Raw genomic sequence first — 137,170 nt, 5'->3', positions numbered from 1 at the left:
ACTGGAGGAAATGGGCACGTCAGGCAGCATCTATGGAGAGAAATAAACTCTCCATGTCCCGATTAAGAGTCTCAACCAGAAATGTGGACTCTTTTTGCCTTTCCTTGGCTGCTGCCCGACCTGCTGAGTTCTGGCATTTCGTGTGTGTCGCTTTTGGGTGTCAGTTGTGGTGGTGCAGCTGTCGACAGATGCAGCTGTGATTTTCAGAAACCCCTTACCCTGATGCAGGAGAAGAAATAAGATGGGCAATGGCAGAAACCAGGTGACGTATCATTTTCTAGGCTCAACGGATTTGCATCCCAGCCCACGGGTTGTATGCAACAAGGGTGCTTCTCTCCTTTACAGAGTTACCCTAATGCTTTTTGCAGATTCAGTTTGCAGATTCTCTTCTCAGCTCCTCAAATAAACTTAACACTTGCGAACATCCAAGTCTCATAGCCTGCTCTGTCAACTGCTGTGCTCTGGACCGATGGGTCGCACAGAGAGCAGTAAACACCATTTGGGCTCATCACCACCTTCCACCCAGTCCATCTTCACAGTGCGTTGCTTCCAGAAGGCTAACAGTACGGTCAAGGATATCTGCCACCCTGGCCATTCCCTGTTCTCTCTTCTACTTCCTGGGAGAGGATACAGGAGATTGAAAGCCCAGACGACCAGATCCAAAAATGGCTTCTTCCCCATTGTTGTCAGACCCCTGAACCAATCACCTCTCTCACATCCCCTTCCCTTGGTGCTGACACACTCTCAGACTCTTAACTCTGCCTCTCTCTGTTGTCACTTTAGCATTTCAGTTTGCAATACTGCAAGTTTCAGGCCAGTCTCTGCACCGTTCTGTTATTCTGTGTTCATCATTGTATTTATTGTCATATCTATTATCACAATGCGCACACTTTATTCTGTGAGTTTACCCTTTCATTAGAGCTTATAGTGCAATGACACATGGAAAGATGCGAGCCAGCATCGACCACTCACCTTTGCCCCCACTCAAATGGGCCATCCTGACTCAAAGTAGGGCAAACAGTACAAACATCTTAGTTTCTACCCCAGGATTAGTCATCACTATTCCACGACCCATAAGAGGAAGTAATTAGGCAGTCAGAAATATCCAAATATCCATTAAACATAGCTGCGAATGCAAGCTTCTCCCGATATAACCATCGATGACAGCGCAATAGATTCTTAGGTCAGCTTTTCTACTTAGGGCAGAGTGTTTACGTTCACTGGGGTAGATTTCTGCGGCAGGAGGTGAGTAGATGAGGTCATGCAGAGGAGCAATACTGCTGGCACATGTACCGATGAGAAATCTGAGCTGGTACTCGTCAACCTGATACTGAACCAGTTTGGGTTCCTCTGTGCATCAGATTTCCAACTCTCACTCAACGTCAGCAAAACCAAAGAGCTGAATATTGACCAGAGGAGGAGGAAGCTGGAGCCAGTTCTCATAAGGAGATTGTAGGTGGGGAGTATCAGTAACTTTAAGTGCCTTGGCGTTACTAAGTCAAAGGATCTGTCCTGGGACCAGCACGTAAATGCCATCAATGCCAAAGAAAACATGACCATGGTTCCACATTCTTAGAAGTTTGCATAGAATTGGCATGTCATCCAAATCTCTGACAAACTTCTATAGATGCATAGCTTCAATTATACCAGTGCCCAAGAAGAGCAGTGTTCACTGCCTTAGCAACTATCGTCCAGTAGCACTCACACCTATGGAGATGAAATGCTTTGAGAGGTTGGTCAACTCCTGTCTCATTAAGGACCTGGGCCCTCTGTAATTTGCCTATCGCCACAATAGGTCAACAACAGGCACAATCTCAATGGCTCTCTATGCAGCCTTGGATCATCTGTTTATTGATTATAGCTCAGCGTTTAACATCATCATTCCTATAGTTCTGATCAAAAAAACTACAAAACCTGGGCCTCTGTACCTCTGCAAATGGATCTCTGATTTCTTAACCGGAAGACTACAATCTGAGCAAATTGGAAATAATATCTCCACCGCGTTGACAATCAACACTGATGCACCATAGGGATGTGTGCTTAGACCACTGATCTACCCTCTCTATACCCATAACTGTGTAAATAGCCATAGACCTAATGCCATCTATAAATTTGTTGAATATGCAACCATTGTTCGCAGAATCTTAGATGGTTATGAGAAGGCTTATAGGAGCAAGATATACCAAGTAGCTGAGTGATATCACAGCAACAACCTGGCACTCAGCATCAGTGAGACCAAACAGCTGATTGTGGACTTCAGGAAGGGTAGAACGACAGAACACATACCAATCCTCGTAGAGGAATCAGAAGTGGAGAGAGTGAGCAATTTCAAGTTCCTGGGTGTCGATATCTCTGAGGCCTTAACCTGATGCAGCTATAAAGAAGACAGGACAGCAGCTATATTTCATTAGGAGTTTGAGGAGGTTTAGTTTGTTACCTAAAACACTCAAAAACTTCTATAGATGTACCGTAGAGAGCATTCTGACAGGCTGCATCATTGTTTGGGATGGGGGGCACTGCACAGGATTGAAGTAAGCTGCAGAAAGTTGTAAAATTAGTCAGCTCCATCATGGGTACCAGCCTCCATAGTCTTCAAGATATCTTCAAGGAGCAGTGCCTCAGGAAGGCAGCAGCCCTCATTAAGTATCCCCACTACCCAGGGCATACCCTTTTCTCACTGTTACCATCAGAAAGGAAGTACAGAAGCCTGAAGGCACACACTCAGTGATTCAGGAACAGCTTCTTCCCCTCTGCCATCCAATTCCTAAATGGACATTGAACCCGTGACACTACCTATTTATTTATTTATCTATTTATCTATTTATTTATCTATTTATCTATCTATCTATCTATCTATCTATCTATCTATTTATTTATTTATTTATTTATTTATCCCTGGTTTTGCCCTACTTATTTTAACTTATCTATTTAATATACATAAATATAATAACTTTAATCCAGTTTTTTCTATATTTATCATGTATTGCATTGTACTGTTGCTGCAAAGCTAACAAATTTCGTAACATATGCCGGTGATAGTAAACCGGATTCTGATTCTGATTCTGGTGAGTCTCCTGACTCGTTCCATCATGGCCTGATATGAAAGGTCTACAGAAAATGGTGGCCATAAGAAAGCAACATCCATCATTAAAGATACCCATCATCTATTCCATGCTCTGTTTACATTTCTACAATCGGGCGGGAGACAGAGGATCCTTGTGTTTCCCATCACCAGATTCAGGAACTGTTATTACCATTCAACCATCAGGCTCCTAAACCAGCATGGGTAACTCCACTCACCTCAAAACTGAATTGATTCCTCAACCTATGGCCTCACTTTCAAGAACTCTACAACTCATGTTATCATTATTATTTATTTACTTTTTTATATATTATTTGCACAAATTGTGTCTTTGCACATTGGTTGTTTGTCTGTCTTTGTAATTTATAGTTTTGTGTATCCATGTGCTTATCTCGTGATAATGTGCAAAATCTGAGGGAAGTCAGGCCTGCAGTGTTGTGGCTTTTCTTCACTAAGATAGGACTGGAGTGAGAGATTGGGAATTTTTTTATGTCACTATTCATTCAGGAATGGATGTGTGACTGTGGCTGTGCCCATATTGACAGTCAACTTATCCAACCCCTCTTGCAAAGCAGGGACCATTTGGCTTTGATTCCACTCTCATCTGGTGTTACAAAAGGTGCATTAACTCTGCTTCTCTCTCTACAGATGCTGCAATGACCTTCAATGTATTTCCAGCATCTTCTGTTTTTATTTCACAGCCCTTCTCCCCTCCCGTTTGACGGTCGTTAGAGATTAGTGTAAAGATCATTTATGTTTCACAATTGATGTTATTGTTAATGGTAAATCAGTGTCTAATTGCACATTAACTATCTTAAAACAACAGTGAATGGATTTCAACAATTATTAATTGGTTCTGAAAGTACCTTAATACATCTTAGGGAGGTCAGAGGCACTAATAAATGCAAGGTCTTTCTTTAACTGTCAAATCCCATACTGGAGAGAAACCTCATATAGAAGCTGGTAAATGTTACACTGAAGCAGTAAAGCTAGGCTGAGTACACACAGTTCTATTCCCACCGTGAAGCTGTCCCAGAATATGGAGCAAATCTGGGACAACTGCAGTCTCCTGATCCACAAGGAGAAGGAAACTCACCACAGCCAGTCAGAGCTCGCCATGGCCAGGAGACAGCTGCTGTTGATTACAGGGAGCTGGAATTAACTTTGTATGGTGGTGAGGAACTGACAGGAGTGGATTGCCCACCATTTGATGTCTCACTTGATTGACTGACTTCAATCAATTGGCAAACTGGACAGAGTGGGTTGTAGCAGGATGGGGTTATCCTATGGCTGCTGTCTGAAATGATAAAATTCCATTTCCCAACAGAAACAGCCATCAGCTGCTCGAGGTGGGATTATTTTGAATGGAGAGCACAATTGCAAGCCATTCATCTTAATGGGTCTAGGTGCTGTTCATGCTCCACATCACCCTCTTTTCCTTGTCTAACTCTATTGGCAAATCCCATTGCTCATTCCTCCCTCCCTCATGCCTCCTCATAAATACATGCTAGTCACCTCAACCACTCCCTGTGGACAGTGTTCCACGATTCTCACCTCTCTAAAGGAAGAAGTTTCTCCTGAATTATTCATTACTCTCTATTGTAGAAACTTATTTGTGTTCTCCCATCGTGAACTCAATTTTTTCTCTGTCTACTTTGTCAAACACTTTCTCATCTCAAATTCTTACTTTGTTTATCACAGAATTGTAAATCACCCCAAACACTGTGAAGCTGAACATCAGAAGGGGCACAGCTTGACAGAGAATTTTGATTTCAAATGGATTATTTAAATGTTCAGGATTTTTTTTTGGTAATCAGAGGGATTCCACTATAAGAAGGATTTACCTCTGATGGGACAGATCAAATGGCTGAAATGATTCTAAATGCATTATAACTAAAACATTAACAATTAATCAGTAGCTATCAAAAACTAATGCGAGTCTTTATGGACAAGGCAGTAATTCTAATATGTTTAAATTATTATTATCAGCATACAGGCTATCAAACAAAATTAAATATCTCATTGGTGTCAGTGAAGAAATATGAAGACAAAGGCCTTAAAGAAAAACTTACCCATATCTCTACTGAATTTAGGACTCACTCAGATAATGAAAGCTATGGTGACAATAGTCTGCAGCATACTCACAGACTGAGACAGGAATAAAGACAGGCATGCCAAGTGAAATAAAGTGATGGGAGTGCAGAGAGTCAGAGGCAAACAGAGAGAAGAAAATAGACAGGTAAGGGATAAAGGGAGAGAGAAAGGCAGAGAAAGAAAGGCAACAAATAAGGTAGAGTGAGAGTAAGAGTGAAAGAGTAATAGAGAAAGAAAGGAGAGCAGAGACAGACATAGATACAGGAGAGATAGAGAGATGGTTACAGAGAGACAGGCAGATGAAGAGTGAGGAAAGGGGAGAGGGAAAGAGAAAGGAAGAAAGAGAGAGCAAAACAGAGAGATGGAATGAGACAGCAAAACAGGATCAGAGAGCTATTGGGCAAATTGAACACATGCAAAGTATATGCTTGTCAGGGAGAAGGTGTGGGTTAGCCTGGTTTTGCAACTTAAAAAACAATAACATTGGAACAAATAAGATTCTGTGGAAAACTGAAGGACCCAAAACAGCGAGCTTGCCTTGTCCTTCAACGTACCAGAGCTTATCAAACCTTTGTTGGGGTTCCACTGTTCCATCTTTTAATAGCTCCCTGCTTGACCTGCCTCATAGACTGGAGGACCAGAAAGAGGATGACAGATGCAAGAAGCATAAAGAAGCTAGGCAGCCAATGCCTTGTCCATCTAATCTACACAGAGAAGCACACTCCTACCTGCACCTCAAAGAAGCAATGTCTATGTAGGCTGTGCTTCTGTAAGACAGTCATCACAGTGATTGTGACCTTATTTACTCTTAAATACAGACTCACACAAGTTCCTTGTTACTCCAAACTTCTTGACCTCTGGAGCATTCCAGGCCTCAGATGCTGCCATATACTTTACCACCTTCAAAGTTTGATTCTCACCACAACGAAGATCATCAACATACTCTCCTCCAGAAGAAGAGACTTATCTAATTCTCCTGTCCACAGGAGAAAATAGACTGGTACAGGCACTTCATCAAAATGCAAGCACTCACTGACTGCACTCATGTGATTATCAGAAGTCTGTCTATTTACAGACCTAAGATGATACATTAACAGCCACATTCAGACCGTTGTGCTCCCACAAAGCTCCTGCAAAAGGAAAAAAAAAACATTGGAGTGTGTACCAATGTGTTCAAGCAGATGTACCCTTCTGAACCCTTCTGTGATCCTCTTCCAGCAATGACTTTCAAAGACAGACATTGCCCAGACAGAAAGACATTGAAGCACTGGTGGTCTTTCTGGTGCCACAGGAGCAGCACTAAAATCATCTTCACATTTCTAAAGACCTCTTTACTCAGTAGCTAGTAAAACACAATGCTGGAAAAGCTCCCCAAGTTGAGCAGCATCCGTGGAGGCAAAATGAGCAAGTGGGTGTTTCAGGTTGAAACCTTGCAATAGGAGTGAAAGCAGAGAGGAAAGATTCTCAGTATATAGCAGTATGAAGTGGGGGGGGGGAGTGTTGAAAGAGGCCAATAGGTGGAATCAGATGGGGTGGGATGATGGGCAGGTGGAACCAGGGTGTGGGACAAAGGCTGATAATGTGATTAATGGAATCAGATGGGGAAAGGATGGTTGGCAGATGGAAGGAGGTGTGAAGGACTAGGGAAGAAGCTAGTGAGTGATTTATGAAATCAAATGGGAAGGAGATCATGGGCAGATGGAACCTGTTGGGGGAGGGGTGGGACAGATGCTGGTAGGAAATTGGTGGAACCAAATGGGAAGGGGAGATGGGAGATGGAAGCAAGTATAGGAGAGAATGGAAAAGATGAACAAATAGAGATGAAAACTAGGTTGACAGAAGTGGTGATGGGGGGGAGGGAGAGCACTAGGGGTATAGGTTAGCCAAAATTGCAAAATTCAATGTTCATACCATTGGATTGTAAGCTCGTGAGCTGCTCCTTTCACCTATGGGACTGCACACATCACGGTGTATGTCTACATTAGGGTTGGATTTCTGAGAAAACACCATAATAATGAAAAGACTTTGATCCTCTATGATTCCACTGTTAATAATATTAAGCATCGTGCAGTAAGGAGGCCTGATATAATAGTCTCTGCTGAGAGCATTGATTGCTCCCTGATGCCAGAATGCATGAAATAAGCTAGACAACATCCTCTGTCCTCACAACACTGTATCCTCGATCACTTTCACAGAGCTTGGCCCTCTCCTAGGAAAGATCCCATGAAGCTTTGTCAAAGAATTTGTCAATACCACACGAATTTGGGGTATTATACCGTGACAATATATGAAGACAACATACATGTTGCATCTACGCTAATCCTTTTACTAAACTAATGGTCCACGTAGCTTTGGAAGCCCAACCACACCAGCTGATACCTGGCTGCTGGAAGAAATGCATCTCTCTACCTACCAACTGTTGTTTACGAGGGCCAGTCATTGAATTATCACCATCACTGAAGCCCTGACTGGGTGATAACAAAAGAACTGAACCCTTTACGCTGTGCTGGAATATTAAGATTTTCCTTCCTAGACAGTTCTTCAGGATCGAGGATTGTTCTCCAGTTCTGTGGGTACTTAGATAGTTGATCAGATCTTCCACTTGCCGTGCAGGATGTGGATGAATATTTGGGTGGGCAGACAGTATGTGAGGTGGTGGGCTCCTTTATGCACATTCTTGAGGTTCCGTAAGATTGTTATAGTCAGGGGTGGAAGCGGGGACAAGTTCCCACTACCTATTAAAAGCTCCCAAAGGCGTGTGCCTCAAATAGCCTCTTGACAATCAAGACCAGCTCCCGGCCTTCACCTGTGGCTTAACTACTGAGCCCAGCAGAACCATTTCCACTGACAGGAGAAGAGTCAAAGGTGGGTTACTGGCACCTTAAAACCAGTCACTTCAGGCAGATGGGGCTTATCAGCTGTGGTTGGCAACTCATCTAGGAGAAGAAAAACTCTGATCTGCTGCCTTGTGGCTATACCCAACAAAGGTGGGTTACTGGCACCTTAAAACCAGTCACTTCAGGCAGATGGGGCTTATCAGCTGTGGTTGGCAACTCATCTAGGAGAAGAAAAACTCTGATCTGCTGCCTTGTGGCTATACCCACTCATGGGGAAGGCTTCAGGAGTAAACCCCGAGGAAAAATCCGGAGCTGGAGTTCCTAAGGCAGTCCCAAGTTGAGTCCAATGCTGACTGGTAATTCCTGTGACCCTGCTGGTACCAAACTGTTTCAGTCTCTGCCGTTCATCAGATGCATGGAGGCGGGGAGCCTGCTATATGGGCAACAGCTTGATCTCCATATCACACGGCCCAGGCTTGCGTATCTAGACATCTAGGATGCCACCTCCATGGTCAACCCTGATTAATGAAGACCTCACTTACTGAGGTTCTAAATGCCCCTTCTCCACTTTCAGCAGCACTAGACCAGGCATTCATGGGAGTCAGTGATAACATTGCATTTTTCTCAGGAAGGATTTGAGTAGCATTATCTTCAATGAATTAGCACAACCTTTAGTCAATTGAGGAATAGGATATTTCAAGATTAAGACGTCAGACCTGACTCAAGCTCTACCAGGCAGAGTTATCTCTACCCTCTTAAGTTTTTCTCAGACCTGAACTACCTACAGCACTGGAGAGAGAACACTGAAAATTCCTCCAAATTCACTGGAAGTGATCCAAAGTCAACATCCTTTCCCTGTCCAACATCTTCAAGGTTAAGATCATCATTATACTTGTGTAGGACATCTCATTGGCAGGTCTGACACCAGAGTGCAGAAGCAGACACTTTCAGGTTAAGAGACAACCAAGGAGACAGAGGAAGGGCAATCCTAACAATCTTAGTACAACTGATATTATGACACCATGCCCATTCTCTTTACCTCTCTGTTATGAGCTGAGACCTTCTTATGAGGCCAATCTACTTGGTCATTGGGGTGACCAGGATGGCGCTGGCAACATACAGCGATGCTTTGCTGGCAACTTACAAAACTACTAGATACTCTCCTAGGTATAATATACTTCAGAACTATGATCACTGCAATCTGCAGCCTGTAATACCCCTTAAAGAAAAGTACCTTTGAGCCATTTCATGATCTTCTGAAGGATTCGGTGAGCTTGACTCTTGAGAATGTAGGTAGGGCTATCGCTGGGGTGGCCATCACAGGCCAGAGAGTGGAAAACAAACCCATACTCATCTTCATTACTCCGCGCAGATCAAAGCTTGAGGCCCTGAGAGAGGAAAATGAAGCAGTGTTCAGCGATGTCTGCCTGCATTTGACCCGTCTCTCTCACTCTTCTCACTACTAACACTGGGCTGGAGATGCAGCAGTCTTGTGTCCCATGCCATCGGGCTCTGGACTGGCTTCACTCATCTCAGCTCTGAACTGACCCTGCAGCTCATGCTTTATGTATTATTTTTGTACTTTTTGCATGATTTGTCCTCTTTGCATGTTTGTCAGTCATTGCATTTCTTTGTTTTGTGGGTGCCTGCAAGAAGATATGGTTGTATATGGTGTACATACCTTGATAATATATTTGAACTTTATATTTTTGAATTTTGAACTAACAATCTGATAAGGCATGACTTCTAGTGAAGGCACATCACTGTTCTCTCCTTGTCTTGATGGTTCATCTATCAATGTACGTTAGTGGTTGACCTGGTCACCCTTCCTCAACTGCTGACCCTGTGATATTGCATTAACCATTGATATATGAAACACACTAGGGCATTGAGTAAAGAGTAAGGATATCATATTGCAGCAACATAAAATGTTGGCTAAGCCACAATTGGAGTACTGTGTGCAGTTCTGGTCACCCCGTTACAAGAAGGATGCAGAAGACATTTACCAGGAAGTTGCCCGGATTGAATAGTGTGTGCCATAATAGTGGATCACAAAGATTTTGCTTCCTGAATACTTTTGAGTGTACCTTATGGATTTTGGGCTGCTAATCATGGAAATCACCATTAAATTTTCCCTACCATGCACTATTGTTTTGTAATTGCCTATATTTGTTATTTCATTTCATAATTTGTCAGAATAACCGATGCCAAAACTAACGAAGGCACTTTTGTTGGTTCATAAATCAAACAGGTTATCAACGACAAGCAATTCGAAGAACTTCTAGTGGGACTGAAAAAAATTGCATGGAAGTATTAGAATGTTGTTGAAAATTTTCTTGGCAACTACAGAGCACCAAACTATATGCAGCTAGTTGACAACATGCTCTAAGCATACAAAACCATGAAGTGCAACGTGTCACTAAAGATTCATTTTCTGCATGCCCATTTAGACTTCTTCCCTTGCAAATCTTGGTGCTGTCTGTGATGAGCACGGTGAAAGTTTTCACCAGGACATTGCAGTCATGGAGAATCGGTATCAGGGCAATTGGAATCCATCAATGCTGGCTGATTATTGTTGGACACTTAAGTGAGAAGCCTCAGACACTGAGTACAAATGAAAATCATCAACAAAACATTTTTAGCTTATTTGAACTATTACAAAATGTCAGCACCATTATACAATTAAACACATTAAATTCAAAGAAAGTTAATTTCTTGTTTCTCCAAATTCCTATGTGAAACAAATAGTCTGAAATTATATTTGTGTTCATCTTTAAGTGGTCTATCACAAACAAACGAAATTTCTAAGGAAGCAACGCTTTTGAAAAAATTTGTTGTCCAGTGTAGTGAGAGATGGGACAATCTTGGGCTGCTTTCTCTGAAGGCAAAGGAGAGACTTGACAGAAATACAGTATATAAAACTGTGAAAGGCATAGATAGGGTGGACAGTCAGAATCTTTCTCACAGGTTAGAAATGTCAAGTACAAGAGGACATGCATTTTTCAGTGAGGATGGGGGAGCTCAAAGGAGATGTATGGGTCAAGATTTTACACAGGGACTGGTGGGTACTTGGAACAAGCTGCCAGGGACAGTGGAGTTTAAGAGGTTGTTTCAATGCATAAATATTCAGAGAACAGAGGGATATGGATCATAGCAACACAGGCCAGGCTGGAGGAACTCAGCAGGCCAAGCAGCATCTATGGAAAAAAAGAACAGTTGACATTTCAGGCTGAGACCCTTCGACAGTACTGAAACATTGACTGTACTTTTTCCTATAGATGCTGCCTGGCCTGCTGAGATCCTCCAGCATTTTGTCTGAGTTGCTTGGATTTCCAGCATCTGCAGATTTTCTCTTGTCTGAGATATGGATCATGGAAAGTGCCGGGAGCAACATCAGGACCTGGTTATGGCCTTTGTCGACCTCTCCAAAGCATTCGACACTGTGCAAAGAGAACTCTTATGGGATGTCCTCCTCAGGTTTCGCTGTCCCAATAAATTTGTTAACATCCTCCACCAGTTCCATGATGGGATGACTGCTCGGGTGACCACAGGAAGACAAGAGTCCGAGCCCTTCCTTGTACACACAGGGGTGAGGCAGGGGTGTGTGTTAGCGCCAGTGCTGTTTATCATCTTCCTCCTATGTGTTACCAAGCTTCTCCATAACTACCGTAAATTCCAGACTATAAGCCGCTACTTTTTTCCCACGCTTTGAACACTGCGGCAACACTGCGGCCTATACTACGGTGCGGCTAATGCATGTTTTTTTTTCATGCCGCCAAAAACATTTTGCCTCGTAACAGTAGACCAATAAAATTGATGAGTAGTTCACAGAGGTCCAATGAAATTGTACGATAAATCAAGCGCACTTTCACAATTAAATTATTGTAAATCAGTCATTTGTACTCACCCTCATCAACATGGAAAACACTCGAAGAAAAGCATATGATGCAGCTTTTAAGTTAAAGGCGATCAATCTGGCAGTTGAAGAAGGAAATCGAGCTGCTGCACATAATCTTGGCATAAATGAATCGATGGTGAGACGGTGGAGACGCCAGCGTGAAGAACTGAGTCAATGCAAAAAGACGACAAAAGCTTTCAGAGGTAATCATAGCAGATGGCCCGAACTTGAAAACTTTCTTGAAGACTGGGTTAACACACAGAGAGCAGGCGGCCGCGGTGTTTCCACCGTGCAGATCAGACTGAAGGCTAAAGCAATCGCCACCAAAATGAAAATTGAAGATTTTAGAGGTGGGCCATCGTGGTGTTTTAGATTTATGAGACGAAAAGGCCTGTCCGTCAGGGTACGCACGACTCTGTGTCAGCAGCTCCCTCCCGACCACGAGGAACAACTTGCTAACTTCCGCACATTCACTCAAACAAAGATAGCAGAGAATTCCATCGGGCCGGATGATATCATAAATATGGATGAAGTACCTTTGACATTTGACCTGCCTCTCACTCGGACTGTTAATAAAAAAGGTGACTCGTCCATCACACTGAAAACAAGTGGCCATGAGAGAACGCATTTTACTTGTGTTCTGAGCTGCACAGCATCCGGACTAAAGCTTCCACCGATGGTGATTTTTTTAAGCGGCTGACAATGAAAGTTCAGTGAAAGCTGCCATCAAGAGTACAAACTCAATTCCAGCTGTGATTCCTGGGGGCACCACGAAGTATTTGCAGCCACTGGACATCAGCATGAACCGGGCATTTAAAGTGGTGCTGCGCGTTGAGTGGGAGGCTTGGATGACGAGCGGCGAGAAATCCTTTACCACAACAGGACGCATGCGAAGAGCATCTTTAACTCAAGTCTGCCAGTGGATCCTAAATGCGTGGAGCCGTGTCACAACTTCCACCATCACCACTGGGTTTCGAAAGGCTGGACTGCTGCGTGATGAAGAGGACCGTGTGCGCTCAAGTGAGAGCGACAACGAAGAGACTGAAGTGAGTGACGAGATCCTGAGGTTGTTCAATTCAGACACTGAAGGACTTTGATGGTTTTAGTGTGCAGGAGGAAGATGAAGAAGGCGATCAATAACTTTTCCTGGTAGGCTGCAGTGTATATATATTTTTTTACCAGTCGTTAGGAGATATTGGAATGTTGTTCGTGCACTGTTCAGTAAAAAAGTATACGCAACGTAATTTGTGTGTTACTGATACGTATGTATATTTAAAAGTAGCTGTGTTACAGGCACTGTTTGAAAAAAAGCATTTGCAATATGTATTTGTTTATGTTACCATACGGATTTAATTAAAAGTTTAAAAATCCTCATGTGTAATATCTTTCTGTGTAAATATCTCATATTACAACGTGGGACACCTGCGGCTTAAAATCCGGTGCGGCCTGTACAAGTACAAAATTGATTATCTTTCTAAAATTAGAGCGTGCGGCTTTTAATCAGGTGCGCTCTGTAGTCCGGAATCTACGGTAGATTGAGGACAGCAGCGGTGTGGCAGTGGATGTCAGATTAGATGACAAACTCTTTAACATCAGGAGGCTTTGTAAAGGGTAAACTTGTAAAAGCCAACTGCAGAAGTATTGAGGCCATAATCACCCAGCGTCAGCTGCAGTGTCTGGGGCACGTGATAAGGATGCCCCCATGTCGGCTACCCCGCAGAGTGTTATACGGCCAGCTACATCATGGTCGACGCTCAGCTGGCGGGCCGAAGAAGTGCTATGAGGATCAGATGAGGAATGCTTTAAGGAAGTGCAAGATCAGACCTGAGGACCTGGAGGATGTTGCTGCTGACCGTATCACTTGGCGACAGCTGTGTAGAGACGGGGTTCGTATTCTGGAGATGGAAAGAACAACCAGAAGACAGCAGAAGTGAGCAGGAGAAATGCAGCCATGGTTGCCATCTGTATCACCACTACCACATATACATGTCCCACCTGCAATAGAGCTTGTGGGTCCAGGATAGGACTGTATAGTCATCAAAGATCTCACCGTTAAATGGATGTCGTCATCGGATTCCAATGGACAACCGAAGAAGACGCAGGCAAAAGGAATTTAATTTAAATTGGCATAGTGTTTGGCGCAGACATTGTGTGCCAAAGGGCCTGTTTCTATGCTGTACAGTTCTGTGTTCTATGTTCTATGCAGATTCAATGGATTTATATATTTGCAGTGAAGTTACCTTTCCGGTGGGAAAATGAAAATTTCTTCACCTATGTTTCTGCTGTTGAAACAAATTAACTATATAGGACAGAACAGGCAAGCCCTTCAGACACAGTACTCTTTCCAATAGTTTGCAACTCAGTTTCTCCCAACTCTTAGCATTTTCAAGGTACTGAAATTGAAAAGAGGATGTGATTAGTAATTGGCTTATTATTGTCACGTATACCAAGGAACAGTGGAAAACTTTGCCCCCCCCATACAGATCATTTGATCATATCAGTACATCGAGGAGAAAGCAATAACAGAACATTACAGTTACAGTGCACTACAGAAGTGCGGGGGCCTTGACAAGATAGATTGCTATCTTATCATACTGGGAGACAATCCAGAAGTCTTATAACAGTTGGGGTAGAAGCTGTCCTTGAGCCTGGTGGTACGTGCTTTCAGGCTTTTGTATCTTCTGCCCGATGGGAGAGGGGAGGCTGTTTCGATAGGATCTTGGGTGAGTGTGGTTTTTGATTATGTTGGCTACTTTACAATGCAGTGAGAAGTATAAAAGAGTCCATGGAAGGGAGGCTGGTTTTCGTGACCTGTTGAGCTGTGTCAACAACTCTCTGCAGTTTCTTGGGGTTTTGGGCAGAACGGTCGCCATACCAACCTGTGATGCATCCAGATAGGATGCTTTTGGTGGTGCAATGTTAAAAATCTCTGGGGGTCAATGGGGACATGCTCAATTCCTTTAGCCTTCTGAGGAAGCAGAGGTGCTGATGTGCTTCCTTGGCCATGACATCTACTTGGTTGGACCAGGACAGGCTTTTGGTTATGTTTACATATAGGAACTTGAAGCTCTCAACCTCAACACCATTGATGTAAAAAAGAGAATGTGCGCACCCCACCTTCCTGAAGCCAATGACCAGTTTTTTTTGTTTTGCTGACATTGAGGGAAAGGTTGTTGTCATCACGCCATGTCCCTAAGCTCTTTATCTCCTTCCTGTACTCTGATTCATCATTATTTGAGATTTTGCCCACTAGTGTAGATATTTTTTTGAAAGATCAAGGTATTAAGGGCTCTAGGGAACTAGAACAGAAGAGGAGATAAGGTCTGGGGTAGATTATTCAGGATTGCTTTGAGGGGTGGGGGCAGAGTTGCTCTTAATTTCCTGTGTTCTAGACACAACTTATATGTATGGAGCCCGGCTCATGAATGTATTGTGAATATCATAACCTTGTGGATCATCAGAAACTGCTGATAGGTTAATTGGTTACTGTAAATTAGTATTTAGAGAAAGTTAATGGCAAAAGGAACCAAAGGGGAGTTTGTGGCCACGTATGAGAGAGAATCAGTTGTCGGGTTACAAAGTTATAAGGAGAGGGCGAGCAGAACTTGGGAGATTGCTCCCCAGGGAGCTGGCATGAAATCCTTCTGTGCCATTAGAGAAGACAAGATTCAAGTTCAAGAACAAGTTTATTGTCATATCATACATGCAGAGTGTATAAATGCCATGAAAATTAGCCCTTTACAACAGTAGTATGGTACATGACAAAACGAGGACAAACATGAATTAACATGAACTTAACATAAATTATACATATCTTACATGTGTGCACAATAACCATAACAATACAAATACAAGAATGAGAGAGAGAAAAGCGAAATATAGTCCGGGATAGCGTTACAGGTTTTTCAAGAACCTGATGGCAGTGATGTCATCAGATACAGATACAGATGTCCTCTCAATATCTTTATTAACAATATAGAGGCAAAGGGCAATACTTGCACACAAACAAGCTGCCAGAGGAAGTGGTAGAGGTGGGTATATAACATTTTTTAAAAGAATTTAGACAGGTTCGTGGAAAGGAAATGTTCAGAGAGATACAGGGAAATGGGACTTTCTCAAGTGAACACCTTGGTCAGCACAGATGGGTTGTAAGATGCCCACAGTGAGCTTGTACTCTTGAACAGACAGCTCATGTTTGTGAAGTTGTGCCTGTAAACTGAGGAACCAGTTGGGGATAATGGGAGGGGGTGGTGTCCGAGAGCCAGAGGCCCACTGGAGAGATCCTGACATCCTGAGTGAGGACACAAGTTTCCGTTCCCACACTCACAACTGGACCCTCGTGGTCCCAGTGAGACAAGGGTGGACAGACACTTGGTGTTGCCCAGCTTCCACCACAGTGTGCACAGCCTCCAGACCCTGCTAAGGGCAGTAAGTAGATTCTGGAACAGAACCATCTGCTTGGACAGGATGGTAAAGTTAAGTTACTTTGGTTCGTAATCAAAGACAATTGTTACATTCCTGAATCAGTACAGGTATTTCTGCTATAACACAATAGTTATGTTCCTAAAGGGTGGCAGGGTGGATATATGTCTCTACCAAAGGAGGTGTAAGACACTCCTTCGTTCGCTAGCCTGCAGATTACCCTTGGGTAAGATGTACCCCCACCCCCCTACCCGATAAGGGTCACATAAAGCCATGGGAGCAGGTGTGGATGGTCGTATGAGCAGTCGGTCTGGTTATGCAACCAGGCAATCTCTGAAGAGTATTGATAATGTCTGTGGTCACCCATCTTGTAAAGACACTGCCTGGAAGGCGGCAATGGCAAACCACTTCTATAGAAAATCTGCCAAATTTGCCAAAAACAATCATGGTCATGAAAGACCATAATTGCCCACGTCATAGAACATGGGACTTAACGCAGAAGATAACATAATAAAATCAGAATCAGAATCAGGTTTATTATCACCGGCATGTGACGTGAAATTTGTTAAACTTAGCAGCAGCAGTTCAATGCAATACATAATCTAGCAGAGAGAAAATAATAATAATAATAAATAAACAAGTATATCAATTATGAATATTGAATAGATTTAAAAAACGTGCAAAAACTGAAATTCTGTATATTAAAAAAAAGGTGAGGTAGTGTGTGGATAAGGCATCTGAAGTTCACTGGTTCAAGCCTCAGCTGAGGCAGCGTGTTGTGTCCTTGAGCAAGGCACTTACAATGACACCGGTGCCAAGCTGCTTGGGTCCTAGTGCTTGCAGCTTGGGCAACCCTGCCCAGGCCTGCACCCTGGAAACCTTCCAAGGCGCAAATCCATGGTCTCACGAGACTAACGGATGCCTATATATATGTGTCCAAAGATTTAATGTCCATATAGCAATCAGATGGCAGAATCGCTGAGTGTGAGCCTTCAGGCTTCTGTACCATCCTACCTGATGGTAACAGTGGGAAAAGGGCATGCTCTGGGTAGTGGAGGTCCTTCATAATGGACACTACTTTTCTGAGACACCGCTCCCTGAAGGTATCCTGGGTACTTTGTAGGCTAGTAACCAAGATGGAGCCGACTAAATTTACAACTTTCTGCAGCTTCTTTCGGTCCAGACAGTGATGCAGCCTCTCCATGGTACAGATTGTAGTTGCTTTCAAAACAGATCTAAGCAGGTTTTTCCAAACGTGATATAGCCAATATGGCTGCTAATAGTGTTCCTTAATCCATCAATCACATTATAATTAATTTCCATTATGAAAACGAGTGTAATAAAACATATAACATAGAACATAGAACATTACAGCACAGTTCAGCCCTTCAAGCCCATGATGTTATGCCAGACCTTTATCTACTCTAAGATCAGGTCATAGCAGAACAACCTGTGCAGAATAAGGAACACAACACTTGTATTTGAATAATTACAGATCACTAACTAGTGAGTCTAACAAACTGGAAGGTGTGGTCAGTCTTTACCGGGAGAGATGGTCCCAGAATCCATGTAAAACATCTGCCCAGATCCACTGAGTCCAGTTTCCAGAAGTGGGTTTATAACTTAATCATCTGAATAGTATGCACTGAGCCAGGAAGAGCTCACCCAGGAGAAGTGAATGGCACTGACTGACTGACTGACTGGGTGGAGGCACCTGCAATGCCTTCTGGATCCATTGCATTGATACCAATGTGCATGTTGAGCCTTAGCAAGGTTCTTTGACGTTACTGAAACTCTCATGGTCGAGACACCGCCAGATTGACAAGAAGAACATGGATTATGTCAGTAACCCTTGGGGGAGGAGCTCTTCAGCATTCTCTGGTGGAATTGATCCCATAAACACATTGCTGCAGAAGAAATTCCCACTGAACTAATTGAGGGATTTAGAAAGATTAAAGCAGTTGATGGTGCAGACAGAGAAAAATAATCTGCAGAACATTAGAAGGAGGAAGTGAAGGAGTCAAAGAGGATGGAGTAAGAAGAGCCTGCTTAGAGTCGTAGAACAAAGAATAAAGACAATGGAAAATTAAATACTGCAGCACAGTACAGACCCTTTAGCCCAGGATATTGTTTACTTGGGCTTTCAGAAGGCCTTTTACAAGGTGCTGCTCATGAAGCTATTTTACAAGAACCCATGGCATTACAGGAAAGATACTAGCATGAAAAGAATATTGGCTAACTGATAGGAGGCAAAGAGGGAGAATAAAGTGGGCCTTTTCTGGTGTTAGGACCACTTCTTTTCACATTATATGTCAATGATTTGGATGATGGAATTAATAGTTTTGTGGCTACATTTGAGGATGATACGAAGACAGGTGGAGGGGCAGTTAGTGTGGAGGAAGCAGGGAGTCTGCCGAAGCACTTAGACAGATTGGGAGAACGGGCAAAGAAGTGGCAGACGGAATATAGTGTAGGGAAGTGTATGGTCATACACTTTGGTAGAAGGATAAAGGTGTAGAATATTTTCTAAGCAGGCAGAAAATTTAAAATTCAGAGGTGCAAAGTGACTTGGAAGACCTTGTGTAGGATTTTCTAAAGGTTAACTGGCAGGTTGAGTAAGGTAAGGAAGGTGAATGCAATGTTAGCATTCATTTCAAGAGAACTATAGTATAAGAACAAGGATGTAATAATGAGGCTTTATAAGGCATAGGTCAGAATGCATTTGGGGTATTGTGAGCAGTTTTGGGTGCCTTGTGTAAGAGAAGATGTGCTAGCATTGGAAGGAGTCCAGAAGAGGTTCACAAGAATTATTCTGGGAATGAAAAGGTGAATGTATGAGGCAGGTTTGATGGCTCTGAGCCTGTACTTGCTGGAGCTTTGGAGGATGAGGGGAAATCTCATTGAAATCTATCGGATATTGAAAGGCCTAGATAGAGTGGATTCGAAGAGGATGTTTCCTGTAGTGGGGGAGTCCAGGACCAGAGGCACAACCTCAGAATATAAAAACATCCATTTGGAACAGAGATGAAGAGGAATTTATTTCGCCAGAGGGTGGTGAATCTGTGGAATTCATTGCCATGGATGGCTGTGGAGGCCAAGGCATTGAGTGTATTCAAAATGGAGGTTGAAAGGTTCTCGATTAGTCAGGGCATCAAAGGTTATGGGGCGAAGGCAGGAGAATGGGGCTGAGAAAGATAATAAGTCAGTCATGACGGAATGGTGGACCTTTTAACCGACTCAAAGATCAATCTAACCCCTCCCTCCTATATAGCCCTCCATTTTCCTATCATCCCTTTGCCTATCCAAGAGTTTCTTAAATGTCCCTAATCTATCTGTCCACCACCCCTGGCAGGGCATTCCACACACCCTTTGAATAAAAAACTTACCGCTGACATCCCCATTATACTTTCCTCCAGTTACTTTAAAACTATGCCCCCTCGCATTAGCTCAGAGACAGACAGCCATACACCACAGAAGCAGGTAGTTCAGTCCACCATGTCCATGGTAGCCATTGAGTCCCATCTACACTAATCCCACTCACTAGTCTATTGCCTTTTCTATCTTGGTGATACAAAAGCTGATCCAAGTACCTCTGAAACTATGGGATAGGGATCATGTGCAGGCAGAAGAGATTTAGCTTAATTTGGCACTGTGTTTGGCACAGACGTCATGGGCCTGTTCTTGTGCTGTGCTGTTCTGTGCTCTATGAAAGTTATGGGGAACAAGGGATATGGGGTTAATACATTAAAGTGGAAATCCAAAACTGAAAGGAATTAGGATTAACTCAATGGAATAAATTTTGATTCAGAAAAAGGTTTTTCATTGTGCTTAACTTTTACTGAAGTCCTGCATCCTCATATATTGGTGATCATGTTCCAAGTCAGCAGCAGAGAGCTCTGTAAAAACAACAGAGGGTATGCAATAACAAAGATGGACGTACAGTACAAAAGTCTAGAGAGAAGGAGGGAAAGCAAGTGAAACACACATGGACTGGCCTGTTTGAAAAGACTGTGCTCTGAGATACCGGGTGCCAGAAGCCAATTGTAAACACCCATCACTTAAAAACGTCTTTTGCATTACTGTTCCTGTAGACACAATGCCTTCCAGATCAGGGAAGTTTGAATGAGGGCTCAGGAGCATTTGAAAATATAATTTGAAAAATAAATGTGTTCACAGCAAATTAATTGTGTTAGCATAATAACAGCTTTTACTGGTGCAAACATTCTTAGAAGACGCCAATCATGTGGGCCATGTTTAGAACTTGGCAACATTATTGCAGAATACATTTGCAGGAGTCTATATAATTCTTCCAAGTGCTTCCCACTCAGAAACAAAGGGGAGCAAAGCAAGAGAGGAACTATTGACAATATACTTATTAGTTAGAGTCTCCTGTGTCTCGTAGCACATAAAGCAATCCAGTTCATTCAATTCTATTATAATATTATTGGCCTGATTATTATATTACTGAATGGGTTTAACCGAACTGAAATATCTTTTCCAGTCTGGCTTGTTAGCTTTTATTATTAATGATTCCTTGTCTTCCCTTACAAAGCATTCTATCATCGTCCATCCACCCCAATAAAACTGACTCTTGACCTCTCTGTGTTGTAAATAACATCCCATTTCCAACTTGCTGCTCAACGTCCCATTCCCATTCCCATTCTGACATGTTGGTATTGTCACAATGAGGACAAACTCAAGTTGGAGGAGCAACACATCATACTTTGTCTGGGTAGCCTGCAACCTGATGGCATGAATATCGATTTATCTAACTTCCAGTAATTTCTCTTAGCTCCCATTTCTCTCTTTCCCATTCTCCATTCTTGCTGCCCTCTTACCCTTTCTTCTCACCTGCCCATTACCACCCTCTGGTGTCTCTCCTCCTTCACTTTCCACCATGCTTAAGTCCCTGCTTTAGGTTTCAATCCCTGTCCCAATATGGGAAGTGCCCTCATCAAAGTCATAAATAGCTACAGGTCTGTGACTGTGGTAAAGTGTCACTCCTCATCCTGCATGACTTCTCTGGCCATTCTGGCTAACCCTTTTCCTGCAATCACCACATGTATAGGATCTTTCCTGTTTGTCTCCCTGTCTCTTGCCAACCTGTTTGTACCCACAGCCTTGTCTGTCCCCTTCCACACACTTGCTGCTGGATTCTGCCACCTTTCCTGCTATGCTGTTTATTTCTTGTCTCTATGCTGTTAATACAGCAATGTCACTTCCCACATCACAGGATCACAAAATGGTTTCAATATGGAATTAGGCCATTTAGCCCATTGAGTATGTACTGGCTCTCTATAAGAGTGATCTAGCCAGTCCCACTCCCCTATCTTCTGCCACAGCCCTGTGAGTCCTGCCCTTCCAGATATTTACCTCTGAACACTACAATTGAATTCCCCCTCACTACTGACCCAGCAGTAAATTCCACACCTCAACCATGTGTGGGAATGGGGAATTCCATCTCTCTCTCTCTCTCTCTCCCTCTCTCTCTCTCTCTCTCTCTCTCTCTCTCTCTCCCTCCCTCTCTCTCTCTCCCTCCCTCTCTCTCTCTCCCTCCCTCTCTCTCTCTCTCTCTCTCTCTCTCTCTCTCTCCCTCTCTCTCTCTCGCTCTTCTACATGCTTCATGATTCTAAGTCGCTCACAATTCCCACTGTTCCAAGGAGAAAACCCCCCAGCTAAGCTCCCTCATTCGTGTAATAGTGAATAGTGTCATAGAGTCACAGAACACTATAGCACAGATACAGGCTGAACTATTATCCTGCCTCGTTTCATTGAACTGCACCCGGACCATAGCCCTCCATACCCCTCCCATCCATGTACCTATCCAAATTCCTCTGAAATTTTGAAATCAAATCCACCTCCACTACTTCCGCTGGCACCTCATTCCACACTCTCACCACACTCTGAGTGAAGCAGTTCCCCTTCATGTTCCACTTCACATTTCACTTTTCACCATTGACCCATGACCTCTAGTTCTAGTCTCAGCCATCCTCAGTGGAACAAGCCTGTTTGCATGTAACCCATCTACAGTATATCCCTTACCTCTATCAAATCTGCCCTCATTCTCTTACGCTCCAGGGAATAATGTCCTAACCTATTCAACCTTTCACTAAGGCTCATGTCTTCAAGTCCTGGCAACATCCTTGTAAATCTCCTCTGTACTCTTTCAATCTTATTGATATCCTTCCTGTAGGTAGATGATCAAAACTACTCCAAATTATATACAACTTCAACATAACATCACAACTCCAGTACTCAATACTTTGATTTATGAAGGCCACTATGCCAAAATCTCCCTTTAGACCCTATCTACCTGTGACAGCAACTTCAAGGAATTATGGACCTGTATTCCCAGATCCCTTTGTTCTACCACACTCTGTAGTGCCCTACCGCTCACCAAGTAAGAATTTCCCTGGTTTGTCCTCCCAAAATGCAACACCTCACACATGTTTGCATTAAATTCCATCTGCCATTTTGTCAGCTGGTCCGGATCCTTTTGCAAGCTTTGATAGACTTCTTCATTGTCCTCTATACCTCCCCGCCCCACCCCCACCCCCAGGTGTCACCTGCATATTTGCTGATCCCCAATTTACCATTTTATCATCCAAATCATTGATATTGAGTAGATGACAAACAACAGTAGACTCAACACCAATGCCTGCCATACACCACTAATCACAGGCCTCCGGTCAGAGAGGCAACCATCAACTACACTCCTTGGCTTCTCTTTTGAAGTCAATATCTAATCTAATTTACCACCTCATCCAGATTACCAGATGACTGAACCTTCTAGACCAAACTTCCTTGCAGGACTTTGTCTAAGACCTTGCTAAAGTCCATGTAGATAACTGATGCACCATCAATAACTCACTCTGAGACGTAAGGCGAGATATCGGCTTTTATTGACTGGAAGAAGGAACCAGGAGTGAGTGTCCATCATACTACATCCTGGAGACTGAGAGGCCGGGCTCAGGCCTCGATCACCTTTATACAGGGGTCTGTGGGAGGAGCCACAGGAGCAGTCAGCAGGAGGCGTGTCCAGACAGGCACACGTAGTTCACCACAATAACATCTACTGCCTTTTCTTCATCAACATTCCTGGTAACTCTCTCAAAAACACTATAAGATTAGTTAGCCATGACCTACCATGCACAAAGCCATGTTAACTATCCCTAATCAGTCCCAAATCATGTCAGTAAATCCCTTCTGCCCTTCTCCACGCCTTTCATGTCTGTTCTGAAGTGTGGCACCCAGAACTAGATGCAGGACTCCAGCTGTGGTGAAACCAAATGTTCTATAAAGGTTGATCAGGTCTCCTTGCACTCTGTGCCTCTCTTTGTAAACCCCTGCATCGACTGTGCTGTATTAAAAATCCTCCTCAGCATCTCCTGCACACTTAACAAACTATTCACATACACCCCAATTCTCTCTGTCCTTGTTCCCTTTCAGAAATGGGCCTTTCAGTTTATTTTGTCTCCTCATTCTTCCAACCAGAATGTAATACTTCACATTTCTCAGCATCAAACTCCATTTGCCACCTCCCTGCCCATCCAGCCAACATGTCCATGTCTCCATCACTGTTCTCCTTTCACCTCACTGGGACTCAAGTTTTGTGTCACTGTGGGATTGTGCTCCACACACACAATTAAAACATTAACATCCATTAAAAAACACTGATCCCAGTACAGATCCTGGGGAATTTCAGTGTTCACTTTCCTTCAGTCTTAACCACAAACTTTCACAACTCTCTGTTTCCTGTCACTGCCCATTTTCTCTCTGCACTGTCCCAACCCGTTTTATTCTATGGCCTTCTGCCTTGATGCCAAGTTTATTATGTAGCTACTTATCAAATACCTTTTGAACTTTAGGACACAAGAGATTGTCTGCCGGAGGATCTCAGAAAGTTATGCAGATCCGTGGAAGGATATAGACAGTCGATGTTTTGGGTTGGGACCATTCATCTGGACTGAAAGGGTAGAGGGGAGATAGATAGCATAAGGGGGTGGGGAAGAACTGAAACAAGAACTGGCAGGTGATAGGTGGATCTAGGTGAGGAGGGTGATAGGAGGATGGAGTCAGGTAAGAGAGGGAAATGATAGAAGTAGTGATAGAGGCTTGGAGGTGATAGGTGGTGGCACCTCACTCTTTATATTTCCCCTCACTTCATTATTTTGGCTATTTCCCACCTACTCTTTCAGTGCAAATGAAGCATCATGACTCACAAGGTTGACTGTTCATTCCCCTCTTCAACTGCTGCCTGACTCTCTGAATTTCTCCAGCAAATTGTTTTGTACAATCTTTTGAAATTCCATAGATACCTCACAGCCAAATTCCAGCATTGAATCTTTCTGTTAGTCCATTAAATAATAATGTTATTTTAAAACAACTTCCCTTTACAATTCCATGCTAGTTTTCCTGAATCAATCCACACTTGTCTGAGTGACTGTAATTTGTGTCTGTGATTACTGTTTCTGATCTTACTTATCCAGACTAGTCTAGGTACCAGGCTTGACCTTGCACCCTTTAACATAACATTTACAGTTTGCCAGTCCTCATGAACTACTGGTGAAATTACAGACATTTGGGAGATTAAGGACAGGACACCTATCATTTCCTTCCTTCCTGCAGCTACCCAGGATGGATCCCATCCAGACAAGATGACCTACCCACGTTGAGTGCAACAGGCCTTTCTGGTCCCTCCTCTTCATTAATTTCAGCCCAGTCAGGATCTTAATTCCATCTTCCTTTGTTGAGACTCAAGCAGCATTTTCCTTAAAGGTGAAGAATGATGTAAAGAACTTACTTAATACCCAGCCATGCCCTCTGCCTCAGTGAGAACATTTCCTTTTTTGTTGTCTCTGATTGGCCTCACTTTTACTTAAACTTGAAATGTGATCCATACCCTTCTTTAACCACAGCACCAATTTCTGTTTCTGCAACATCACCAGTATTGTCCACCTGCTACTGAAACCCTCATCCTTGTTTTTGTTACTTCCATGTTTCAGGATTCAGGTGCGCTGCCAGCCAATCTCCCACACCTCATAAACTTGAGTGTTGTGTGGATTTAAATGTGTATTCCTGAAAATAAACGAACTGTGTTTTAAACTACTTTGCTAGCTGGAAGTATCTTCTCCTTGATAGGGAAAGGAGATAGGGGACCCACTGCTCGAATAGTGGGCTTTTGCAGTTAAACTCACTGTGGAGTATAAACGGAGGAGTGGACTAGTCTTTGAAAATAAGACTAGTATAATAAATATTTACATGTAATATAATTATATGACTATTATAATTATTATATAATTATATATAGACTAGTATAATAAATAAATAAGTAATAGTAAATAAGACTAGTATAATCTCCCTTTAGTGTGAGTACTTGTGTTACTTATATCCAATAGGGCTTAAGGTGCTTAAGGTCTTCATTTGAGTTCAGAACTTCACGGTCAGCAAATATAATACCATCAAAGATGCTATAGATGTTTTAGAGTCATACAGTCAAATAGCATGGAACCACAGCCCACTGAGTCCATGCTGACATAAGAACATAAGAAATAGGTGCAGGAGTCGGCCATCTGGCCCGTCGAGCCTGCTCTGCCATTCAATAAGATCATGGCTGATCTGACCATGGACTCATCTCCAACTACCTGCCCTTTTCCCATAACCCTTAACTCCCCTACTATGCAAACCCTACTAGTGGAAACAATTTTCCTGCCTCTATCATATATCAAATTTTCAATGTTTCTATAAGATCTCTTCTCATCCTTCTGAATTCCTGTGAGTACAGTCCCAGGCGACTCAATATCTCCTCATAGTCTAACCCCCTCATCTCTGGAATCAACCTGCCTAACATCTTCTGCACATCCTCTGTACCGCCTCCTTCCTCAAGCAAGGAGACCAGAACTGCACGCAGTACTCCAGATGCGGCCTCACCAGTACCCTGTACAGTCACAGCATAACCTCTTTGCTCTTAAATTCAATCCCTCTAGCAATGAAGGCCAGCATTTCATTTGCCCTCTTCATAGCCTGCTGCACTTGCAAACTAACCTTTTATGTTTCATGCACAAGCACTCCCAAGTCCCTCTGCACGGCAGCATGCTGCAATCTCTTACCATTTAAATAATAATCTGCTCTTCTATGTTCCTTCCAAAGTGGATGACCTCACATTTACCAACATTGTACTCTATCTGCCAGACCCTTGCCCACTCACTTAACCTATCTATATCTCTCTGCAGACTCGCCGTATCCTCTGCCCAATCTGCTTTTCCACTCAATTTAGTGTAAAGTCAAGTCAGGTCACTTTTTATTGCCATTTTGACCATAACTGCTGGTACAGTACACAGTAAAACGAGATTTTTTCAGGATCTTGGTGCTACATGAAACAGTACAAAAACAACACTGAACAATGTAAAAACAACACAGAAAAAAAATTACACTAGACTACAGACCTACCCAGGACTGCATAAAGAGCACAAAACAGTGCAGGAATTACAATAAATAATAGACAAGACCATAGGCACAGTAGAGTGTCATCAGCAAATTTAGATAAACTACACTTGGTCCCCTTTCCATATCATTAATGTATATTGTGAACAGTTGTGGGCCCAGCACTGACCCCTGTGGCACACCACTCACCACTGATTGCCAACCAGAAAAAGACTTGTGTATCCCAACTCTCTGCTTTCTATTGGTTAACCAATCCTCTATCCATGCTAATACATCACTCCCAACTCTATGCATCCTTATCTTATGGATAAATATTTTATGTGGCACCTTTGGGAAATCCAAGTAAATAAACTTCCATCAGTTCCCCTCTATCCACTACGCTCGTTATATCCTCAAAGAACTCCAGTAGATTTGTCAAAGAGGACCTGCCTTTGCTGAATCCATGCTGCATCTGCCTGATGGACCCATTTCTTTCTAGATGCCTTGCTAATTCTTCTTTAATGATAGCTTCAAGCATTTTCCCAACTACAGATATTAAACTAACTAGCCTATAGTTACCTGCCTTTTGCTTACATCCTTTTTAGAACAGTGACCTTCTGACATTTGCCTTCTTCCTTCTTCCGCCAGGACCTGCCCAGAGTTTAGAGAATTTTGGTAAATTATCACCAAAGTCTCTACTATAACCTCTGCCATTTTTTTCGGTACCCTGGGATGCATTCCATCAGGACCAGGGAACATGTCTATCTTCAGGCCCACAAGTTTGCTCAGCACTGCCTCTTTATTGGATCAAGGTCCTCACCTCCCATCACATCCATATCATCTCTCTTTGGCGTGTTAGGCATGTCCTCCATCATGAAGGCCGATATATTCAAAGCCTTGGCCATTTCCTCTTTACCCAATATCAATCGCCCCTTCTCATCTTCCAAAGGACATATGTTCACTTTAGCCACCCTTTTCCACTTTATATAATTATAAAAACTTTTACTATCTGTTTTTATATTTTGTGCTAGTTTATTTTCATAATCAATCTTCCCTTTCTTTTTTGCTCACTTAGTGGTTCTTTGTTGCTTTTTAAAGTTTTGCAAAGCTTCCAGTTCCCACTACTCTTAGCGAGTTTGTAGGCAGGAGCTTTTAGTTTGATGGCTTCCTTTATTTCTTTAGTTATCCTTGGCTGGTTCTCCCCACCCTTACTGTCCTTGCTTTTGTTGAGCACCATGATAAAAGTGTTTGTAAGTCTTCCAGTGTTCCTCAACCATCCCACCATATAGCCTGACAATCAACCACCCATTTACATTCATCCCATTTTATTCTCCCTACGTTCTTACCAACATCCTCACATAGTCTATCCTTCACCCACATACTGGGGGAAATTCATAGCAGTTAATTAACCCAGTGACCAGCACATTATTAGGATGTGGGAGGAAAACAGAGCACCCTGAGGAAACCCACACTGTCACCAGGAGTATGTGAAAACTCTGCACAGGCAACAATAAAAAAACACAATAAGCTTAAAAACACAATAAATATGAATATAAAAGCAATCCTATAAAACACAATGCACAAGTAACCGTTGAGTGTAGCTGTATACTGTATACATAACATTAGCTTATACACATAGACTGATTGTATGTACATAAAGTGATGTTAAGTGCAGGAGTACCTGAGCGTAAGGTGTGTTCAGGGTTGAACCTGTGTCTCTGGTGCTGTGAGGCTGGCTGTCTCATGTCTCAGTACACAGAATATGGCGGAGAATCTCACCTGGTCCCTCAACACCAGCTCCATAGCAAAGAAAGCCCAGCAGCGTCTCTACTTTCTGCGAAGGCTGAGGAAAGTCCATCTCCCACCCACCACCCTCATCACATTCCACAGGGGTTGTATTGAGAGCATCCTGAGCAGCTGCATCGCTGCCTGGTTCAGAAATTGCACCATCTCGGATCGCAAGACCCTGCAGCGGATAGTGAGGTCAGCTGAGAAGATCATCGGGGTCTCTCTTCCCGCCATCACGGACGTTTACACTACACGCTGCATCTGCAAAGCAAACAGCATTATGAAGGACCCCACACACTCCTCATACAAACTCTTCTCCCTCCTGCCGTCTGGGAAAAGGCACTGAAGCATTCGGGCTCTCACGACCAGACTATGTAACAGTTTCTTCTGCCAAGCTATCAGACTCCTCAATACCCAGAGCCTGGACTGATACCTTACTGCCCTATTGTCCTGTTTATTATTTATTGTAAAGCCTGCACTGTTTTGTGCACTTTATGCAGTCCTGGGTAGGTCTGTAGTCTAGCGTAGTTGTTTTTTATGTAGTTCAGTCTAGTTTTTGTATTGTGTCATGTAACACCATGGTCCTGAAAGACGTTGTCTCATTTTTACTATGCACTGTACATAGCAGTTGTGGTCGAAATGACAATAAAAGTGACTTGACTTGACTTGACTTGAAGATTAAATCAAGCTGTCGTAGTTTCAGCAGATCCTGGATCTCCACAGCTAATGTACGTATATTTCTAAGTCAGCCACAGTTCTACTATCGTTTTGTGCTCTTTCTATAAGCAAAATGTCAGCTCCCAAGGGAACAATTCGTCAATTCCACTTCCCTTACCCTTACTTCCCTGTGCCTCTGCAACTTATTCTGACCCGTAAATATCCACTTGTTAGTGTTTTGCCATTAATGTGTACTAACTATTCTAACATGCGTGTCTTTAGGATGTGGGAAGAAATCGGAAATCCACGTGGTCACAGGGAGAATGTGCAAGCTCCACACAGACAGCACTGGAAGTCAGGATTGAACCTGCGTCATTGAACGTGTGAGGAAGCCGCACTAACTGCTGCTCCACAGTGCCGCCCTTGCGGGTCTTAGAGAAAGCAAGACTTCCCAGCACACCAAGACGCAGCCACTTAGAAAAGATAATAAGTTAGGTCACTGCTTAGTCCATCAGGATCAGATCCAGTTTCAGATCATTGCAAAACATAGAAACACAGAAAACCTACAGCACAATACATGCCCTTCAGCCCACAAAGCTGTACCGAACATGTCCCTACCTTAGAAATTACCTAGGCTTACCATAGCCCTCTATTTTTCTAAGCTCCATGTACCTATCCAGGAGTCTCTCAAAAGACCCTATCGATCTGCCTCCACCACCATTGCCGGCAGTACATTCCACACACTCACCACTCTCTGAGTAAAAATCTTACCCCTGACATCTCCTCTGTACCTACTTCCAAGCACCTTAAAACTGTGCCCTCTCATGTTAGCCATTTCAGCCCTGGGAAAAAGCCTCCAACTAACCACACGATCATTGCCTCTCATCATCTCGTACACCTCGATCAGGTCACCTCTCATCCTCCATCACTCCAAGGAGAAAAGGTCGAGTTCACTCAACCTATTCTCATAAGGCATGCTCCCCAATCCAGGCAACATCCTTGTAAATCTCCTCTGCACTCTTTCTATGGCTTCCACATCCTTCATGCAGTGAGGTGACCAGAACTGAGCACAGTACTCCAAGTGGGGTCTGACCAGGGTCCTATATAGCTGCAACATTACCTCTCGGCTCCTAAACTGAATCCCACGGTTGATGAAGGCCAGTGCACTGTATGCTTTCTTAACCACACAGTCAACCTGTGCAGCAGCTTTGAGTGTCCTATGTTATAACCGCTATAACATGCAGTTAAAAAGAAAATTGCACTGAATATCCAAAGCCAGGGCTGTACCCAAATATTATTTGTTTAATCAAGGCTCCTGCCTATTTGAATGTGGACATTGTTTTTTGCTTTTTATCTCTCTACCAACAACCGATTTATCAGCATAAACTAAAAGCTCCCCCAGCTCTTCATCTTCAGTGTTATCATCAAGGATGTAATGACGCTATTGTTCACAGGGCCATAAAATGATACCACATAGAAAGAGGTCACATGGCCTATAGTGCCAGTTCACATTTTGTGTACCTACAAAATCACCAGTTATAGACAATAGACAATAGGTGCAGAAGTAGACCATTCGGCCCCTCGAGTCTGCACTGCCATTCTGAGATCATGGCTGATCATTCACTATCAATACCCAGTCCCTGCCTTGTCCCCATATCCCTTGATTCCCCTATCCATCAGATATCTATCCAGCTCCTTCTTGAAAGCATCCAGAGAATTGGCCTCCACCGTCTTCCGAGGCAGTGCATTCCACACCTCCACAACTCTCTGGGAGAAGAAGCTCTTCCTCAACTCTGTTTTAAATAACTGACCTCTTATTCTCAATCCATGCCCTCTGGTACTGGACTCTCCCAACATCTGGAACATATTTCCTGCCTCAATCCTATCAAATCCTTTAATTATCTTAAACGTTTCAATCAGATCCCCTCTCAATCTCCTCAATTCCAGCATGTACAAGCCCAATCTCTCCAATCTCTCTGCGTAAGACAGCCCTGCCATCCCAGGAATCAACCTAGTGAATCTACGCTGCACTTCCTCAATTGCCAGAATGTCCTTCCTTAAACCTGGAGACCAAAACTGTACACAATATTCCAGGTGTGGTCTCACCAGGGCCCTGTACAAATGCAAAAGAACATCCTTGCTCTTGTATTCAATTCCCCTTGTAACAAAGGCCAACATTCCATTTGCCCTCTTCACTGCCTGTTGCACTTGCTCATTCACCTTCATTGACTGGTGAACTAGGACTCCTAGGTCTCTTTGCATTTCTCCCTTACCTAACTCGACACCGTTCAGACAATACTCTGCCCTCTTGTTCCAGCTTCCAAAGTGGATAACTTCACATTTATTCACATTGAATGACATCTGCCAAGTATCTGCCCACTCACTCAGCCTATCCAAGTCTCCCTGTATTCTCCTATCTTCCTCTTCGCATGTCACACTGCCACCCAGTTTAGTATCGTCAGCAAACTTGCTGATATAGTTTTCAATGCCCTCATCTAAATCATTGACATAAATCGTAAAGAGCTGTGGTCCCAATACAGAGCCCTGTGGTACCCCACTAGTCACCTCCAGCCAGTCTGAGAAACACCCATTCACTGCTACCCTTTGCTTTCTATCTGCCAACCAGTTTTCTATCCATGTTGAAACCCTGCCCCCAATGCCATTAAGCTGAGGCTTGTGCTCATTTTGCGTATGAGCTCAAACCATTGCTAAAATGGTTCCTTTAAAAAGCCCCAGTCATGGCCTGAATTGAGTGCAATCCCCACCATAAAACGTTGTGGAACTTCAGACCCAGATTTTTGAATTTTCTGAATTTTGTGCCCTGCTTACCTTTGGCTATGCTGAAAGATGTCAAAAATATCTCATTTGGGATGGCACATTTCAAACTGAGAACGGAAAACAGAGAGCAATACATGACAGGAATAGGCCCTTCCGCCCACAATGTTGTACTGAACTTATTAAACTAACAACTAAATGCCTAACTAAACTAATACATTTTGCCGACACAATGACCATGTCCCTCCATTTCCTGCACCCAAATTTCAGTTGTTTAATCAATGCTCCTGCCTGATTGGAACGTACACATTGGCTGTTGATTTGATCTCTGCCAACAACTGATTTATCAGCACATACTGTGCTTGTCTAAAATCCTCTTGAACATTTTTATCATATTTGTCTCCACTACCACCGTCTATAAAATACTTGCCCACACATCTTCTTTAAACTTATCCCCTTTCGCCTTAACTGCATGCCCTCTAGCATTAGACGTTTTTACCCTGGAGGGGAGAAAAGATGCTGGCTGTCTACCCTATCTATGTCACTAATAATCTTGTAAATTTCTGTCAGCTCTCCCCGCAGTTAGACAGAACAGCAACAAAATGAAATTTGGAATAACAGGGAAGATGGATCAAGTCAGAAAAACAAAATGCGATTTCCAAGGCAGCCATTTATAATGTATTATGATTGATGACAGAGCAAAATCATCAGGACTGAGAAATATTGGAGGAGAGATATGCATCTGAGTAGATTAGAGAGGAACATTTAACACAAGTGACAGATTATAAAATGTGAGTTGGTGTAAATAGCCTACATGGATTTCAGTAATGTCTTTGACAATGTCCACATGGCAGACTGGAAAAAAAGGTTGGAGACACCAGAATGAAGTGTGCCAGGGCCAGGGATATCTTAGTACAGGAACAGAACACTCTGGAGGGGTTAAGTGATAATAGCCAGAGGTCTTAGCACATGTTGGTATTAATGTCACATCTGGTAAGACGGATGACGTCCTGCAGAATGAATGAATTTAGGAATTTATGCTAAAGGTTAAAAAGCAAACAGAACTTAGACAAGAGTGAAGTGATTTATTTTGGCAAGTTAAAGCAAGGCAGGACGTAACAGTAAATGACAGAGCCCTGGGGAAAGTTGTATATCAGAGAGGCCTAGGGGGGGTCAAGAATACACTCCACAGAAAGTGGTGAAGGTGTTTTGCCATCTGGGAGTGCATATTTCACACAACCTTCTATGGTCCCAAAAGACATCCTCCACGGATAAGAAAGCTCACCAACAACTCTACTTTCTGAGAAGGGTGAAGGGAGCTGGTTTGTAAACATCAAACCTCACGACCTTCTAAAGAGGTGAGGCTGGAAAAAGGACAGCAAAATCATGAAGGTTACCTCCAACCCTAATCATTAACAGTTTGTTCCACTCCCATCAGAGAAGAGGCTACGTAGCATGCAAACCAGTACCACTAGACTCAAAAGATTAGTTTTCCCGAGCCATCAGGATGATCAACACCTCTCCCATTAACCCAGCCCACCAATCCACACCACTACTACATTCACATCAACCACTCTTTTCCTCAGTCCCTCAGAACCCTTCACACCCTCATACACTGTCACATCACGCTGAAACTCCACACCTCACATCTACACTCACACACTCCTCTCCACAGTCCCTCAGAAACCTTCACCCCCATACACTGTCACTTCACACTAACACTCCACACCTCACACCTACACTCACACACTCCTCTCCACAGTCCCTCAGAACCCTTCACCCCCATACACTGTCACTTCACACTAACACTCCACACCTCACACCTACACTCACACACTCCTCTCCACAGTCCCTCAGAACCCTTCTCCCCCCCCATACACTGTCACTTCACACTGACACTCCACACCTCACACCTACACTCACACACTCCTCTCCACAGTCCCTCAGAACCCTTCACCCCCCCATACACTGTCACTTCATACTGAGTCTATGCCTCACACGTACACTCACACACTCCTCTCCACAGTCCCTCAGAACCCTTCACCCCTCATACACTATCACTTCACACTGACACTCCACACCTCACACCTACACTGACACACTCCTCTCCACTGTCCCTCAGAACCCTTCAGCCCCAATACACTGTCAATTCACACTGACACTCCACACCTCACACCTACACTCACACACTCCTCTCCACAGTCCCTCAGAACCCTTCACCCTGATACACTGTGACTTCACACTGAAACTCCACACCTCACACCTACACCTACACACTCCTCTCCACAGTCCCTCAGAACCCTTCACCCATCATACACTGTCACCTTACACTGACACTCTACACCTCACACCTACTCTCACACACTGCTCTCCAGAGTCTCTCAGAAATCTTCACACCCTCATACACTGTCACTTCACAGTGACACTCCACACCTCACACCTACACTCACACACTCCTCTCCACAGTCCCTCAGAACCCTTCAGCCCCTCATACACTGTAACTTCACACTGACACACCACACCTCATACCTACACTCACACACTCCTCTCCACAGTCCTTCAGAACCTTTCAGCCCCCATACACTGTAACTTCACACTGACACACCACACCTCATACCTACACTCACACACTCCTCTCCACAGTCCCTCAGAACCCTTCACCCTGATACACTGTGACTTCACACTGACTCCACGCCTCACACGTACTCACACACTCCTCTCCACAGTCCCTCAGAACCATTCACCCCCCATACACTGTCACTTCACACTAACAATCCACACATCACACCTACACTGACACACGACGCAACACAGTCCCTCTGAACCCATCACCCCCTCATACACTGTCACTGCAAGCTGACACTCCATACCTCACACCTACACTCACACACTCCTCTCCACAGTCCCTCAGAACCTTTCACCCCCCCCATACACTGTCACTTCACACTGACACTCCACAACTCACACCTACACTCACACACTCCTCTCCACAGACCCTCAGAACCCTTCACCCCCATACACTGTCACTTCACACTGACACTCCACACCTCACACCTACACTCACACACTCCTCCCCACAGTCCCTCAGAACCATTCACCCCCCATACACTGTCACTTCACAATGGCACTCCACACTTCACACCTACACTGACACAATCCTCTCCAGAGTCTCTCAGAAATCTTCAGCCCCCATACACTGTCACTTCACTCTGACACTCCACACCTCACACCTACACACACACACTCCTCTCCACAGTCCCTCAGAACTCATCACCCTCCATACACTGTCACTTCACACTGACACTCCACACCTCACACCTACACTCACACACTCCTCTCCACAGTCCCGCAGAACCCTTCACACCAAATACAGTGACACTTCACACTGACACTCCACACCTCACACCTACTCTGACACACTCCTCCCCACAGTCCCACAGAACCCTTCACCCCCTCATATACTGTCAGTTCACACTGACACACCACACATCACAACTACACTCACACACTCCTCTCTACAGTCCCTCAGAACCCTTCACCCTGATACACTGTGACTTCGCACTGACTCCACACCTCACACCTGCACTGACACACTCCTCTCCACAGTCCCGCAGAACCCTTCACACCAAATACAGTGTCACTTCACACTGACACTCCACACCTCACACCTACTCTGTCACACTCCTCTCCACAGTCCCTCAGAACCCTTCAGCCCCAATACACTGTCAATTCGCACTGACACTCCACACCTCACACCTACACTCACACACTCCTCTCCACAGTCCCACAGAACCCTTCACCCCCCATACACTGTCACTTCACACTGACACTCCACACCTCACACCTAATCACACACACTGCTCTCCAGAGTCTCTCAGAAATTTTCACACCCTCATACACTGTCGCTTCACACTGACACTCCACACCTCACACCTACTCTGACACACTGCTCTCCACAGTCCCTCAGAACCCTTCACCCCCATACACTGTCACATCACACTGACACTCCACACCTCACAACTACACTCACACACTCCGCTCCACAGTCTCTCAGAACCCTTCACCCCCTCATATACTGTCAGTTCACACTGACAATCCACACCTCACACCTACACTCACACACTCCTCTCCGCAGTCCCTCAGAACCCATCACCCTCCATACACTGTCACTTCACACTGACACTCCACACCTCACACCTACACTCACACACTTCTCTAGACAGTCCCTCAGAACCCATCACCCCCTCATACACTGTTACTTCACACTGACACTCCACACCTCACACCTACACTCACACACTCCTCTCCAAAGTCCCTCAGAACCCTTCACCACCATACACTGACACTTCACACTGACAATCTACTCCTCACACCTACGCTCACACACTCCTCTCTACAGTCCCTCACAACCCTTCACCTCTCCATACACTGCCACTTCACACTGACACTCCACACCTCACGCCTACACTCACACACTCCTCTCCACAGTCCCTCAGAAACCTTCACCCGCTCATACACTGTCACTTCACACTGACACTCCACACCTCACACTTACACTGACACACTCCTCTCCACAGTCCCTCAGAACCCTTCACCCTCATACACTGTGACTTCACACTGACAATCCACACCTCACACCTACACTCACACACTCCTCTCCACAGTCCCTCAGAACCCTTCACCCCCATACACTGTGACTTCACACTGACACTCCACACCTCACACCTACACTGACACACTCCTCTCCACAGTCCCTCAGAACCCTTCACCCTCATACACTGTCACTTCACACTGACACTCCACACCTCACACCTACACTCACACACTCCTCCTCACAGTCCCTCAGAACCCTTCACCCCCATACACTGTCACTTCACGCTGACACTCCACACCTCACACCTACACTCACACACTCCTCTCCACAGTCCCTCAGAACCCTTCACCCCCATACACTGTCACTTTACATTTACACTCCAAACCTCACACCTACACTCACACACTCCTCTCCACAGTCCCTCAGAACCGTTCACCCCCCCATACACTGTCACTTCACACTGACACTCCACACCTCACACCTACACTCACACACTCCTCTCCACAGTCCCTCAGAACTCTTCACCCCCTCCATACACTGTCACTTCACTCTGACACTCCACAACTCACACCTACACTCACACACTCCTCTCCACAGTCCCTCAGAACCCTTTACCCCACATACACTGTCACTTCACACTGACACTCCACATTTCTCACCTACACTCACACACTCCTCTCCACAGTCCCTCAGAACCCTTTACCCCACATACACTGTCACTTCACACTGACACTCCACATTTCTCACCTACACTCACACACTCCTCTCCACAGTCCCTCAGAACCCTTCACCGCCTCATACACTGTCACTTCACACTGACACTCCACACCTCACACCTACACACACACACTCCTCTCCACAGTCCCTCAGAACTCATCACCCTCCATACACTGTCACTTCACACTGACACTCCACACCTCACACCTGCACTGACACACTCCTCTCCACAGTCCCGCAGAACCCTTCACACCAAATACAGTGACACTTCACACTGACACTCCACACCTCACACCTACTCTGACACACTCCTCCCCACAGTCCCACAGAACCCTTCACCCCCTCATATACTGTCAGTTCACACTGACACACCACACATCACAACTACACTCACACACTCCTCTCTACAGTCCCTCAGAACCCTTCACCCTGATACACTGTGACTTCGCACTGACTCCACACCTCACACCTGCACTGACACACTCCTCTCCACAGTCCCTCAGAACCCTTCAACCCCCCCATACACTGTCACTTCACTCTGACACTCCACACCTCACACCTACACTCACACACTCCTCTCCACAGTCCCGCAGAACCCTTCACACCAAATACAGTGTCACTTCACACTGACACTCCACACCTCACACCTACTCTGTCACACTCCTCTCCACAGTCCCTCAGAACCCTTCAGCCCCAATACACTGTCAATTCGCACTGACACTCCACACCTCACACCTACACTCACACACTCCTCTCCACAGTCCCACAGAACCCTTCACCCCCCATACACTGTCACTTCACACTGACACTCCACACCTCACACCTAATCACACACACTGCTCTCCAGAGTCTCTCAGAAATTTTCACACCCTCATACACTGTCGCTTCACACTGACACTCCACACCTCACACCTACTCTGACACACTGCTCTCCACAGTCCCTCAGAACCCTTCACCCCCATACACTGTCACATCACACTGACACTCCACACCTCACACCTACACTCACACACTCCTCTCCGCAGTCCCTCAGAACCCATCACCCTCCATACACTGTCACTTCACACTGACACTCCACACCTCACACCTACACTCACACACTTCTCTAGACAGTCCCTCAGAACCCATCACCCCCTCATACACTGTTACTTCACACTGACACTCCACACCTCACACCTACACTCACACACTCCTCTCCAAAGTCCCTCAGAACCCTTCACCACCATACACTGACACTTCACACTGACAATCTACTCCTCACACCTACGCTCACACACTCCTCTCTACAGTCCCTCACAACCCTTCACCTCTCCATACACTGCCACTTCACACTGACACTCCACACCTCACGCCTACACTCACACACTCCTCTCCACAGTCCCTCAGAAACCTTCACCCGCTCATACACTGTCACTTCACACTGACACTCCACACCTCACACTTACACTGACACACTCCTCTCCACAGTCCCTCAGAACCCTTCACCCTCATACACTGTGACTTCACACTGACAATCCACACCTCACACCTACACTCACACACTCCTCTCCACAGTCCCTCAGAACCCTTCACCCCCATACACTGTGACTTCACACTGACACTCCACACCTCACACCTACACTGACACACTCCTCTCCACAGTCCCTCAGAACCCTTCACCCTCATACACTGTCACTTCACACTGACACTCCACACCTCACACCTACACTCACACACTCCTCCTCACAGTCCCTCAGAACCCTTCACCCCCATACACTGTCACTTCACGCTGACACTCCACACCTCACACCTACACTCACACACTCCTCTCCACAGTCCCTCAGAACCCTTCACCCCCATACACTGTCACTTTACATTTACACTCCAAACCTCACACCTACACTCACACACTCCTCTCCACAGTCCCTCAGAACCGTTCACCCCCCCATACACTGTCACTTCACACTGACACTCCACACCTCACACCTACACTCACACACTCCTCTCCACAGTCCCTCAGAACTCTTCACCCCCTCCATACACTGTCACTTCACTCTGACACTCCACAACTCACACCTACACTCACACACTCCTCTCCACAGTCCCTCAGAACCCTTTACCCCACAAACACTGTCACTTCACACTGACACTCCACATTTCTCACCTACACTCACACACTCCTCTCCACAGTCCCTCAGAACCCTTTACCCCACATACACTGTCACTTCACACTGACACTCCACATTTCTCACCTACACTCACACACTCCTCTCCACAGTCCCTCAGAACCCTTCACCGCCTCATACACTGTCACTTCACACTGACACTCCACACCTCACATCTACACTCACACACTCCTCTCCACAGTCCCTCAGAACCCTTCACCCCCATACACTGTCACTTCACACTGACACTCCACACCTCACACCTACACTGACACACTCCTCTCCACAATCCCTCAGAACCCTTCACCCCCATACACTGTCACTTCACACTGACACTCCACACCTCACACCTACGCTCACACACTCCTCTCTACAGTCCCTCAGAACCCTTCACCTCTCCATACACTGCCACTTCACACTGACACTCCACACCTCACACCTACACTCACACACTCTTCTCCACAGTCCCTCAGAACCCTTCACCCCCTCTTACACTGTGACTTCACACTGACACTCCACACTTCACACCTACACTCACACACTCCTCTCCACAGTCCCTCAGAACCCTTTACCCCACATACACTGTCACTTCACACTGACACTCCACATTTCTCACCTACACTCACACACTCCTCTCCACAGTCCCTCAGAACCCTTCACCCCCCCATACACTATCACTTAAGGCTGACACTCTACACCTACACTCAGACTCCTCTCCACAGTCCCTCAGAACCCTTCACCCCCTCATACACTGTGACTTCACACTGACACTCCACACTTCACACCTACACTGACACACTCCTCTCCACAGTCCCTCAGAACCCTTTACCCCACATACACTGTCACTTCACACTGACACTCCACACCTCACACCTACACTCACACACTCCTCTCCAAAGTCCCTCAGAACCCTTCACCACCATACACTGACACTTCACACTGACAATCTACTCCTCACACCTACACTGACACACTCCTCTCCACAGTCCCTCAGAACCCTTCACCCCCATACACAGTCACTTCACACTGACACTCCACAACTCACACCTACACTCACACACTCCTCTCCACAGTCCCTCAGAACCCTTCGCCCCCTCATACCCTTTCACTTCACACTGACACTCCACACCTCACACCTGCACTCACACACTCCTCTCCTCAGTCCCTCAGAACCCTTCACCCCCCCATACACTATCACTTCAGGCTGACACTCTACACCTACACTCAGACTCCTCTCCACAGTCCCTCAGAACCCTTCACCCCCTCATACACTGTCACTTTACACTGATACTCCAGACCTCACACCTACACTCACACACTCCTCTCCACAGTCCCTCAGAACCCTTCGCCCCCTCATACCCTTTCACTTCACACTGACACTCCACACCTCACACCTGCACTCACACACTCCTCTCCTCAGTCCCTCAGAACCCTTCACCCCCATACACTGTCACTTCACACCGACACTCCACACATCACACCTACACTCACACACTCCTCTCCACAGTCCCTCAGAACCCTTCACCCCCCCATACACTGTCACTTCACACCGACACTCCACACATCACACCTACACTAACACACTCCTCTCCACAGTCCCTCAGAACCCTTCACCCCCCCATACACTGTCACTTCACACTGACACTCCACACCTCACACCTGCACTCACACACTCCTCTCCTCAGTCCCTCAGAACCCTTCACCCCCCCATACACTATCACTTCAGGCTGACACTCTACACCTACACTCAGACTCCTCTCCACAGTCCCTCAGAACCCTTCACCCCCTCATACACTGTCACTTTACACTGATACTCCAGACCTCACACCTACACTCACACACTCCTCTCCACAGTCCCTCAGAACCCTTCGCCCCCTCATACCCTTTCACTTCACACTGACACTCCACACCTCACACCTGCACTCACACACTCCTCTCCTCAGTCCCTCAGAACCCTTCACCCCCCCATACACTATCACTTCAGGCTGACACTCTACACCTACACTCAGACTCCTCTCCACAGTCCCTCAGAACCCTTCACCCCTCATACACTGTGACTTCACACTGACACTCCACATCTCACACCTACACTCACACACTCCTCTCCACAGTCCCTCAGAACCCTTCACCCCCTCATACACTGTCACTTCACACTGATACTCCAGACCTCACACCTACACTGACACAGTCACTGTTTTACTGGTTTCCCTACGCCCTGCTGCCACCAAGAAGAGTTCCTCTTGTCAAGAGTCACTTTGTCACTTTAACAGTTCCTGTCAGTCTCCTGCACCTAACATCACTTTATAGTCATACAATCACTCTATGTGTCTTAGCTAATGTTATGTATACAGAATACAGCCACACTCAATGGTTACTTGTGCATTGTGTTTTATAGGATTGCTTTTATATTTATTCGTATTGTGTTTTTAAGCTTATTGTGTAGTTTTAAGCTGCATCGGATCTGACAATCATTTCATTCTCCTTTACAGTCATGTACTGAAGTATGACAATAAACAATCTTGAATCTTGGCACATTTGCCTTCATTGAACAAGGCACTGTGTACAGGAGTTGGGATGTCACTTTCCAGCTGTATCAGACACTGTTGAGCCCATATCTCCAATATTATGTGGAGTTTTTGTCACTAGCCAATAGGAAGGGTGTGATTAAGCTAGGGAGCGTGCAAAAGAGCTTCACAACAACGTTGCCGGGACTGGAGGGCTTGAGTTGCAAGGAGACACTGGATAGGCTGGTTTTACCTGGAGCAAAGGAGACTGAGGGTAACCATAGTGAGATTTAGAAAGTCTTGAGGGGCGCAGGTAAGCTGGATGATAAGGTAGGAGAGCCAAAACCTAGAGAGCATAGGTTTAAAGTGCGAGGGGTAAGATTTAAAGAGGGCCTGAGGATCAACTTTTTCCACAGAGTAGATATATGGAATGAGCTGCCACATGGGGTGGTGAAGACAGGTAAAATTACAATGTTTAAAAAAGATTTGGATGTTTACAATGTTTAAAAAAGTTTCATGGATAGGAAAGGTTTAGGGGGATATGGACCAAATGCTAGCAAAAGACATCTTGGTTAGCAAGGACAAGTTGAGCTGAAGGCCCTTTTTCTATGTTGTATTACTCTATGACTCCAAACTGAAAGAGGAGCAGTATCCTTGCAGGAAGATCTCCTCGTGCTAACTCAGGAGGGTTTAAGCTAATTCAGCTGTGTGGGGGGGGGGGGGCGGGATTCAGTAATTAAATACTTGGTGGGGAGATTGGCCTGAATATAGAAGATAAATCGAACAAATCCTGTGAGTAAAGCAGGAAGAGGCAAGTTGAGGAGAATAGGAGACCCGGTGGGCTAAACTGCATTGACTTCAATGCAAAGGAGATTCACTGGTAAGTCAAATGTTCTGAGAGCATAGATCAGCACTTGGACTTACGATGTTACTACAATTATGAACACATTCTATGACTCTAGGGAGAGGTACATGGATGGGAGGGGTATGGGGGCTATGGTTCAGGTGCAGGTCTGTGGGACTAGGGAGAACAATAGCTTTGCATGGACTAGATGGGCCAAAGGGCCTGTTTCTGTGCTGTAGTGCTCTATGACTCTATGGTTAAAGGAAGGACAGGGTAGAGAAATTTCAAGAGTCATGTAAGGCGACACAGAAGAGGAGAGAGAGTTACACTACAGATGACGAAGAAGGATCATCCAATCAAGTTTAAGAATAAAACAGGAGTGTTCACTTTGCTGGGATTATCACCATGCCAGGGGAATTCCTGTCTCACCAATTTGATCAAATTCTTTGAAAAAAAACAAAGAAGATAGATGAAGGCAGGGCGGTAGATGTTGTATATGTAGACTTTAGACAGGCATTTGAAAAAGTCCCACATGGTAGATTGGTCAAGAAAGTTAAGTCACATGGAATCCAAAGCATGCTGGCTAATTGCATTGCAAATTGGCTTGATGGTCGGAAGCAGACAATGAAAGGATGTTTTTCTGATCACAAATCTGTGACTAGTGGGACCTGTGCTGTTTTCAATATTGATGACTTGGGTGTGAATGTAAAATATATGATCAGTAAGTTTGTAGATGAGATAAGATCTAGTGGTGGTATGGATACTGAGGACAGATGTTTAAGGCTGCAGCAGGATATAGAACTTTGGTGGATGGAACTTATTCCCAAAAAGCCTGAGGTGATGCATTTTTGCAAGCCAAATAGTGGTAAAACATAAGAAACACATGGTAGGGCGCTAAGGAACGTTGGGCAGAGAGTAGCAGGATTTAGTGTCAGTGACAACGAAGGGCCAACTATCTATTTCAATGCAGGATGCTGTGCAAATTGGTGGGGAAACTCCAAGTAGTGGTGTTTCCATGTGTCCTCTGCCCTTGTCCATATAGTTAGTGAGTTTGGGAGTTGTTATGAAAGAAGTTTTGGAGAAGGATTAGATGTCAAAAAAGTGATTACTTTTTCCTGGATGCTATTGAACTTTTTGACAGTTGTTGGAGTTACACTCATCCAGCCAAGGGCAGAGTATTCCACCGTGCTCCTGAATGCCTTGTAGATACTGGAAAGGCTAATAGCATTAGAAAGTTAGTTACTCCCCACAGGATTTCTAGCCTCCAGCTGTGTTTGTGTAGCTTGTCCAATTAGATTTCTAGTGACACCACACCCCAACCCCCAGGATATTGATGATCAGGAATAGTCAATATTAATAACATTGAAGATCAAGGGCTCTTACTGGTTGGGATGTGTGCCTGGCACATATGCAATAAGATTGTTACTTTCCACTTTGCCCATGACTGCATAGGTCTGCTGCATACAATATGGGCTGTTTCCTAAGGAAATGTATGAACATCCTGCTGCTGACCCTATGATGTAAGGAAGATCATTGATCAAATAATTGGAAATGACTGGGCTTGGGACACCACCCTGAGGAACACCTGTGGGGATACCCTGGGGCTGGGATTATTGACTGCCAACATCGACAAACATTTTACTTTGTGCAAGGTCTGACTCCAACCACACAGTGTTTTCCCCTTGGTACCCACTGACTTCAGTCTTAACAAGGAACACTTGTTCAAATGTTGCCTTGCAATAAAGAGCAGTTGCCCTCATCTCACTTCCGAAATTCATCTCTGGGGTCCATGTTTGGATTAAGGCTGTGAGGAGATATGGAACCAAGTAGATCAAGCAAAACCAATACTATGCTTTGATGAGCATGTTATTGGAGATGAGGTCTTTCTTGATAGCATTCTGGTCAACATCTTCTGTTACTTTGCTGATGATGGAATGATTAAGTGGTAATGAGTCTGATCAGATTTGCCCTTTTTCAGGACAGTACATATCAGAATCATATTTATTATCACTGGACTTACAGTGTCTGCAATTTGTTGTTTTGAAGCAGCAGTACAATGTAAAGACATAACATTACTCTAAATTACAAAAATAGTGCAATAAAAGAAATAATGAGGTATGCTCATGGGCTCTTGGACTGTCCAGGAATCTGATGGCAGGGGAGAAGAAACTGTTCCTGAATTATTGGGTGTGGCTTCCCCATGGCAGTAATGAGATGAAGGCCTGTCCCAAATGCTGAGGATCCTTAGTGATGGATGCTCCCTTCTTGAGGTACTGCCTCTTGATGATGGTGGGGAGAGTTGTGCCTGTGATGGAGCTGGCTGAGTCCATAACCCTCTATAGCCTCCTGCAATCTTGTAGATAGGAGGCTCCATACCAGGCTGTAAGGCAACCAGACAGAATCGTCTCCACCATACATCCATAGAAATTAGTGAGAATCTTAAGTAACATACTGAATTTCTTCAAACTCCTAAAAATGCAGAGTTTCTAACATGACTTCTTCATGATTGCATCAATGTGTTGCGTCCAAGGTAAAACCTCTGAGATGTTGACACCTTGGAACTTAAAGCCACTCACCCTTTCCACCAATGCCCCCTCAATGAGGACTAGTGTGTATTCTCCCGATCTCTCCTTCCTGAAGTCCACAATCAATTCCTTGGTCTTGCTGACGTTGAATGCAGGTTGTTGTTGCATTGCCATTCAACAAGCCAATCTACCTCACTTCTGTATGCCTCCTCATTGCCACCTGAGATCTTGCCAACAGCATAGTCTCATCTATGAATTTATAGATGGCATTGAGTAATATTCCCCATTGTCATGTATTCTTTTGCCAGGTAATTGATTCTGTTCTCTTTCAATATGTATATTTCCTTTCCCTGTCAAAGTCTTTTTTCCTCATTCCTGTTCTTATGTTAAATTCGTATTCTCAATTCCTGCTTTAATTCTTGTTTTCATTCTTGTTCAACTCTGACTTTGTTCCTCTTCTTGTTTTTATTCTTGTTCCTATTTTTCTTATCACTCTTGTATCATTCTTCATATTTCTTCCCATTGAAGCTATCTCCTGAACCAGGGTGGATAACTTCATTCACCTCAAAGCTGAACAGAACTTACGGATTCACTTTCAAGGACTCTACAACTCATGTCCTCAATATAATACAATATAATAATAATATTTATGTATTTGCACAGTTTGTTTTATTTTGGACATTAGTTGCATGTCAGTCCTTGGGTGTAGTTTTCAATTGGCTCGATTGTATTTCTTTGTTATACTGTGAATGCCTGCAAATAAATGAATCTCTGAGTAATATATGGTGATATATACATAAGTACTTTAATAATACATTTACTTTGAATTTTGAATTTGAACTCTAAACTTTGTCTTATTAATTGCCCTGTTCTAGTTCTTGTTGCTATTGTTGGTCTTTGCCTTTGTCACCAGGTTCGGATATGGCCCAAGTGCAGAGTAGAGACACTGAAGCGGGTCAACAGTTCACAAAACTTTAAAGCGAACAGTGCTAAAGGGAAAATAAAACAATAAACACTAGGCCAAGCAAGGCCGTTAACTAAAACTCTCAAATGGGAAACAAAGCCTACACTGCAGCTGAAAAGAATAACTAAATATTAAACGAATACCGCTAGTCTTCAGAGTCAGTTGACTCGACAGTCCAATTTCTCAGGCAAGGCCGAATGCAAACAGGCAGTGAAGCTTTGCTGTGCTCTGTTCAAGTCTCGACAAGCACTATGATGACGAGTATGGAGTTAAATACTATCACAATTAGATAATAATTAGCTGACACGTGCATATTCACAAGCACAATTGCCGTATCTATTGTGCTGCTGAATCTGTGGTCATGACAATCTGTTTGATATTGTAATTTTTCTTGTAAAATTATAAATGGCAACTCCACCATGGATGGGCCTGAACCCAGCTGCAAAATGAGGTTTGGGCAAGGAGCTAGCAAACACATCCCGTAAAAACCCAGGGCTACAGAAATGCCAACAGAAGCATGAAAGACCTCATCCCTGGGTCCAGGACAGGGGACCCTGGTGAGCTACTGTCGGCAGTCTATGCTCTAGTAGGGGTAACGGGCTTACGTAACTAAGTATTATAAATGGAGCAGACCATATTACTGGTGTTAATGAGATGTTATTCCCGATTCTGCATCTATAACTGCACTGTCAATGCCAGGTGATGGCAGTGAAAACTGTTGCAAAGCATTTGCCTGCTGTAGGAATTTAGTGCCTGTCATTTCACTTCACTATATATGCATGAAATGAGGGTAACAAAAATTGTCTGGATTCAACACATATAAAACTATCAAGCAGGTTTGTTTGAAAGAAAATCCTTGAACTTTAATTATTAATAATCATGTACTCATGAATAATTTAAAGTCTAAATATGTTCTTGCATTACTGTTACTGAGTGGCTAACTGGACTGAAGAAGCATTAATCATGGTGGATATCTCTTGTTCAAACATGGTTGCATTCAACATCATTGCAAATCTTATTTGCATTGCAGTCCTGAGAGGATCTGAGTAATAAAAGGAAAATGGAGTATTGGCCGGGCCGCCAAGCCTAAACTTCATTCTTTGGTGTTGACAGCACAAGATCTTTACTGTTAACCAAGGTAAGAACACGAGATCATAATTCAACAATCCAACCAAAGTCAGTGCCCTGATCCAAAGTCCCATACCCTGATACCAGAACATCATATAACATCAACCTTCCTATCTACACACTCGTGGGGTTTCCATGACATTTGAGGACAATTGCTGTTACTGGACTTTTAGAGTTGCAGAATGAATAATCGCCACTATTTTTGCTTCTCGTCTTCTGGAAAAGCCAAATGAATTCTTTTAGGGTAAAGATATCAGCAATTGATTTTTAAATTTGCAGTAGCTTTTCACATTTAAAGAAAAGATGGGTGCCAGTTTTATTGCTCATGGAATAACGGAGCTTTCTTTCCATCTTGCATTCTGAGAATTGCAATTTGTGTTGAAGAGTTGACACTTAAAATTGTGACTATAAAAATTAACTTGGTTATTTTTGACTCAAGTTGCTGGAAAGTCATTCTCAGATCTCCAAGAGAATAGATCCTGTACTGTGGAAAATTGGGTCATCCTGGAGTAGAGCAATTATATGCATATTTTTGGGTGACCCACTTACCTGAAGGCAGTTCTTCTTTACTCAAATAACAATCAGGTTTTACTAACCTGGTTTCCCTGAAATTATTATTTCCAAGGACCGACACTCAATGGTATTCTTCATCCAAACTGATCACCTGCAATTACAGACTCATGCCTGCCTGGATTATTTGACCTGTGAAGGTCAGTTTCGGGGCCAGCCCATCTTCCTAGCTTCAGGACCAACCCAGGATGCTACTGAACTCCCCCACTTTTCATAGTTTGTTGAAAACAAAAACATAAAATTGCAAATACTGGAAATATGAAATAAAAACAAAAAAAAATACTGTAACACTCATAGGCCATGGGGCATATGTGAAGAGAGAAGTGAAAAGTCTTCATTCAGAACCATTAACTTTGTTTCTCTTTCCAAAGTGTTGAACCTGCTGAATGTTTCCAATAGACCTCTATCTAGTAGACCTCTATTTTTCGTGATTTTTATTAACGACCTGGATGAGGGGGTAGAAGGGTGGGTTGGCAAGTTTGCAGATGACACAAAGGTTGGTGGTGGTGTGGATAGTGTAGAGGATTGTCGAAGATTGCAGAGAGACATTGATAGGATGCAGAAGTGGGCCGAGAAGTAGCAGATGGAGTTCAACCCGGAGAAGTGTGAGGTGGTACACCTTGGAAGGACAAACTCCAAGGCAGAGTACAAAGTAAATGGCAGCATACTTGGTAGTGTGTAGGAGCAGAGGGATCTGGGGGTACATGTCCACAGATCCCTGAAAGATGCCTCACAGGTAGATAGGGTAGTTAAGAAAGCTTACGGGGTGTTAGCTTTCATAAGTCAAGGGATAGAGTTTAAGAGACGCGATGTAATGATGCAGCTGTATAAATCTCTGGTTAGGCCACACTTGGAGTACTGTGTCCAGTTCTGGTCGCCTCACTATAGGAAGGATGTGGAAGCATTGGAAAGGGTACAGGGGAGATTTACCAGGATGCTGCCTGGTTTAGAGAGTACGCTTTATGATCAGAGATTAAGGGAGCTAGGGCTTTACTCTTTGGAGAGAAGGAGGATGAGAGGAGACATGATAGAGGTATACAAGATATTAGGAGGAGTAGATAGAGTGGACAGCCAGCGTCTCTTCCCCAGGGCACCACTGCTCAGTACAAGAGGACATGGCTTTAAGGTCAGGGGAGGGAAGTTCAAGGGGGATATTAGAGGAAGGTTTTTCACTCAGAAAGTGGTTGGTGCGTGGAGTGCACTACCTGAGTCAGTGGTGGAGGCTCACACTAGTGAAATTTAAGAGACTACTAGACAGGTATATGGAGGAATTTAAGGTGGGGTGTTTAATGTGAGGCAGAGTTTGAAGGTTGGCACAACATTTTGGGCCAAAGGGCCTGTAATGTGCTGTACTATTCTATATTCTATGTTCTATAGCACAGTCTCATGGAAATAGACATGATAAAACCTGGTTATTTATTAGGGTAAATAAGAATTCTTTCTTCAGATAAGTGGGTCACTATTTTCTTCTGTCTAATCCCACAGTTCGCTGCTCACTACTTCATTAGGGTGGTCTCTGAGCTCCATACTCAAAGACAGCAGACTTCATCTCCTTTTCCTCCTGTCTCCAAGGGCAGGCAAAGTAACCACAGGCTGCAGATTTACTCAAAGTACAGGTATTCAGGGACTGCATTTAACCCTCTAGCGACCTCCCTGGCAACCTCTTGTTAGGAGCACCAAGTTGTATGGCTGAAGATCTCTTTGGCCTCCTATATAAAGAACATACTTCCTGTGGTCACTGTTCCATACCACCTTCTCCAGGTTCCCCTCACACCTCAGGACCCTCCTTCTCCTATCATTGCAATATCTATTAATTCATTGGCAATGTTCCCTTCAGCTGTAAAAGTTAAGTTTATAGAAACACATGAGACTGCTGATGCTGGGATCTGGAGCAAGAAACGAGCTGCTGGAGAAACTCAGCCTGTCAGGCAGCATTTGTGAAGGTTTGAGGTCAAGTCCTCACATCAGAGATAGTGTAAAGAGTTGAGCATTAGGGGTGAGGCAGGGACTGTTAGGTGATAGGTGGATCCAAGTGAGGAGGGATTGATGGGCAGATTGAGCCATATGGGAAAGTATGGATATGGCAAAGGGGGCTAGGAGGTGGTAGGTGGCATTAGCTTAGTCTTAAACTTATATTACGGTTACAAAGATCGTATTCGCTGTGCTACATTGTGACAGCTCAAAGAATCTGGACGCCATGCTAAAACTAGTGTGCCATTTCACCAAGAATCCCAACAGTGCTATGCTGTGAGCCTCACACTCAGCACTGTTTCACAAGCAGCGATAAGCTGACCCACCATGCTGCCTTAATGCCACAATAAAAGAAACAGCACGAAGCAATTTTGAGGCCAAGATACCTTTCATTTGATAGGGTAGATTAATTACCTAGAGAAATGAGAACATTGACCCAGATATTAATTGATTTATTCAATATTCAACATGGGTGTGATTCAAAGTTGGGAATTCTGGTACATTGCAGTACATGTCTGTAATGTTCATGGGGCAGTAATTCCACTGATACCCAGCAAGATATACCATTTTTGGAGATTTTGCAGAGCAGGTTATTGAACTGCAGGTTAAGTGAGTCACAGTGTTGGTTGTTGAGGAAATGTTTAGTGGGCCATACCAGATGTGGGTACCTCTGTGAAAATTACAACCAGCACAGAGTTCTAAGAAGGCAAACTATAATCCAATAATCCACATATAATCCTGATGGTTTGGTACCTGGTTCATAAGGTAATGTTTGCTGCACTCCCTTTCTTTTCACGAGTTCCCATGCTCTATTTCAACGTACTTGGTGCACAGAAACATTTCAATAGTTCCATTCAATATCAGAGAATGCATACCTGAAATTCTCACTCTTCGTAGACATCCACGAAAACATAAGGATACCCCAAAGAATGAGTGAAAGAAAAAAGCATTAGAATCCCAAAGCCCCCCCCCCCCACTACTCCCCCCTCCCATGCACAAGCAGCACATAGCTGTGAATTAGGAATGGTGTGGTATTAATGGAAGTAGGATCCAATAGTCTGGAAATATAACAAACCAGCTTACTAAAGTACTCAGTGTCTGATTACTGGAGTTTCACTGCACAATGGAACTCCGCAAGCATCTCATGTAATCGTACATTGTTTTGCTGCTGTCCAGGCCTCACGCAGTATGGGAAGGGCAGAACAAGGGGAATTATGCAATGCTTCACATTGGCCAATCTGGATTTCAAGAATGATTACAAAGGTGATGGTGACTTCTGGCACCCATGCCCCTCAATATCCAGTTCACCTTCTTCATCATTTGGCCTTTCCACCTCAACCTGTGGCTTTCAGAGTGGGGGTGGGATGCATTAGTGTATGTAGTTAAAGGTCTGGTTCAGGTATTCTCAAAAGAGAAGAGCATCAGGCCTACAAAGGCAGGCACCTACCAGTCTCCACCCAGCTAACAGGAGTCACCAGCCATTCATTTTGAAATCATCACCTGCAGCCTATTTAAACCCAGTTCTCACCCACAGTCCTTGTTCACTCATCCAAACCAGCCATCTCCACCAATTACTCCTAGCCTTTAGTTACCATGTTGCTTGTGGTACTTAGTACCTGTCTCTATTGTTTTGTGGCCCCTCAAGGCTTATTATTTTGTAGTTTTTATTAAAGCTATTGCACACTGCTAAATCATCTCCGCTGTTCTGCTTTTGGGTCAAGTTGCCTCTATACTTCTTGCCAGGATGAGTGAATCAGTGATTGACCCAACAGAGTTTGCTTGCTTAAAGGAATTCATCTGTTGACATGTGCACACAATCCAGAAGCAACAGGAAACCATTGATTGTCCATGAAGATGAGGAATCCCTCGACCTCACCAAACTCCCACAGGAATACCATGACCTTGCCATTGCCTTCAGTAAAAGGGAAGCCAGCACCCTACTGCCTCACAGACCACATGGCTGTACAATCAACTTCCTCCCATGCACCGCCCCTCCCCAAGGCCATCTGTTCTCCCTCTCCCTTCCTGAGACACAAGCCATGAATGACAGCATCACCGAAGCACTATACCATGGCTTCCTTCAACTATCCCAGTCCCCAGCCCGTGCAGGATTCTTCTTTGTCAAAAAGAAAGATGGGGTCGCTGACACTGCATTGACTCAACAAAATCACCATTAAGAACCATTACCCTCTCCCCTTAACGGATAGAGCATTCAATGCACCCCCTGGGGCCCAGATAATCCACTGGGGATGAGTGGAATACGGTGTTTATAACACCCAGTGGCCACTATAAATATTTAGTGATGCCTTTCAGATTTTCCAACAGTCCAGCCATTTTTTAAGCCTTTATTAATAAAACCCTCCCAGACATACAGCAGAGATATGTGTTCATCTACCTCGATGGCATCCTCATCTTCTCTAAGGACCCCTAAGACCATGTCTGTCATTCCAACAGCATATTCTCGAAAAGCAACTGTACTGCACATTAAAAAATGCCATGTTCCACACCGCAGTCGTTTTGTACCTGGGTTGTGTCCTTTCACCCCAAGCCTTAGCCATGGATCTAGAGAGTGCGCACCATCGTTGAATGACCCTGACATTGTTCCCTCAAACAACTACAGTGCTCCTTGTGCTTCTGCAACTTCTACCACCACTTCATCCAAAACTACAGTCAAACCACCACTGCTCTCACTACCTCATGGATAACCTGGTCTGCTGCCACGGACCCTGCTTTCGAGGAGATCAAGAGACACTTCACCACCAGTCTCATTCTTCATCGTCTGAACCCCTCTGGACCTTTTGTGTTAGAGGTGGACACATCTGACGTGGGCACTGGGGCCATCCTCTCCCAGAGAGGACCAGATGGGAAGACACACTCTTGTGCCTTCTTCTCGCACAAGTTCAACTCTACATAATGACATCCTGGAATAGGAGATGGGAGCTACTCACCATTAAATGGGCCTTGGAGGGATGGAAAACACCGAGTCCTTCCTGATCTGGACTGACCACCAGAACGTTATATCCATACAACAGACCCACCAACTCAATCCACGTCAGGCCCTCTTCTTTGAGCAATTCAACTTCACCATCTCCTACAGACCCAGCCCCAAGAGCACTGAAACAAACGCCCTGTCATGATAGTTTAACCCAGCTGAAACAGAGATCGATTATCGGCCCATCATTCCATCCTCCCAGAACCCACCCCAATTGTCTGGGACCTTGAAAACCAGATCTGCCAGGCCCTACAGTATGAACCTATTCTGCATGACACCCCTGACAACCTGCATGTACATGCTGGTGGCTGTTCACACCAAGGCACTCCAGTGGGCCCACTACTCACTCATCTCTGGCCATTCAGGCACATGACAGACTCTGGATTTTCTGTGATGCTGGTTCTGGTGGCCCGCTGTGATTGCAGATGTACGTCAGCTCGTCGTTGCCTGCCCTCTGTGCCCAGTCAAATTCCTCCAACCAATGGCCCTCTGGACTCCTGCGGTCCCTCAACGTCCAAGGTTCCACATTGCCTTGGAATTCAATACTGGTTTGTCACTTTCCAATGGGGCCATGGTGATCATGACGGTGGTGAACTGGTTCTCCAAGGTGGCTCAATTCATTGCTCTCACCAAACGTCTGTCAGCCACAGAGACAGCAGACCTGGTTTTCCAACTTAGAGTACACCTCCACCGTTTACCTCAGGACACTGTGTTGGATGGAGGCTCACAATTGTCTCCCACTTCTGGTGAGCCGCATCTCAGTGAGTTTGTTTTCTAGTTATCATCCGCAGACCAATGGACAGTCAGAAAGAGCCAATCAGCAAGCAGAGAAGGTGCTGCAATGCTTCACTGTCTCTAACACTTCCACTTGGAAAAATGTATCTGCTCTAGGCTGAGCTGTCCCACAACTTATACTTTCTCTGCCATGGGCATGTCACCTTTCATGGGAAAGCTTCATGGCTATTATCCCCTGTTAGAAACATAGAAACAAAGAAAACCTACAGTGCAAAGCTGTGCCGAACATGTCCTTACCTGAGAAATTACCTAGGGTTACCCATAGCCCTCTATTTTTCTGAGTTCCATGTACCTGTCCAGGAGTCTCTTAAAAGACCCTATCGTATCCGCCTCCACCACCATTGCCGGCAGCCCATTCCATGCACTCATCACTCTCTACGTATAAAACTTACCCCTGACATCTCCTCACCCCTCTCTGACCATCCAGGCGCACAATGGACTCTGGATTTTCTGTTCAGCACTGTCTCCCTCAATATGCTCAGTCCGGTTCCTCCAACCAGCGGCACTTGAGCCCCTGCAGCCTCTACTGGTCCCTCAACGCACACAAACCCACATCACTAGGGATTTCAACACTGGTTTTCCACCTTCTGATGGGGCCATGGTGATTGTGACGGTGGTGGTCTGGTTCTCCAAGGCAGCTCACTTCATTGCTCTTCTCAAACTTCTGTCAGCTGCTGAGATGGTGGACTCGGTTCTCCAACATGTAGTTCACCTCCATGGCTTCCCTCAGGACATTGTGTCGGACTGGGTCCCACAATTTATCTCCCACTTCTGGCAAGCCCTCTGCTCCCTCCTCTGCACCTCACTGAGTTTGTCCTCTGGTTATCATCCGGAGACCAATGTACAGTCAGAAAGAGCCAATCATCAAGTGGAGAAGTTTCTGTGATGCTTCACTACCTCTAACCCTTCCATATGGGAGAAGTATCTGCTCTGGGCTGAGCTGTTCCCACAATCTACACACAATACCTCCTCTGCCATGGGTCTATCACCCTTTGAAGTGTTCATGGCTACCAACCTCCATCGTTCCCCGTGGAGGAACCAGTGGTGGAGGTCCTGTACACCAGGGTCCTGATTCGCCAATACTGGAATGCTTAGAAGAGAGCATGTTGGGCCATCCGAGCTTCCACGCACACCTACTACCGTCAGGCTAACCACTGTCAGCACGCAGCCAGCCAACTCCAACCTGGAGACCGTGTCTGGCTGTCTACCTGTCCCTGCACACTGCCTCCCACAAGCTCTCGCCCCAATTCATTGGTCCCTTCAAGATTACCCATTACATAAATACAATCACTTACTGTCTCCACTGTCACCGTCCCTCAGGATCACACCTATCTTCCACATGCCCTGCCTCAAGACCATTGTCCATGGACCACTTGACCCACCTGAGCCTGAACCTCTGGAACCAAGGATGGTGGAGGGTGTTCCAGTGTACAGGGTTCCCCCATTGATGGATTCACGGTGTTGTGGATGGGGTGTGCAGTACCTGGTCAACTGGGAAGGGTACAGCCTGCAGGAGAGGGCTTGGGTGCTGTCCAGTTTCATCTTGGATCCATCGTTCATCGAGGAGTTCCACCAGAGCCATCCAGATCGTCGAGTGCCGGCTGTAGGAGAGAGGGTCCTATTAGGCCTGCAAAGCCAGGCACCTCCCAGTCTCCATACAGCAAACAGGAGTCACCTGCCACTCATTTCCAACTCTTCACTTGCAGCCTATTTAAACCCAGCTCTCATCCACAATCCATGTTCACCCTTCAAACCAGCGAGCCTCAGCCAGTTGCTCTGAGCCTTCAGTTACCTTGTTGCCTGTGATGTTTAGTACCTGTTCTCACTTGTTTTGTGACCCCAGTGGTTTGCTATTTTGCCATTATTATTAAAGTTATCGCTCACTACTAAATTGTCTTTGCCTTTGGATCAAGCCGCCTCCACATTTCCTGACAAAGAGAGATAGAACAATGGACATCAAGTAAAGATATAAATACTCCACGGGGAATGCTGAGGAGTATCTTCCCCTGGCTGAGGAAGTAACCTTCACCATAATGTAAGGTATTACGAACCCCGTAACTGGGTCACTTACCAGTAAAGATAGAGAGGTCCGTTGAAGTCTGATGGTACTATTTTTAACAGTCTTTATTAGTAAAAATACACAAAAATAATATCAATGCAAACATACAGATAATAGACGTCATCAATACTAAATCTAAAAGTGCGGGTATAATAATAATCTAAGAAATAAGCTCTATCATTGTCTAGGGGATAATGTATTGTCCGATGGAAATATAAAAGTCACTCAGTTCATTCAGGCTGCAGCCTTTGGTTGGAGAGAGAGACGGAGTTTAGAAACTTGCCAGCTTTTCCTTTTTATGATGTCGATCCTTCGAGAGTTCCGTTGGTGTAGCCGGTACTTTAGCTAAGCTGTTCTTCCATGGTAAGGCCCCAATCCCAGGCAACGGGAAAGGACGCACACGAGCCCTCCACTGGCTGTCGCTATTAAACGCTGTCACGGGATTTCTAGCGTTTCTCCTGGTGCGTCTGAAGGGGTTGTTCCCCAGACCCTCTTTTATCCTTACTCACGGGGTCTCAGATGTCAATCAGGTTGGAATGATGCAATCCCTCAACCAGCCCACTCTGGTCATTCCCTGAGGGTTTCAATGAATAGTACAGTACTAATACACAATTCCGTCTCCAAGAGACAATAGCCGATATCAAGATTCCGCCTTGCTGAGGCCAGGACACATTCCAAACCCTGTGTACTCTGGACATCTCTCTCTCATTTCCTGGGTCCCAGACCTGAGTTAATAGTGATCTTGCGATTCTTGAAAAAGAGGGGGCTACTTTGTACCCTTCGGCCCCTCAGAGTTATGGCACATTCGTAACAAAGGCAAAATCAAATGCAACCAGTAATGTATTTCCAAAAGTAAAACTGGAATCCATTTTGATCAAATGTATTAAAATTATTGATGTTTTCCTCTCATTGCAGAATTAAGGTAGCTTCATTGGAGTCTGTGATCATTGTTCCTCTCCCCAGTGACCTGGAACAAGTGGGCACTTCCTTCACTTCAGAAGCACAGTCATCTTGTACCTTCTGGGGAACATCTAGAGAGTGCTAAATTCCAGCTTTTAGACACTTCCCCTAAACAGATACTCTGTGAAAGTTTTTAAGATATGCTGGTATGTGTTAGATCTACTTTGCCATGACATTGGTTATTCTGAACCAGTGCCCAGTACCATTCACTTGACTAAAGTTGACCAATGTAAAACTACTATTTATTGCAATAAAGGTACACAACAGTCTCAATCCCTCAAAGGCATACAAAGGGAACTAGGTCAGTCACCAAGGCAGATTCACAAATGATGCTAAGCCACAGCAGCCTACTGCCAACGTTCATCTGCCACAAGATGAAGATCATTGTGGTCCCAAAGTCTCTTTAACACCTCAGCAAACAATATATTTTTCCTGATGCTGGTCACTGAAGGAGCCTCAGTGAGAGACTTAATGCTGCAACATTATGATGAGGTAGAATTAAGTAATTCTTGTAAAATAGATTTGTTGCTCTCAGAATTACATTTGTTAATGAATGAGCAAATTTTAGTGAATAGATGTTACTATATCACAAAATGAAAGGATTATAGCCAGACATTTACAGCACAGAAACAGGCCCTTCAGCCCATGGAGTCCCCAGCAATCGTCAACCACTTACTTGCACCAATCCCATTTTCTTCCTCCTGCTTTCCCATCAACTCCCCACACTGGGGACAATTTACAATAACCAATTAACACAATGAACCATACATCTTTACAAAGTGGAATGAAACCCAAGCACGTGGTGGAAACCCACAAAGTCACAAGGAGAACCTGCAAACTCACCAAAGACAGCTCTGGCGATTAGGATTGAAACCAGGTCTCTGGCATTATGAGGCAGCAACTCATCACCTGCACCACTAAATTGCCCTGATTGCAACTAGCAGGAAGGTCATGGCTATTTACTCATGAGGGGTGTGGGTGGTTTCAAAGGGTAATATTACAATCCATGGAAAATTTCTGGAGCAAAAAAAAAACTGCTGGAGGAACTCGATAAGTCAGGCAGCATCTGTGGAGGGAAATGGACGGTCAATGTTTTGGGTCACCTGAACTGGAAGAGTAGCAGGGAGATAGTCAGTAGAAAGAGGTGAAGGGGAGGCAATGGTAGGTGATAGATGGATCCAGGTGAGGAGGGTGATTAGAAGATGGAGGGGACCCAGTGGGAGGGATGTCCGGTGATGGACTGATAGAGTGGGTGGGGGAGGGGACCCAGTGAGAGGGGTGCGTGGGTGATGGACAGATGGAACGGGTGGGGGAGAGGACCCAGTGGGAGGGGTTTGTGGGTGATGGACAGATGGAGTGGGTGGGGGAGGGGACCCAGTGGGAGGAGTGTGTGGGTGATGGACAGATGGAGTGGGTGGGGGAGGGGACCCAGTGGGAGGGGTGTGTGGGTGATGGACAGATGGAGTGGGTGGGGGAGGGGATCTAGTGGGAGGAGTGTGTGGGTGATGGACAGATGGAGTGGGTGGGGGAGGGGAAATGAACCATAAGACATAGGAGTAGAATTAGGACTTATAGCCCTTTAAGTCTGCTCAGCCATTCTCAAAGGCTGATCCTGGATATCAGTCACCCCCATACATGCCATCACCTTATTTGTATTTGTGGACCAGTATGCCAAAGCATGCTGTATTGCCCACCTTGGCCATGCACTTTGTCGAAATGAAAATTGGATGAGGAACCAGCAGAAACATCTCACCCTAAAAATATCCAGTACATGTCCCTATCTTCAGAACTCAAGACTCTTTAATGCCATTTCCCATACATAATTGTAAAGGGGAACAAAATAATTGTTACTCCAGATCTGATGCAGTGCAAAAGAAACAGAGTAATTATAAACAAAAGCAATTAAAATAAACATGTAAGATAGCTTATATAGATTGATTGTGTGCCCATAAAATATCACTAGACACAGTAAAATCTGTAAATAAGGTGACTGACAGGAAATGATAAAGCAGTGGTGGTTCGGAGTGTGGAGGGGTGGGTTAGTGGGTGGAGGGAGTGATCAGCCTGACTGCTTGGGGAAAGTAATTGTTTTTGAATCTGGTGGTCCTGGCGTGGATGTTATATAGTCTTCTCTCTGATAGGAGTGGGACAAACGTCCATGAACAGAAACCAGTAGGAGAGCTGTTTTTTTAATCATCCATCCCTTATCCAACCACTACTGCCACCTCCTAGCATCTTCCACAGTCAAGTCTACTGATGTATGGTAACAAGTTCAGAATAGAGCAACGAGCATTTCTAGTGTGTACCCTATCCTAAAGTTTCCCTTGCTTGCATGGTTTATACCCCACACTATTCTGCATTTCCCCATAATAAAGTCGCGCCCCAGCAGGTAATAGATGCAGATTCAATAGGAACATTCAAAGAAAAACCTGAAGGGGAACAATTTGCAGATCGGGGGAGTGATATTAAGTGGAAGGTGCTACCAAACAGTTGACACAGATGCGATGGGCTGAACGTTCCCGCACTCCAATTTTGATTGCCTATGACTTTAAATAAAGGGGTTTCTGTGACATTTTCTATGAAAGGTTTGCCAATATAAATAGGTCACGGATAAAAACAACATACTTTAGGATACAGTTTTGGACATTAGCATCATATACTAGAAGAAAAAAATGTCTAGCGAGGTCCTTTACAGATTATCCGGCGACTTAAACCCTATTAATAAAACTAAATATTTTTGACACGTACTTTTCTGAAGAAAATGTACTTGAGCCATCATTGCAGATGTATAACATGATCTGCGAAAGTCAATATTTGTTATCACCACGATTGGCATTCTGGTAAACCAATCATTGTGGAAAAAGTGTCAAATCGTCCGCTTATTATCCAATGAGACGAGGCAGAGGTCTTAGGCCCACCATAATTCTTGACCCGTTATACCAGTAAGGGTATCATGAGTGACTGAACTGTTATCCAATCATCTTTCAGAACATGACAAACCCTCCGATCAATCAGCGTGGTGGAAATTGTATTATCAGGTTAGGTTGTCTGTCAGATCCAGTACACAGTGCTGTACCATCTGAGTAATGTGAGAGTTAAAGATTTACATTCGGTGTGGCAGCGCGTCACGGAATGATTGGCTCTTGTTGACCAATAGTACACAAAGGGAGGCAGGCTCTAGTCTGATAAAGTTAGGATGAGATCTCGCACTCCTCCACGGTATTCAAGATGGCGGCCATAACAAGGAGGCTCCTGGTTGTTATCGTATATTCAATGCAGTTTTTATTTATCTTAGCCTTCCTCAACATTGAAGAGCTCAATGAGATGAAATACGGTATTGAGATCCTCTCAGATCCCATCATTAAAGGGCAGGTGAGTTCGTCAGTGTTGTCACAGGGGCTTTCTGTTGCGATTGGGCACCGTTGCCTTTGAGTATAATCAAATCAAACTCGTTCACACAGCGCCAGAGGTGCTCGAAATGTTGTGGTCACTTAACCTTTCAAGTGCTATACTTTCATTCACCGGCTCACTTTATCGAAGCAAAGCTTTGTGTTAGTTCCTGTCACGCAGCTGTCACTGGCAGGCAGTGATGGTGTGCCACTGGAATATATGTATTTTAACAAAAGATGTGGGTGTAGTTATACTGTTTTTCGTGAATGGCTATTAATGTGGTTTTTCGTCTTGTGTGTGTATTTTGTGCGTTTTAATTTGGATTGATGAGGATGAGCTGAGGTGAAATACAAGTTCTGGTAATATAGAATCCAAGGAGTTTCCATGGAATTATGAGGTTGATATTCCATCGTAAAGTCAATTATTTTTCGAAAATTTCTTTTGTTGCAGTATAAATTTCTTTGATTCAGCGAAGATGCCAAACAGACTGTGGCTATTGAGAAGTTCAAAACAAATGTCGTGAAAATGTAGCCTTTGCCAGCAGCAAAGACATGTTACAAGACGAGGGCAAACATATGTGAACAAAAACACTTAAACTGAATTAAAGTATAAATGCGTGTTGCAATAGTACAGTTGCTGCTAAAATCATTTTGATGCGTTCAGGTTACAAAATTGCTACAGAAAGCCAAATATTTATATTTATGACGTAAATTTTTTTGTTCCTTTTGGAGATTTCTAACTTCTGAATAGGATACTCGTTGTGCCGTTTTCCTCTATGGTTTTATTTTGGTGTTTCGGGTTCTGATAATTTGAGTATGTTCCAGGTAGTGTGTACTTTTAATGTTGCCAGTGGAACAACAGAAGTTGTAGCTAAAGACTTAAGGAATTATTTTTTCTTTACTTTGTATAGACTGATGATGATTTTGCCGGAACGTGTGGCAATATCTTGTGACTCCGTTTTACTCGTTTTATGTAGCAAGTGAATTGATAGTATGGCATCTGTTATTTCTACCTTACTTTGATGTAACACCATACGTGAAAATTTGAGACAGCAAGTCCTTAACTATTGCAATTCAGTATAACACTTAGAAAGATAATTTGAAATTGATATATAATACAAAAGACTACATTTAATGTAGCGAGTTATTTGTGACATATGTCAGATAGCACAAGTGGCTGAAAATCTTTGGCATTTGGCCTTATGTTCACAAGTGAAAATTGGCTACATGAGTTAAGTACCAGAGTGTGTCCTGTTATAGAGGAAGTACATGGTTAATGAGACTAACATATAGATTTTAAAGCATATGCAAGATACATGGTGTGCCTTAGTTCGATAGATATATTGTCACTGTGCAGTAGAAGCTACAATAGAGTTTTCCAGCTTGGATGACATTATCCATACAAAAATCTGTAAGTCTATCCTTGTAATTTAATAGTCTTCCTCTCTTGATCCTGGATTTTCAACATTTGGGAAATAAAAGCAAAACCTTATTTTGTTCTCCTTTTACTCATAGTCTTCGCCCTTCCTACTTTTTTTTTGATCTCCTGTTCTAATGTTACAACCTTTCCTCCATCAATTCTACTACAGTATTGCCACATCCTATCAATGATCTTGCCTTGCCATCCAAGTTCCTTGTACTGGTATTTCCCACTGTACCATCTTGCTACCTTCAAATATCATTTTGTCTCTCCCATCTCTGATTTATGCTTTGCATCTTTCTGACACTTTCTCCTTGTCCCTGATCCTAATTTGTCTATTCCTATCCACCCTGTAAAGGGATGCCTTGTGTTATTTCCTTCTATGTAATGAGCTTGATTGCAGGTTGTGAAAAGGAATGCTATAATTTCCTCCCAGGAGAGATGGTTATTTTGTCTCAGTATGTCAAGAAAAAGCTAAGTTTCCTCTGATTGTGCTGCAGGTGTAGTTATAAAGGTTGATGACTTTCGAAGTGTGCAAAGTTCTGTGTTGTTAAGCAGAGATAAAATTGTAGTAATGAGCAAGTAAGCTGGGGGAAGGGGCACAAAAAGTCATTAGTTCTACAGCATAGAAACAGCCCCTTTGACCCGCTGTGTCTATACAGGCCATCATGCCTTCCATCATGATCAATTCTATAGCCCTCTGTCTTGCTCATTCAAATACTTATCTAGCTGCCTCTTAAATGTTGTTTCTGCTTCCACCATCTCTCATGCCCTATTCCCATTACAACCATCGGGGAGGAGGTACAGGAGTTGAAGGCACACACTCAACATTTTAGGAACAGCATCTTCCCCTGCACCACCAGATTTCTGAACAGTCCTTGAACCCATGAGCACTACCTCTCTACTTTGCTCTTTTGCACTGCTTATTTTTTATATTCCTTATTGTAATGTATAGTTTTTTTATGTACTGCACTACTGCCACAAAACAAAAAAATTCACACATACTTTATGTCAGTGATGATAAACCTGATTCTGATTCTGATCTCCCTGGCAGCTCATTCCAGATACCAACTACTCTGTGTGAAATATAAATGCTTTTTAAAGTGAAAATTGTAGCAACCAGAGCATCAACCAGAATACCTCTGCTGTTCTTTGTGTACAGGTGACCCAAAATTATAAAAGTACAGTGCTCCCTCTGCTGGGAATAATGTACATCATTCCTTTTCCTGACCTGTAATCAAGTAACTTTCCATTTGTAGTCAACACCTCTTGACTTTGCCTGATTCACAAAGTGCTGCACTGGAGTACCAGCTCATAAATTATGTTCTCAAAATTTCTGTATTGGCATTTGAATCCACTGTCTTTCATTGAAAGCTAAATGCATTTGAATTGGTTGCACTTAGAAGATAATGTTTCTGTTTTAAGCAAGTGGTAAAAATAATTGGAGGATTGAGAAGGCGGATGAAGCAGTAAGTGTCTTCAGATTTGATCTATTTGTAATCCAGTGAAATACAAATGTAGTTAATGAATACTCTGGAGAATTGGATCAATTCTTTGTTCCATGGATGTTACAAGGGAAGATATTGAAACACGCAAATTGGTTTCTGAAGTAGAATCTAACAGGCAGAAGGAAATATCCTGTACAGCACCACCTTCCACCCACTTTTGATCTTTGGCTTTCATTTGTAGCCCTGCTGCAGTGCCAAATTTTGGAAAGTTTTACAACAATAGCTACACATTAAGTTAAAACTTGGCTGACTAATTATTCAAAGTTTGTGAAGATTTGACCTATCATCTAAAACTTTGACCAACTTCTATAGATGCACAGTGGAGAATATAATGACTGGTTGCATCATGGCCTGATATGGAAACCCCAATGCCCATGAATGGAAAAAGCCTACAAAAAGTAGCAGATACGGCCCAGTCCATCACAGGTAAAGCTCATCATTGAGCATATCTATAAGGATCACTGTTGTAGGAAAGCAGCATCTATCCTGAAGGATCTGCATCGTCCAGGCCATGCTCTCTTCTCTCTGCTGTCATCAGGAAGGAGGTATAGGAGCCTCAGGACTTGCACAACAAGATTTTGTTATTATTCCTTAGCCACCAGGCTCCTGAACCAGAATGGATAAATTCACTTGACCCAACACTGAACTGGTTCCATAACCTATGGACTAATTTTCAAGGACTCTACAGCTCATGTTCTCAATATTATTATTGTTTTGTTTTTTTTTGTATTTGTACAATTTTTTGACTTTTGCACATTGGTTGTTTGTCTGACTTTGTGTGCAGTTTTTCATTGATTCTGCTGTGTTTCTTTGTAATTACTGTGAATGCCACAAGAAAAAGAATCTCAGGATAGAATATGGTGACATATATGTACTTTGATAATAAATTTACTTTGAACTTTGAATAATGCCTTAATTATATTTTGAACATTGAAAATTTTATTGGTGTATGTTGAGCCTTTTGGCTTGATTTGATTTTTGTCCCACTTGAATTTTTTTCTTTGCTAATTGATTGTTCCTTAAAATTTTGCTAACAATGCTTCAAAGTATTAAAGAACCTTTTCTGTGGATGACTTGCCATGGAATTCAGGGTGCCTGCAAATTGCTTGTACCTCACAAAGTATACTGATTTGGAATAATAGCTTGCAAAGTTTTATCTGTGGGACTTGCTATGAATATTAAGTGGCTCACTTTGAGGCGGCTGGCATGCAACCTTATTCAGAGTGTTACAGCTTTGCATCATTTGTACAGAGTAGAACTGGTTACTGCATTTTCTGGATGAGATGGGATTAATTACTTTTGTCCTTTTTAAATGAAAATATCATGAAGTACACATTAGTGATCTTAATTAAAAATCAAAATTAATTTGCAACAACATGAATAAATGTTCACTTTTGTAAACGCTACATAGGTTGAATTCTGGAGTCTGAGAAATTGTTAACTCAGAAACTTAAGGACCCATGACAGTAATGATATTTGTATACTATGAGATGTTCAGTAGATACTTAGTCACTTATTGAAGCTTTAGTTATAACATGCCACATTTATTTATGGAATTTCTTCATTTTCAGTAGAGCGAGTTTATAATGGTACATATTATTGGGAGTGAACTTTAATTTTGTTGCACGGGGTCTGATTTAATTAAAATGTGGATACTATTTTGGGGATGTTTTGTAGCCTCATGCTAGCTTAATTGAATAGAAATAGCCCCACAACAATAGAAATATGTTTACTTGAATTTATAAACTGGATTTATTCTCTTAACCCTAATATGACTTCTTGACAACTTTCATTGTAATGAAGATGGAGAGGGCAAACAAAGAGGGAGAGCAAAAGAAAGACTTTCATTTGATGATTTTTCTATACCCAAAACACATTGCAACCAGTGAGTCCTTTTTGAAGTGAATCACTTATCTTGTGAGAAATTGTCAGATCACAAGAACAGAACACTGGCGATCAAAATCCACAAGGAGTCCATGGAAAGTGTGGATTACTTCTCATATCCCAGAGAAGGTGGACGTCAATGACAAAATTTCTCTAATCTGCCGTCATAGCCCTAGCCAAAGTGCTAGGTGAATTCCCCTCGGAGTGCTAAGCTATTGTTTACACCTTTTGAAGTGTACATAAGGGTGCCATTTTAATAACTCATTTGAAAGCCGTTTTTTTAATGTCACATTCCCTCAGTACTGTACTTGAGTATTGATCTTCAACACCATATCAACACTATTCTACAGGCTTGATAGCAGTTAATCCTTTAACCAACATCTCATTTTGCTAGTCCAGATAAAATGACACCAATCTCCATTGGAAGCCAACTTGTTTTCTTTCTTCCTCGGTCTTAATGACGGGCATTTTACTTGGTTCTCTTACCTTGGAAGTTTACTCACCTGCTGTGTATTTCTTGTCATTTTCTGTTTTTACTTAATACTATTTAAAATCAAAGGAAAATTCAGATTATCCAGTCACTGCTAAATTCCTGTTAATGCACCTTGCTATGACTCATTGAGCTTCCTTGTTTTGTAGATTACTCAGATCCAAGACTGAAATGCAAAACATTTTGTTTTATCATGAACCACAAAATTTAATATAAATGGTACAGGGTCAGAAATCTCTGATTGACTTCTGGTGCTCTACAAAAATTCTGGAGTTTTTCCTTTTTCTATTTTCCATCTTTTTTTCTTTCAATACTGCTTCAGTTTTTAGTTATTGACGCTTGTCAGTTTAAAAATATTGAGCTAATCCATTTGAGTTCAGGACTGCAAAAGAAAACTCTGATCCTTGATCATAATTTGTTTTGTAATGAGCTAACACAGGCCATAATGATGTAGAGTCCATCTTGTGATAGGGGATTGGTCAATAGTTTTATAACAGAGAAATAGAAGCTGTCTTTAAGACTGATAATGTGTTGCTTTCAGGCTTGTGCATCTTCACCCAGATGGGAGGGGATAGAGAATGTATGGGATAAGTGAGGTCTTTGATTATGCTGGCTGCTTTATCAAGCAGAGAGAAGTGTAGGCAGTCCATAGAGGGGAGGCTGATTTCTATGATGTGATGAGCCGTGTCTACAACTCTGAAGTTTCTTGCAGTCTAAGGCAGAGCAGTCTCCATGTATGATACATCTAGGTGGTGAGGGTCAAAAGGGACTTGGTGATTTTCTTTAGCCTTCTAGGGAAGCTGGTGCACTTTCTTGGCCATTGTGTCTGCATGGTTGAACCAGGACAGGCTACCGGTGACATTCACTCCTAGAAACCTGAAGCTCAAGACCCCCCCCCCCCCCAAGCACCCTCAGCACCATTGACGTAGCATGTGCGGGCCCACCCCCGAAGTTAGTAACCAGCTCTTTTGTTTGCTGCCATTGACGCAACAGTTGTTGTTGTAATACCATGCAATTAGGCTCGCTATCTCCTTCCTGTACTGACTCATCATTTTTTGACATCCGGCCCACTACAGTGGTGGCATCTGTGAGCTTGTAAATCAAGGATTCCCAACCTGGGGTCCATGGACCTCTAGCTTAACAGTATTGGTCCATTGCAGAAAGAAGTTGGGAACTCCTGTTGTAGATGGAGTTAGAGCAGAATCTGGCCATGCATTTATGAGTGTATAGCAAGTAAAGTAGAGGGTCCAGGACCCAGCCTTGGGCATCAATGTTGAGAATAATTGTGACAGAAGTATTGCTACCTATCCTTACTGGTTGTATGTAGTCTGGTCAGGAAGTGAAGGATCCAGTTGCAAAGCGAGGCGCTGAGTCCCAAGTCTAGGAATTTGGAGGTGATTTTACTTGGAATTACAGTGCACATAAATGAGGGATTTTGATCAATTTAACTGAATTCTTGTTTGCGAATCACATGCTCTTTCTACCTCCCCCCGCCCCCACAGTAGAGCACAAAACACAGGGAAAATTGTAAAGCATGTAAAACTTAAGAACTCAGTGAAATGTCAGAAATTCAAAAAATTCAGCTCCCTTTGCTCAGTACTTAGTTAAATCACCTCTCGCAGCTATTACAACCAGTAGTCTTTTTGAATGAATCTCTGTTAACTTTGTACAATGATGATGGAACAAGATTTACCAGTTCCTCGAAAATTGCTCAAGTTGTGCCAGGTCAATTGGGGAATGGCAATGGACAGCAGTCTTGAAGTCTTGCCAGAGATCTTCGATTGGACTAAGGTCAGGACTCTGACTGAGCCACTCAGGTACATCAATATTCTTTTGTAGCCAATCTGTGGTAGTTCTGGCAGTGTGCTTTAGGTCATTGTCCTGCTGAAAGATGAACTTTCTCCCCAGCTTAAGCTTTCTGGAAAAGGCTAGCAGGTTTTTTTTTTAAATCCAGGATCTCTCTGTATTTAGCAGCATTCATCTTCCCATCAACCTGACCAGATTTCCATTCCCTGCTGCTGAAAAGCATCCCCATAGCATGATGCTTTCTAGTAGGGATGCTTTTACCCATCTGATGTGCAGTATCAGATTTACACCACATGTACCACTAAAAATTAAGCATATCCTTGCAAAGCATTATTTAGAAGATACTTTAAAGATGTGGAAGTAGGTCTTGTGGTCAGATGAGACTAAAGTGGAACTTTTTTGCCTCACTTGGAGATGGAGCTATAGTGTTTCTAAAACATGCATGCATGTGCAATTCATTTTTGGGGTTGCAAATATCTAAATCATATACTAGTAATCTTTAGAGATTTATAATTTCATTGAGGGTGCATATTTCAGGATGATTTCAAGATCTATCTTTGAACTACTGTATCTAAATTGTCTTGCAAATTGCATTCCACAATAACTGGTGTTATTTTTATTACGCCTGTGCCCCAACTCTGAGGGGCCGAAGGGTACAAAGTAGCCTCCTCCTTTTTGAGAATCGCAAGATCGCTATTAATTCAGGTCTGGGACCCAGGAAGTGACAGAGAGATGCGCAGAATCCTCAAGGTTTGGAATGTCCTGGCCCCTCAGCGATACAAAGCCACGGAAAACGGCCATTGTCTCTTGGAGACGGAATTGTGTATTGAGTACTGTACCATTTATTTGAAGCCCTCAGGGAATGACCAAAGTAGGCTGGTTGAGGGATGGCATCATTCCAACTTGATTGACATCTGAGACCCCGTGAGTAAGGATAAAAGAAGGGCTGGGGAACAACCCCTTTAGACGCACCAGGAGAAACACTAGAAATCCCGTGACAGCGTTTAATAGCGACAGCCGGTGGAGGGCTCACGTGCGTCCTTTCCCGTTGCCCGGGATTGAGGCCTTACCACGGAAGACGGCTTAGCTAAAGAAGAGATCACCACCGACGACATTTCGAAGGATCGACATCATAAAAAGGAAAACGGGCAAGTTCTAAAAATCCATCTCTCTCTCCAACCAAAAGCTGCAGCCTGAATGAACTGAAGTGACTTTTATATTTCCATCGGATAATACATTATCTCCTAGACAACGATAGAGCTATTTCTTATTGATTATTATTATACCCGCGCTTTTAGATTTAGCATTGGCGATGTATATTATCTGTATGTTTGCATTGGTATTATTTTTGTGTATTTTTATCAATAAATACTGTTAAAAATAATACCATCAGACTTCAACGGACCTCTCTATCTTTGCTGGTAAGTGACCCAGTTACGGGGTACGTAACATTTTCCACATTTCATTTCATAGACTGGCAAGACTGACACTTATTTTCTAAGATTGCCCAGTATCTGCTACCTGCTTGAATGTGGGTGGCATCAGCAGAATATTTAAAGTTCAAAGTACATTTATTGTCAAAGTATGTGTACATTATACAACCTTGAGATTCATCTCCTAACAGGCAGCCACAAAATGAAACCCAAAAGAGCCTTGCTCTTTCATTTGAGGAAGCAAAATTAAATTTGTGTTTGGGTGTTGCAAACTACAGAAACCACATCTGGAAAAAAGTTGCAGCTGTTTATTTCCAAAGCAGTTGACTGGTGATATGTGTATGAAAAGTCAGTGTAGCAAGATTAACAAGATATTGTAATATGTCAGATTTTGGTATGGAGAGGAAAACAATGTGTGTTACTATGCAGACTGAGTTCACTTTCAGGAATGTGTAATATTGTTGGTCTGATGCATGTATTACTTCCAGCTAAACTATACAGGCTGGTATCTTTTCCTTTTAAGGGAAGGCTTAAGAAGACACTTAAAGAATCCTTCTTCAAAATTGTCAATGGTTGTAGGCAAGAACTAGACACCATCAGTTTAAAAAAAAGTGCCCCTAAATTATTCAATAGGAAATTCTGGAGAAATTGCCTTATGAGAGCTTGTTGAGGATTACTGCACTTCATTATAAAAGTGTGAAGGTAACAGACAGTTGTCGCTGGTGGAATTGAATGAATAGACTCCTTGAGAGCTTAAACACTGACCAGTTAGAGCAAGTGTTTGGTTTTTGTTTTTGTTGATGCATGTTGTAATTTCTATAAAAGTTTTGGGAAGAATGTTGCAGTTTTCACTTTTTCCCTCTTCTATTGATTCTTTATAAAAGTATCAGAATGCTGCTCCTGTAAGTAAAACTCAAGTATTGATGATTCATTGTGTATGGTGCAGTTGACTGTTCTCATTATTTTGTATTTTTCTTGTGTGAATGCCTGATTTCCAGTATTTTGTGTGTGTGGCCTGATTTTCAAGTTAGTTTTGTTGAAATCAATGAATCTTTAATTGTACTAAGGGCAAATAAGCCCACATCTCTACCTGTGAAGTGACAAGTGCTTGATGATATGCTTTCATTAGGGAGCCACTGAAAGCCAGCTTCACATAACATACTCCCACCATAAAATAGCTGATGTCAGGAATGTGATTGCTGTGGGAAGTATGCATTCATTCACCACTGAGACTGCCACCCTCCTCTGTAGTACAAGGGTTTACGTTCCTAAGAAAAGGTCTGCATCACTGTTTTCCATAACTAAGTGGCATCATCTGCATATGTTAAGAGAAGTGAGGTGAAAATAAGTTTTGTTTCCACACACACTCACTCACTCACTCACTCACTCCCTCCCTCCCTCCATGAGTGAATTTTATTTCCTATTACACTTTTTTTTGAGTGGCAGTTTGTGAATTCTCGAAGTGTAAATTTCTGTTGCCCAAATAGCTGTATGTAGGGTTACCTATACTACCAATCTGGTAGTGGAATTGCACCAATTACAAAGCTCTGAAATGTTGTCTATACAATTTTATACATTTCATGCTAGCCACTAGTGTTATTTAGCCTAGCTATTTAATATTGCAGTGAACTCCACATTCTTAAACCCAAGGAGAATTTTATTTCATTTCTTTTTTGGGCATTTTATCATTTTATTCTTATTTTAGGTGCTTTCCAATCTAGCCTGTCCAACCAATCATCATGTAAGGACCTCTTAAGTCTCTTTGAAGTACATAGAGCATACAGTAGTACAATATAACACAGTGCATGCCCTTTGGCTCACTATGTTGTGCTGACCTATATAAATCGTCTTATGATCAATCTAAACCTTTCCTCCTACATGCTTCTAACCCTCAATTTTTCTTCCATCCATGTGCCTATCCAAGAATCTCTTAAATATCCCTATTGTTTAAGCCACTATCACCACCTAGGCAGGTCATTCCAGGCACCTACCACTCTCTAACGCCTCCTCTAAACTTTTCTCCACTCCCTTTAAATGGATGTCCTCTGGTATTGGTCACTGGCATCCTGGGGAAAAGGCGCTGGCTACCTACTATCTGTGCCTTTCATAATATACACCTCTAAGCGTAGAATAGCCCATTGTTTGGTCTTTCCCTACATTGTAATCTGGTTCTGCCACCGTTCTTATACAATCTTGCTTTTTTTAAAATATATACTTTCCAGTGATACAAACAGGTGCATCGTCTGAAAGTGTTCCAGAATTGTTTTTCACTGTGTAGCAGCCAGTTTTCTTTTTCTACCAAGGTGTTGACTACTCTAGGTGAAATGTTCTCTTGGTGCCAAAGCATTTTGAAGCCTTGAATGTGTCAAAGGTTTTGAAATATATGAAAAATGCTAGCAAGCTACATTTTTTTTTGCTCCTTCATATATCTGGGGAGTGGTTCAGCAGGGCACTTCATAGTACATTTCATCATGAGTAAACAAGGTACCATATTCTCTTCTCTGGTATTTGTGACTTGATTGAGGCTTTAATGACAAACTAGTTTTGTGTTTTGATCCCAATCTACAATTTAGCAAATCAGTTTGAATTGATGGCTAAATTTGAGAGCTCAAACTTTTGAGGACAGTGTGAAGCCATGGTGCCTGTTTGTGGTTAGAGCATGATAAACTTGATGGTTGAAGAATACTTCTTCCAGGCCATCTAACTTTTTTTTGTTCTTCCCAGCTATTCCCCCTGTAAATGCAAAAATAAATGCCAGGGGCACCATGAGGAGTTTCACGCTGAGAAATTTGGATTGGATAGTTTTGGATTTAATTTTTGGTCGTGTGATTGAAAATTAATTGTGGGTGAAATCACACCAGCAGTGAAATTGGACTGGAAACCTGTAATTATGAATGGTCTTGTTGACCTAGAGGCAATTTCTAAGAGCAAGCAAGATTGACATGGAACATGGAGTTAAATGTGCAGAAAGAATAGGTAAATTTAGGAAGGACAACAAAATTCTAGGGGTGTATAGCCCGATGGGAGTTCAGGGTGCTGGGTTAAGCACAATAGGCAGAGATTCAAACAGAGAGGAGAAATGGGCTAAAAATTCTATATCTGAATGCACAAAGTGTCAGAAATAAGGCAGATGAGCTTGAAGCTCAGGTGCGAATGGGTAACTATGATGTTGTTGGGATAACGGAGACATGGCTTCAGGGGGATCACACCTGGGAAATGAATGTACAAGCATATACGTGCTATCGTAGGGTCAGAAATGTGGGCAGAGGGGGTGGGGTGGCCCTGTTGGTGAGGAATGAGATTCAGTCCTTTGCAAGGGGGGACATAAGATCAGGAGAAGTGGAGTCTGTGTGGATAGAATTGAGGAACAGTAAGGGCAAAAAGACCCTAATGGGTGTTGTCAACAGGCCACCAAACAGTAGCATGGATATTGGATGCAAGTTGAATAGGGAGTTAACATTGGCATGTGGCAAAGGTAATGTCGCAGTAGTTATGGGGGATTTCAACATGCAGCTGAACTGGGAGAATCAGGTTGGTGCTGGAGTTTGTAGAGTGCCTACGGGATGCATTCTTGGAACAGCTTGTACGAGAGCCGACCAGGGATAAGGCTATTCTGGATTTAGTGTTGTGTAATGAACAGGATTTGATAAGCGATCTTGAAGTAAAGGAGCCATGAGGAGGTAGTGACCATAATATAAGTTTTTATCTGCAATTTGAGAAGGATAAGGGCAGATCGGAGGTGTCAGTGTTGCAGTTGAACAAAGGAGACTATGGAGCCATGAGGGAGGAGCTGGCCAAAGTTAACTGGACAGATGTCCTAGCAGGAAAGCCAGTGGAACAGCAATGGCAGGTATTCTTGGGAATAATGCACAAGGTGCAAAATCAGTTCATCCCTCGGAGAAGGAAGGATTCAAAGGTGGGGGAAGGGGCCACAGTGATTGACAAAGGAAGTCAGATTGCATAGCATTAAAAAAAAGGAAGTATGACAGAGCTAAGGTGAGTGGGAGGACAGATGATTGGGAAATTTTTAAGGAACAACAGAACTAAACTAAAAAGGCAATACGGGGAGAAAAAATGAGGTACGAACGCAAGCTAGCCAGGAATATAAAGGAGGATAGTAAAAGGTTTTTTAGGTATGTGAAGAGAAAGAAGATAGTTAAGAACAATGTTGGGCCCTTGAAGAATGAATTGGGTGAAATTGTTATGGGAAACCGAGAAAAGGCAGAAGAATTTAATAAGTACTTTAGATCTGTCTTCACTAAGGAAGACACAAGCAATCTCCCAGATGTATGGATGGGCCAAGGACTTAGGGTAATAGAGGAAATGAAACAGATTGACATTGGGAAGGAAATGGTGGTGAGTAGACTGATGGGACTGAAGGCGGACAAATCCCCAGGTCCAGATGGTCTGCATCCTAGGGTACTAAGGGAGGTGGCCCTGGAAATTGCGGATGCATTGGTAATCATTTTCCAATGTTCCTTAGATTCAGGATCAGTTCCTGAGGATTGGAGAATGGCTAGTGTTATCCCACTTTTTAAGAAAGGAGGGAGGGAGAAAACAGAACTATCGACCTGTCAGCCTAACATCAGTAGTGGGGAAGATGCTAGAGTCCATTATCAAAGATGAGATAGTGGCATATCTAGAAAGCAGTGATAGGATTGGGCCAAGCCAGCATGGATTTACCAAGGGTAAATCATGCTTGACTAATCTATTGGAGTTTTTCGAGGATGTAACCAGGAAGTTAGACAAGGGAGATCCAGTGGATGTAGTGTACCTCGATTTTCAGAAGGCATTTGATAAGGTCCCCCATAGGAGATTGGTGGGTAAAATCAGAGCTCATGGCTTTGGGGGAAAGACATTGACATGGATAGAAAACTAGTTGGCAGATAGAAAGCAAAGGGTAGCGGTGAATGGGTGTTTCTCGGAATGGCAGGTGGTGACTAGTGGGGTGCCACAGGGCTCGGTATTGGGACCACAGCTGTTTACGATTTACGATGGCATTGAGAATAACATCAGCAAGTTTGTTGTTGATACTAAGCTGGGTGGCAGTGTGACATGTGATGAGGATGTTAGGAGAATTCAGGGTGACTTGGATAGGCTAGGTGAGTGGGCAGATACTTGGCAGATGACGTTTAATGTGAGTAAGTGTGAGGTTATCCACTTTGGGAGTAAGAACAGGAAGGCAGATTATTATCTGAACGGTGTAGAGTTAGGTAAGGGAGAAATATAAAGAGATCTAGGAGTCCTTGTTCATCAGTCACTGAAGGTGAATGAGCAAGTGCAGCAGGCAGTGAAGAAGGCTAATGGAATGTTGGCCTTTATTACAAAGGGAATTGAGCACAAGAGCAAGGAAATCCTTTTGCATTTGTACAGGACCCTGGTGAGACCACACCTGGAGTATTGTGTACAGTTTTGGTCTCCAGGGTTAAGGAAGGACATCCTTGCTGTGGAGGAAGTGCAACGTAGATTCACAAGGTTAATTCCTGGGATGTCCGGATTGTCTTACGCAGAGAGGTTAGAGAGACTGGGCTTGTACACGCTGGAATTAAAGAGATTGAGAGGGGATCTGATTGCAACATATAAGATTATTAAGGGATTGGACAAGATAGAGGCAGGAAATATGTTCCAGATGTTGGGAGAGTCCAGTACCGGAGGACATGGTTTGAGAATAAGGGGTAGGTCATTTAGGACAGAGTTAAGGAAAAACTTCTTCTCCCAGAGAGTTGTGGGGGTGTGGAATGCACCGCCTCGAAAGGCAGTGGAGGCCAATTCTCTGGATGCTTTCAAGAAGGAGCTAGATAGGTATCTTATGGATAAGGAAATCAAGGGATATGGGGACAAGGCAGGAACTGGGTATTGATAGTAGATGATCAACCATGATCTCAAAATGGCGGTGCAGGCTCAAAGGGTCGAATGGTCAACTTCTGCACCTATTGTCTATTGACGTTCTTCAAAAGCAGCACTGCATGAATAGTTATCCAGTGTTGCTCACATCATGGGGAAATTCTTGGGACAACTAGATCTTGTTCTCACCATGCCAAAATAGGAAGGTCTGAAAGTATGTGAGAAATTTGCATAAATCCTTATGGTACTCCTCCCATCACTGTACCCCCTCCCAACAAAAACCTCCGATCTTTGGTCTGCCTTCAGGATCTCACATTCTGTGTCTTGTCTCCTAAACCCTGCTTTTATTTCTTATTGTCCTTCCATTTCCCATGAGATTCCCATATCTTCATTTCTGTCGTTCTCCTGATTTCTCCTTGCCTGAGCATGTCAGTTGCCCCCGTCCTAAATGGGGTTCATGGTATTTCGAGGCACAGAAATCTGAACTTGTTAGCATGGATTGGAGCTTGTTTCTGTAGCTCAGCTAACTGGACCCCAGCATCCGCAGAGTATTTTGTTGTGTATAAACTTGCTTGAGAGGTTTTGCACTAACTAGACTATCCTTATTAACATTTTTAAAATTGGCAGATCTTACTGCAGTTTTTTGCTTTGCACGAAGCTTGCTTTCTCTTCGTTCCTAAGTTTGTGTGTCCGTTCTATCTTGGGTATAGGTATTACTTTCCAGTGGTTCAGCAAACACTGTCGAAATGACAGACAGGAGTACCCATACGTTAGTGAATGTTTTTATTTGTTAGAGAAAGTACATCAAATGCTGTGTAGTTATTGCAGTTAACTTTTAATGTTGGTAGAAATTATTCTGCAATTTATGGTTAGTTCCAAGTTCCTCAATGTTGTATTTGAGATAGCTGTAAGGTGTAATGAAAGTTACTAATCTAGTTCATGATGCTGCCACTAAATATACACCATGACTGTATCATTTGTTTTTATTGTGTAATGATAGCCAATTACCCTTGACTTGGAAGGCTCTGTAAATTAGCATGTGATATGATCCATTTTTTGTGTTTAAAGTAGTTTCCGTAAAGGTCAAATCTACAATTACTTTGTGCAAGAAACGATGTAGTTACTCTGGACTATATTATTTGATAATGTTACTCCCATTCAGAATAGGCATAATTGTATAACTTCAGTCAAATCTTGTGACTGCATTTCTAAAAGTGAGTGTAATGACACATTTAGTTTGTTAGCAGCTTTCCTGTTTACATATCTAGTGGAATTACCCTGATTTGATTGACTAAAATTGCTGTAGGTTCTTTCATTTAGTTTCATTTCCCCTGCTCTTTAAATAGATGTTCTTTAATTGATTTTAGGTAGCACAGTTGACTGTTATGAGCCCCATCCTACTTGCAATTCTGTGGCAGTGTTCTCATTATAAACTAAGGTAACATGTTTGTTTTCAAAAGTTCAAAGTACATTTATTATCCAAGTATGTACTGTATACATTATACAACCTTGAGATTCATCTTCAAGCAGGTGTCAACAAAACAAAGAAACCCAATAGGACCCATTAAAAAGAGTGTTAAGCATCCAATGTGCAAAAAAATAAACAAATCCTTCAAACAATAAAAAGTAAGCAAATAACATTCAGAACTTGAGTTCATAGCCACAAAGCTGGTCAACTGCAACCAGTCCATGAGCCAGTTAGTTGCAGCCCACCGCCTCAGTTCAGTGCAGAAACGAGTAAAACTTGGCAAGCAGCGAGTTGAACACTGGCCTATCCCTCACCTCCAGCCCCGACAGTGTGACCTTTTCAATCTGGTCTGGTGCTCATGTCAGCCAAACCTTGATTCGTTTCTCTCTCTCGGACCCAGGCCCAGCTGCTTTGACAGGCTCTCAGGCTTAGACCCCGCTGCCTCGATTTGGCCTGTACCTAACCTTTCTAATCTGGCCTGGCGCCCAAGTCAGCCAAACCTCGGTTCGTTCCTCAGTCTTGGGCCCAGGCCCTGCAAAACTTGATTACACACTACACTGTTTACACCTTTGAGACTTTAGTTCACACAGCAAAAGCCACCAGGTCGTACAGACTGTTCAAAAGCTCACCTCCAAAAGGGAAATTACAGGTTATTGATTGCAGTGATTATTTTCCAGAAAAAGTGTGATTTAATAAAAGTAGTAGTTTTGTGAGCTGCCAGTAAGATATTGCTGTTTCATAGCACTATCTTAAACCTGCATTTTGTTTACATTGTTTTATCTTAAATAACTATCCCGTTGTGTGCTATATTTCGCTGACATTTGTATTATTTAATCTAATAATATAAATATTAATGTTTCATTGTTAATGTAAAGTTACTGATTTAATTGTAGCCAAGCCAAAAGTATCAGAATCAAAATGGAGCTACAACCACTTTTTACATCCTCTTTCTATATGTAAATTTCTATTAAAAATTTCAGTAATCTTTATAATGTGCACTTTAACTTGAATCCCTTTTTTTAAAAAATAGTTTATTTACTACTTCAATACTAATGTTTGCAGGTATTTTGTACATAGTTTTTCTTTGTACCAGTGGAACCAGAAATAGGAAGATCATACAGTTAATCACATGACTAAGGAGTTGGTGTAGGAGAAAGGACATCAAATTTTTTGATCTTTGGGCTCTCTTCCAGCAAAGGTGGGACCAGTACAGAAGAGGTGGTTTGCACCTGAACTGGAGGGGGATTAATATCCTGCTGGGGAAGGTTTGCTGGTACTGCATTGGTGGTGGGGGGGGGGGGGGGGGTTAAACTAGAGTTGCAGGGAGATGGGAACCAGCTGGCCAGGCCAGATTAGTGCCAGGTGTTGATATGACCTCCGACAAAGTCAGGAATCAAAAGGTTGAGCATGGTGTAACTAATAGTCTGAGCTGCATGTATTTCAATGCAAGAAATATTGTAGGAAAAGCAAATGAGCTCAGGACATGGATCAACACATGGAATTATGGCATTGTAGCCATTAATGAGATTTGGTTGCGGGAGGATCAGGACTGGCAGCTTAATTTTCTGGGTTCATTCGTTTTAGACATGACAGAGTGGGAGCAAGTAAAAGTGGAGGGGTGGAGTTATCAGTCAGAGAAAATGACACGGCAGTACTCAGTCAGGACAGATTGGAGCACTTGTGTTGATTTCTCTTTTATGTGGGTGGAACTGAGGAATAAGAAAGGTATAACCATGTTAATGGGGCAATATTTATAGACGCCCAACAGTCCGCAGGATTTAGAAGAACAAATTGGAAAGAGATTGCAGACTATTACAAGAAACATAAGGTTGTTGTAGTAGATGAAAATGTATCCATGAAAGTTTCCTTAATTAGTACTTAGAAGTCCCAAGGAGAGACAGTGTGATATTTGATCTCCTATGAGTGAATGAGACAGGGCAGGTAACAGTAGTTTGTGGAGGGGAGCACCTTCCATCTCATGATCACAATACCATTAGTTTCAAAGTAAATATGGAAAAAGATAGGCAAATTCTGAGGATGGATTTTCTAAATGGGGGAAAGGCCAATTTCAATTATTATCAAAAAGGATCTGGCAAGTGTGGATTGGCAAAGGTGCACTTGGTAAATGGGAGGCCTTCAAAAGTGAAATTTTGTATTGTATACAAAGCTTGTATATGTCTGTCAGAATAAAAGGTAATGATAACAGGTTTAGGATACAACAACACACACAAAATGCTAGTGGAACACAGCAGGCCAGGCAGCATCTATAGGGAGAAGCACTGTCGACATTTCGGGCCGAGACCCTTCGTCAGGACTAACCGAAAGGAAAGATAGTAAGAGATTTGAAAGTAGTGGGGGGAGGGGGAAATGCGAAATGATAGGAGTAGACCGGAGGGGGTGGGATGAAGCTAAGAGTTGGAAAGGTGATTGGCAAAAGGGATACAGAGCTAGAGAAGGGAAAGGATCATGGGACGGGAGGCCTCAGGAGAAAGAAAGGTTGGGCGGGAAGCACCAGAGGGAGATGGAGAACAGGCAAACAACTAAATATGTCAGGGATGGGGTAAGAAGGGGAAGAGGGGCATTAACAGAAGTTAGAGAAGTCAATGTTCATGCCATCAGGTTTAGGCTACCCAGCTGGTATATAAGGTGTTGTCCCTCCAACCTGAGTTTGGATTCATTTTGACAATAGAGGAGGCCATGGATAGACATATCAGAATGGGAATGGGACGTGGAATTAAAATGTGTGGCCACTGGGAGATCCTGCTTTTTCTGGCGGACTGAGCGTAGGTGTTCAGCGAAACGGTCTCCCAGTCTGCGTCGGGTCTCACCAATATATAAGGCCACACCGGACGCAGCATACCACACCAGCCGACTCACAGGTGAAGTGTCGCCTCACCTGGAAGGACTGTCTGGGGCCCTGAATGGTGGTGAGGGAGGAAGTGTAAGGGCAGGTGTAGCACTTGTTCCGTTTACAAGGATAAGTGCCAGGAGGGAGATCGGTGGGAAGGGATGGGGGGGACGAGTGGACAAGGGAGTCGCGTAGGGAGTGATCCCTGCGAAAAGCAGAAAGGGTGGGGAGGGAAATATGTGTTTGGTAGTGGGATCCCGTTGGAGGTGGCGGAAGTTACGGAGAATTATACATTGGACCTGGAGGCTGGTGGGGTGGTAGGTAAGGACAAGGGGAACCCTATCCCGAGTGGGGTGGCGGGTGGATGGGGTGAGGACAGATGTGCAGGAAATGGGAGAGATGCGTTTGAGAGCAGAGTTGGTAGTGGACGAAGGGAAGCCCCTTTGTTTAAAAAAGGAAGACATCTCCTTCGTCCTGGAATGAAAAGCCTCATCCTGAGAGCAGATGCGGCGGAGACGGAGGAATTGTGAGAAGGGGATGGCATTTTTGCAAGAGACAGGGTGGGAAGAGGAATAGTCCAGGTAGCTGTGAGAGTCTGTAGGCTTATAGTAGATATCAGTAGATAGGCCATCTCCAGAGATGGAGACAGAAAGATCAAGAAAGGGGAGGGAGGTGTCGGAAATGGACCAGGTAAATTTGAAGGCAGGGTGAAAGTTGGAGGCAAAGTTAATGAAGTCGACGAGCTCAGCATGCGTGCAGGAGGCAGCGCCAATGCAGTCGTGGAAAAGAGGGGGATGGATACCGGTATAGACTTGGAACATGGACTGTTCCACAAAGCCAACAAAAAGGCAGGCATAACTGGGACCCATACGGGTGCCCATGGCTACACCCTTGGTTTGGAGGAAGTGCGGGGAGCCAAAGGAGAAATTATTGAGAGTAAGAACTAATTCCGCTAGACTGAGGAGAGTGGTGGTAGAGGGGAATTGGTTAGGTCTGGAATCCAAAAAAAAGAGATGAGCTTCGAGACCATCTCAGTGGGGGATGGAGGTATATAGGGACTGGGCGTCCATGGTGAAAATAAGACAGTGGGGGCCAGGGAACTTAAAATCATTGAAAAAATTCAAAGCATGAGAAGTGTCATGAACATAGGTGGGAAGAGATTGAACAAGGGGGGATAAGACAGTGTCAAGGTATGCAGAAATGAGTTCAGTGGGGCAGGAGCAAGCTGAGACAATAGATCTACCTGGACAGGCAGGTTTGTGGAGGTAAAAACGGGAAGTGTGGGGTGTGGGAACTGAGGTTGGTGGCAGTGGATGGGAGAACCCCAGAGCTGATAAGGTTGGTGATGGTATAGGAGACAGTGGCCTGGTGCTCCTTAGTGGGGTCATGATCAAGGGCTAAATAAGAGGAGGTATCAGAGTTGTCGCTGTGCCTCGGCCAGGTAGAGGTCAGTAAGCCAGACAACAACAGCTCCCCCCTTATCAGCAGGTTTTATAGTGAGGTTGGGATTGGTGCGGAGGGAGCGGAGAGCAGAGCGTTCGAAAGGAGTGAGGTTGGAATTGGAACAGGGTGTGGTGAAGTCGAGACGGCTGATGTCCCGTCAGCAATTAGCAATAAAGAGATCCAGAGCAGGCAGAAGACCAGAGCGGGGTGTCCATGAAGAGGAGGAGGGTTGATGATGGGAGAAGGCGTCATCGGTGGGGGTAGGAGTGTCCTTGTCAAATAAGTAAGCTCGGAGACGGAGGAAGAAGAGTTCATTGTCATGGCGTACGCGGAACTCGCTGAGGTGTAGGCGAAGGGGGACAAAGCTGAGGCCCTTACTGAGGACAGAGCGCTCTGCCTCAGAGAGTTGAAGGTCGGAGGAAATGGTAAAGACCTGGCATGGATGAGAGATGGGATCAGAGGGGGGAGGGAGGCTGGTAGTGTCAATGGAGAGGGAAGGGTTGGGGTGAGAGGGAGATGGAGCCTCTGAGGGCCCAGGAGTTGATGATGGGATCTGAGGGAGAGGGGATTGCAGAGTGGTGGTGGGGGAAGGGGAGACGGAAGTCACAATCACAGCATGTGAAGACCCAGCCTGGAGTTCAAGGCTGGAGTCACAGTCTCTGGTTGCGCAATCGCTTTGAAGCTGTCCATGGTCGTTGGAACCCGTGTTGATGGTGCTGGAGTTTAGGATACCTTGGTTTTCAAGAGATATTGAGTCACTGGTTAAGGAAAAAAGAGGTGTCTAGCAGGTATAGGCAGGTAAGAACAAATGAGGTGCTTCTGGAGTATAAGAAATGCAAGAGAACACTTCAGAGAAGTCAAGAGGGCTAAAAGAAGGCATGAGGTTGCCCTAGCAGACAAGTTGAAGGAGAATCCTAAGGGATTCTACAGAATGTTAAGAACAAAAAGATTGCTAGGGACAAAGTTGGTCCTCTGGAAGATCAGAATAGTAATCCATGTGTGGAGCCGTAAGAGATGGGAAAGCTCTTAAATGCATTCTTTGCATTTTTGCATATTTACTCAGGAAATAGACACATTCTGTGGAAGTAGGACAAAGCAGCAGCAAGGTCATGGACCCTATACAGAAGAAGAGGTGTTTGCTGTCTTGATACAAATTGGGGTGGATAAATTCCAAGGGCCTGAAAAGGTGTTCCCTATGAGAGGCAGGTGCAGAAATTACAGGGTCCCTAGCAGAGATACTCCTTAGTGATGGGTGAGGTACCAGAGAGTCAGAGGATAGCCAATATTTTTCTGCGCCGGCTGGTGGCATAGTGGCATTAGCGCTGGACTTTGGGGCAGAAGGTCCGAGTTCGAATCCAGCTGACTCCCGTGCACGTTTTCCATCCATGCTGGGTTGAGCGTTGAGCTAGCAACTCGACCTCGTAAAAAAGAAATTTCCTGCTACAGAAACATCAACAGCAAAAAAAAAGTTGATGGCCTGTGCTCTCTCGTGAGTTGAAAGGCAATTTCTCTTCTTTCTCGATATTTTTCTGCTGCTTAAGAAAGGCTGTAAAAATAAACAAGGAAACTGTAGACCAGTGAGCCTGACATCACAAGTGGAAAAGTTATTAGAAGGTATTCTAAGGCACCAGATATGAGTATTTGGATAGACATGGACTGATTAGGGATGGTCAGCATGGCTTTGGGCGTGGTAGGTCATGTCTAACCAATTTGTAGAGCTTCTTGAGGAAGTTACCAGGAATGTTGATGAAGGCAGGCAGTAGATGTTGTCTAGATGGACTTAAGGCATTTGACAAGGTCCCGCATGGGAGGTTGGTCAAGAAAATTCAATCGCTCGGCATTCAAAATGAGGTAGTAAATTGGATTGGACATTGGCTTTGTGGGAGAAGCCAGAGAGTGGTAGTAGATAGTTGCCTCTTTGACTAGAGGTGTGCCACACGGATCGGTACTGGATCCATTGTTGTTTATCATCCTGACCACTGATATAGATCACAGTGTGGTTAACTGGTTCAGCAACTGAGGCACCAAGGTTAGGGGTGTAGTGGAGAGCGAGGAAGGCTATTAGAGCCTGCTGCAGGATTTGGACCAGCTGGAAAAATGGACTGAAAAATGGCAAATGGAATTTAATGCAGACAAGTGTAAGGTGTTGCATTTTGGTAGGACCAATCAGGGTAGGTCTTGCACAGTGAACGGTAGGGCACTGAGGAGCATGGTAGAACAAAGGGCTCTGGGAATACAGATCCATAATTCATTGATAGTTGGCATCACAGGTAGATAAGGTTGTAAAACAGCTTTTGGCACATTGGCCTTCATAAATCAAAGTATTAAATACAGGTAATGGAATGTTATGTTGAAGTTGAACGAGATGTTGGTGAGGCCTAATTTGGAATTTGGTGTGCAATTTTGGTCACCTACCTACAGGAAAGATGCAAATAATGTTGAAAATACAGATAAAATTTACATTGCTGGAACTGGAGGTCTTGAGTTGTAAGGAATGATTGAATAGGTTAGGACTTTATTCCTTGGAACATAGAAAATTGAGAGGAGATTTGATAGAGGTATACAAAAATCGAAGGGTTTAGGTAGGGTAAATGCAAGCAGGAGTTTTCCATCGAGTTTGGTGGGACTACATCTAGAGGTCATGGATTAAGGGTGAAAGCTGAAAAGTTTAAAGGGAATGTAATGCCCTGGTTCATATTTTTACTGTTATTCTGTATGTATTTCATTTTGGCAGTTCTGTAAGAGCTGCTTGTTTTCAGCTTGCTCTGTTTCGACTTGTTTGGGTTACTATTGAAGACGAGGGATGATATAGAATGTGTGCCATCTAATTAGCAGGAGGTTTTTTTTCCTTTCTGAGGGACAACAAGGTTGGTCTTGAATTTTTTTTTGTTTGGCGAGAGATGAAGAGAGAAGGTGCTGGGGAGAACCATACGATCTGGTGGGAGACCCGTTTGTTTGAGGTGGATTGTGAGTAATGTTTTCTACGTAGTTCAATCTAGTTTTTGTACTGTGTCATGTAACACCATTGGTCCTGGAGGAACGTTGTCTCATTTTTACTATGTACTGTACCAGCAGTTATGGTCCAAATGACAATAAAAGTGACTTAACTTGATGTTTGGAAGGTGGTGTGTGCTTTCACGCTGACCGAGGGCCCAGCGCGTGAGTGACAGAGAAGTTCAAGATGAGCTCCAACTTGTGCACATTTAACTGTTTAATTAGAATGGGCCCTTCTCTTTGTTATTCTTTACTAACCCTTTAGTTAAGATTCATAAATATACTAGTCCTTTAATCATATGCAGTATACTGTCTGTTATTTTATGGCACCAATTTGTAACAGGGTAGCAAATTACACAGCATCCACACAGACCGAGGTTTGGGATGGGAGAGAGCCTCAATCTCATTTGTTTGGTGGGGCCAGAGGTTGTCTTCCCTAGACACACACAGCCAAAGAAACCAGGGTATTTCAGGAACATGAGGGGGAACCTTGTCACTCAGAGGGTGGTGAGAGTGTGGAATGAACTGCCAGTGCAAGTGGTGCATGTGAGGTCGATTTCAGCATTTAAGAGAGGTTTGGATAGGTAATGGATGAGAGGGGTATGGAGGGCTATGGGCTAGGTACAGGTAGATGCCATTGGGCAGGTTAAATAGTTTGGCATGGACTAGATGGGCTGAAGGGACTGTTTCTTTTTCTGTGCTGTACTTTTCTATGCCTTTATATGAACTTGACACTGATAATATGCTAATGCTGTCCACAGATTACCAGCCAGGGTCCACAGAAGTCTGGGAGGTGTTCCTCTTTCAGTGACATCTTCCATCCTCCAGCATTTAAGAAAGAGAAAGACAAGAATAGGCCATATGGTCTTTTCAACCTGCTTTGTGTGATCTTAGCTGATCCTGTACTTTGTTCCCTCTTGAACGTTCCCCATGTGTTAAGGTTCTTGGGCACTGAGGGAACCGATTGTGTATGGCTGATGTGAAGAATTCCAAAATATTATTTCTTGTGTAAAGCACAATTTCTGTATCTTGGCCCTAAATGGTTGTTTTACCTTTCCTCGCCAAGAGAATTTGGAGGAAGCTGATGAGCATGTGATGGTAGGGAAATTTGGGGTGAGGGGTACTCTGAAAGTTGGCATGGAGTAAATGGGCCAAATGACAGCTGTCTGAGTCTTAAGCAAATATGAAGTTCAAAATAGTTCTTGATTCTAATGATAGAAGCAATGATTTATTTTTATCTCCCTAGGGAGTCCCCCTCAGTCTCTAATCTAATTTTAAACAAGAAGTGAACTTTAGTTACTTCTGCCTTCTATTTGGTGGGGCAGTTGATAGGGTGAGATGCTAATGCCCTTTCTCAGAATTGGGTATATTACCACTAACTTGTATGACGTGAAGTTTGTTGTTTTGCAGTAGCAGTGCAGTGCCAAGACAAAGAATTACTATAAATTACTAAATAGTGCAAAAAAACTGCTTGGAAGATTAATTGGTCATACAAGGCGTTGGTATATGTGGAGAGAACAGAATTAAAGTTGCAGCTCAATTACTGTTCAGAGTTAGAAATGGCTAAATCAATTATGGTGTGGGGGGAAGTGTTGAGAGAGGCAAAGAGGACAAAAGGAAGATTGTGCTGAAATGGAAGGCCAAAGAAATTAAATGACAACAGGAAAGACAATACAAGATTTAAGTGAAGTGTAAGTGAATCTGAAATTAACCAAGTGGGAAATAATGAAAATGTATATTATCTGAAATTACTGAACTCTTGAGTTCAGAAGACTGAAATGAACCAGGTCTGAAAATGAAGTGCTATTCCTCAAGCTTGTATAGTGTTCCTGTTGAACAGTGTAGGAGGCAGAGGGCCAGTGATCAGTCGGGTGCAGAATTATCTTTTAGGGACTGAAAGCTTTGTGGTTGTGCTTGGGAATTGAATGAACGTGTTTAGTAAAGTCATTGCCAATCTGCATCAAGTTCCGCTTCCCTGAGAAGAGAGACCAGGTCCAGAATGGTGAGTGTAGTGTATTAATTAAAAGTACAAGTAAACTGCTGCTTCATGTGGAAGAATAATTTAGGGCCTTAGGTGGTGGGAAGGGAGGAGGAGTGAAGTGAGAGGTGTCATGAGATGAGCAGTTGGTTTTTGTTGAAATGGGTAGAGTAGAGCATACTGAAGTGGACTGGTACCTTCTAAATGGTAAGGAAGTATTGGCAAAGGAAAGATACATTTTGTGGCATCATGCTGGAAGTGTTCGATCTGATGGAGGATAATGCATTGCAGGGGAAGGCTGGTGGAATGCAAAGTCCTCCTTCCTAGTCCTAGAAACAGGAATGAAAATAAGTGTGGAAACTTGGAGGGACTATACAATTGAGGATGGGGGGGGGGGGGGTAGAACATTGGAAACATTGGTATAAAAATTGTCATTGTCTGGACAGTTGTACTCATGACTGAGAAACTGAGTATAGAATAGAACCTTTGGAGGAAACTGGGTTGGTGGGTTGAATTACCCCTCAAACATCAGCCTCTTGAACCACAGGGGATGACTTCAATCATCCTAACACAAACAGATTCCACAGCCTATGGACTCACTTCCAAGGACATTGCAACCCTTTTTGCTATATATTGTTTATTTATTTATTATGATTTTCTGTTTGTATTTGCACAGTTTGTCTTTTGCACAATGGTTGTTCCGTCATGTGTAGTTTTTCATTGATTCTATTGTTTCCTTTTATTTACTGTGAATGCTTGCAAGGAAATGAATCTCAGGGTAGTATATGGTGACATATCTGTACTAATAAATTTGCTTAGAACTTTGAAAAATGTATGCTGTGAGAATTGTGGGCTTGTGTGGGTTAACTATCATCAGCCTTTCTCCTGAAATAGAGTTAAGAATTTCAAGAAAGTTAAGCCCGGCTTTATTTGTCAAATATACATTGAACCATACAGTGAAGTACATTGTTTACGTCAACAACCGACATAGTCTGAGGATTGTGCTGGGGTCAGCCCACAAGTGTTACCATTCTTCTGGTGCCAACATAGCATGCCCACAGCTTGCTAACCTTTATTATCCATTTGTCTTTGAAATGTGGGAGCAAACTGGAATAGCCAGAGGCAATCCATGCAGTCACGGGGAGAAGGTACAAGCTCCATGCAGACAGCAGTGGGAATTGAACCCTGATTGCTTTGAAGGTGAGAGAACTCAAGATGAAGATCATCAATACAAAGGTAGCAGGAAAAACATGTCAGGCTTGGCAGTTCATTTCAGTGCAGCTGCAATGCTATGAAGCTGAGACATCTGAGGTCCAATTGTTTGGAGTGGAAGCCCAGACAGGCTAGTAGAAAACTACTGCCATTGGGAGGAGATGGGAAAAGTGAAAAGGAAGATAAATCTGGAGGAGTGATTCTGTCAAGAGTTGTTGATACTTGCAACCCTTAACATTTGGGAAAAATAGAGACATGTTGTTAGTTTCTCATATTTTCAAATGTTAAGGATTAAGTTTCAACATCTCTTGATAGTTGCTAAGGATTGAAACGCCAGAGAAAGTGACATGTGAAGAAGGGCAGTGGATCAGAACAACTTTGTGAAATGCATTGGTGCTGTTGGAGAGGGCTTCACGAGCACAAATGTGCTGGTCTGTGAAATGGGTTGTCAGGATGCTGTAAAAACAAAATGAGAGAAATGTTGACTATATCTGTGGATTGAAACAGTTAAGGATGAAAATTTAGTTGGAATCTACAAATGGTTTGTTTAAACTGAAGTATCGATGATGAAAGGAATGTGTTTGTGAAAGCAGATTCTGGCTAATGCCTAATCAGACGTGTAAACTTGGGAAGGGAAACCAAAATCAATCAAGGTAAAAGACCTTCTGTAACAGCCATTCCTGTTAGTGGTAGATTAAATGCATTTTAAAATCTCTGAAAATGCATGTTTGAAATTCCTGTGTCTGTTTGTTAATCTTGAAGAGTAAAATATTTTCTACGTTAGTAGAGGGATGTCTGCTCTATATATTCTTTGAAAACTACAGGTAAATTTCCACTGTCAGCTGTTTAATAACCCCAGATTAATGTTGTAGGGTTGATAAAACATTAAGTTTAGAAGATTCAATGCAAGCACTTCGGAAATGCCAGTATATTCTTCGTGCTTTGTTCATGCGGCTTGAACCAGTCTGGACATTCTCCTCTAACCCTTCTCATTAATGAGGCGTTTTCTCCCGCAGAACTGCTGCTCGCTGTATGTTTTTTTTTGTTTGTTTTTCACACCGTTCTCTGTAAACTTTAGAGACTGTTGTGAATGAAAATCCCAAGAGAGCACCAGTTTCTGTGATACTCAAACCAACCTGTCTGGTACCAACAATCATTCTACAATCAAAGTAACACATTTCTTCCCTATTCTGATGTTTGGTCTGAGCAACAACTAAACCTCTTGACCATGTCTACTGGTTCGTCCTCCTTCTCTCAAGAGGAAAGCCCTAGCTTGCTCAACCTATCATCATAAGACATTCCCTCTAATCTAGGCAGCATCTTGGTAAATCTCCTCTGCACCCTTTCTAAAGCTTCCACATCCTTCCTATAATGAGCTGACTGGAACTGAACACAACACTCCCAAGTGTGATCTAACCAGAGTATTATGGAGCTACAACATTACCTTGCAGCTCTTAAACTCAATCCCATGACTAATGAAGGTCATCATATCATACGTCACTTTAATCATCCTGTCAACTTACAGTGGAACTTAGAGGGATCTATGGCAGTGGACCCTAACATCCCTCTGTTCCTCCATTAATCCTATATTCTGCCTTTCAAGTTTGACTTTCCAATGTGAATCACTTCTCACTTCCCTGGATTAAACTCCATCTGCCACTTCTCAGTCCAGCTTTTCATCCTATCAATGTCCCATTGTAACCTACAACAACCTTCTACACTGTCCACAGCACCACCAACCGTCACGTCACCTGCAAACTTACTAACCCACCCTTCCTCATCCAAGTCATTTATAAAAATCACAAATAGAAGGGGTCCCAGAACAGGTCCCTGTGGAACAGTAAAGGCCATTGACCTCTAGGCAGAATATGCTCCATCCTCTACCACCCTCTGCTTTCTGTGGACAGACCAATTCTGAATCCACATAGCCAAATTTCCCTGAATCCCATGCTTCCTGACTTTCTGAGTAAGTTTACCATTAGGAACCTTGTCAAGACGCCTTACTAAAATCCATATACACTACATCCACTGCTCTACCTTCCATCCATTTGTTTTGTCCCCCCTCAAAGAATTTAATCAGGCTCATGATTAAACCTGCCTCTCACAAAGCCATGTTGACTATCCCTTAGTAGACAGTGCTTTGCCAAATGCTCATAAATCCTGCCTCAAAGAAGCCTTTCCAATAATTTACCCACCACTGAAGTAAGACTCACTGGTCTGTAATTCCCAGTGTTATCAGTACTTCCTTTCTTAAACAAAGGAGTAACATTTGCCATCCTCCAATTGTCTGGTACTACTCCTATGGTGCAGTAATCTCTTCCCTTGCTTCCTGTAGTAACATGGGATATATCTCATCTGACCCCATGGATATATCTATCTTATCAAAAGTTCCAGCACATCCTCTTAATATTAACATGTTCCAGCACATCAGCCTGTTATACACTGACCTCGCATTCATCAAGGTCCATCTCATTGGTGAATATTGAACCAAAATATAATTTAAGGACCTCCCCTACCTCATCTGACTCCAGGCGCATGTTTCCTTTTTTTTTTAAATCCCTGATCTATCCTATCCTCACTAGAGTCGTCGTCCTGTTCTTCATGCATGTGTAGAATCTTAATCCTACTTGCCAAAGCCTTCTCGTTGCCCCTTCTAGCTCTTCTAAGTCCATTCTAAAGTTCTTTCTTGGCCACCTTGTAACAATCTGTCTGATCCTTGCTTCCTAAACCTTAAATCTGCTTCTTTCTTCCTCTTCTTCCAGTGAAAACATCTTGCTGCTTTTGTGTTGTTAAACGTCATTTTCCATTTCATTTGGCAGTAAAAATGATCATTATGAATGGCGTTTGAAGAATCGAGGGGTGGGACTGCATGCCCTGTGCCAACAAAAGTTTTGCATTTTCCATCTTGGGCATGCGACCCCTAGCATAGATGATCACAGTGGGAGGGGAACTAGAGTCTATGGAAAGAATTTTCGAGATTGCACCCTCAGGAGAAGAAGGATACGACAGAGAAATTTCAAGGAAGAGATTTTCAAAGAATGTGTGCAGTACTGAAGCATTTCTATTTAGCAAAATGCACACTTTGTATTGTGCATCAGCATTTTTGAAATATTTTCTGTAATGTAACCATTTTATCAATGCAATTAACATCATCTTGCAGTTCTCTCTTATAAGTGTGAAGACTGAGAATTATAGGCAACTTAATGAAATTTCAAGTGTGACATTTCTGCATTTCTTTAAGGGGTATAAAAAGTATCCTTGGTAAGGACTCTCTATACGTCTCTCTTGGTAGAATGCATGGGTTTTCTCCGGGTGCTCTGGTTTCCTCACACAGTGAAAAGATGTACCTGGTAGGTTAAATGGTCATTGTAAATTGTCCCGTGATTAGGTTTGGGTTAAATCGGGGTTGTCGTCGGTAAGCAGCTCGAAGAGCCTATCCTGCACTTTATCATGTAATAAGATGAATAAAATATGAAGAAGTCTTTCTAACAAGCTTATTTTTCATTATTTCACTGTTTTGCTGTAACATTTTCATGTTTCTGGGCAGCCATCCAGTTCAAGACTTTGACATAATTTCACACTGCTACTGCTATTTAAAACTTGCTGTTTTCTTTCTTCCACAGTCAAAATCGGATGATATCGTAATAGTTTCTTCAAAATATAAGCAGATGTATGAGTGCAAGCTGCCAGCTCAAGCCATGAAGTTTCAGCAGGACTCTGAAAATGAAGAACAGTCTTACACTGGGCTAGACATTTCTGAACTGTTGAAGCCAATGCATTCAGCACCTTGCCTTGTAAAGGTGAAGTTGTTGCTATGGACGGAATTAAGCTGAATTATCTGTATCTTTTAAAGTGATCTTTTAGCCTTCACCTCTTGTGTCTTTCCCCTCCTTTGATGCTTTACCCATTCACTGTCCTCATTTTAAAATTGTGTGAATGTTGTATACTGTCAGATTAGAATATGTATTACCATTTTAAAATGCTTGGAAGGATGACTCATCAACCTTTTACTTGATTTTGTTCTCCCTAGGACATTATTGCTTTGAGGTATAGGTCTGTGGGCCCATTAAGTCTGCTCTGCCATTCAATCATTAATTATTATCCCTCTCAACTCTATTCTCTTGCTTTCTCCCCATAAACTTTGACCATCACTAATCAAGAGCCTATCAACCTCTGCTTTAAATATGCCCAATAACTTGGCCTCACCACAGTCTTGCTCAAGAAATTCCTCCTCATCTGTTCTAAAGAGGTGTTCTTCTATTTTGAGGGTTCTTTGGTTTTAGATTCCCCCAGTGTAGGAAACATCCTTTCCATGTCCACTCTATCTTGGTCTTTTAGTATTCAGTAGGTTTCAACAAGATCTCCCGCTTATTCTTATGAACTCCAGTGACTACAGGCCCAAAGTCATCAAATGCTTCTTATACGTTAACCCTTTCATTTCTGGGATCATTCTCGTGAACCTCCTCTGGACTCTCCAGTGCAACCTTTCTTAAATAAGGGATCCAAGACTCTCAATATTCCAAATGTAGTCTGACCATTGCCTTATAAAGCCTCAGATTTGTGTTCCTCTTTTTGCTCTTGTTAATTATTGTACTGGCCCTTCCATTAACACCTATGCAATTCCATAGAACATTACAGCACAGAAACAGGCCCTTTGGCCCTTCTTGGCTGTGCCGAACCATTTTTCTGACTAGTCCCACTGACCTGCACCTGGACCATATCCCTCCATACCCCTCTCATCCATGTCCAAGTTTTTCTTAAATGTTAAAAGTGAGCCTGCATTTACCACTTCATCTAGCAGCTCATTCCACACTCCCACCACTCTCTGTGTGAAGAAGCCCCTCCCCCTAATGTTCCCTTTAAATCTTTCCCCCTTCACCCTTAACCCATGTCCTTTTTTTTTTCTCCCCTAGCCTCAGTGGAAAAAGCCTGCTTGAATTCACACTGTCTATACCCACCATAATTTTATATACCTCTATCATATCTCCCCTCATTCTTCTACGCTCCAAGGAATACACTCCTAACCTAGTCAACCTTTCTCTGTAACTCAGTTTCTCAAGTCCCGGCAACATCCTTGTAAACCTTCTCTGCACTCTTTCAACCTTATTAATATTCTTCCTGTAATTATGTGACCAAAACTGCACAAAATACTCCAAATTTGGTCTCACCAATGTCTTATACAAAGACATTGATGCAAAGAAATTCAAACTGCTTTATTTCTTATCTAACTCCTGAAGAATGTAAGAATGCACCACTATTGAAGATATCAGTTATTATTAGTTCCTGGGCTTTGGGGTATATCTGGGAAGATCAGTATTTAACATGAATCCCTATTGCTCTTAGATTTTGATTGCCATGAACTGCTATCCCTGTGATGAAGATATTCCCACATTGCTTTTGGTTAAATATTTTCGAGATTTAAACAGGAGCAGTTATATATTTCCAAGTTAGAACGATGTGTGACCTTGTTGAAATGGTGTGTTGTTGCATGAATGAAATCACTGGTAGATACAAAGCAGCTTCTTTATTTGACAAAATAAGATACAGCAGGCATCATACGGAGACGCTTTCGGTGAAAAGGTTTGCTGGCCCAACTTGGGGCTTGATATTTATTGGCTAAACACAATGGACAATTCCATATTTACAAAGTATAGATAATGCTTTCTTTGAAACTACATACAACTTCACACCTTCTGGTTCACATCCATCCCGCTGATGCCAGCAGCATCTGGACTGGGATTCACAGCTTTTAGGAAATGCATTGTTCAAAATTAAATCCACAATACATTTTCAAGGAACAGAAGACTGGTAGCCAAAGCCATTTGCTAAATATAAATGACCTAAACCCAAAAATCACTCCAACATGGTGTTTATTTTTTTCTTCTTTTTTTTTTCCTCACAGGTCAAGGAGTGGTGGACATATGAGTTTTGCTATGGCCAGTATATCAAGCAGTATCACACAGAAGGTAAGTATAAATATGAGCTTGTATTGGTAGCCAAATTTTGATTTTTATTTAATTTTGTCAGGATATGTAAATATTTATTGCCCTTAAGGAGATGGTGGTGTGCTGTCATATCAAATTTCCCATAAACTCTCCTGTGGGGCTTTAAGTTCAGGCAACCTCCAGGAACTTCAAACCAATTCTTTCCATATTTCTTTGTCCCATGCTACCATACTACCCTTTCCTCTTGCTCTATTTTCATTGCTCAATCTTGAAACCTTTATATGGTTCAACTAACATTTTCAAATTGACACTCAGTTGCCTGATTCTTTGTGTCCTAGAAATGAGTTACTGAGACATAAAATCTTCAATAAAAAATGGCAGTCTTGCCATTTAATTCCACACCAATGTTTAAGTTAACAAAATGAGCAGAGAAGGAATCATATGTGAAGTTAAAATGCGTTGACTGGGTCTAAACAAATAACCATCATCAAAACTAGACAAAAATGATTTTTTATCGTCAAAGCCTACTGCACTCTAGATTTTTAACAAGGTCTGCAAAATGAGCTTCAAAGAGTCTTTTCAAAGCTAGACAGTTCAGCTATAAAAGCAATTCCTAGCTACTAATTTTTTAGTCTCTTTGCTTGTGCAAGGATATACATAGTCTTGCAACCCTTTCTTGACCCTCACCTCCCCACCAATTGAAGCTGCACATCATCTGCAGTAGAGAGGGAAAGAATATGGCACAATTTTGCTTTAATTCCTTGAAGTCATTCCCTAGAAATACAACGTTTGCTATTTTGCTGATTGATACAGGACTGATTTTCTTTAAAGCTATTTGCCTGTTCTTACTGTGTGCCTGAATAGTTGAATGCAGTCTTTTTTAAACTGCAAAACCATCTGCATTATACATTAAAGCTGCTGTTTATTTAATGAGATAAAATTTAGGGCGCTGGCAATTAGGCAAAGCACTGCATCTGCAGTGTCGCTCAAGATGTGTTTGCAACTAGATTTCTTGCCAGAAATCTTCCCACGAATTGTGGGAAATCTCTGCATGGGCCTGGAATATTAAAAACTGTGATGTTGACCTCTTAACAGGCAAGTTAAGATTTCAGAGGCAAAAGCAGAATGGTGATTGGAGGCAAGAGCACTGGATAAAGCAAGTGATTTAGAAAAGAACAGCCTCTGAAAGATAGTTTCCATGCTGGAGAAGTTGTGCTGTATAACAGCAATTGCTTTCTATTAAAGTGCTACTGAAAGAATTGAAGTTGCCTACATTGCCAGCTTCAAGATCAATGCTGTGTTTGTCAAACACTGCGTAAAGTTCTCTTTTTAACTCTACTTTGAAGATGGAGTTTGCATTTTAGCTGTAATTTTCTTGTTGTGTTCAGATTCTGAAGTTAAAGGAGATGTGATGTATCTTGGGTTTTATGAATCTGAATTTGACTGGAACAATGAAACTGCAAAGGTAAGGATATAATTCACATCATAGGTAGGCTGATCTGGTGTCACTCTATTGTGGGTGCCAGTAGATCAAAGTTTTAAATGTATGCTGTTATTCAGATCTGCTCAAGCCAAAGAAACACATACAAAATACTGGAGGAACTGAGCAGGTCAGGTAGCATCTATGGAAAGGAACAGTGTTGACATTTTGGGTCAAGGCCCTTTATCAGTCTTGATGGGACTAAGCCCGAAATGTCAACATGGTTCCTTTCCATAGATGCTGCCTGATCTACTCAGTTCTTCCAGCATTTTGTATGTGTTACTGTGGATTTTCAGCATCTGCAGAACCTCCTGTGTTTGTTTCTGCTCAAGCCAAATTGCTTTGGCTACTAACCTTGTACAGGTATGAGCAATTAACTCTCTAGTTATACCTTGAATTTTATTTATATCTATTCTTTCCTCTGATTTTTAATGTTGATCTTCAGGCTCTTTAATGGGATGATGCCAACTTTGTTCTTGTCTCTAGAATTGAAAGTTCAAGTGTCTGAGTCCATTCAAGGCTGAGTCTGTAACTTGAGCTGATGCTTCAAGGGCAAAACAGAGGGAGTGGTACATCCTTGGGGCACTTTTTCAGTGATATGTTTAAACAGAAGCCTCTTCTGTCCAGAAAGTAATCTGGTATCTGACCAATATTTATCTATTAACCAAGATGATAAAAATAAATGGCCGGGTGTCTTATTGCTGTTATGGGACCTTGCTGCGCGCAAATTGGCTGCTGCATTTTTTTGCATTAGTCACTGCTCCTCAAAAGTACATAATTCCTGTGAGATATCATGAATGGCGCTATATAAATGAAAGTTCTTTTATGCATGTTATTGTTCTCTATCACGGTTACTGCATTACTGAGTTGTGCGCAAATATTTATCACAAGCTTCCTTGCATAAATAGAAGATTTGTACTTTTATAACTTGCTTTGGAGCCCTGGAAGAATGTAGTAAATCATGGTAAGATCACAGGGATGTACCAATTTGCAGCATCCTATAATTGCGCAGGTACAAGCTCCTTTCTGTTTTATGAATACTGAGGCTAAATGTTGTGTTTAAAATATATACTTGCAGTTTTTTTTAAAAAATGCCCCGTCAAATGTTAAGCTTGTCTGCTAATCTCCCATAGTTGCTTTCTCACTCATTTTTCAATGGTGCATTTGTTCAGAAACAGAAGTAACAATCAGATAGCTTTCAAATAATATTTTAATAAAAAGCTTGAGATATTAAATATTTAAGTTGTCTAAGCTGTGCATGAAACAATAACATACCTTTAATCCTCTTTTTTCTGTATCCAGTCTACTGACTTTTTTGATTGCATGTAGATGCAACTATAAAAGCAACTGCAATTTTCTCATTTCTAGCAGTTGTGCCATTGCAGCAATTTTTCTCTCTACTTGTGAAAACAATACTTGTGTCATCTAGCTAAGGTAGTGAGTAGTTGCCATTCCAAGTTAATGTTTTTAGGAATTTTGTATTGGCAAGATAAGTAAATTAGACAGCATTTTGAACATAACCATTATTTAGTCACTACTGTCAGAAAGTGTTTGTGGAGAGGACAAGATCAGATGGTGGCAAAGTGCTTCCCAGCTCTTCCACCTTCATCCACAATTCCCAGCCAAAAGGTATTGGATAGCTTGTCAAGACCAGAGCTTGGATGTTGATCAATTCAGCCAAGATCTGAAGGAAAGCAAAGTGCCCATGGAATTGAAACCAGTAAAAGGAGAAAGCTATTTGTGAGGTTTGCTTCTAATTGCAGCATGATTTTTTAATAGATTACTGTTTATAGATGGTGAATTGCATAATAAAAATTGAATTACAAGCTTTTAAAATTGCAAATTAATTGTATTTTAATCCCTTTTATTTGCAGGCTTCAAAACAACATAAACTGAAGAGATATCATAGTCAGACTTATGTCAATGGATCGAAGTGTGACCTTAATGAAAAGCCAAGAGAGGCTGAAGTGAGAGTAAGTTTACAGTTTATCTTAGAAATTGGCTTAATAATGTACTTTAATCCTATACTTAAATCCAGAAATCAGCTGTGTGTCCACAGTCAAAAGATTAAATTCTTCTTGGCTTGAATCCATCTTTTTAGGTTTATTTCACTTTTGGTATACCACTTACTTTGGAGTGACTTTTTTTTTAAAATATTATTGCCTCTTAATGAATGGTGTAGCAGTCAAAGTTGGGTTTATTGTTGTGTGCACAAGTACATGTATACACAGGTGCAATGAAAAAGTTACTTGAAGCAACTTCACAGGCACATCGGTTTAGCAGCACTTACAAGAAAAACATAAACATGATGCTGGAAATCTGAAACACACAAAATGCTGGAGGAACTCAGCAGGTTAGGCAGCCTCTGTGGAAATGAACGGACAGTTGATGTCTCAGGCCAAAATAAAAAGGTGGGGGGGAGGGGTGGAGAGGAGACTAGCTGGAAGGTGATGTTAGTGAAGCCAGATGGGTGGGCTGGAGAAGAAGGAATCTGATAGGAGAGGACCCAAAGGGAAGTAATAAGCAGGTGAGAGGAAGTAAAAGGTCAGAGTATAGAATTGGGAGGGGGGGGGCAAAATTTGTTTATTGGAAGGAGAAATCTTTATTCATGCTATCAGGTTGGAGGCTACCCAGGTGGAATTTAAGGTGTTGCTCCTCCACCCTGAGGGTGTCCTCATCTTGGCACAAGAGGAGGCCATGGACCGACACGTCAGAATGGAGATCTGAATTTAAATGCTTGGCCTTTGGAAAGTCCAGCTTGTGGCGGATGGTGCGGAGGTGTGTGATAAAGCTGTCCTCCAAATTATGGGTCTCGCCAATGTAGCGGATGCTGCATCAGGAGCACCGGACACATACAGACCCCAGCAGGTTTGCAGGTGAAGTGTTGCCTCGACTGCATGGGGCCCTGAATGGAGATGAGGAAAGGGGTGTATGGCAGTTGTAGTACCTGGGTCATTTGCAGGGATAAGTGCTGGGTTGGAGATTAGTGGGGGGGAGATGAATAGACAAGGGAATCATGCAGTGAGCAATTCCTGCAGAAGGTTGGCATGTGGATTTTAGTGGTAGGATCCCTTTGGAGATGGTGAAAGTTGCGGAAGATAATGTGTTGGGTGCGGATGCTGATGGGTGGTAGGTAAAGACGAGATGAACTCTTATCACTATTAAGATGAGTTGAGCATGGATATACAGGAAATGGGGGAGATGCGGGTGAGGGCATCTTCAGTAGTGGAAGAAGACTGAGTTATTATTGTAGGTCATTCAGGTCTGGGCAAGCAGCATCAGATCTGGCTAGGTGTAAGAAATAAAAAATGCTGGATGAATGCAGCCAGTAAAACAGCATCTGCGGCAAGAGAAACCAGTTGAGATTTTAGTTCTTGTTTGAGATTTCAGTATCTACAATTTAATTTGTTCGAAGTAGGTATAATATGGAAGAAATTACTGCTGCCTTCACAGCCTGCTTTGTCTTGAACCCAAGAGTTTAATGTTGCCCTATGTTGTCAATATGGGGATTTATAAAAAGACTTGAAGCCAAGTGCTAGTTAAGCAACCTGGAAATTTGAGTACAAGTCTCACCATATCAAATTGAGAAATAGAATTCAGTAAATCCTGGTAATTTTTGAATTGGCTTCAGATGCATATCCATCAAATTCTGGACTATTTTAAAGAACCAACTAATTCCTGAATGTCCAAGTGTTTCTGAGGCTGCTGCTTGGTGATATACTCGAGTGTTTAGATAAATTAAAATGGTGAATTGCTTCGTAGGAGAGGAAGTATTGGTTATATTTGCTTGTTAGTAAATGTACTGTTCAATTGACATCTAATTGCTAATTTCCTTGTGTTAATCAAATTTCATAACTTCCTTTTGTTGTGTTTTTAATAGTTTATGTGTGAAGAAGGATCGGGAGATTTCATAGCTCGAGTTGATGAGCCTCAGTCTTGCAACTATATGCTAACGGTCCACACCACTCGTATCTGCCATCATCCTTACTTGCGTCCTGCTGTTGTTTCCAAGCCTCATCCAATTAAGTGTCAGCCTGCCCTCAGCCCAGAGCAATATGTTGAATACGTCAAGGCCCAAGTCTGTGAGTAGTGAAATTTTCATATCTTCAATCCAACAAGAATGAGTTAACTAATACACACTAGATGACTTCTACTGGCACCAGTATTTAAAATTATTTGTGTTACTCCCTTGTGAAGTAAGTGTACTTTCATTGGCTTTCTGTCCTATGGCCATTTTGTTTTTCTGACTTGTCCTTTGACCTACTTGCCCTGGAATAATGATTTGTTCCTTTGATTTAGTAAGGAGACATAGTTGGCACAGAAAAGCAATAAGGCTTGGCTATAGAAAAATCTATAGACAATAAAGCAATACCGAACTCATTGCGTGTAAGGGACGTGTATTCAAAATGGGGGGGCGGGGGGGAAATGTTGTTTAAAAAAAAAGGAAAAAAAAGACCTCCCTTAGATTCTCTCATCCCTCTCCTCTTAAAAGTTTAAAGCAGAAATGAAAAAAACATCACACACAAGATGCTGGAGGAACTCAGCAGGTCAGGCAGTATCTGGAAATGAATCATCTATGAACATTTGACATCAGACCGAGACCCCCCCCCCCCCCACTTCAGGACTGAAAAGGAAGGGGGAAAGATGTCAGAATAAAAAGGTGGTGGGGGGAGGGCAAGTAAGAAAGTGGTAGGTGAAGCCAGGTGGGCAGGAAAAACATCCATGGTATGGAAGTGTGCTTTCCTTTGTTGCAGAGGCCTTGGCTTTTGGTTTTGGCATTCCCTTAGTTGAGTGCTCTCGCTTACCTAGTCTTTTCCTGCTTAAATGTTTGTTAACTTTCCATCAAAAAACAGGTTATTTCATTCCACTTTACTCCCAATCAGGTTGTTTCCTGGTCCATGACATCAGCTGAACAGTCTGATTTTTGGATTCTGGTCTGAAAAGTTTTGAGTCTTGCAGAGTTGGGGGAAGGAATACTAATAAAAAAGTTATCAAAAACAATATTTCAAACACTATTAAATTGCATATTGGAAGTGTTACCTACACTTCTCAAAAGCTCCAAGTGGAGCTGTTTTCAAATGGAGAGATATTGGGAAGTGATGTTCATATTTTAAAAAAATGTGCCCTGGGTATCCTTGTACACAAGTCACAGAACAGTAATTACAAAATAACCCTCTAATAGAAAACATATAGTAATAATTTGCTTGATTAGGGCTCATTCTTTTGAGTTCAGAAGAATAATAGCTGACTATATTTGAAATATGCAGAATTCCAACAGGGTTTGAAAGTTGGAGAGAAGGTAGCTGATTTTCCAGGCTAAGGAGTCCAGAACTAAAAGTCAGTCTCAAAATATTTGGGATTGAAATGAGAATTTTTTTTTAAACTGAGGAGTAGTGACCCTTTGGAATTCTCCTCCAGGAGGTTGTGGAGACTTGGCCATTGAGTTCATTCAGAACTGAGATTGCTCTACAGAAATTAGAGGATTCGAGTGATACTGAGATGGTGTTGCAGTAGAAGAAACTGTAAAGTAAACATCGAATCCAGTGAGTAACTTTAATGCAAGGATAAAGAATTGATTATTAACGGAGTCTGGAGGTTTAATTATCAAATCACCTCAAATTGCAAATGTTATTGGGTATATCAAACTTGCTTGGATGTAGCCCTTTTTCTTTAATATTTCATTTAGCAGTCTTGATATTTTAAATCTTTGGTCTTTGAGGGGGAACATTTGAGAGAGAGATAGCCACAAAGTATTCCCTTCATAACAAGAATAATTTGCAAAGCAGAGCAATCAAAGTTCCACATAGTGTTAGGAGTTTTTCTAAATTGACATCTACTTCTGAAGCATTCTGGGCTTATGCCATTGCCTCAGGTGACTCTTTATTGCTAGAATGTTATTTCCTTTGCAAGTAATGTTTATTAACAAAAAAAGCATCTAGGTATTTAAATTACAAACGAGAAAATCTGCAGATGCTGGAAATCCGACCAACACACACAAAATACTGGAGGAACTCAAGCCAGGCAGCATCTATTGGGGGGGATGTTACAGTTGACGTTTTGGGCCTGACCTCCTGAGTTCCTCCAGCATTTTGTGTGTATTGCTAGGTATTTAAGTTGGTAATTTGAGGAATGGTATGATAAAAATTTCACAATATGATTTTGTACAGTCTGGGTAGTACTGCCTGGGTGGTGGTGGAGGCAAATACAATATAGGTGTTCAAGAGGCTCTTAGACACATGAATGTGCAGGGAGTCGAAGGAAATGGACATTGAATGGGTAGAAGGGTGGACATTTGATTGCTAATTAGGGCCTGTTCCTGTGCTGTACTGTTCTGTGTGCTATAATATGAAATTGCAATGATTCAAAGCTTATTGTCTAATTCTAGACCTTTAGAATTAAACCCATAACTATTTGTGCCATTGTGTTATGAGTGTTGTTCAATGCCTTTTTTTTTGTAGTTTCAATGTTTTATTTTTCTTTAAACTTGTTTTTGTGTAGCTCTTCATTACCACACTGCCCTATTCCCATTTGTATTACTTTTCCCTTGAATGTTCTCTGCACTGTGACACCATGGAAAGTTGAAGTGTTCTTGGCCATGATGTCAGAGGATTAACCAGGACAGGTTATTGATGAAATCCACTCCTAAGAGCTTGAAACTACCAACCCTCTTGACCTCAGCACCATTGATGTAAACAAGAGTTTTTTTTTCTCCTCTCTCCCCCCACTTCCTGAAGTTACTGACCAGCTCTTTTGTTGACGTTGAGGGAAAGGTTGTTGCCGTAACAAACACCATCCCACTATCTCTCGATCTCCTTGCTGTAATCCAATTTATGGTTGCTTGAGTCCCAGCCCATTGTGGTGGTATCATCTGTAAACTTGTAGATGGTATTGGAGCAGAATCTGGCTACACAGTTGTGAGTGTATAGGGAGTGTTTTAGTTTTTATTCACTTGGCTAATCTCACATATTCTTAATGCTATAGTAGATTATCTCTGCTAAAATTACATAAGTAATCACAAATTTTAACTCCCACCTTAATTGAAAGCACCTCCTTAGCTAAAAGAAGGTAACACTTGCCAACCAATCATCTACCTATTGGCTGTCAATGTCGCATCTCATTTGAAATCCCAACCTTGTGAATCTGAAGCTGATCTTCTGATGATTAGTGTTAGCTCAAAGTGTGATTTCTGTTGCAAGGAAACTGCTGTCATTTTTTAGTTATTTATATTATTGGATTTGATTTATTTGTAGTTGGCAACATAAATTGTATCTAACCTTTTTCCAGCCCAGGTTTGTGGTAACCTATTTATTTAGATTTCCACACAGATAGCTCTGTTACGCTGCCTTTCCAGATTGATACATTGTTCAACACCCAAAAGTGAATCTAGAAAGTCCAAAGGTCCAATCCTTGACAGAAGTCTAGTAGTTGGAGATGATGCTTTTTCTTCAAATTCTAAGTATTGACTTTTGTTTTTTCTGACACCATCTTTAGCTGACACCAAGCGCAAAGTAGAAAAAATCTCAGAAGAATTGAAAACCTTGGATGAAATGTTGTTGAAAGACCAAAGTACAGAGAGCAAGGAAGAGAATGATCTGACTCAGGAACCTGAAAATAAAGCTGAGGAACTTCCAAGTAACAATGAGAATATATTTGAATTGGAAGGTATATCACTGTCTGGAGCCATGCACAAAACACTTCATTTGAAGATCAATGTTGGGCTAAAATTCCAAAGATCAGATTAAGGTGTAAATAGTTATCATAACTATACAGAGCAGTGGTCTTAAACTTGAACTGACTAAAACAATATTTAATAAGATAGTAGGGCAGCTGATGGAGAACTTTTAATAATAACCCTCCTTGTCTTTTAGGTCGACTGTATTAATATTTGTTTTGTCCTCCGTATACATCTCCCATTTTTTTTTTAAAGGTGAAGGAACAGGAGGAGACAGTTCTGCAAACTTGGAGGTCTGTAGGAAGGCTTACCTAGGGTGCAGAAGTAGTTCCTGGTAACTATGCAACACAAGTTGCCCTTAGAGGTTATTGAATAACCATTGCATCTACCAAATGGATGAGTATTTAAGTTTTAGGCTATCTGATTGTTGAGCTGCAACTTTAGTTAATTTCACAGAACGTTGCAGCTGGCAGAAATAGACTTATTCTAGCTGCACAGCAGATTCAGATCTTAAATCCTTTGTGCTAATGTACATTAGAAAAAAGTGAAATGTAAACTACTCAATTGTAAATGGATTATTATACTCCTCCTGTTATACAATGTATAGAATTTAAAGACCAGCTCTGACTGTGGGCTAACAGTTATAGGTTTGTTTCACTTCCAGAAAGCGAAGCTTTAAATTCGCATGAAGCGATTGAAGAGGATGATTATGGTGAGGATTTCTGGAATAAAATCAGCAAACCAGAGACTGATGATCCCTTTTCAGAAGAAAGCCTAGAAGAGGTATTGCCAAATTTTTGATTTTATTTTTGTTTTGAACCTTTGAAGGGCAGCAGATACTGTAATAGTCAAAAAATAAACATAGGACTTCCGGTAAGATGGCGATTGTTTAGTTGCTCCGAACTTTTGCTCCGTTATTCTTCTTACCTTTGCACTATATGTCTCCCTTCTTAAACCTTAGTTAGGTATTTTATTAGTTTTCTTTTACCTGCCTGCGAACACATCGATCTTATAATGGCTACCAGAAGTACTAAAACCGGGAAAAAGGAAACTTCTACGGCTTTGCCGGCTGACATTCTCACTGTTTTGGAACAAGATACTTTAATGGATTTTAGAACTGAATTTAGAACTTCTTTCAACCAGCTGAATCTCAAATTGGATCAGATTAATGCTAGAGTGGATGAGCATGCTGAACACTTATCTCGTATTGACTTAAATTCTGAAGATTTAAAACGCCGTGTTCAATATCTTGAAACTCTCTGTTCCAACCTAGAGGAGAAGAACAGTAAACTTTTTTCCAAAATGGTGGATCTTGAAAATCGGAGCAGACGTTGCAATCTACGAATTCTTGATTTGCCAGAGGCCACCGAAAAGGGCTCTCCCGTTGAATTTTTTTCTGATTTTCTCTGAGATTTTCGGGAAAGAATTTCTTCCGACTCCACCTGAGCTTGAAAGGGCTCACAGGATATATGTTCCTCGTGCAACTCTGGGTTCCCGCCCACGGCCGGTTATTTTATGCTTTCATCAATACCAGGTGAAAAACCGTTTGATTATGGAGGCACGCCGCAGAGGTACTTTTGCTTTTCAAAATACGGTCATTTGTTTTGTGGAGGATTATGCCCCCCAGGTTCTGAAGATGCTTGCTGAGTTTAATGGTGTAGTGAAAGTGCTTTTTGATCACGGATTCAGACCCTCTCTCTGAAATCCAGCCGATCTTCGAATTACACTTACTACTGGAGATTATAAGTGGTTTAAATCAGTGAAGGAGGCTGAGGCGTTTGTTGGAAGTCTTCCAGCCACCTCATCTTCTTCGGAACCGGCCTGACCTTCTAAAATGGTTGATAAGTACTTCTTGAAGTAAAACTATTTTTTCCGAACTCAGACTTTACTTGAATAATTCAGACATTATCTATTGAAACTCTAAGGGCTGTAGTCAATCTCTCCCTGGACTTGGTGCATTTTTTCTAAATAGATAATTTAAGTTTAGTGTTTCCCTGCAGACTTTTAGATTTTACTTGTGTAATCTATTTTATTTTTCTATAACTTTATCTATAGAGAACTACAATTGTCTTTAACTTGTTTTCGGAGGTTTGGAGTTTTTATTGAAGGCCTCCCTGTTGGTTGATTCATAGTTTAAGTTTTGCTTTTTTTTCTGTAAATGATAAGTACTCTCTTTGAATTTATAATTTCCCCCTTTTCTCCCTCCCTTTTTTTTTCTCTTTTAATCTTTTATAATTTTTCGCGGGTAAGTTAGTTTTAGTTCTGATTTTCTTTGTATTAAGCTTTATACTTCTGTTGAAGTTGTTCCTATCTGTAATTCTGTTTTCTAGTGCATAAATTAGTTATTATTTGCTATATTATTTATACTGAACTTTTGTTAACGACACAGTACTGGAAGTTATATTTGGGTTAATTTTTTTGGTAGAGCTAGCTGCTTTTTTAGGTAACCATCTGGTTTTGGGTTGCGAGGGTGGGGTGGATTCTCCAGTTCCAACACTACTCACTGTTTCTTTTGTTTTCCTTTGTTATTCAGGACATGTCTCTATTTTGATTCTACGGATCTATGTTTACATTTTTGCTCCCAGACTGTTATTGTACTGCTCGATTTTTTTTATTTGCCTGCTACCTTATATGCACTAACAATTGATAATGGTTAATACACTTAACTTTGTGAGCTGGAATGTAAAGGGATTGAATCATCCTGTTAAAAGAAGGAAGGTCTTCTCGCATATTAAACAACTCAAAGCTGACATTGCTTTCCTTCAAGAAATTCATATTCGTAGTTTTGATAATTCTCGGCTTTTGTCAAAGTGGGCAGGTCAGCATTTTCATTCATCCTTTGCCGCCAAAGCTGGGGGGGGGCTCTCCATCCTTATTAATTCAAATATTCCTTTTGAACTCCATAATAAGATATCTGATACAAATGGCCATTTTATTATTGTTTCTGATAAATTATATAATACTAAAGTTGTACTAGCAAACCTGTATGCTCCCAATTTTAATTTTTTTGAACGTTTTTTCTCCTCACTACCAGATTTAAACTCATACTCTCTTATACTGGGTGGCGATTTCAGTTGGTTAGATCCTAATTTGGATCGATCGTCCTCTGTTACTAGACTACCTACTAAATCTGGCTTAGCTATTCACTCTTTTCTCTCTAATTCTGGTATCTCTGATATATGGCATTTCCTTCATCCTACTGAGAGAGATTATTCTTTTTTTTCACATGTTCACCATACCTTTGCTAGAATTGACTACTTTTTACTCGATAATCAACTTATTCCATTTGTCTATTCTTGTGACTATCAGAGTATACTGATTTCTGACCATGCCCCAATTACTTTGTCTTTAAATTTTCCTGGTCTCCCTCAGAGGAATAAACACTGGCGTTTTGACTCGACTTTACTATCAGATGATGGTTTTCTAAAATTTATGAAGGATCAGATAACCTTTTATTTTAATACCAATACATCATCTGAAATGTCATCCCAGGTTGTCTGGGATGCCATGAAAGCATTTTTGAGGGGTCAAATAATCTCCTATACAGCAAATCTTAATAGAAAGTCCTGTGCAGATCGATTAGACCTCATTAATCAGATTAAAGAATCGGATCAACTGTATGCTCAAACTAAGAATCCTGAATTATACAAGAAGCGTGTAGAACTTCAATCTAAATTTAATCTTCTGTCTACTCAACCTGTCAAACGCCAACTTCTTGAAAGTAAGAGTCGCTTTTATATTCATGATGACAAATCTGGTAAATTTCTAGCCAATCAGCTGAGGCGTTCCAAAGCCAAACAACATATTACAAAGATCCGGAAGGAGAATGGAGATTTTACATCGGATCACTTAGAAACCAATGACGCATTCAAAAATTTTTATTCTCAACTTTATTCCTCTGAATCTCTGAATGAGAATATCTCTGTTGATCATTGTTTAAATAATCTGAATATTCCTTCGCTTTTATCTGGATTTTAAAGCCAAACTTAATGCGTCTATATCATCAGAAGAAATACCTTTTGCAATTTCTGCATTGTCTTCAGGGAAATCTCCTGGACCTGATGGGTTCCCTGTAGAATTTTATAAATCATTCTCTTCACTTCTTTCTCCTCAGTTATTCTCAGTATTATCTGACTCATTTAATTACGGTAAATTGCCACCCTCTTTTAATGAGGCATCTATTATTCTTTTGTTAAAAAAGGGTAAAGACCCAACAGAGTGTTCCTTGTATAGGCCAATTTCTTTGCTTAATGTTGATGTTAAAATCTTGGCCGAAGTTTTGGCTTATAGATTAGAAACTGTTATTCCCTCTATTATTTCTGATGATCAGACTGGTTTTATTAAAAACCGTCTTCCTTTTTTTAACATTCGGCGTTTATTTAACATTTTATATTCACCTCCAACTGGGATTCCTGAATGTGTTATCTCCCTCGATGCGGAGAAAGCATTTGATCGTATAGAGTGGAACTACCTTTTTGCAGTTTTAGAAAAATTTGACTTCGGTCAAAATTTTATCTCTTGGATCAAATTGCTGTATCTGTGTCCTACTGCCTCTGTTTTGACTAATTTTCAGAAATCCCAGTTATTTAACCTCAAACGTGGCACCCGTCAGGGATGCCCTTTAAGTCCCTTTCTCTTTGATTTGGCTATAGAACCTTTGGCATTTCGAAATTGTCCTGAATTGACCGGGATTTGGAGAGGGGGTATTGAGCATAAAGTTTCTCTTTATGCTGATGACTTATTACTTTTTCTTTCAAATCCGTCTACATCCTTACCTCCAATGTTTTCACTTCTTGATCAGTTTAGCCAGATCTCTGGCTATAAACTTAATTTACTTAAGAGTGAACTTTTCCCAATTAATAAAGAAGCACAAGAATTAACATTTCGTGATCTCCCTTTTAAAATAGTTCATAATCAATTTACTTATCTTGGGATTACAGTCACAAGGAAGTTTAAAGATCTCTTTCATGTAAATTTTGTCAATCTTTCATATACTATAAAACAGTCTGTTACAATGGTCACCTCTATCTATGTCTTTGGTAAGTCGTATTAATGTTGTTAAAATGTATGTTCTCCCTAAACTTTTATATTTATTTCAATCAATCCCAATTTTTATTCCTAAATCTTTTTTTGATTCCTTAGACTCTATTATTTTGTCATATCTGTGGAAGAATAAGCACTCTAGAATTAATAAAGTTTATCTCCAAAAATCTGAAAAAGAGGGTGGCATGGTTTTACCTAACTTTCGTTTATATTATTGGGCAGCCAATATACGTTGTGCTACCTTTTGGTCTTTTTTCCATGGCCAACCCGAGTGCCCTAATTGGGTTTCAAAGGAGTTGAGTTCCACTAAAGATTTATCTATTTCTGCACTTCTTGGCTCTGCACTCCCTAGTAGTTTGTCCAGATTAATTGTTTTTTTGTTGTTGTTTTTTTTTCCTTTCCCCCCCCCCACCCCCCCCCCCCCCAGATTAATTGTTAATCCTCTTGTTAGACACACTTTGAGTATATGGGCTCAGTTTAGGAAATTTTATGGTTTCCATGGTTTTTCCTTTTCTAGCCCTATCTTACATAATCACCTTTTTTTAAACCTACTACATATGATTCAGCATTCCATGATTGGTATAGGATGGGCATTAGACATTTTGAAGATCTTTTTATTGATAATCGCTTCGCATCTTTTCAACAGCTCTCTGCCAAGTTCAATCTGCCCAATGCTCATTTTTTTAGATATCTCCAAATTAGACACTTTATTAATCCTTTAATTCCTAACTTCCCTGAAATGCCTGAGAAAAATGTTATGGATTTATTTCTTTCTATTAATCCACTAGGTACAGGTTTAATATTATTTATTCGTGATAAATTAGCATCCTTACAACGTGCCCCTGTGGATAAAATTAGAATGGCTTGGGAGCATGATTTAAATATCTCCTTATCTGATGAGACTTGGGACTCGATTCTCAAATCAATTAATTCAACCTCTCTTTGTGCTCGCCATTGCCTTATACAGTTTAAGATTGTTCATAGAGCCCATATGTCTAAATCTAAACTATCTCAATTTTACCCTAATATTAGTCCTCTTTGTGATAAATGCAAAAGGGGCAAGGCCTCTCTCATTCATATGTACTGGTTTTGTCCTAGCTTGGAGAAATTTTGGAAAGATGTCTTCATAACGTTATCTTATATTCTGAATCACCACCTAGAACCTAACCCTTTAATTGCTTTGTTCGGTTTTTTGGGTGAGACAGATTTACGTCTGAGTTCGACTAAGTGTCGAATATTATCTTTTGCTTCTCTCCTGGCTAGACGTTTAATCCTCCTTAGATGGAGAGATGTTGCCCCGCCCATGCATGTTCAATGGCTTAATGATATTATGTCCTGCTTAGACCTTGAAAAAATTCATTATTCAGTTCTTAATTCGGATATAAAGTTCCATAAGGTCTGGGGACCTTTTATTGAGTACTTTCTTAACCTTCCTCTTAACTAAGGTTTTTTTTTCGGTCCCTTGCTTTCAGCTTTTTTTTTGGTAGTAGGCATTAATATCTTCTGTTGCTAAGTGTATTTACAGTTTTGGGGGTTTGAATGTTCTGATTTACATTCTCTATATTGTGTTGTGGTTGGTCTGGAGTTTTTTTTTGTTGCGGGGCTTGGGGAGGATACTAATTTTACATGTCTTCAATTTGGTTGCTTTCTCAATTATCTTTTTTTGTATTATATTATTGTATGTTTATTTTTGCACTGTATTAATGGTCTTCATTTTGATCGGGGTTTTTTTTATCTGTATCGATGTAGAAAATGTATTTAAAAAACTAATAAAAAAAAGACATAAACACAAGCCCATAGGAGCAGAATAGGCCATTCAGTTTATTGAGTCTACTCCACCATTCAATCAGCAAGTTTGAAAGCTGGTAAATTCCAACAGCATAATAATTGACATCCCAGAGTTTGAAAGAGGTGATAGATGCTCTAGTTATCATCTTCTGAAGGTATATAGATTCGGAAATTGTTCGTGTGGGTTGGAAGGAATCAAATGTGACCCCAGCATTTAAGGGAGAGAGTGAAAACTGGAAATTACTAATTTGTTGGGGAAATGCTGGTGTCTGTAATGAAGACTGGAATTTAAAAAGAAAAGATTGAATAGATGTGAATTTATGATAAGAAAGTCATGTTTGAATTAGTTGAAGTTCTTTGAGGATGTGATCAGTTGGGTAGATATGAGGGAAAACAATTGGATATGGTGTTTTTGGACTTTCAGATGACATTTTGTAAGGTTCCCTATAGGTCAAGAAGGGGACCAAATGTCATTTATATGTTTGCTGATAACGCTGAACTAGGTGGGAGTGTAAGTGGGGGATGGTGAGGAGGATGTAAAGAGACTGGGCAAGTTGAACAAATGATCCAGGGCACTATAAGTGAAATGTAACTTGGGAAACTGAGGTTATCCACTTTGGTGCACAAAACAGCGAGCCAGAGTATTTTTTGAATAGTGAGAAGCTGGGTAGGTTAATGTTCAAATGGACCTAGATGTGCTTGTACACAAATTACTTGGGTCCAAAATGCAGGCACAGCAAGTGATTAGATGGGCAAATGGTATTTAACCTTTGAGAAGCTTTAAATGCAAGAGTAAGGAAGTCTTTGGAATTGTGTAAGACCCTGGTGGCATTGCACTTGGAGTATTGTGTACTATTTTAGTCTCCATTCAATAAAACAAAAGGATATAGAGGAACTGTAGAAAAGATTCCCCGACTGGCTCCAGGGATGGCAGGTTTGCTGTGTGAGGAGAGATCGCGTAGAGTGAGACTACATTCACCAGAGTTTAGAAGAATGAATGAAGAAATCATTGAAATGTGCAAAACCTTCAAATGGCTTGACAGGCTGGGTGCGTGGATGATGCTTCCCCTGGCTGGGCAGTTTAAAACCATGGGGCACTGTTTCAGAAAAGGGGTAAGCCATTTAAAACTGGACTTGAGAAACTTCTCCCTTTACAGATAGTGAGTCTTGGGAATTATTCTCCTAAATGTCTGTAGAGGCTCAGTGTTCAGAAATACGAGGGAAACAGGATATGAGGCAGTACAGGAAAATGGAGCTGAGGTGGTAGATCAACCATGATCTTAACAAATTGCTGAGCAGGTTCAAAGGACTAGATGGCCAACTCCTCCTTTGTTATGGTTTTTGCTTGAAACATTTCAAGTCCCATTGGTCATCAGGAGTTTTTGTTTGAATAACCATACGAGCCTTGCAGTAAATTGATTATTTGATAAATGGAAAATTTCCTCCAAGATAATTAAACTGTTTGATACCCCATGAAAATGGGGCAATGTGCTGGAATAACCAAGGACCTTTCATTTTGACTGGGGCATTTTACACAGACAGGCATTGCTTGGAACATCAATGCTTCATCATTCAAAGCATTTGTATTGACAAACATATCAAACAAAAAAATCCCTCCTTCTCAGTATAATAAATCTTGAAGAAAGTCTAAGGATTCGGCTACTTTAAGCTTACAGTGTCCTGTGTATAATTATTTCCAATAGTTAAGAATTTTTCCCCATTGGTCAAAATTTTAATTTTGACCTATTGAGTCTATGCTGGCTCTCAGAGTAATGGCATCAATCCCATTCCCCTACTTATTTCTCTATAACCTATTCACAAATACATTTTTAGCTGGACTATTACTTTACTTTGCTAGTATATATTCTATAATGTCGTTTACTTGACTCTGTTTCTGTGTATGTTTATTGGACTACTTTCAATGTCCCAAATGAAAATTAAAGCTTACTTCAAATTTTCACTTTTTAATGCTTAAGATAAACACCCTAAAATGAAGCCTTTTTGACAAGTATCAACTTTAGGGATTCATAAACCATGTTGTAATAAATATTTAAATAACTGTCAATTGGAAATGTGCAACCTGCTCTTTCTGGTGATTTATTGTAATGACAAGTTTCTCTATTCATTAGGCTGACTCTAAGCTGAACGATGCAGTTAAAACTGAAGATGATGATCTTCTAGGTAACCAAGGTAAATATTTTGTTTAAAAGCTAATGTCTTGTTTTCCCCTTGGCAGTAAATCATTGACAGAAATAGAAGAGCAAAGCAGCCTTTCTACAGCTGCCCTCCTCCACCACCTCCAGGTGTGCAATGGACTGTTTCCACTTGCCCTTTACCAGATTGCAAACAGAATTGCAGTCCTTCAGTTTTGGAATGTACTACACTGTAGTTTTTTCTTCTGTGAATAAGCATATATGCTTTTTATTAGATTTGACTTTTAAAATCTATCATAATAAACCTCATTTATTCAATTTTAAGCATTCAAATACAAATGTTTTAGATGACTGTTAATTTTTTTAGATTTTTAATTAATTTGTATTTTAATATAATCTTGTCACTTTGAGGAGATGTTACGGTAATAGCTATCTTTCCCACCCCTCTTGGTTATTTTCCTATTCAGGAAGGCAGAAAATGCAATTCAGAATAATACGGAACCATGAAGATTTTGCAAAATTAGTTCAAGAATTAAAAGACCAAGCTGAAAAGGTAGTGATAACATAATCCTGTCCATTTCATTTTCAGATGATTCTCAAATGTTGTTCTTGAAACAAAGAGGAGGTTGACACTGAAGTTTCAATCCTCTTTATGATGGTGTACTATTATAACTTGCTTGGTTACATTCTGTGGCAAGTTTTTGCTGCTTCAATCACCTGACCAAATTACATGATTGCCAAATGGCTACAGCAGCAGAGGATGCCATTTGGCCAATTTGAATATGTGCCAGCTCTTTCTACAATCAATCCTGCTACACCCACTCCCCTACCTTCTCCCTACAGCTCTGCACTTTCCTTCTTTTTAGATATTATCCCACTCCATTTTGAATGCCACAGTTGAATCTACCTCTAATAATATTCTTGGCAGTGCAGCTCATTCACCATATTTGTACAAAAGAATAAAAATTTCTTCATGTTTCTTCTGGTTGCCTGTGCTGACTTTTCATCCTGTGCCCTCTGGTTCTATCTACTCTGACTAAAATCTTAATGATGTTGAAATCCCATCTGATCTTCAATTCTCTGTTCCAAACAAAAAACACCCAGTTTTTCCAGTCCATTCACATCACCGAAGTTACTCAACCCTAGAGTTATTTCAGTAAATATTTGTAACCCACTCTCAACATTCTTAAAGTTTGGACTCCAGAGCTGAGAACAGTCATAACTCCTTGCCCTGGAATTTTATAAACTCCAGGGTTCCAGGTGTGTGTTGTTTTTTTTTTCAAACAATCAACTTTTTCAACTTGCTCGGTCATTTTCAATTAGCTATGCACATATGCCCTCAGATCTTTCTTGCCATTGACAATACTGATTAATGTACTTGGCCATTTTGATGAACACAAATGTGAATAATATCAGCCAAGAGCTTTATTTGAACTTGCGTAGCAATTGCAGTTTTAAAACTCTTCCTGCTGCAGCATCTCTGTCTATAACAGACAAAATAATGCTGCAAAATCCTGTTGTGGAACAATGGACCTAGTTTTCTTTTGGCTCCATATGTAACTGGAATATATGGCCAGATGTACCTCAATTCCCAGTTTGCATTCAGATTTGCCTCCTTGCAGCCTTCGAGATCTGATTCTACCTGAATACAGCTTTGAACAGTGTATTATTGTGAGTAGTGTATCATTTGAACAGTGTTGATGTATGAATTTTTGATGTGCAACTATAACATCAGCAATCTACTGTAACTACTGGTCAGGAAAAAATGGTGTTACTTTACATGCTACAGTACAACATCTAGCCATAGAATTTTTGTTCTACAAATTTAGATTCCTGGGTGAATGCATAGGTTAGTGTGTTGAGAGTTAAAGCTGATTTGTGTTTTCTGGTGTGTGAAAGCGGAAAGGTGAAGACAAGGATCCAGCTACCAAGAGTTCTGCACAACATTCTGAAGAACCCACTGACCAAGATTCCTCAGAACAACAAGAGGATACAGCTGATGATGATGATGATGAGAATGAGCTCCTCAATGATTTTGTAAAAGAACTGGATGAAGTATCTCTGCCAAAATCAAAAATGGCTGAAATTAAAAGGGAAGTGAAGGAAGAAATGGAAAAAGAATTTGAAAATCTTATTGATGAAGTGAGTAATATATTTTAACCTGCATTTTTTTTAAATCACTAAAGGTTGAATGGTCTGACAGTGCCTGAGAATTGTTATTTTTGAATGAATGTCAGTGTGATGGATAATGAACTGGCAACCTAAGTAAAAACTTATGTTGAGGAATCATGAATAGATCTGTAGTGTTCTAGGTATTTTGTCGTAATAGGATGATCAAGTGGCAGATGCTCAGATAACATTCTCCCTGGGCCATCGAACTTCATTACCACCTAAAGATATGGCAAAAGTGCTGCCCTAGCATAGTATTTAATGGGAGTATGCCATCAGGAGCTGAAGCAGCTAGGTTGTGCTACTGGGTGTAACTAAAATCGAAGGTAAAGGTTATTGTTAAAGTAACAAAGATTTTTGGTCTTTCCTGCTACTGTTATCTCAGAATTGTTTTTTTTTCATTGTATGAAAACTTCCTTGCTTGTAGAATGTGCAACACTATACCTTCTAGCCAAACCACCTTCACCAATCAATAATTTGTACGTATTATGTAGTCTTGTGTGGTCAGAGAATAGAAAACGAGACAGAACATAACTTTTATCGATGAAACTGATAATGTTTCTTAGGCACAAGATGAACTTGAAGCAGAGGGCCTCAAAGGAGAATTTGATCGCAATCAAGCCTCTAAGACCTTGGTTACTACCCTAAACAAACTTATAGACAAGCTTGAAGACAAAGAAACTTCAGACAAAGAGGAGGATAGTGACTCAGCAAAGGGTAGTCCCAGTCACTCGCCAAAACAGACAGCAGGTACAAGGTGTTTTTTTTTTGGGTTAGTAGAAGCCCAAAGACCTCTCCTTTGTTGTCCTCACCCTTGCACCCTGACCGCCCTCTTAACTTTTTGTGCTGATGGAAACAACAGTTGGACCCATTTTTAACAAAAAGCATTCGCTCATGGGCTTGAAACCCAATACCATTACCAGTTTGGCTGATAGTAACAACTTGACAGCAGGTATCACACTTATCAGTCAGTGTAAATCATATCACATCATGTGGGCACTTGTTCCTGTATTTTTCAAAGTGAAGAATTCTGGAGGAAAATCTATACAACTTCTATGCCATGACACACTAGTGCTGGTATATATAGGTTCAATATGTTTGCCATTTTGGCATACAAAACATACTTTTAGCTCCACGTCCTTGAAAGTTCCAATGTTGAAAAGCCCAAAGGTTTGCGTGTGATTTGAGCCTAACTTGTAAAAGGAAGTGATGGGGGTGGGGGGGAGAGAAGAAGCAGAATTAGTCTTGGTGGACAATGCCAGTTTCATTAACTCAGGATCTCAGATCAAGGATAATCCGATCTGTAAACCATTGTTTGCTTTCACTTATGAAAACAAGTGAGGGCTCATGAAACCAGTTATTGTTTTCAAATTCCAATGGAAGATATTAGGAAAAAGTTGAGGTACAATGTTTGCCTTTTTAAGAAAAGGAAGTTAAGAGTATCACACCTAAATGAAAAGATCTAAGTGCCGTTGTTTTTACTAATAACAGGAAAATTATAGAAAGTGCAGTAAAGTTAATAATATAGTTATCAGAAAACTTTGGCCAATAACATTAAATTGGCCCCTAAGACTTTGCACTTGAAACATGAGTTTTAAGGAAAGGTGTGGGGCAAGGCTAAACCATGAAAACAGATGTGAATAGTAATTTACAGGGTGGATTTTGTAAGGTCACAATAAAAAGTTATGGATAGAGATAACTAAAGATGGAAACATTAGTGAAAGTTGGAAAGTCACCAAGTTAACTGTCAACGCTGCTCAAAATAGCAGATATGTACATGATAATCTTGCCATCCTTAATAGAATAATGTTGGAGAGTTACTAATGTTCAAGAAATGGCAGATAACAGCCATGAAATTGTGGGCAGTTAGTGGTGCAGAAATTACTAGAAATCGTTCTCAGGAATGAAGTAAAGTTTGATCTAAATACTTAAAATAAATAAATTTCTTGCCCTTTTAATGCAGAGCATCTACAACCACTTAGGTTAGAGAATTCAAAAATATCTTCATTTAAGTAAAGAAATTCTCCTTATCTCAGTCCTAAAACTGACCCCAAACCTGAGTTTGAGAGTCCTTGTCTAGAAAACCAAGCAAAGGGGAAATGTCCTCTCGTGTACTCTTGTCAAGCCCTCAAGGAAAATATATTTTTTTCCTTCAGAGAACAAACTTGACTTCTTTGCAAAGGAGAACTCCTTCATCACAGAAATCTAAAATAATTTTCACTGAACTTTATTACAAGTATATCATTCCTTAGAAAAGGAGACCAAATTTGTACACGGTGCTCCATGTGTAATCTCATCAAGACTCTCGAAGAATTGCATTAGGATTACTATTGCACAAGAATCCGAATATAAAATAGTTCCTTTTGTTTACTATATCAGTATGTTGACATTTTGATTTGTGTACAAGAATGCCCAAAGCACACTGAATTATTAGGAAGAATCTATTTACCCCTTTGCACCCATTTCCACGTTTTTTTTTGTAAGAGGAATCCAGCTGGTCCTAATACCTTTTATTTTCCTCCAGTTACTTGTACAAATGGTTTGCAATTAATCTTGCTACTGCCTTTTCAAGTAGTACATTCTAGATCAACCCTGCCTGCTGCATGAGTCTTTCCTTAAGTCACCCTTTGGTTCTTCTAATCATCTTATAGGCACATCTGATTCTTAATCCTTTTACCAATCAGAACATTCTCTGCTTACTCACTTTGCTTAGATCCATCATGCTTTTGAACACCTGTCAAGTCGCCTCTCTTGATGTTTTGGAAAAATAATCCCGGCTGCTTCAGCTTATCATTGCTTCTTGGGGGCTATTCTAGTAGATCGGTTCTGCACCCTCCTGAGGCACAGCTGAATTAATTTCTATCCTTCATTCCTTGATCTGTTCTGGAAGTCTCATGGATTTAAGCACATTTCTGGTTATGCAGTCACCTTGAATTGTACCCTCTACACAGTCCTGTCCTTGTTCTTCTGACAAAAACGATGAAGATGAGAAAAATTGCTACGTTTTATGGATTTGGAGTGCCTACCTGAAAAGATGGCAGAAGTGGATTCTATATACGTTTTTAAAAAAAGATGTACTCACCTAGATGAGTCCCCAGTGATAGACAAAATGTGACTCTTCTGTCAAAGAGCTAGCACAATATGGTTTTCTTTGTACCTCTTCCTTCCCCTTTCCTCTGTAGTATATTTTTCTTGAGTCACTTCAGAGTCTTTGGCTTGGGCTTGAGACTTTGCATCCAACACTGCAATCTGGTTGCTGGTACAGTAGCATAGCATTTTGATTCCTGGACTAGTAACATCTGGACTGATGATCTGTCCAGCAAGCCACTCAAAGCTGCTACGAAAGGCAATCATGAAACCATACATACCATCCTGCATTTACTTGAGCACTGGATGCAATAAGAGCAGGCAATTAAGTGCATGGGCACACGATCCTTCTGCCACTGGCTGCAATGTATTTCAGAATCCTGAGACTGCCTTTCTAACAGCACAGTGAGAATGTCATGTTGGTGTTAGAAATGTTAAGAAAGTAGTTTCCAACAGTCTTCAGGGCAAATAGTAATGGACAAGTAAATGCAGGTCACATCCATAAAGTATACTTTCCAAAAATGCTTTTTAAAAAAGACTAATCCATTGTTCAATGCTATTTACTATCTTTTACATGACCTTACAAAACATCTTGATCTTTAAAGGCTGAAAAGTTTATTTCACAGCTCTGATAACTGATGTTAGGGATATGTCTGGAGGTTCTTCTCTAAAAGTCTTCCAGTGTTAGCACATCTCCTTTGTGTCCAGTATTGGACACAAGGTTGAACTGGGTGTGGCTTCCTCCAATAATTAGTCTATTGTACTTACTGCATTATTTAGTTTTCTGCTTTATTTATTGCTTGCTGTGCTGTGGTGCTTGGCTATGTTGAGCTTTTAAGTCCCCTGAAATCCCTACTTGGCTCACTTTTGTCTCCAGCTTATTTTAAGACCATCTGCAATCAGTATTTCACATTTTCTTTGTGGAATACAGTGTTTAAATATGATCCTAGGATTTAACTGCTGTATTTTTTTTTTTAACTCAAATAGCCTTTATACCTTTGCTATTGATTTCTTGCTGCATTTCAGAGACTGATGAAGAGACTGAAGGGCACGTTAAAGTTCGAGTCACAAAAATCAACCCAGGCAGTCCACTGCATAAAGAGATGAAAGTGCGTGAAATGAGTGGCACAGACCCCCAGCTCAGGCAGATTCAGAATGTGGTGAAAGAACAGCTGGAGAAAGCAGGATTGAAAGCAGAAGGTAGTTTGGAGACTAATTATTTATACTGAAACAACACATCTTCCATAGCTCCTCTGCGCAAGTGCTTGTTTTCAATGAGAGAATGGAGGATTTCATTCAGAACACCTGGATAAAAATAATCTGTGCTCCACATCCTTTTCTGCGCCCTGAATTTTGAACTAGCCTAGAATGATGGAATGAATAATTGCCAACCGCAAGAGTCCAAAGTCAACGATCTGTAACCATAAGTTTCAATAAACCACAAAGATACAAAGGGATACATTGGGATTTTACAAGGCATGAGGGTGGTTGATGGTGCGGGGGATTAAATAATGGCAGATTGAATTGGTAATTTAACCCTTCTTCACCTGCCTGTAGTTTTTATACTACTGACCACAACATTGTTCTTTAACATCTCTGCACTGATGGAACTATACTTGATTGCATTCTTAGCTATCTTGTTATAACCAAACAGTCCACCAGTAAATAGCTTCTATTCTGGCCTCTGCACTGCTCCCTTCCCCTTCAAATGGTCTATGCACTGATGTCACCCACCTTTACTTTGTCACTAGTTCTCTTGACCTTTGCACTGACTTTAAATTTTGGGCTTTGTCTAGCATCTTCTAATATGAGATGAGCAAAATTATTTTCAGATAAATTCTTGGAAAAGTTTGAATCCTTAAACTCCATACCCAATGATTTCATCCCTCTTTCTGGAAACTTTGAAACTGAAACCACAGGAAGACCCTGTGCAACACTGGTGTCATATTTGACCTTGAGTTGGATATTGGGTTACCACTTAGTCTTCCTATATCTATCTTTGTGATGGTACCTGACTCCAATCCTGTCTCAGCTCCCTTCTGCTGCTTTAAAAGTTATTCTTGCTTTTGGTATTTGTACACCTGATCATTTCAGTGCACTCTGGCTGGCCGTCCTCATTTTGCTCTCTATAAACATAAGGTCAATCTAGCTCTGCACACATGAGCTCTCACCTAGTCCATTGTCATTGCACTTGTGAACTAGACTGGCTCCTTTCCTTAAAGAAACCCCTGATTTTTGAAGTGTCTTCAGTTCTCTATAATCTTTTCCACCTTAGTAACCATTCATGATATATGCACACTCCCTACCCTGGCTTCTCAGACATATTTAAATTTAATCTACAGTAATAGAGCTCATGCCCTTAACTGTATTGAGCCCAGCTGTAGAGTTTCTTCTCTAAACCTTTGTCTTTTATCATAATTATATTTTTCTGAAAAGTTCTTTGATCACGTCTATTGATCATTTGCCCTGATGTCTATTTTGCTAATTTGATAATGCAAACAATGAGAAGCCCCTTCGTATGTTTTTGTTAAATTAAAACTGTTATATAAATGGACGTTATTGCTGGGTCGATTAGTTTTAGCTTTGATGTTGTGTATAATGCGCATTGATAAAGTGGAGACTATTTTTCCTGTATCTAATTGTGCCTAACATGGGGTTCCAAAAATGAAAATAACTACCAATCTGGCATTTGCCTCACTCCATTCTTTGTCAGAAACTGTAAAAGGGAAAAGATTGATTTATTAGAACACCTGTAATCTAATCTGGAATGAAGTTCATTGAGCCTGCTGTCAATTTTGTGCCAGTGTTGGCATCATCTCCATTTAGGTTAAATCATTGCACATCAAGAGTTAAGTTATTGCAATAACATTCTGATATTTAGTTGGCAAGTTGGTTGCCTTTGTTCTTGGTTCTATTTTTCTCCAAAGATGAAGGCCTTGAGAGAAAATGCACCTGTTGACTTGTGCTAACTTCAACCACGTGATAGTTCTGATAATTCAGTCTTTCTTCATGTTGGGCAGGGTGCAATACAAGATGGCCACTAAATATAATTTTACAGCTTTAGCACAATATTTTTTTAATTCCACAACATGAACTAGTGGAATTTTCGATCTTTAAACATAATTCTATCACATAATAGGGGATTGAAGTTATTGTGAGCACTGAATCTTCAGAAGTTGTTTCTCTGCTTAAAAGTTGGAGTTGTAGAAGAATGAGGCTTATTTCTGTATCCTATGTCCTGGTCCACATGGTGTATTTTATATTTAATAGTTTGAGTGGAAAATACGTAATGATTATTTTCATTAATTTAAGAAGTTTAAACTGTTTGGGTTTGCCACTAAAATGTTATTCCTGAGTGTTCAGAGGCTGCAGTACGTGAAGATTTGTGTTCCAGAAGTAGCAACACATACACTTACACTGCTCCATTACACTTGTAACGCTGCTATCTATCTAACAATGTGAAAAGTTACTCATGCATTTACAGTTCACTGAGAACAGGACAGTTCCTAGCCAGCTAGTTACCATTCAATCAGTTGAAGTAGAATCAAAAGCAAAATGATGGAAAGGATTGTCAACGGTGCTATCTAGCAGCACTTGCTCACCAGTGCTGAAGTTTGGGTTTTGCCAAGACTCCTCAGCGTCAGACCTCCTCAGAGCCTGGATCCAAATGTGAACTAAAGAGCTGAATTCCTGAAATGAGGGGGACTGTTCTTAATGACAAGGCAGCACTTAACCCAGTGTGGCATCAAGGAGTCATGGTAAAACTGAAGACCTTGGGCATCAATCAGTAAACACTTCAATAGCTAGATGGCAGTTATAGTATGAGAACAAATGCCAGAAGCACTCATGTGGCATTTGTGTAAGGATAAACAGTTAACATTTCATATGTGGAACCCTCCCTCAAATCTGAAATGAGAAATAATTAATTTGATTGTTGGAGTGAATTGTACCTGCCTTAGGATATCGCTGCAGGAGGTCCTCAGGACTGTCCCAAATCCAACTATCTTAAGCTACTTCATCAATGACCTTCCTTCCATCATAACATCAGAAGTTGGAATGTTCACTGTTTGGAACTGTTTGTGCATTCACATCTCTTTAGTAAGTGAAGCAGTCCATGTCTTTGTGCAACAAGACCTGGACATCATTCAGCCATGATGATAAGTAACAAGTAATCATGTCACAAAAGTGCCAGACAATGTCCATCTCAAGCAAAAATTTAACCTACTACCCTTGATATTCAATGGCATGACCATCATGGCAGATCTCCCACCATCAACATACCAAGGATGATCACTGGTGAGACCTCAACCAGACCAACCACACAAATACCATGGCAACAAAAGAAGGTCAGAGACTGGGTATCCTGCTGTGTGTGACTCGCCTCCTAACACCCAAAGGCCTTTCCACCATCTACGTATAAGGTAAAGGCCATGAGCATAATGGAATGCTCTGCAGGTTGCTTGGATAAGTGCAATTCCAGTGACACTCAAGAAACTTGACACTATCCAGAGCAAATCAGTCCATTTGTTAGGTACTTCCTCTGCTACCCTAAAGGTTCATTCTCTACCAGCAGTACACAGTGACTGGAGTGCATGCCATCTAAAAACTTCACTACAGTTATTCACACAGGTTACTCAACAGCATCTCCCAAGCTTGTAACTACAGAAAAAAGGATCTCTATAGTTTAGATTTACAGTGTTTCTTTAGAATGTGCAGGTACTTGTTTCTTTTGAATAGCTTCCTCCATTGAAGAAAACGGATTAGACGAAGAGCTAGGTTGCCATCATTGAGCTGTGACCTATTCAGGGAAGCCCTTTCAGAATCACTAAGCAACACTAAGAAAATCTAACTGGCTGTTGGGCACTTCTGAACTAATGTGCTTTGGATCTGTCTGACCTGTTTTGAGCATTGTGTTTGGAAATGACATTATTATGCTTACATCTATTGTGCAAAAACAGACATCCACATGACCCAATCAAGTCTCAAGGATGGTACAATTTGACTTGTAATGCCATTCATTCTGTGTTAGGGAATGGCACAATGATCTGCCAAAAACTGCATCACGTGGGTTATTTGTATTTGGTACCAATTAGCCATGTGGCCTCTTAAGAGGATGGTGAATCTGTGGAATTCAGAATTCATTACCATAGATGGCTGGAAAGGCCAAGTCATTCAGTATATATATAGAGCAGAAGCTTAATAGGTTCTTGATTAGTAAGGACATCAAAGGGGCAAAGGCAAGACAATGGTGATGATAGGGATAATAAATCGGCCATAATAGAGTGGTGGAGTAGACTTGATGGGCCAGATAGCTTAATTCTGCTCCTATGTCTTAAGGTCTTGTGGTCTAAAACTTTTTTTAAAATTCAGTGCAACCATTATCCAAATATGTTTCTCAAATGACAATAATGAGTCAGTGTCCTTGGCCGTCTGTAACTAATAGATGACTGTCATTGCTCTCTTTCTGACTAAACTCTACTTAGTGGCCTTAGTTCCTATGCACAAGTATCAGTTTGGCTGTGTTGTGCCACAATTCTTCTGATGCTGCTGAAAACATTTCTTTCCCAAACTCTGTCAGGCTGAGGGCTTTGCTCTCATAGTTTATTTTCTTTTATCTTGGCTAACACTTTGCACTGTTCTGCCCTCGGTGCCAACCACCCACACAAACCTATTCTGTGTTCTTCAGAGCAAAATATAAAAGCAAGCTAAGTAAAATTGAATAACATCAAAAATGCATATGCTTATCTATTGCTTAAACACTTCAATTAACACAATACACAGATGATCAAATCAAGTTATTCTTACTCATTTTTTTTCTTGGCTCTTGTTGGTAGTATCTCAGCACCCATTATTAGATGGAAAATGTAATCGGCATACTGTTAAATTGAAAGTTCAGCCCCAGCTTTGTCAAAGAAAATGGGCCACTTCAAGTTTCTCTAGCTTCATTTCAAGTACATTGGTATTAACACCACCAACGAGTGTGTACACTATGGAACCAGAGTGAGCTTGTACAGTTAAGTTCACCAATGCGCCATACTTCCCAAAATGTTCATCTCTTTCCTTTTGTAGCACGCAAGTAATTTGAGGAATTAAGGCATTAGACCAATTGAGAAATCTTCAGTTAGCATTACACCATATCCAAACTGAGCAATGTAGTTATGCAATTGTTTTCAAAAGCATCATTTACGGTTGTATTGATCTCAATGTGATTTGGTAATCATTGGGTCATGTTGACAAATAGTAGTGGGCCGGTGGGGTGAAGTAAAAGTTTGGCCATGTGCTGGGGATACAGGAGAGTGGCTGGCACAATAGTAGCTTTGTTTCCTTTGTAATCAAATAACACCAATTTCTGCTTCCCTGCCAGTACTGATGTGCAATGGATTTCTCCCAGATCCAGGTCAAACCCACTGGCTAGTTAAAAAATTATGTATGTTTCCTGAAAGTATTTTATAGTTGTATTTGTTGAAAATGTCAGTAGAACATAAGAAATGAGAGCAGGAGTCGGCCACCTGGCCCGTTGAGCCTGCTCTGTTGTTCAATAAGATCATGGTTGATCTGACCATGGACTCATCTCCACCTACCTGCCTTTTCCCCATAATCGTTAATTCCCCTACTATGCAATGATCTATCCAACCTTGTCTTAAATACATTTACTGAGGTAGCCTCCACTGCTTCATTGGGCAGAGAATTCCACAAATTCACCACTCTCTGGGAAAAGCAGTTCCTCCTCATCTCTGTCCTAAATCTACTCCCCCGAATCTTGAGGCTATGTTCCCTAGTTCTAGTCTTACCTACCAGTGGAAAACAGCTTTCATGCCTCTATCTTATTTATCCCTTTGATAATTTTATGTTTCTTTAAGATCTCCTCTCATTCTTCTGAATTCCAGCAAGTATAGTCCCAGGCAACTCGATCTCTCCTCATAGTCTAACCACCTCATCTCTGGAATCAACCTGGTGAACCTCCTCTACACCAAACCCAGTATATCCCTCAAGTAAGGAGACCAGAACTGCACGCAGTACTCCAGATGCGGCCTCACCAGTACGCTATACAGTTGCAGCATAACTTCTTTGCTTTTAAATTCAATCCCTCTAGAAATGAAAGCCAACATCCCATTTGCTTTCTTGATAGCCTGCTGCACCTGCAAAACAACCTTTGTGATTCATGCACAAGCGCTCCCAAGTCCCTCTGCACAGCAGCATGCTGCAATTTTTTTTACCATTATTATATCTGCTTTCATTTAGAAGTGCATCTCAACTTCCACATTTCACTTGATCTGAAGACGTATGTGTAATTTATTCTTTCATCGATATTAACTGATGTTGAAAGAATAGTACCATTATCTTGAAGTGTATCAAACTTATCAAAAATATGGAAGTGACCCTTGCAGCCCAGTTCAAGCACGTGCTCTTTGCTTAAAATGAACACCTTGAATATTGCCCACTTGATAATCATGTAGTTGCACTTTCTTGTTCTACATCAGCGTTGTCTTTTGGAATGCTTGTTGCCAAACCTTTTATATTTAAAAAAAAAAGCAGCATTGACATATCCCACAATTGCCTGGATATGGCAGAATGAACCTGCTACTCTCCAGCAAGCACCTTAAAAATGGTACTTTAACTCCTTGTTGGATAGAGCACAGATTTCCCATGGATACCACCAAGGCCCTCTGTTTGTACCCATCATCATCATCCGCACATAACAAATAAACTAGTAAAGTTGTTGATGACACAAAACCACTCCATCTAGCAAGCAGCAACAATTATTCCAGTCAAAGTCACATGGATCATAAAACTATAAGACATAGAAGCAGAATTAGTCCATTCAGCCCATCGAGTCTCCCTGTGGCTGATGGAATTCCATTCTCCTGCTTGCTCCATAACCTTTGACACTCTGACTAGCTGGGAACCTATTAACCTCCACTTTAAATGTACCTAATGAATCCATAGGTTACTACCCTCTGGCTAAAGATATTTCTTCTCATCTCAGTTTCAAATGAATGCTGCTCTATTCTGAGATGGTGCCCTCTGGTCTGAGACTCCCCCACTATAGGAAGCATCCTCTCCACATCCACTCTATCTAAGCCTTTCAATATTCAATAGGTTTCGATAGGATCTCCCCCAAGCCCCACCTCATTCTTCTAAACTCGAGCTAGTATAGGCCCAGAGCCAAAAAATGCTCTTCAAATGTTAACCCATTCATTACTGGGGTCATTCTCATGAACCTCCTCCTTAACACAGTATACAATTACCAATGACAATTGTTTGTTCAGTAACTACACTATCTAAAAGTTGCAACCATCTTTTATTATAAACCCATAATAATATATTGATTGAGAGAATCTTTTTCTAATATCTTTGGCATTCAGCAGTTGGCAACAATATTGCATTCGCTGTATGGCATTGATTGCCTGTAAATACATTGATCCCTTGTAATTCTAGGCATTTCTGTAGGCTGACTACCTAAGAGTATAGTCAATAATGGTAATGGACAAGCCAGTGTGCAATGTCTTGTTGTGCAGTTTTATTCAGAAGGCAACAAAACAAGGATGACCTTGTTTATCACATTACAGTAGGCTACACCCAAAGCCAGACAGTGGCCAAATCTACCAGCACAGTCTAACCATTTATCATTTGATGTTTTATGCTAATACTATTGCCAAATTCTGTCAACATCAAGCTGGCAGATACTAATGGCACTTAGAAAACAAAGGTAGGAATAAGTTTATGAAGCAGTAGTCACGTTCAACATATCTGTTTGAACCTTTTGAGATTGCCACGAGCAGAATATGTAAGGTATGTTAGTTAAAATGGTGTGTTTAGACTTTCTGAAAGATTTTCAATACTGTGCCACAGTTATTAAACATAATCAGAGAACATGGGTAAGGAGGTAATGTACCACTGGCATGGGTTCATTATTGATCAACTGGCAAAAAGCAGAGGGCATAAAAGGGTAAATCTTATGTTGGAAGGTGATAACAGGCAGGATGGTGAGGGAATTGGCGGTGGGTCCCAACTGTTCATAATCAATACCAATGGCTGGGTGGGGGGGGGGGAAGAAGAAAGGAGCAGATGTAATATAAGTGAAATTTTAAGAGTGCAAAGCTTGTATGTACCTGTCAGAATAAAAGGTAACAATAACAGGTTCAGGGAGCCTTGGTTTTCAAGAGATATTGAGGCCTTGCTTAAGAAAAGGAGGTGCATGGCAGGTATAGGCAGGAAGGAACAAATGAGGTACTTGATGAGTATAAGAAATGCAAGAGAACACTTAAGATATCAGGAAGGTTAAAAGAGGCATGAGGTTGCCCTAGCAGACAAGGAGAATCCTAAGGGATTGCACAATGGCACATTGATCTTCATAAATTAATTTATTGAGTAGAGAAGATGGGATGCTATGTTGATGTTGTATAGGTGGCTGGTGACGCCTAATTTGGAGTATTGTGTGCAGTTTTGGTTACCTACCTACAGGAAAGGCATAAACAAAGTTAAAAGAGTGCAGAGAAAATCTGCAAGGATGTCGCCAGGTCTGGAGGACCTGAGTAATAAGGAAAGATAGAATAGGTTAGGACTGTATTCTTTAGAAAGTAGAAGATTGAGAGGCAATTTGAGAGAGAGGAAATTGAAGGGTATAGATTGAGTAAATGCAAGCAGGCTTTTTCCACTGAGGTTAGGTGAGACTACAACCAGAGGTCATGGCTTAAGGATGAAGGGTGAGAAGTTTAAGGGGAACATGAGGGGAAACTCAGAGGGCTGTGAGAGTGTGGCCTGAGCTGCCAGTGAAATGGTCCATGGGAGCTTGATTTCAACATATAAGAGAGGTTTAGATGGGTACATGGATGGTAGAGATATGGAGGGCTATGGTCCCATTGCAGGTTGATGGGAGTAGGCAGTTTAAATAGTTTTTGCACGGACTAGATGGACCAAATGTTTGTTTCTGTGCTGTACTTACTCTATAACCCCATGATCCTACAGATGCGTTTAGAACAAAAAGATGGCAAAAAACAAATTTGTCCTCTGGAAGATTAGAATAGTAATCTTTGCATAGAGCCAAAAGAGATGGGAAAAATTTTAAGTGAATAATTTACATCTGTATTTACTCTGAGATGGATGCAATCAATAGAAGTAAGGCAAAGCAGCAGCAAGATGATAGACCCTATACAGAGGAGGTGTTTGCTGTCTTGAGGCAAATAAGGATAGATAAATCCCTAGGGCCTGACAAGGTGTTCCCTCAGACCCTGTGGGAGGCAAGTGCAGAAATTACAAGGACTGTAGCAGAGATATTTAAATCGTCCTTAGTGACAGGTGTGGTACCAGAGGATTGGAGGATAGATAATGTTGTTCTGCTGTTTAAGAAATGTTCTAAAAGTAATTCAGGAAATTATAGGCCAGTGAGTCTGACATCAGTTGTGGGAAAGTAATTTGAAGGTACTCTAAGGGAGTAGATATGAGTATTCGGATAGACATGGACTGATTAAGGATAGTCATCATGGCTTTATAGAGTTTTTGTGAAATTAGGAGGGAAGTTGATGGAGGCAAGGCAGTGGATATTGCCTACATGGACTTCAGCAAGGCATTTGACTAGGTCCCACATGGAAGGTTGGTCAATATTCAGTCGCTCGACATTCAAGATGAGGTTGTAAATTGGATTAGACATTGGGTTTGTGGGAGAAACCAGAGTGTGGTAATAGATGGTTACCTCTCTAACTGGAGGTCTGTGACTAGTGGAGTGCCATAGACATCGGTGATGTTTGTCATCTATATCAATGATCTATGATATGGTTAACTGAATCAGCAAATTTGTGGATGACACCAAGACTGGGGGTGCAGTGGACAGCGAGGAAGACTATCAGAGCCTGCAGCAGGATCAGGAAGCTAGAGAATCTGGGCCTCTACCTCCCTCTGTAATTGGATTCTCAACTTCCAAACTGGAAGATCACAATCTGTGCGGATTGGTAATGACATATCCTCCTCGCTGACTATCAACACTGGTGCACATCGGGTGTATGCTTAACCCACTACTCTCTCTATATCTATGACTATGTGGCTAGGTGTAGCTCAAATACCATCAGTAAAATTGCTGATGATACAACTATTGTTGATAGAATCTTAGATGGTACCCAACACATCGTCAAGGAGAGGTGCCTCAAAGGTGACATCTATTATTAAGGACCATCATCACCCAGGGCATGTCCTCTTTCCATTGTTACCATCAGGAAGGAGGTGCAGAAGCCTGAAGGCACACACTCAGCAATTCTTAGATGGAGATGGAGGTTGTAAATTAGCAAGATATACCAGCTAGTTGAGTGGTGTTGTGGCAACAACTTTGTACTCAATGTCAGTTAAGACCAAAGAGCTGATTGTGGACTTCAGGAAGGGTAAATTGAGGGAACCCGAACCAATCCTCAGAGGTTTCAGAAGTGGAGAAAGAGAGCAATTTCAAGTTCCTGGGTGTCAAGATCCCTGACAATCTAACCAGATCCCAACATATCAGTGCAGCGATAAAGAAAGCAAGACAGTGACTGTATTTCATTAGGAGTTTGCAGAGATTTGGATGTCAACTAAAACACTCAAACTTCTATAGATGTACTATGGAGAGGATTCTGACAGGCTGTATCAATGTCTGGTATGGGGATCTACCAAAAGAAGCTGCAGAAAGTTGTAAAATTGAGTATACATATACTTTAATTGATTTACTTTATTTTTCTTTCTATATTATCGTGTACTGCAATGAACTGCTGCTGCTAAGTTAACAAATTTCAGGACACATGCCGGTGATAATAAACCTGATTCCTGATTCTGATCTGGACACGCTGGATAAATGGGCTGAAAAATGACAGATGGAATTTAATGCAGACAAGTGTGAGATGTTGCACTTCAGTAGGACCAACCAGGGTAGGTCTTACACAGTGAATGGTAGGGCACTGAGGAGTGTGATAGAACAAAGGGAACTGGGAATACCAGTCCATTATTCATTGTAAGTAGTGTCACATGTAGATAGAGTCATAAAGAAAGCTTTTGGCATATTTGCCTTCCTAAATTGAAGTATTGAGTACAGGAGATGGGATGTTTTGTTGAAGTTGTAGAAGATGCGGATGACGCCTAATTTGGAGTATTATGTGCAGCTTTTATCACTTGCTTACAGGAAGGATGTAAACAAGGTTGAAAGAGTACGGAGAAAGTTCACAAGGACTTTGCTAGGACTTGAGGACCTGAGTCATGAGGAAAGATTGAATAGGTTAGGACTTTATTCCTTGGAAAGTAGAAGATTTGAGGGGAGATTTGACAGAGGTATACAAAATTGTGGGGTATAGATAGGGTAAATGCAAGCAGGCTTTTTCCCACTGTGGTTGGGTGGGACTACAACTAGAGGTCACGGATTAAGGGTGAAAGGTGAAAATTTCAAGGAGAACATGAGGGGAAACTTCTTCACTCAGGGTGGTGAGAGTGTGGAACAAGCTGCCGGTGCAAGTGGTGCATGTGAGTGTGATTTCAACATTTAAGAAAAGTTTGGATAGGTACGTAGATGGCAGGTCTGAGTGCAGGTCGATGAGACTAGGCAGTTTAAATGGTTCAGCATGGACTAGATAGGCTGAAGGGTCTGTTTCTGTGCTGTACTTTTCTATGACCATGACTCTAACTAGTCGCAAGGTTTATGCGCAGAGGCATAGAATAGCTACGTGAATGAGTGAGCATATGGCAGATGGAATATATTGTTGACACATGCTAACTTACTCACTTTTTGGTACAAAGGTGAGGGTGGCACGATAGCTTAGTGGTTAGGACAATGCTTTGTAGTACCAGCGACTTGGGTTCCATTCCTGCTGTCTGTCTGTAAGGAGTCTGTATGTCCTCCCTGTGACCACATGGGTTCCCTCTGAGTGCTCCGGTTTACTCCCATATTGCAAAGATGTACTGGTTGGTAGGGTTAATTGGTCATTGTAAATTCTCCCATGATTAGACTAGGATTAGATTGGGAGATTGCTGGGTGGTGCAGCTCAAAGGGCCTGAAGGGCTTACTCCACACGGTATATCAATAAACGATAAATAAATAAAGGCATTTTTTTTTTTACACGAGATTTTTAAAAGGTGCTGGTGATCAGAGGATCGTGAGTGCCCCTGGACACACAGAAAATTAAAATCCAGTTATAGCAGAAATTGGGAAAGTAAGCTCGACAGTGGCCTTTGCAAGAAGAATCAAAGTATAAGATGTATATAGCCTACATAGCCCTCCATTTTTCTATCATCTGTGTGCCTATCTAAGATATTCTTAAATGTCCCAAATATTTCTGCCTCTGTCATTGCACCTGGCAGGGCATTCTACACATCCATCCTTCAGTGTATTTTTAAAAAAGACTTGTATGTCAATCATCTCTCAATTTTGTAGTGGTATATTAGGAGATATTAAATTCATAGTAAGGGAATAGTGAATTTTTTGTTCTGTGGCACAGCAGAGAGGAATGAGGGCATAAGCATGTAATAGAGAGTTAAAGGGGGTCCCTACGGGGTTAGTGCCAGGCAGTGTAAGTCTGTAATGGGCTCAACTGGCCTGAGCCACAAACTCTAGGCTAAAGTGAGTTATAGTGAACCCATGCCTGGATACTAGCCCAGCAATAGCTTTATAAAACTCCAGGACAGAAGTTTGCCATTGTACTTATTAGGTAAAAGTGGAACTGTACACAACTCACGTAGGACAAACTGTAGGTGCTGAAGCTTGATACTGCAAAAGGCTTATCTCACTCTTTGTATACACAGTGCATATGGGATACAGCTAATGGGGGGGGGTATAGATAAGAAGTATTAGAAAAACAATGAAAATTTTGACTCAGCACATTTGTAGGATGAGTTACTCCCCTATTGTCCATTCTGAAGGTAAATCTTGGACTTTGTGAATTCTTTCCATCTACAGTCGGTTCCATTAAGTTGTAAATTAAATTTCTTATATTGGGAGCGATGAGGTAAGGTAATAGCATTGCCTCAGATACTGAACAAGATACTGTGAGGTCAATTCAAATGTGGTTGTGGTTTTCATTTCCTCCCCACCAAGGACTGTAAAATGTACAGTTAATGCCTGTACTGACTGGCATTACTGACTGAACTGTAGCTGCACTGATTTGCTATCTGGATTATTGTAATAAACTATTGTCTAGGTCATGCTAGTTGTCATCATTGTTCTTCCCCTCCCCACCCAATATTTCCTTTCTTCTTTATAATTTGACAATATCACTACATTATTTCTTTCCAGTTCCTTTCAAGTCATACAACTCAAAACTCACTCTGATAATATCAGCCCCATTGGACTTGATTCAAGATTATGCATAACTCCTTTTGCATCCTTCTCTTGAATGTCATTATTTTGTAGCTTAACTAACTGAATCAAATGACCAGCCGTGGCACAATTAGTCAATTACTGTTATAAGATATCGCTGAGTTGTTATCAATCTACCCATCTGGTTAGTGGTTGCTTTGTTTTTCCATAGTCACTCCTTCATGCTGTAAGTGCAAATGTGGCTTTGCTTTGTACAGCAAGCATCTCCCTGCTTGGTTCTTGATATCTTCTTGCGTGTTTTGTGAGGTGCGTCGTCATCTCCCTATATCAGACATTGACTGAGATAGATGCTGCTTCTTTCTGACTTCTCTCGAACTTTTAGCTTCCAATCAGTCCTGCTGATTTAACCAGCTTTTGGCATTCCTTCATGGATTAGACACTGGTGGGCGGTCAGACCCTATTGTAGCAGAGTCGCTGTTTTAAACTCTCCTGCAAGTTGCAGTTCTGGCCTTTAGTGCCTAACAAATTTAATATGAGTATAGTCAAATGAATGGCAATTGACTGATTGAAGTACTTGGATGAAGCGGGAAATTGAGCGAATCATTAAAATAAATTTATCCAAATACACAATGAAATTCACACAATCTAAAATCTAATTAATTAGTGTGGAACTCTAATGTAAATCCAATTGTGCTGTTGCAATCAAGTACATTTTTAAGGATTTGAATAAACATTCAGTTATTTGCAGGTTGCAATAATCTGTTCAAACTTTGCTTTTAATAATCCGCCACTACAAATCAAGCTCTTAAGGATATAGTGAAAGTTCCCTTGTATGTAACCATTGGCTTTTCTTCTAGGTAAAATTGAGGTGAAGATTGTAACAACTGGATCACTCGGAGATGACGACGATGATATGCATTGGCTATCAGAAGAAGATACTAAATCTTTCAGAGAGCTTCTCATCAACTTATTGGTAAGAATAGTTGTTTCATAGAGAACAGACTACAAGAGTATGTAGTTACAACAATTGATGCTGTTTTCTCTTCATGGAAGTGGGGTTCAGAGCACTTGTATTTATTTTCATGCCCTCTCAATTGGAACGCCAAGGCAGCAATTGTTGAGACTGTTCCACCAGCAGGACTCACAGCAGGTGCTTCCATCAGTCATGGAGGCATACAGTATGCGAACAAGCTCCTTGGCCCAGAGGCTACATTGACCAACATATTAAAACCAGTCCTATTTTGTTGACCCCACATTCCCATTAACTCCCTCCACGATCTACAACTCACCTATATGCCAATACTAACCGACACAGTAGGGTCAATTAACCTTCAAACCAATGTCTTTGGGATATGGGAGGAAACAGGAACACCCATAGGAAGCCCATGAAGTCAAAGTTTAAAGTACATTTGTTATCAAGCCACAAAACAAAGAAACCCAAAAACAGGCCTTGTGGATATGAAAGAAAGACAGTCTAACTCCCAATGTGCAATGAAAAAAAGCATCATGCAAGCAGACCCCACAGGCAAAAAGCCTCTTTGAAATGAAGACTGCAAAGAGTTTGAGACCCATAGTTCAGCACAGAGCCGAGTGAATGTAATGGAGCAGCAATCTTAATTGGCCCATACTTGCCTCAGGCCCTGACACCTTGTCCTTTATCTGGCCCAGGGCTTCACTCTCCATCCGAACAGCAGGTTCTGACACTTTGAGCAATGATCTGAACCTGTTCGCTCCTCACCACCCTGACTTTTTCAATCTGGCCCGATGTTAAAATTTCCGTCTGAACAACGGTCACAAGGAGAGCATGCAAACTGCACACAGATGGTGCTAGAGGTTGTAATTGAACTCAGGAACTTTGGAGTTGTATCAATCAATGAAAGTCACAAATCCATTGCACTGTACTCTTGATGCATTAACGCCTGTTAATATAGCACATCTACCACTTTCTGATAATTCATTGCAAGTGGAAGATCTCCCATTTTTAAAAAAATAAACAACTCTACCCCAAGCTATTGCTGTCTTAAAGCTATTCAAAATGCATTTATTATTAAAGTATGTATACTATATACAACCTTGAGATTCATTTTCTTGCAGGCCATCACAAAACAAAGAAGCACAATAGAATTCACCAAAGAGACAGTCGTACATCCAATGTGAATGAACAAATCATGCAAGCAATTTATTTTTTTTTAAAAAGCAAACAAGCAACCCACAGAACATGACCCACAGAATCCCCAAAAGTAAGTTCACAGCCACAAAGCCAGTTCAGCGTTGCAGCAGGTCCAGGAGCTCGTTGGCTACAGGCTACAACCGTGGAGCCAGGCTCAACACTGATGAATGCTGATGACTGTAGGTCACGGCTGCAGAGTCAGTTCAGCGTTGAGAGCGAGTAAAGCCTCACAGAGCAGTGAACTGAACACTGGATCGTCCTCCACCCTCAGCCTCAACACCTTAATCTTTTTAATCTGGCCCGCCACTTAAATCGGCCAACCATTGGTTTGTTATGTACCCTTGGGACAGGCCCCACCACTTCAGTCCAGTCCCAAGCCTGCCCCAGCACTGGCTGCCATAGCAGTGCCTCTATTCTCGAGAGTCCAGTTCACCGAATAGTTCAGGGTACCACAAATGTCAGGTTATATAGAGGGGTCAAAAGCACGCCTCCCAGCAGGAAATTATACGCTGCAGATTGCAGTGATCGCACAAGGAGGTCAACTATCGACATGATTTTCTCACTCCAGAAGAGGTGCAGAGAACAACAGAAATCCCTTGATGTCGCTTTCATCCACTTGACCAAGGCATTTGACCGTGTCAGCAGGGATGGGCTCTTTCAGGTTCTCCTCAAGATCAGCTGTCCCCCGAAACTCCAAAGTATCATCGTCACTCCACGACGACATGGGGGCTGCTGTTCGGTACGATGGCAGCTCATCAGAACACTCCACTATTCGTAGTGGAGTCAAACAAGGATGCATGTTGGCCCCAACATTATTCGGCATTTTCTTCTCTATGCTATTGAAGCACACGTTTGGGATGTTGACAGAAGGTATCTACATGCACACCAGATCTGATGGGTGGCTGTTCAACCCTGCGTGCTTGAAAGCAAGAACAAAAGTGCAAAAGATCTTAATAAGTGGCATGCTCTTTGCCGATGATGCTGCTATAACTTCACACACCAAACAGCAACTACAAACTCTCATGGACCGCTTCTCTAAGGCATGCAAGGACTTCGGACTTACCATCAGCCTAAAGAAAACAAATGTTGGCGGTTTGATGTTTATTTTCAGAAGCTTTCTATATGACGCATGGCTCCGGGGTTGAGCCCTCAATGGGTTCTTTTTTTTTCCTCACTTTTCTTGCTTAGTAGGGGGTTTTTTATTCACAAAAATTTTCAATCTTTAAGATTTTTTTTTTGAGGCACTGTAAGTGTTGTTACTTCAATGTACCTGTGTATTTTGAATAATAATAATAAAAAGATTTGAAAAGGAAAAGAAAACAAATGTCCTTGCCCAGAACGTAGCAGAGACACCAGTTATTACCATCGACAGTTACGATCTAGAAGTTGTCCACGAGTTCACATACTTGGGGTCGACCATTAGCGACACTCTCTCCCTCGATGCTGAAATCAATAGGCGTATCAGCAAAGCAGCATCGATCCTTGCTCGACTCTCCTCGCAGGTCTGGGAGAATCCAAAACTCACTACTAAGACCAAGATTGCCATGTACAATGCATGTGTTATCAACACCCTCCTGTATGGTAGAGAGACTTGGACCATCTACTCAAAACAGGAGAGGAAGCTCAATAGTTTTCACCTGCACAGCCTTTGCCGCATCCTCGGCATCACCTGGAGAGACAAAGTCCCAAACTCTGAGGTCCTCTCCTGCACTGGACTTCCCACAATGTTCACGCTTTTAAGACAATGCAGACTGCGCTGGCTGGGCATATCCGTTGTATGAAGATGGTAAACTGCCAAAGGACATCCTCTATGGAGAACTGGCAACAGGCAAGAGGAATGTTGGTGGACCCCAGCTTCGCTTCACGGACCTCTGCAAGCGCGACATGAAAGCCTTAAAAATCAACACAGAGTGCTGGGAGGATACAGCAGATGGCGAGGTCCTCTTCAGCAACACCTAGAGCAAGGCCAAAGAATGATCCTGAGTCAGTTTGAGGAGCGGAGAGCTAAACGGACAACAATTCCACGACGCCCTATACATGCAGCAGCTGTGGCAGAACCTACCATTCGAGGATTGGCTTCAGTAGCCACAGTCAATGCTGCTCAACAATCCGGTGACTACCAGAGGTGCAGTACCCATGGTCGACCATGACCGATCGAGACCACACACAAAGTCCCAAAAAAAAAGTATATTTAGTAGAATTGTCATGAGTTTTGTTAGCTACCTACAAAGCATTGCTATGCCTCACCAGCGCCATCTTTGCGAACAGGTATACAGTTGCTAATGCATTCAAGCTTGAGGTTCATTGCTGGAGGTACCTGGAATGGATGTGTCCAATGAAGTGAGCTAAAGCTGTGCAACTTGCATCAATTTCTGTCCCTCATCCGCTCTTCTTTATTGTTAAATAAAGCTTTCCCCTCCAATACCCATCTGGATGCTAATGTACAGATCCCAAGCCATGGACAACTGGCAGTGTTATAGGCAATTTAAATGGTCTAAGCAAAACTTCCATTGATAAATAGAGTTACAGCGTTCACTTAAGTGTTGTTTAAGCGGCTGGGGTCAAATTAGAATTGTGCCAAACACTTTGTACCTGACTGCTGCGAAACATGGTTTGAGCTTATCTTATCAGTCTTTTTAATCCTGCACATGAGCATAGCCCCTGTTGACTTAACTGTGTGCCCCATCTAATTTTTGTCCCTGTCCAAGTCCAGGAAGTTAGTACATTGATGTAATAGCATTTATGCTAATTCTTTTGTACACTTTAATCTTATTTTTTAATCCTTCTGTTGGCCTTTTGCTGACATTTTTGAGGTATGTCAGCTTAGTAATACTGCTGGAACTGTGATCTAGAAGCACAAATTGAAATCCCACCATGGCAGCTGAGAGATATAAATTTAATTAATTAAATAAAACATGGAATTTTAAGAATAATTATAGTGGTGGCTGAAATTATTGTCTTATTCTAAAAATCCTGTCCAATAGATAGTGTGAGGTTTTCTTTCTTTTTGTCATCGTTGGAGATACAAGACTGCAGATGCTAGAATCTGAAGCAGCACACAAAGGTGCTGGCGGAACTTGAGGTCATATAGCATCTGTATGGAGGGAAATGGACAGGAGCCTTTTTGGGTTGAATTTGCATATTTGCCCTGTCCAGGCTGGTTGACCCACTGATCACCTTCAACTTTTTGTGTGTAGTCCATCCTTGTGTGGCTTGGACTAAATGCAACTCCAAACCCACAGTGCTATGCTTGACTCTTACTTGCCCAACAGGCCACTGAGATCAAGGACAATTAAGGATGAGCAATAAATCACCTAGCTTGTGACATCCACACGTGAGCTGAGAAAAAATATTTCTCCAAGTTACTCAAACATTAGACCACATCTTGCATCCAAATATTGATAAATTGTGAAAGAGCATTAAACTGCACAGTATAGTGTCACTGGGCACTAATTTCTTGGTTACTTCTGTGGTAGCACATGACTAATTTTTAGGCTTAGTTGATCATTAGTGTTCTGAAAGACTGTGAATGAGACGTGAGAATGTCAAAAGCTGAAGGAAGGTGATTATCTGTTAAAGTTGGGGAGATGTGAAGTTTAAGATTTTCATCTGCACATATTAAACCCCTTGCGTTTCCTCTTTTCAAACAGACTGGTGGCAGTGAAGAGGTTTATAAAGAACAACAGAGGCAGCAGCAGTTGGAGGATAATTACCGCTTTGTGTGGGGTGAAAGCCAAGAAGAAGCGCAGTCATCGAGTAGCACAGATTCTGATGATATGGACTTCTAGAGGCACATGGCTCTCAGTACAAATCAAGCACATCTTTGGATGTTAGCACATGAACCAGCCAATTTGCACTTTGCCATGTGTAATGGCATGTATTTTTGTGATCGCTGATCACAGTCAATAATAAATGAACCTGCAGAAGAATGGTCATAATTTTCTATTTTTATTGATGAGCTAAAATGGAATTGTTTATCTGATACAGTCCTTTTTGTGTATTGGAAATGTGTATGGACAATGCTAATATGAATGTGTTTCTTACAAATGAGCCTTGCCACCAGGACATCAAGGCAGGCAGTTCAGGCTTCCTCCTTGACAGAGAGACATGTTTTCATTAGGGGCAAGGACTATTCATAATTTGGAGAGTGAGAACTCTATGTAATGAATGTAATGTTTTGTTTTAATTCCAAAAAATGGATTTCTTAGTTGAAAGTAGAAAGCTAGGCAGATAAAGAATCTAAAACTGAGAATGCTGAGCAACCCGGTGACTGAAATCATATTGTGATCACTACATTATCAGTTTAGAGGCAGCTGAAGTTTCAGATAAAGCCCTCAGTTCCAATCTTTTAGATGGTCTCGTTAGCTTCAGGTTGTTGGGAGGAGTGTAGTTCTTTCCCAGTGGTGATATTTCAGCCTTGTTAGCCAAAGTCAGAGACCTTGAATAACCCAATTCTTGTATACAAACCAATGACCAAGATTGCCTTGTAATTTTGAAATGGCAACTTGCTGCTAAAAGTGTGGACAACTTAACAACAGCATTCATCTTGCCTTTAGTAATTACATACCAGATCTTTGTCTCTGGTAACTAACCAATCGTTTTACTGAAATTTGTATGTATGTTTGCCTCTTACCTTTTAATGATATTTTTCTGCTAGTTGCTTTAAATCAGAATGTATGAGTTTGTGAAAAATGCAACAATTGTAATGAAAGATTCCCATAAGACCAACTAAATACCTACTTTCTGATTAATATTTCAACAACACTGTGATTAAATAATGTTTAATAAAATATAGTATCCAATTTACTATATTTAACCTTTTGTTTGCTGAATCATGCACTTAATGGGTGACTTTGAATGTCCTCGAACAACTGTTTCAATGATTTTTTTTGCAATCAATCCAGGGGTTTTGATTACATGCTGAATAGAAACTTGGATGAA

At 41.9% G+C, this 137,170-nt stretch overlaps 1 protein-coding gene across 2 annotated transcripts; it reads left to right on the top strand.

The window, feature by feature from the left end:
- Positions 1–59,932: 59,932 nt before the first annotated feature.
- On the top strand, positions 59,933–136,944 carry os9 (OS9 endoplasmic reticulum lectin). Of its 2 annotated transcripts, XM_059956113.1 has the most exons (15): positions 59,933–60,114; positions 90,083–90,259; positions 92,362–92,425; positions 93,793–93,869; positions 95,759–95,857; positions 97,765–97,966; positions 101,376–101,546; positions 102,221–102,339; positions 110,517–110,577; positions 111,008–111,093; positions 112,440–112,682; positions 113,276–113,459; positions 116,823–116,996; positions 130,917–131,032; positions 135,880–136,944. In XM_059956113.1, the coding sequence occupies exons 1-15, from the start codon at positions 59,971–59,973 to the stop codon at positions 136,015–136,017; spliced, it is 2,055 nt and encodes a 684-aa protein (XP_059812096.1). In that variant the 5' UTR covers positions 59,933–59,970; the 3' UTR covers positions 136,018–136,944. The 2 variants fall into 2 exon arrangements, with proteins under 2 accessions (XP_059812096.1, XP_059812097.1); XM_059956114.1 differs by lacking the exon at positions 116,823–116,996.
- The last annotated feature ends 226 nt before the right edge of the window (positions 136,945–137,170 follow it).

This window comes from Hypanus sabinus, chromosome X1 (genome assembly GCF_030144855.1).
Source record: "Hypanus sabinus isolate sHypSab1 chromosome X1, sHypSab1.hap1, whole genome shotgun sequence".
Classification (NCBI taxonomy): Eukaryota; Metazoa; Chordata; class Chondrichthyes; order Myliobatiformes; family Dasyatidae; genus Hypanus; species Hypanus sabinus.
Note: the sequence above shows the minus strand (reverse complement) of the source record. Positions and strands in the feature narration are given on the sequence as shown.

Excerpts from the sequence above, each read along its gene's own strand:
- os9 (XM_059956113.1), top strand. The coding sequence starts at position 59,971 with ATGGCGGCCATAACAAGGAGGCTCCTGGTTGTTATCGTATATTCAATG. Across the intron at positions 60,115-90,082 it reads ATCCCATCATTAAAGGGCAG|TCAAAATCGGATGATATCGT; the intron begins GTGAGTTCGTCA and ends TTTCTTCCACAG. Across the intron at positions 111,094-112,439 it reads TAAAAGACCAAGCTGAAAAG|CGGAAAGGTGAAGACAAGGA; the intron begins GTAGTGATAACA and ends GGTGTGTGAAAG.